The sequence below is a fragment of the Neovison vison genome, chromosome 7 (assembly GCF_020171115.1).
Source record: "Neovison vison isolate M4711 chromosome 7, ASM_NN_V1, whole genome shotgun sequence".
Classification (NCBI taxonomy): Eukaryota; Metazoa; Chordata; class Mammalia; order Carnivora; family Mustelidae; genus Neogale; species Neogale vison.
Window position 1 is genome coordinate 200,279,235 of NC_058097.1, and position 137,744 is coordinate 200,416,978.

The window sequence follows — 137,744 nt, forward strand, 5'->3', positions numbered from 1 at the left end:
CACGCGGGAGGAGCTCAGCTGCTGGGCTGAGGGAAGTGTGCAGGGGTGCGGCGGGCGTGGTGCCCGCGGCCTGAGTCAGACAAACAGGTGACCGAGCAGGGTCCCACCTTTGCCGCCTGTCCTGGACGGCGAGGGGGAGTCCACAGCAGGTCCCACCGGCTTTGGGAGAAACTGGCCTCCCTTTGAAAACTAGCAGCTGTGGTTTCATCTCGTTCATTTTATAGGCTCGTCTGAACACGAGAACAGAGACAAGCCCCAGCATGGGGAGCTGAGTTTTCCTCCTCAAGATCTCCGAGCACCCAGCCACTTCGTCTCCGGATGTGGCATTTAGGAGCCCGGGGGCCCTCTTCCACGACCTCAAACCGTTCCAGAACAGCCAATGTCCGCCAAAACCTTGCACCCCGCCCCCGCCCCTTGGGGAACCGTGGCCCTGGAAGATTAAGCAGCAGGCCCTGGGCCACGATAAACCAGGCCCTGGGCGCTTATCATGAGTCCCTGCGGCGCTCAGAGGGAGCCCCGATCTAGCCAATTATGCTCAAGCCACTGAAGCAGTTTTGTGGGGAATCGTGTTGTCGACCCCCTTGGAGGGTACAAAGCCTCCTCTCCCCTTAGGACAGGCCCCGCAAGATCCAGAGTCCCCGTGGGATGGGGCAGTTGGCGGAAGGGGAAGATTCTGCGGGGGGGGGGGAGGCGTGTGCCGGGCAGAGGCCAAAAGCTGGTGCTCAGCATGAATGGGATCGCGACCCGTTGCCTGGAAACGAGTCGCGTGACTGTTGGAAGTGATCCTGGAGGCCCGTGGAGGCATTTAACACACAGAAAACCCCAGATTGCACACCACTCTGCGGGTGAGCGCCTCTTTGCCACCAGACGGTTCCCTTTTGCTGGTGTCAGGAAGCCGGTGCCCAGCGACTGCCAAGTGGCCATTCCCAGACCTCTTTTCAGCTGGGACATCAGTGTCCTGCCGGGCTGTCCCTCTTGCTCCTGCCTGTGCCGGGCACCACCCTCTGGAGTAAGGCTCTGGGAAGGGCGGAGAGGGAGGGTGGAGGAAGCCGGGAAGCCAGGGCTGGGCCAGGACTCCTGGGACCCTCCTGCTTCAGAACCCCCGTTCATCTCCCCTGGTCCTCCTGCCCGTGCCCTTGAGACACAAGCCTAAGGGTGGGACAGATGGTTCTGAGCAGACAAAGTCCCTGTGCTTTTCGCAAGTTCCACATCTCGGTGTCCCAGCCCTTGTGCCACAGCCCCCCACCCCCCCCCACGCCCAGGGTGACTCTGCTCCTGGGGGCCTCCATCCTGCTTTGCCTCTGCAGCTACTTCAGTCTTGGCGTTTCCTTTCCCTTGACCTGGGGTCACCCAGCCTGGCTCAGCCCATCTTGCAGCTTCCCCTGGTGCTAGGAGTATTCTGGGCTGATTTTTCACTTCTGTTTGGTACACGTTTCCTTTCCCCTGACCTTGGGGCTCCTGGCTGAGCACCCCCGGCCCGCCCCCCGGAGAGCCAGTCCTGTTTGGCCACACAGAGCGTCTTCCTCCACACTTGACCTTCCTAACTTTAGCCTTGAAGGGCCTTGACTGACTGGGGCAGGGGTGGGGGTAGTTTTTATTTTCTGGTTTTTTTTTAACATTTTAAAAATTAGCGAGATACACGACCAGCATCAACTTTACCATCAGATCGTGTACCATTTGGTGGTTTTTAGTACATTCACAATGTCATATGAACAGGATAACTATCGAATTCCACATTTTCCTCACCTCTAAAAGAAACCGCATCCCCATTAGCCGTCACTCCCCACCCCCATCCCCTGGAAAACACAGACCTACTTTCCACCTCCACACTTGTCTGTTCTGGGCACGTCACACAAACGGGATCACAGCACACGTGGTCCTCTGCGTCCGGCTTCTTTCTCAAGGGCCGTCCACACTCTAGCAGGAGTCAGACGTTCATTTCCTTTCTCCCCTTGTTTGAGTCGTGGTCCCTTGTGCAGATGGACAGTGTTGTCCTTCCCTCATCTGGTGACGGCCGGGGCTGTTCCCATATTGTGGCTGTCACAAGTGATGCTCCAGTGTTGGGACATCTGTCTTCAGTGCGCTTGTTACCCACGAGGAAGAGAATGCCTGGAAAGAGGAGGAAGAAGAGGGGCAGAGAGGGACAAAAAGAAGGGACGGGCCAGGAACAGAGCTCTGGAGCCAGACTGTGAAGTCAGGAATGTCTTGCAAAGGAGTTTGGACCTGATCTGATTCACCCCAGGGAACTTTTGGAAGCTTCTGTGTGGAGCAGGAGGGCAGTATGGAACCTGCATCTTTTTTTTTTTTTTAAGATTTTATTTATTTATTTGACAGAGATCACAAGCAGGCAGGGAGGCAGGCAGAGAGAGGGGGAAGCAGGATCCCTGCCGAGCAGAGAGCCCGACGCAGGGCTCAATCCTAGGACCCCAAGACCATGACCCGAGCCAAAAGCAGAGGCTCTAACCCACTGAGCCACCCAGGTGACCCTGAAACCTGCATCTTAGGAAGGTCTGGCAGTACCACAAAGGGCAGAGTGAAGCCGGGGGAGTCTGGAGGCCAGAGACACTCTAAGAGCTATCGGAAGACAGAGCCTCCTAGTACCCATCTCTGTTCCCATAGAAACAGCACCCTGGTTTCCCTGTGGGGAACCACCCCTCCTCCACACTCCTCCCTTGCCTAAACCAAGAAGCACATTGCTCCTTCCTGCCCTTGGTGAATGATCTGGGAGAGAAGCATGACCGAAGACAGTCCAAACACCATGACTCCAGGACTTCTGCAGGAGTGGTAGAAAAGACTCGGCTGCAAGGGCAGAGCTGCTGCAGCCATCTTGCCACAATGAGGGGAAACCCGTCCTGAGCAGGCACTAAACCAGAGGACATATTGCCAGAAGTTAGGGAGGGAGAGGTCAGCACCGGGCCACATCATCTGAGCTCTAATGACAGTAGCCCCACCCCCTCAAAACCTAAGCCACAAATACACCCCCTTCTTTTTTTCTTAAACTAGTTGGAATTGAATTTTTTGTTATCTGCCACCAAAGAGATGGGGGGCTGCTCCAGGACAGCAGGATTGGGATGACTGCCAGGGGATGGATGGGGAAAACTGCTCAGGTAGGAGGGCAAGGAGCTAACATTTCTGAGGATGCACTGTGTGAACTCTGACGTAGAGATCACACCTAACTGCAGCAAGCCCCGCTGGCAGGTGCTGAGAGGCTGGATGTCACCGGCCTAAGTAAGTGACAGAACTGGGATTTAAACTCCAAACCCTCTGTCTCTCCACCCTGCCACACTGGCCAACTTGGTCCACGACAAGGACAGGCTTAGAAGGACTTGCAGGTAATAGCCCAGGTGCCTGGGATTGGGGAGGGGGGCGCCGTTTGAGGCAGGTGTTCGGGGAGGTCCCTGGGTCTGTCGGGGGCAGGTTGGGACCAAGGAGGGACACCCAAATGGTTATTGGACTGGGCTAGTGGGTGACAGGAGCCCCACTCTGGTGAGGGGTGGGGACTGGATTGGTGGATCTGGGAGGGGCCTACATAAAGCTGGAGAACAGGGAGGTCCTGGGGGTCTGGTGGAGGAGAGGGAGCTGGAGTGGAGCTGACCCTCTTGGCCTCCCAGTCTGGAGGTCACTGAGGTGGGATTCTGTCACTCCTCCATTCCTGAGCAGTCAGACCTATCTGCTCCCTCCAGGTCTGCCCTAGAAATGCCCAGGCCCCCAGGGCCCAGCCTGCCCTCAGACCCACCTGGGCCCACGGCCAGTTCCCGATTCCCCCCACAACCTACCCTCCTCCTCACGTTCCAGGCTCCCTGCCCTCCCCGGAGGCCACATGACAGCTGATAGGCCAGGCCGGCAGCTGCCTGGGCCACAGGGGCCCTCAGAGGTCTCTGGGACAGCTGCTGCCCCATGACCCTGCTGACCCCAATCCCTGCATCCTGCTGCCTGAAGGCCCCACTGAGCCCCATCTCCTCGGCCCACTCTATCACTCCCAGATCTTCCCAGGGTCTGAAGCATCTGGTCCAGGGTCAAGTCAGCAGCCCCGCCCCCCGCCAAGAGTGGGAAGGGGGAACTGCCCAGCTGGCAGAGGCAGCCCCTCTGGGCGGTGGCTCTCCCTGGAAGCCAGCAGCAGTGCCCTCCTGGCTTCTTTGCTCCAGGAGCAGGAGGCGAAGTGGGCCAGGGTCTAGAAGGCACGGCCATTCCTGATTCTTACAGGTCCTTCCCAAGGCTCACATTCCCCTTGAAGCCTCTGTCCCCTTCAAATGCCTTGCCCCTTTGAACACATCTAGGAACAATGGTTTGCTTCTGGGGCAGGTGTGGAAGGGCTAGAGGTCAGGGGCAGGAGGACTCAGAGAATTAATTGTCATGTCCATGCTCATAGTGCATTTGAAATCATTCGCTACGGGCATGTTTGTTTTAAAAGAAACACGCGCACAGCGATCTGGCCCCTCCACTCTGTTCTCCATGTCCCGTGGGTAACCTCTTCCCCGTGAAGCCAGCAGGATGCCTGCCTCCCGAGAGCAGGAGCTGGTCCCATCCCTACAGAGCATCGCAGGCAGTAGGCCCACAGGAGGTACCTGCAGGAGTGCCTTCCCTTCCACCTTCCCAGACAAGCGCCTGGAAAGGAGGAGGCAGGAGTGCCTCTGCCTCTGGTGTGCGGCCCTGGAGACCGAGCCCATCACTTCCCACATTCTCTCCTGTTGCCAAACACTCACTGTGGGCCCATGCTGTGTTGCTGTGTCGGGGTGGGATCTGGATGCAGAGGGGAGCTGAACAGACGATGCCTGCTTCCCCCAGAGCTCCACTCCAGGGCAGAAACCAAGAACAAGCAAACACCAGGCACAGAGGCAGGCATATGCTGTGGCCAAAACCAAAACTGGGTGGGCATGCAGAGAAGTCCTTGGCTCCAGGCTCTTACTTCCTAAACCCCTGTCCCGGACATGCCCTCTTCCTATGTCCCCAGCACCGACACGCCCCCCTCCTGCTGTCCCCAGCATCGTGGCGTTCATTCGCTGACCCATTCCTTTGCTTGTTGGTCAGGTGCCTGCTATGCTGCACGCACTCTGGGGAGATGCTGGTGGCTACTGTCGAGGGGGATGGATGTGAATCTGTTGACAGTGGCACAGAGGGGACAGCGACCTAGAGTTTCTCCAAGGGTATCACAAGGGGACATGACATCGGCTGGGGGTGCAGAAGCCTTCCCTGGGGGGGAGACACCGCAGCAGAGAGCAGCAGGATGTCCTGGGGAGATGGCTGGGTGAGCCGAGGGCGGCCCCAGCGGCAGAGGGAGGGGGCGGTAGGCAATCCCTGCCCAGGGATGGTGGACCTGGAAGCATGTAAGCTGGGGTATAGGGGGGTTGAGAATGGGCAGGTGGCGCATCAGCTTCGCCCCAAGAATCCTACACTCCCTCGGTGACCGTCCTCCCTTCCCTCCCCCACCCATTCCGCCCTGAGTCATCACCCTGGATTGGGCTCGACCACCCCCCTTCTCCTCCCTCCAAGGGCCCCGTGGCCGGTCTGTCACCAAATTCCAATCTTCCTACTTTATTATCTCCAACTCTGGCTTTTACACCACAGCTCAGAGCCAAGCTCTGTCTCTTTCTTGAACCAACGGTTCCCAGAGCGGTCCCTGCCTATGGTCAGGCCTCGCTCTAGGTCCCCATCGCTGAAGCGACCTTCCTAAATGAACCTGTGCAGCCAGAGAAGGAAGGAACGAGGAATGGCCCCAAAGCCAAGGAAAAGACAGCCAAACTCACTTCGCGTAAGGGAAACACACACTGAAGCCGCACGGAGACTCCTTCGGCTAGGTCTGGTTCTCCCTTGCAGAGGAGCAGAGAACAAAGAGCTGGAGAAGCAGGCACTCGGGGAGGCTAAGGAGAGAGGGGCCCGCGGTCTGTGCAGGGGCCCGGTGCCAGGCACACCCCTTTGAAGGACCAGCAGACAGAGCTGACCGAATGACAGCTGCGCAGGTCCCCACCCCCCACCCCGCGCGCAGCAATGATTCCGCAGCTGTGCTCACGTGTGTGTGAATGGGCAGCTGTTCGAAGTGACTCACAGCAGCCCTGCTTGTCATAGGAAAGGGCTGGGAACGACCGAAAGGGCCACTGGCTGAGAGCGACTTAGGTATACAAGGACAGCCTGGAACGCTAGGCAGCAGCAAAAGGGGGACACCAAGGACAATTTAATGTTAACGGGAAAAAGCAAGGGGCAGAGGAATGGGAAGGGCAGAGGCTCAGTGAGATGCCCTGTGGGGTCCCTTCCCCTGCCTCTGACAGTAGAGCCTGTTCTCCCCCCACCACGGCCACCAGGACCTGTGGGACCTGGGGGGGCCCTACTCGCCTAGATATTGCCATTCGTGTAGAAAGGATGGGAGGGGCTTTGCTTGCACAGGCCGAGAGTATCTCCAGAAGTGTTTACAAGAAGCTGATAATGTTGGTTGTCTGCAGGGAGAATGGATGCCTGGGGGGCAGGGGTAAGGGGGAGGCTTTTGCCTTGGGGGTGGGGTTAGTCATGCAGGAGACTCTGGAAAACTGAGCGGTGGTCCCCAGAGTAAGAGGGATGGATGCTGGGCAAGGAAGACTGTGTTCACCCACTACCCTCTTACCCTTTCCCCCGTCCTATGCCACGATCTTCTGGATAGCTCTGTTCCCCGGATCACATCTACTTGTACTCCTCCTGACCTTTGCCTTGGCCTTTGCCTGCTCCCCCTGGAACGCCCTTCCCTTTCCCTGCCTGGCGAACTCCTATTCACCCGTTAATACCCTGCTCGAGTATCACCTCCTCCTTGAAGTTTCCTTAAAGCTCCCATCTGCTTCCTCACCTCTAGCAAAACAAACCCTTCTCTTTTCTGATCTTTCTAGTTCTTCTTTCAATCCGCAGTCACTAACTGAGCCTCATCCAGGCTGGCCTGGGATAGATGGAGTGGAATCAGAGCCAGCCTCTACCCTGGAGGACCTCCTTTATGGCACAGAATGTGCTGTTTTAGGATTGGTTATTTGTTTCATTTGGGGTTATCTGTTCCCTGCAAGCCAGGGACCATTCTTGGCCATCTGTGTCTTCCCTGGTCCAGCACAGCCATAGACAAGAAGTAGAGTCAAATACGAGTTTTCAAAATGAACGGCGACAGGGTGTCTTGAGGAGGTAGGAAGAGTCGAAGACTGCCCCTGCTGACTCTGTGTTCCCCAGGCCAAAGGGCAGCCATGGGCTTGGATGCTCATAGAGCGTCTGGGGGAAATGCCTGGGCTGGTCCCTCCTAGGACAGAGCTGTCACCACTCTGGAAACCCCCATGGCTCTGGGCCTGGAGCCAAAATCCAGAGTCAGAGGAAAGACCTCCCCACAAGGCCATGATACCCAGCTCCCCAGGAGGGGTTCAAGACAGAGGCAGAAGCAGGGGGCAGCTCCAAAGGGACTCCCATCTCAAGTCTCAGGCTCTGGCCAAACAGACTTCTCTAAAGGAGGGTGAAGAGCGAGGAGGGCAGGGCCGGAGCTGGCAGGAGCCCAGAGGAGGAAGGAAACAAGAAACAATCAAGGAAAAATCCAACCCAGGCCTGGGGTTGGCTGAGGCCAAGGGGCCCTGCAGGCTGCGGTGGAGGAGGCTTCCAGGGGCGGATGGAGCTTCTGCCCAGCTCCCTGCTGCTCCACGGCCCTGGGCAGTAGGGGTGCTGATGCCCCTTCAGATACTTTGTCTCTTTTCACTGGCTCTCTAGATTGCCTCCAAGATCATTGCTATGCTTCCCTTGTGACTCTCTGCTCTCAGGCCTGCCCCCTGACTCCTGGTCCCCATCCTCCCACCTGCCTCCCAGGGCCCTGGCTTTCCAGGTAGGTGGGGCTGTGGTGAGCCGGCTCCAGCCTGGGGGGTCCTTCCCTGCCAGCCCACCCCCCCCCGTCCTCCCCACTTAACCTTGGAGAAGGGGCTTCCGACTCTGTCCACAGGGGTTGGGGCTGCTGACGTATGTGATTTCCAGGAAGAAGGGGCTGGGAGGGGAAGGAAAGGCTGAGTCAGTCACTGAGTGGTGATTACAGGGCCCTATGGGGGAGGGGGGAGCAGCCATGGGGTGGGAGAAACCAGCTGGACCCATCTCAGGGCCAGAGAGAGCGCCCAGCGGAGGAGAAGGAAGTTCAATAGCCCATTCCAGGCATTTCTCCATCCATAGCTTTCCTCGTGCCTGACCCTACCCAAATGCCCTTCAGGTCCTGCCCCCTCAGCCTCCAGGGTGCCCAGGAGCCCTTCCAGGGAGAACAGTCCAGGCCTTGGCTGAGGTATTAGACCCTGGACACGGGGCGCAGGCAGGAAAGGGGGGCAGGACACTTGACCTGAATGTCTGTTGAGTCAGAAAAGCAGGACACCCTGGCGCTATCCCCTGGCCCGGGATCCCAGCCTCCCCGCCCACGCTCAGGCCCTTACACACAGCCTGAGAAGTTGCATTTAAAAAAGCGCCAATTTTAGCAAAAGAAGTCCTGGTTCATAAGCGCGCGCTAATTGCTGGGCTTCCACAGCAGCCCGTGCGTGTGTGCAAAGATCCTGTCCATTCAGCAAAAGCTCGAGGAGAGGAGCTGTCAGCGGGCACCTCAGGGGATTCCTCCGGCCCCAGCGGAGTGACCCAGCCTCATCTGTGCAGAGAAGATGGAGCGCTCTCCCGAGTGCTTGCAAAGCCCAGAACCCCCCATCAGGCCGCAATCATGCCTCCGGGTTAGGCTTTGTGCAGGCGGCTGCCCGGAGCTCAAGCTCGAACTGATGACGGGTACACTGAGCTACTTGGGGAGCCGCCACTGAACTGGAAGCTTGTCACATCCAGGGGACTTAAGACAGTCCCCAGAGCACAGATGGTGGTTCTAATGCTCTGGGCCCCGGTTAGGAGTCCTGGCCTGACAGCCAGGCTGCAGAGAAAGCTCACCAGTCGCTAAGTGAGGGGGAGCAGGGGCTAGGGCCTGGCTGATGTGGCCAAATGCGCTGCTCTTGACCCATCCCCTAATGATCCCCAACAGCCTCCCCACCCCCAAACCTCTGCAAAGAGCTCTGGAACTGGTTCCCAGGGTCATGTGGCTTTGGAAGAGTGTCTTTGCCTGTCCGAACTTCCATCCCTGCAACTTTCTATTTGTCACCAGCTCTGAAGGGAGCTCTCGACCCTTCCCAACCTCCTTCCCCCAAAGGAGGACTCTCAGCAGATGAGCAGAGCGTAGGGGGCTGTGCCTCAGCCACATTCCTGCAGGCTCAGGAGGTCTCATCAGTGGAGTCATTCTAGGTCAGGGGACGAGGCCAGCTTGCTGTCCCCCAAAGCAACTGTTCCAATGTTTGTATAAAAGTGACTGTTGTGGGGCCTGTATTCCCATCCAGAAAGCACACACAAGTTTCTTCTCTTGTTGGGGACTCATGTAACTCTCCTTTTATAGGCAAAGAGGCTCAGAAAGGGACCGTCCTTTGCCTATGGCCACAGAGCAAGTGGGCAGCAGAGTCAGCACACCACCCAGGTCCACGGCTTAGAGACAGCGCTCAAGGCTTGACACAGAGCTGCTGTTCCCTCCCAGGGTGTGCTGTGGGAAGGAGGGCATGGCAGGAGGGACAGTGGCTGGATGACAAGCTACAGAATGAATGAATGAATGAATGAATGAAACGAAGCTAGAATGAGTCTACGAATGGGTTCCACCCCCGCCCCGGAAGGAAGCCACCTAGACTGAGGGCAAACGGGCGTGCCCAGGCCACCTTGCCCACACACCCTCAGTGCTCTCTTTTCTAGGGGGCGGTAAACTTAAAGCTCTCTCAAGTTTGTTAATATTTTAACTCGGCTGCCTCCAAGGCCTCAGTCATTCCCTTAGTGGCCACCAAATACACTTGATGGGCGGCTCCCCAGACCCAGCCCTCCACGGAGGAACGGGTCCAAGGACGCTCGGTGAATTATGAAGAACTATTATTCGGTCTTCCGGCGGCCGCCCCCTCGGCCCTTCGAATACCGAGAGTTCTGGTTCCGACAGGGGCAGCCGGAGTCTGCAGAGTCCAGCCCGGGCACCCGACACCGCCCGGCCCGCAGCCACCCGAGCCTGCCCTGGACCCCGCGCCCGCGCGGCTGCGGGACCTGGGCGCGGCGCCACCGAAGGGGGAGCACAGGCTGGGCCCCTAGTCGGGCGGGGATGTGGGCGGGGCCTGGCTGGGGGCGGCCCGGGCATTGGCTCCGCGGGCCAGGGGCGGGGCTTCAGGGGCCACGGACCTTGCTGTGAGTTCACCGCCGGGATCGCCTCCCAGAGCCGCGCCGTCCAGCTCCCGAGCTTTCGCAGTCCGCGGGGTCCGCCGCCTGCGCGCGTCAAGGTGAGTTCGGGCCGGGACTCTGCGGCCCGTCCGCGACTCCCAGGGGCCCCCCTGAGAGGCCCACCCCGTGGCGCCCCGTCCTGGCTCGCGCCCCGACCCCTGTGTCACCCCCGCGCATGTCCTTTCCCGGGAGCCTCGGGCTCCACGGTGTTTCCCGCCCGCGTGTCCGTCCCAGCGGCCACGCCCGCGTCCCCTCCGCCTGCAAGGGGCAACGCATCCCGAATCCTAACTCGTGGTCCCGCCCTTCACCCTGAGCCCTCGCCTCCACCCTACACCCGGGACGTAGGAGGGCCCTCCCGCCGCCCAGCGTCCCCGCCCGGGCTGGGGGTCGTATTTTTAGTCGATGGTGATGTGTCCTCCTATCTTTAGCCGCGGCCGCGAGTGTCCTGAAACGGATCCGGGCTGGGTGCTCGGGCAGCGGGCGGGGAGGGGTCGGCGCCGGAACCCGAGCTGGGGCTGAGGAACCCGACCCGCGGGAGCCAGGGGTGGGGGCCTGCTCGCCCGAGCTCTGGCCCTGCGCCGAGTGGACACTCGGACATCGCCCAGGCCGGAAAGCACGCGGGAGGCTCCTCCCAGAGCTTGGAGACCCTGGCAAGATCCCCGATCGTCCCTTTCCCCACCTACTGTCTGGTCGTAAGACCAGAACACCCCAAGAGAAGAACATCCCCCAGACGATCCGCATCTGATAAGCGAACGTGCCACTCCTTGGGGGGCCCCTGCCTGGAGCACGAAGCGCGCTGGCTCGCGCAGGGACGCCTCTGGGATGCTGGGCGACAGAGCGAGCGAGCGAGCGCCACCTAGCGGCCGTGAAGCCGAGCGCCGCCCCGCACAGGGACCCCGAGGATCGGGGAGACTCCCGCCCGCGAGCGGGACTCGCAGGCTGCCTCCAGGGCAGGCGGGAGAAGACGGTCGCTTGGAGGGTGGAAGTATTCGGTTTTGATCTTGTTCGGAGCACTGTCCCCGGATAACCAAATTGCTTGAGGAAGGCAGGCCCTACAGCTGTTTGTCGAATGAATGACAGGGACCCCCAACCCCATCTGTCCTACATCTCTCATTTGTAACTGTGGCAGTATGGTCTTCCAGTAGCCTTCTGGTGATGGCTTTGTCAGTCCATTTTATTGATGGGGAAGGTGAGGGCCAGAAAGGAGACATGTCTTGCCGAAGGTCACAGAGAGTCCCAGATGGAGATGGATTCAATTTCTGGCTCCTGATTTCGAGGTCAGGGGTTGGCTCTTTGAGCACCGGTGATGCGGACTGGACTAGTACTCCTAGCCAAGGTAAGGGGCTGTGCCTCCCGCAAGTCATTCTCTCTGAAGGAGGCCCAAGGCTCCTTTCCAGGGCAAGCTCCCATCTGCTCCTCCCACTTCTGGGGAAAGCCACCCCTTCCCAGCCCCCCATAGCCTTGTCCTGATGGAGAGCTCATTCTCATATCTCTGGATCCTTGCGAATTAGCGGAGAGGGGTAGCCAAATGGACTTAAATGGAGGCATTCTGGGGACCGAGTGGCCCCAGCCTAGCTGGGAGCCTGTTTTTTTTCCTGCTCCCCAGCTTTCAGAGGTTGGGTGGCCCACTGCATCAGAGCTACAGGGACCTGGCTGGGTACTGGGGCCCACTTTTCCTCTTCCCAGCTGAGCAACCTCAGCAACGTTAAGGTCTCTGAGGTTCAGCTTCTGCCTCTGTAGAAGTCAGTGGTGACACTCGTCGTGCTGTGCCTGGGAACTTTCAAATGGGAACCGTGTGAGGGCAGCTGGAGACTGGGGTCTCACGCTTGCCAAATCCGAATCCTTAGGGCTTGATGATTGCAATTCCCAGCTCTCCCCTGGGTGGCTGACGCTGGCCCAACCCTTCCTCCCCAGCCCCAGTTCTCCCCACATCTGGAAATGGGCGGGTACATCTGGCTCAGAGCAAGACAGCTGTCAGGGACGCCCAATTTGTTGTGGAAACACACAGGCTCTCTTGGCGCACTCTGTGATGGGGTGTGGGGGGGATGGCAGATCCCACCAGCCTGCCCCACTCTTCGTGAGTGCAAAGGAGGGAAAAGCTGCCCCAGGACTGCTTGCCTGCCAAGGACACAGGTCGGATGGCTGTTGGCGTGCCCCCAGGTCTAGCACGGTGATCACAGGTAAATGTCCGCACCATGAGTGAGGGGTGGGATCCCAGGACCTCGAGGCACCCACCGCCTCCCCCGCCCTCCACCCTCTACTCAGCTCCTTCCAAGCTTAGCTGGAATTCTGCCACAGGAGAGTCACTCCTTTGTTTCCTGTTAAACTGCAGGTGCTCAGGGAGGGGCAAGATGTCCGGTCCCTGTGGCTCAGTGTGACTGACCTGGAGTGTCCGGTCCTGGGGGTGGGGTTTCCTGAGTGAGGGCCTGGGCTGGGAGTTGGGACTCTGCCTCTCCTGCATTCTCCTTCCTCCTTCCTGCTCCCTCCTGCCAGCCCTTCATTCTTTCTTCACCCGGACGGAGAATGGGGCCTAGGACCAGGCCAGGCCTCCGAGCTGCTGCCCCACACCTCCCTGGCCCTTTTCCTACCTTCTCAGCCCCTTGGCAGCCTTCAGAGGGGGCAGTGGGGGAGGGGGGCTCATCTGGTTACCCTCTGGACGACCTTGGACACATTTCTTTGCCTTTTGTGTTCCAGTTCCACATCTGGGCTCTCATATCCACGTTCAAGGCCAATCCCCAACCGTGGGAACGCCAAGGAGGGCCTGCCACGCTTCCTTCTTCTGTTAAGCCGGCATGACACCCCACCACAGTGCACTTATTTTTTCCACATTAAAAATAGCTTTATTTTTTTCTGACTACACAAATTATATGTGCACCTAAGTAACACATGCTTATTATTCAGGTCTGGAGCTTATAAAAGTATGAAAAAGAAAGGCAAAATCATCTGAAATCTGCCACCTGGAGAGAACCATCATCAGCATTTTGCCAACCATCCTTTTTTCAGTTACATATATCACTTTCTAGTAACAATACCAAATATTACAGGTAATTTTCATCTAGGACACTCCTCTCCTGCCATATCCCTGACTCCAAACCCCTTCCCTGCCTTCCCCCTCCCCCCCACCGCGCTCTACACAGCCCATATAACAACCCACTGCTGGCCTTCCAGGTTCTCTCTCTCTCTTTTTTTTTTTTTTTAAGATTTTATTTATTTATTTGACAGACAGAGATCACACATAGGCAGACAGGCAGGCAGAGAGAGAGGAGGAAGCAGGCTCCCTGCTGAGCAGAGAGCCCGATGTGGGACTCGATCCCGGGACCCTGAGATCACGACCTGAGCCGAAGGCAGAGGCTTAACCCACTGAACCACCCAGGCACCCATGTTCTCTCTTTTTATGTAGGGTATAACCCTACTCGGATCATATCTGTAGGTACACATACCTGCGTGCGTACACGGGGAAGGGGCAGAGCAGAGGGGAGTTGGTCACTACTGTCAGAAATAGAATCTTTTTTTTTAAGACTTTATTTATTTGAGAGAGAGCGAGAGAGAGCACATGCCTGAGTGAGGCAGAGGGGGAGAGAGAGAGAGTCTCAAGCAGACTCGCTGCTGAGGGCGGAACTCGACACAGGGCTCCATCTCATGACCCTGAGATCGTGACCTGAGCCAAACCAAGAGTCGGGCACTTAACCGACTGAGCCCCCCAGGTGCCCCAGAAATAGAATCTTCCATACTACCCTTTTGCATTCTGCTTCTCTCCCTCGTCAATGCCTTGTGCAAATCCCTGCAACATGTATTCTGGGTTGGGTGTTTAAACGGGGATGAGGGAGGTTGATAGCAACGACTAAATGAGACGCGTTTGCAAGGAACTCAGCAAAATGCCAGGCCCAGCGCAGAGCCCCCCAAAATATTTGTACCCTCCACTGCATCTTCCCGTCAGGCGCTGGGCAGGGTGGAGGGACAGTAACTATGGCAGACTCCTTCCCGGAGCTGGGAACTGCCAACCCGGAGGAAAGAAGGGGCACTCCGGCATGACCTCACTTCTGGGTGGGATGAGACTGGGCCCAACGAAGGCGTCTGTCATTCGGCCCTGTTGGCCGAACACCTGCCACGTGTCCAGGCCTGGCACGGGCAGGTGGCCGAAACAGAGTTCACAAAATCTCTCTCGTTGGTCCAGTAGGGGACCAAGACAGGTCTCAGAGACCTCCCCACACAAACTTGACAGTTGCTATGTCCTGGGGCACAGCTGATGCAGAACCCAGGCAACAGCGATGGGCAGAGCCAGAGACCCAGGGCGAGAGACCAAAGCCAGGACTTTGGACATGACTCTGGGCCTGTCACCCAGGTTCCCAGGCCTCAACTTCCCTCCTGGGCAGGAGAGGGGCTCAGTGCTGGTGATCCAGGCTCCCAGGGGCAGTAAGGCCACAAGCGAACACGTGCTTCCTCCAACACGGCTTCCCGCAGAGGAGTGGCCACACCTGGGCTCCTGGGGCCGACGCAGGGGCCTCAGAAATGACACCAACGCCTCTGCCTTATGTCCTTCTGTCCCTGACTTGCACCTTTGGTTTTTCAGCTCTTCAGCCCCCCAGGGAGAACCTCGCGAGAACAAGACGGGAGAGCGCGGCTGTCTCCAAGAGTTCCACTTCGCTGCTGCTAATTTTCCAGAGCACTTTCAACTCTTTTGGGGAGAAACCGATTTTTGTTGTCTCAGCCTTCTGACTTCTTTCTTTTTCTCATCCCTTGGGACATCTTCGGCCACATCCCACACATCAGTCTTCGCCCTTCACCAAGGTTTTGGTGTCTGTGGCCGAGGCCGTGAGAGGAGGCCGCGGTCCCCACCGTCCCCAGCGCCAGGAGCCGGGCCTGGGCGCTGAGGTCACGATGTCCACCAAGGTGCCCATCTACCTGAAGCGTGGCGGCCGCAAGGGCAAGAAGGAGAAGCTGCGGGACCTGCTGTCGTCGGACATGATCAGCCCGCCGCTGGGGGACTTCCGCCACACCATCCATATTGGCAGCGGCGGGGGCAGCGACATGTTCGGCGACATCTCCTTCCTACAGGGCAAGTTCCACCTCCTGCCAGGGACCGCAGTTGAGGGACCTGAGGAGGATGGCGCCTTCGACCTCCCCTTCCAGTTCACCCGCACCGCCACGCTGTGCGGGCGGGAGCTCCCCGAAGGGCCATCCCCTCTGCTCAAGAACGCCATCTCCCTCCCTGTCATCGGTGGGCCCCAGGCCCTCACCTTGCCCACAAGCCAGGCCCCACCCAAACCCCCTCGCCTGCACCTGGAGACCCCGCAGCCTTCCCCACAGCCTTCCCCGCAGGAGGCAGGCAATGTGGACATCTGGAGAATTCCAGAGGCTGACTCTGCCCACAATGGGCTGACCCCCGAGTCAGGGGCCGAGGAGCCCTTCCTGTCCCATGCCAGCTCCCTGCTCTCCCTGCACGTGGACCTGGGGCCTTCCATCCTGGACGACGTCCTCCAGATCATGGACCAGGACCTGGGCCACATGCAGATCCCCACGTAGGACCAAGGCTGGCCAGGCCGGGTGCTCAGGATGGAGTGAATGCTGGGAGGCAGGGGGCGATGCAGCCCGGGCCTAGAAGTCAGGATTCCCAAGGTCCCACTGTGTGGTCGCTGGCCAGTGATTTCTTTCTCTGAGCCTTTGTTTCCCTCCCTCCCAGGCTCTTCCTAGGGGCAGAGTGTGCCTCATTGCTTTCCCCTAAAACACACTAAGGACACCTGCAGAAGTCAGCCCAAAGGGCCCTGAGCATCTTGGGCCAGCTGGACCCCCACCGCCAACTGCTCCTCCTTCCCTCACCTCCCTTGGAGGAAGGCTCTGCCAAGACGGACTCCCCTTTCCACCTGCCTTCTGTCTCAGCCCCGGGGGATGCCCTGATTGGGGGCGGGGCAGGGTTGGGGGAGGCACGGCATAGCCAGCCAGACCTTCGGCTCCATGTCCTGGACTGGGAACATGGCATCGATGACTGAATGTCCCTCGGCCCCATCCCCCTCCCATGGCCAGGAGATTCTGGTCGCAATAAAACTTGCTGCTGCTGGTAGCTGTGCTCTCTGCACCCTTGACCTAGCTTTCCTCCGGAAGGCGGACTGGTCTCTGCGACATGGGCTGACCTGGGGAGGCAGGGGGAGCACCCCACTCCCAGAAGGCTTGGTCCCCTTTGAAAGCTTCTACCTGGGAGCAGGAACCAACCAAATGCCACCTGGAGATATTGCAGTATTGCTTCTGGTGTTTACAAGAGGTGGCTGAGCACTGGGGTAAGACAGGCGCCATGCCCAGGCTGCTGGGGTCTATGGGGGAGACCCAAGAATGAAAGAACAAGCCCTGGTGCAAGGGACCAGCAGGTGCACCAGCATCAGAGGACTGAGGGCGCATGCGGGAGGGAGGGCCAGACCTGGGGCCTGGAGGGATCAAACGGAGCTCATCAGCGCTATTTAGTGAGCAGCTAGGGGGCACTCAAGCGTGTCCCTGGTGCCAGGGATGTCAGACGGACGCGATCCCTGCTCTCCTGTAGCTCATATTCTAGTGGAAAAAGAATATTGAATTTGTAAGCGGGTAAGAGGATTTCCCACCATGTTGAACAACCGTGAAGAAAACAAGATTGGGAATGCCTGGGGCAGAGGGCCCATTAGGATGGTCAGACATGATTCTGGCCCAAACCTGAAGGCTAAGATACACTCGTGCATAAGCAAAGGCACTGAGGCACCAGAATGAATGACAGAGGAGCCGCCAAGTGGTGAAAAGAGCGTGGATCTCTGGGTCTGACCTAGTCTGTGTGAGATTCAGTTTCTCCATCTCTAGAATGGGTCAGTGGTCCTGACCTCGCAGGGCTGTGGGAAAAATTAGGGACAAGGTTTATGAACTGTCACATGGAAGGTACTCCAAAGTGGCTATGGACATAAAGGAACGTGGGGCTCTGGAAAGGCAGGACTGGGGAAACAGCTTGGAGTCCGCTGGGAATGGCTTTGCTTGCAATGGGGAGCTGCAGAAGGATTTTAAGCAGGAGAGACACATGGTCAGATCCGGGTTTTAGCAGGTCACTGCCCGAGCCAGTGGAGGATGGTCCAAAGGTCAGAAAGGAAGAAGCCACTGCAGGGTGAGGAGACTTGGACGGGGAAGGGACGTGGGGATAGAGGAAGGGAGAGGGCTAAGGTGGGGCTTGTGTCTGATCGGTACAGGCCACACGGGTGGCTAGAGGCAAGTTCAAGCCTTGGCTGTCCCCTGCTTCCATTAACCACTGGTTCTCCATCCTTCTGACCCTGCGGATCCCAGATTCCAACCTTGCCCCCAGCCTTTCCTGCCTCCATTCCCTGTGTCAGATTTCATAGTGGGGGCTGAATGGGACCCAGAGGCATTTTGCTTGGCCACGGGGCTGTGTACGTGTGTGTGTTAAAATATACACAATATGAAACTGACCATTTTAATTATGTTTAAGTGTACGATTTAGTGGCATTAATACATTCGTGTTCTTCTGCAACAATCACCACCATTTATTCCAGAACTTTCTTCTTTTCCCAAAGTGAAACTCCATACCCACAAAACACGAACTCCCCGCTCTCCCTTCCCCCAGCCCCTGGCAACCCCCATCTACTTCCTGTCTCTCTGAACGTGACTGCTCTGGGGACCGGATGTAAGTGGAGTCACAGGGTATTTGTCTTTTGGCTTATTTCATTTAGCCTGACATCTTCGAGGTTCATCCATGCTGCCACGTGTGTTGAAATTTCCTTCTTCTAAAGGCTGAACAATATTCCATTGCCTGTCTATCCCACATGTCGTGTATCCATTCACCCCTCAGTGGACGCCTGGTTGCTTCTATCTCCGGGCCATCGAGAACAAGGCTCCTATGAACATTGGGGCACAAACATCAGTCTGAGTCCTTGCTTTCCATTCTTCTGGGTATATACGTACAAGTGGAATCTCTGGGTCATACTATGTCATTCTATATTTAATTTCTTGAGGAATCACGCCCCCTATTTTCCATAGAACCCGCGTCATGTTTCATCCCCGCTACACTTTGTCTTTTTAATTTTTTTTTAAAGATTTTATTTATTTGACAGAGAGAGACACAGTGAGAGAGGGAACACAAGCATGGCGAGTGGCAGAGGGAGAAGCAGGCTTCCCACCACGCAGGAAGTCTGATGTGGGGCCCTGGAATCCTGACCTGAGCTGAAGGCAGGCACCTAAAGACTGAGCCATCCAAGCACCCCTTGTCTTTTTTTTTTTTTTTTAAGATTTTATTTATTTATCAGAGAGAGGGGGGCGTGGAGAGAGCAAGCACAGGCAGACAGAATGGCAGGCAGAGGCAGAGGGAGAAGCAGGCTCCCTGCTGAGCAAGGAGCCCGATGTGGGACTCGATCCCAGGACGCTGGGATCATGACCTGAGCCCAAGGCAGCTGCTTAACCAACTGAGCCACCCAGGTGTCCCATCCCTTTGTCTTTTTTTTTTTTTTTTTAGACTTTTTATTTATTTATTTATTTGACAGGCAGAAATCACAAGTAGGCAGAGAGGCAGGCAGAGAGAGAGAGGAGGAAGCAGGCTCCCCGCTGAGCAGAGACCCCGACATGGGGCTCGATCCCAGGACCCTGGGATCACGACCTAAGCCGAAGGCAGAGGCTTTAACCCACTGAGCCACCAAGGCGCCCCCGCCTTGTCTTTTTAATTTGAAAATTTTACCATCATTAGAGATTAGTGGTTTCACTCTCAGTAGTGGGATTTGAACCCAGATCTGTGAGACCCTAACGCCTATACCTGACTGCAACCCACTCCCCCAACACGGGTGCCCCCCCAGGCCCTGGTAAAGTGCGAAGGCAAAAGGACTTCGTAGCCTGCAGGCTCCCTCTCCTGGTGCTTGAAACGCTTGTCCCTTCTGCCTTGGAAAGGGAAGACAAGAAAAAAAGCAAACCTTCCTTAGAGCTTTGCCCAGCTGGAAAACCACACCTTGCCCTGGACCTGAGCCGAGGTCAGAGCGCCCATGCCTATCTTGGGTGCCCTGGAGCTTCTCCCCAGCCACCCTGCGTCAGGCACCCCCACCCAAGGGCCCTGGGAGGGCACGTGGGGTTGCTGTGTCAGGCTGGAAAAGGGGAACTAGACAAGACACCTGAAACATCAGATGAACTCAACTAGGAATCCTTGCTTGCACCAAGGCAGCCATGTAAAATAATATAAGCCTCCCTAGTACAAAGCATCTACTCCTCTTTCTGCCGAAAATATATTCACTCTTCTTCCGAAGGGAGACGACTCAAAATCTGCCAATGATCACACCCACTTGCAAGGCCAGGATTCACGGATGTTCGTTCCTCCTGCAATTTTTTGTTTACTAGCCCATCTCAATGTCTTGCAAACTATGAACTATGCTGTAAAGTTAATTACCACCAATACACCCTAGACGCAAGAGTGGAAAGAAGAAGAGAAGAATGGGAGAATGAAAATACATAAAAATATACTTGCCACAGCAAGAAGAGAAATATATGTAGGAGCGACAGACTTTTTCTACAAAACCATAGCTGGTATGAATAACTTCCCCTCCTTTACTAACCAGTTCGTATTCCCTTTGCCTTCAAAGACTTTCTTTTACTTTTTTTTTTTTTTGAGGATTTTATCTTTGTTAATGCAACCTCTACCCCCAGCTTGGGGATTGAACCCACGACCCTAAGATCAAGAGTCAGACGTTCTACTAACTGGGCCAGCCAGTTTGCCTTCAGCCTTTTCCTTCAGCCTTCATCTTGGTGGTTCAGGGTTCTTTACCAGGTCGTCCCAGACTTCCTTTTTTTTTTTTTTTAAGGTTTTATTTATTTATTTATTTGTCAGAGAGAGAGAGAGAGAGAGATCGAGAGCACAAGCAGCCAGAGTGGCAAGCAGAGGCAGAGAGAAGCAGGCTCCCCTTTGAGCAAGGAGCCTGATGTAGGACTCAGTCCCAGGACCCTGGGATCATGACCTGAGCAGAAGGCAGAGGCTTAACCAGCCAAGCCACCCAGGCGTCCCCAGACTTCCATTTTTAAAGAATGGCTGATCTACCTGTATAGAATTGACTATTTCTCCCTAAGCTTTTATTTTCAAACATTTCAAACCTACAGAAATACTGAAAGATGAGTACAACGTACATCCATATACTTTATCTAGATTTGCTCATTTTTACCATTTTGCTTCATTTGCTTTATCTCTTCGCCTATAAAAACTATCATCCTGACCTTTTGAAAATAAGATGTGGACATTATAACACTTCATCCTAAATACCTAGCATTTATCTCCGAGACGTCTTTATTTAGCTCACTTCAGTCTTATTTGGCTTCTTTAATCTATGGATTCATATCTTTCAGGGGCACCTGGCTGGCTCAGTTGGTTACCAGTCTGCCTTCAGCTCTGGCTTTGGTCCCTGGGACCTGGGACCAAAGCCCCTCCTGCGCTCCCTGCTCATCGGGGAGTCTGCTTCGCCCTCTCTCTGCTCCTCGCCCCTGCTCATTCTCTCTCTCGATCTCTCTTGCTCATATAAATAAAACCTTTTTTTAAAAAGATTTTATTTAGGGGTGCCTGGGTGGTTCAGTGGGTTAAAGCCTCTGCCTTCAGCTCAGGTCATGATCCCAGGGTGCTGGAATCGAGCCCCGCATTGGGCTCTCTGTTCAGCATTGAACCTGCTTCCTCCCCTCTCTCTGCCTGCCTCTCTGCCTACTTGTGATTTCTGTCTGTCAAATAAATAAATAAAATCTTTAACAAAAATGTAAAAAAAATTATTTATTTGACAAAGAGATAGATCACAAGTAGGCAGAGCGGCAGGCAGACAGAGAGGGGGAAGCAGGGCCTGATGCAGGGCTCGATCCCAGCACCCTGAGATCATGCCTGAGCCGAAGGCAGAGGCTTAACCCACTGAGCCACCCAGGCGCCCCAAATAAAATTTTAAAACAAACAAACACCTCTTTCAGCATCGTCATTTTTCCCTTTAAACATTGCCTATGCTCCTTTCTCTCTCTTTACCCTCTGACACTCCAATTAATTATATATGAGGGGAAACCTGGGTGGCTCATTCAGTTTAAGCATATGACTTTTGGTCTCAGCTCAGGGTCTTGATCTCAAGGGTCACTAGTTCAAGGCCTGCGTTGGGCTGCACACTGGGCATGGAGCCAACTTCATAAAAACATTTGTTTTAAATGTATGTTAGATCTCTCTATGTATCAGTGTTTCTGCTCTACTTCTGTATTTTCTGTTCTTTTGTCTTTTATGCAGTATTAAGGACAAGTTCTGCCTACCTAGCTTCTGGTTTTCTATGTTCTCTCTTCAGTTATGAGTAATCTGGATTCATTGTGTTCTTAATTTTGGCTATCTCACTGTTCAGTTGGAGAAGTTCCATATTGTTCTTTTAAAATTCTGTCGTGGCACTTCTTCTTCTTTTTTTTTTTTTTTAATTTATTTGACAGACAGATCACAAGTAGGCAGAGAGTCAGGCAGAGGGAGCGGGAGAAGCAGACTCCCCGTTGAGTGGAGTGCCTGATACAGGGCTCGATCCGAGACCCTGGGATCATGACCTGAGCCAAAGGCAGAGGCTTTAACCCACTGAGCCACCCAGGCGCCCCATGTTGTGGCACTTCTTAATCCCACTTGCCCACTGCAGGGGTGTCTGTGTGTGTGTGTGTTTAAGATTTTATTTATTTATTCGACAGAGAGAGAGAGAGAGAGAACAAGCAGGGGGAGTGACAAGCAGAGGGAGAGGGGGAAGCAGGCTCCCCACTGAGCAGGGAGCTGGTTGTGGGGCTCGATCCCAGGACCCTGGGTTCATTACCTGAGCCAAAGGCAGAAGCTTAACACTGAGCCACCCCCACAGATGTTTTTATACTGTTTTTTTTACTCCTTTAAACACAATAAGCAATGTTATTTTATGGTCAGTATCAGAAATTCCGGATGTTAAATCTTTGTGTGGGTTTATTTATGTTTTATAGTTTTTGTATAGGTTCTTGTACAAGGCTTCTTTTTTTTTTTAAGATTTTATTTTATTTATTTATTTGGCAGACAGAGATCACAAGCAGGCAGAGAGGTAGGCAGAGAGAGAGGAAGAGCAGCAGACTCCCCGCCCAGCAGAGAGCCCAACGCAGGGCTCGATCCCAGGACTCTGGGATCATAACCTGAGCTGAAGGCAGAGGGTTTAACCCACTGAGCCACCCAGGCATCCCACAAGGTTTCTTTTTACTCTGTGTGCCTGATTGTCATTGACGATGGGTTGGATGTCATATCTGAAAAACATGTTTGTAGAAATAATTTGGGGACTAGGATGACAATACATTCATTTATAAAACTTATTACTCAATACCAGATATTCTTGCTTCTGCCAGGTGACCGGGGGCTGTATAAAGATGGGTCTACTTTAATCCAAACTCAAGGTGTAAGTTTCCCTGAACCACCCAGATATGATTCTGGGCTACAAGTTCACACAAGTTAGGATCCCATCTTAACGTGTCCATGGTGGGGTATCTATTCTCCTACCTTGGGCTGGCTTTGGGTTTTGATTTTTAACCCTCCCCACCAAAACCACCAAACAACAGCTCAGTTTCACAGTTATATCTCCCAGATCAGTAAATGTCGCCAGGACAAAAATTGCTTCAAATTTTGGGCTTACATCTTTGGGTTTTAGTTTCCTAAATATCAGTCCAGTTATCCTCTCTCTCTCTCAAATAAATAAATTCAATCTTAAGAAAGAAAAAATAAAAAAGAATCAATCACACAAGCCAATAGCATGCCCTCTTTTTCCTTTCTTGCCCAGTGGCAAGCAGAACAAAAAATAACCCATTGGCAGTCTTAGCTCCTAATTTAGGGAAATCATTATTGTGCCCCCTCGTGGAAGCATTCCTCCCTTAGGTCAGGGGGAACCCAGAGGCCCAGAAATAGGAAACACTTTGCAAAAAAGTCCTTCATTGAGATTGCAAAAGGCCGCACCCAACTTCCACTCCTTGGTTCCTTCCTGTAAGAGAAACATTGTATATACTGGTTACTGGGTCAAGCATCTGTTGCTCAGTGATGTAGCATTTCTTTTTTTTCTTTTTTTTTTTTTTTTTAGATTTTATTTATTTATTTGACAACAGAGATCACAAGTAGGCAGAGAGGCAGGCAGAAAGAGAGGGAGAAGCAGGCTCCCCGCCAAGCAGAGAGCCCAATGTGGGGCTCGATCCCAGCACCCTGGGATCATGACCTGAGCTGAAGGCAGAGGCTTTAACCCACTGAGCCACTCAGGTGCCCCTGATGTAGCATTTCTTGAAAGAATCCTAAAAGAAGTGAAAGGCATTGATTCTGGGCCCACAAACTACCTTTCCATCTACACAGAACTAACCTGTATATTATTTTTTTTTAAAAGATTTTATTTATTTATTTGACAGACAGAGATCATAAGGAGTAGGCAGAGAGGCAGACAGAGAGGAGGAAGCAGGCTTCCCGTGGAGCAGAGAGCCTGATGTTGGGCTCGATCCCAGGACCCTGGGATCATGACCTGAGCCGAAGGCAGAGGCTTTAACCCACTGAGCCACCCAGGCGCCCCTCTATATTATTTCTAATATTTTAAAATTTTCTTATTGACATATACATGCAGCAAAGTGCCCCAGTTTTGGGTAGTTCAATAAATTTTTATAAAGTGAACCAACCTATGTACCCACTACCCAGAAGAAGGAAAAAGAACATTCCTAGCACCTCAGTAGCCACCTTATGGCCCCTCTTGTCACTCTCCTCCGAAGAGAATTACTCTCCAGAGTTTTTAGCTCTTCTTGCTGTGACATCACAGGACCTTTCCTCAGGGAAAGAGAGAGCTGTCTTCTTCTTAAGAGGGCACTAATGCCATCACGAGGGCCCCACCCTTGTGACCTCATCTGAACCTAATCACTTCCCAAAGACTTCACCTCCAAATGCCATCATATTGGGGTTAATGCTTCAACAGAGGATGGGGGGAGAATCACAAACATTCAGGCCACAACACACAATGTACTTTCGACTCCTGCTTTGGAGTCACTTCTGATACTCTTTGTCCCCACAGTCGTTCGGTTCCTAGAGGTCAAAGACTGCACCAGTATTGTTTCTGGGTTTTTCTTCCCAGTGGCCGCCATCTGCTATGCGAGTTGAGTGCAGGGTAGGCACTGTCCAATATCACACAACCCCATCTACCAAAAGTGATTTTAGGGCACGGTGATGGTAAGATGTCACCCATTCTGAAATATTAAAGTAGGGGAGGGGCACGGGGAACATGTGCATCTTGGAGCTGATGGCAGAAGGTATTTGGCAAACACCAAAGGCCACACCCTGAGGACTGTGACATATGAAAGTGGGACAAAGGGCAGAATCAGCAAAAGAGGCTGAAGGAATTGCTGTCAACGTGTTCAGAGACCAGCCAGGAGAATGTTCATCTCAGAGACCCTGAAAAGGGCTTGAAAAAGGAGGGAATGGAGGGCACCTGGGTGGTTGGGTGGGTTGAACGGTGGATTCTTAATTTTGACTCACATCATGATCTCAGGGCGGTGGGATGGACCCCCCAGCCCCCCATCAGGCTCCACAGTCAGCTTATTCCTCTCCCTCTGCTTCTCCTCCCCACCCCTGCACGTGCTCCCTCTCACTCAAATTTTTAAAAATTAATTAATTATTGAAAAAAGAAAAAGGAGGGACTGGTCAGAATGTCATGGTGTCTTTGTTACAACCTGTTTCAATGAACCAGTGGGAACAAAACTGTCATTAAACTGGGCGAAAGGGTCTTGAAAATAAGTCAACAGAGATAGGGAGTATAAACAGAAACCTCGCTGTGAAAGGGTAGGAAGAAATGGGGTGATAAGCCAAGGCAACCACGGGCTGAAGGAAGGGCTCTGAATTTTTAAAAGGATATTAAGCCACGTCTGTATATGAATTTGCACGATTCAACAGTGAAGGAATAATGAGTGGTACAAAAGATTCACGCATAGTTGCAGGAGGGAAATTCTTCAGAGCCTAAGTGGAGGGACAGAAGTAGGAAGCAAGGGAGGAGGGTATCACTGACGTTGGTGGCTGGGTTTGGTGGCGGGAAGGGGAGGTAACTTTTGCCAAGACTCCAGTGTTCAGGCCAAAGAACTGCCCAGTTCGGGCGTCAGTTTTCCTCTCCTTGAAGAGGCACACGATTGGGGACCCAAGTGGATTGTGCATTACTCTTGTTTTCTGCGACCTACCAACTCCCTCCCCGCGCCCATGAGTGAAGGCAAGGGGTTAACCACAAGGATAAACGTCGGTGAGGCAGAGAACGCATAATGCTCCATCTAATCCAGCTCTGGGTCTCAAGTTTTCACCATCTTCACGTCATCAACCCTCTCGTTTCTGCACCAGGCCAGACCCTCCTTCTCCCGTCCCTCCCTCCACACGGAAGACCCGGGGCTCCTGCAAGAGCCTCGGGGCGCGCGCCCGTTTCCGTCGCGCCTGCGCATTGGACTCCCTCGACTCTACTCCCCGACCCTGGTGGACTGTCACGAAGCCCGTTCTCCCTGCCTCGTTCTCGGGCGCGCGCTTTCGGGCGGCGCCTGCGCAGAGGAACGAGGAAACCGGTTCCCCGGTGCGGTCCCGGCGCCTGCGCGCTGAGGGCTCCGGGCCTCCCGGCCTGAGGGAGAGGAGCAGGGAAGATGGCGGCTGTGGTAGAAAATGTAGTGAAGCTGTGAGTAGTCGTTTCTTTCTCTCCTAGGCCGGGAGGTCTTGTAAGGGGCCTGGGAGTAGGCGGCGGTGCGGGAGGGGACGAGGCGGAGGGAAGGACGTGCCCGAGAAGGCCTGGTTGCGACTCCTAGTAGGGAGGGCAACAGGAGACTCCCAAGAAGACGTTGCGCTTCTTTGGAAACTTGTGGAGGCCCTGAGGGGGGCACACGGGAGCCCCTTACGGGCAACCTCCCTGCGGCGCCGTGCGGTCTGAGCGCTCCTTCGGGCTCACGGTGGCCCGAGTATGGCGCCGTCGTTGCGTAGGAGAGACACAGTCCGGGTGCGCTTCCGAGACCAGACGCCTCGGTCCGGAGGGGCCGGGCCGAGGGCGGGCCCGGGACCGACCCGTGTCCCCACGAAGCCAGGCGCCGACCCCTCTGGATCCGCTGCCCGCGGCCGGTCCTGGAGCAACAGGCTCAGCAGCCCTTGTGCGGCTAAGCACCGCGGGGCTGTTTTGTTTTAACAGCCCCTTGACGATCGGGGTGGGGGGTGGGGGTCCGAGTATCTGATTGCCAAGACCAGAAGCATCATCGGGAAGGATGTGTTGAGGAGCAAGGCGGTGCAGAAGGGAAGGAACTTCAGGGGAGAGGGCCTTTGCACCAGCCAGTCCAGCCACCAAAACGGAACTGGACGGAAGCGGTCCAGGACGCCTCTGCAGCCTGGAGGGGCATCTAGGTCGGCAGGCTGCGCGCTGTGCAGTCGCCTTGTGCTGGTCAGGTTTCGAGCAAAGTTAAAGTTAATGGTGGTTGGGGAAAATGGAGCGGGGTCTGTTGGCTGTGAGTTAAAGATGCTTTGGGACTTGATTGAACCTAGCCTCCTCCCTGAAGAGATGGGTTCATGCCCGGTGGGCCAATAGAGCAAGCTCTTTTCAGTGGGTAAATTGGGCTTGATGCAGAGGTGGGAAAAACGGAGAGGCGACTCATTGCCCAGGCAGGGTTTTGGGATTTGGGCTGGATGACAGGGTAAAGGCTTGGAAACTGTTCTGAGGGACTCACAGCTTCTCATCTGCCCTTGTGGTGGCTGAGCCCCCACTCTTCCCAAGAGCCTTTTTAAAGAGTACATTGCTTTGCCCACCTCCCCTCCTCCCGGCCTGGAGCCTTTTCTTTGAGAATGCCTTCCCACTTCCATTAAGCTAAGTGCCTTCTTCTCCTCCTGTGGTTTTTTTTTTTTTTTTTTTTTTAACTTGCTTTCAGCTCCATCCTGCCTCCTCGTTGAGCTACCCCTCCTCCCAACACTATTATCTTTCTCTCTGATCTGCCCACTCCAGTTTCCCCCAGCTCTTTCTTCAGGCTGACATTTCCCTCAATTTAGAAATGTCGCTTTTGATCTACCATTTATATAGTTATTCTTCCTGACTCAGATGTTCTTTCTTTGTTTCCCTGCCTTTCTCTTTGTTGCTACCCCCCCCCCCCACACACACACCCCAAGCGCACTGTAAAGGGAGGTTTTACACAGGTTTCACGCTTCCTGGAAAGAAATCAGAGCTCCTGCCTTGGAAATCTTACTGTGCTGGGGGAATGTCAAACTTCCCTAGGTTTTAAGAGTTCATAGGTAATGAGATTTTATGTTGGAAGACTTTCTTCAGGGAAATAGAGTTGCCAACCCTTTTATGTAGTCCTAGAAGGGAGGAGTTGCGCATTTCAGCAGAGCACGACTCATTTCTCTTAAAGGAGCTACAGAGATTGTGAGGGTCACCAGCCCCTGGTTCGTGAGTGCTGGTCATGAGAAGCCAACGTTCTCAGTTCTAGCTGCAGAGGGCTGGGCACTGCAATTAATACATTTCCTTACAGACCTTGCCCTGCAAGAGGGGGCTTCCGTTCTTCCAGTACCGTCCTCACCCAGGAGATACTTTTCTGGAACTTCTCTTGATCGTGGGATGCCTGCTTTTTGAACAGCTGAGGTTATACATGGAGGTCAGGACTACTAGCTCATCTTTTTTGACTTGCATCTGGTTCTGGGAAAAGCATTTTCCCATTTATAAATTCCCTCTCGTTCTCTTAGTCTGTCTTCATCAGATCCCCTCTCCCCCTGACTTAGGTGTTTCATTCCCAGTTCTCTCACAAGGCAGTTTGCCACCTTCTGAAATCCCCTTAACTCCCAAGTGCTGTGACAGACTCTCTTATTTTCCCCCCTAAAACCAGTTGTAGCTTCGGTGCTCTGACTCTGCAGCCTTCGGCGCATCTCACCCTTCCTTCCATTTGACTTCCAGCGTCAGTATCCATTGCCATCAGCAGAAACAAAGGAGCTGCTGCGCTCGGCCTTGTTTATCCAATTTTCCTCTGTGTGGTGAGGACATGGCTGCCTCCTAAAGGCCGGCTAACGTGAGCCTGTTCCCTTTTTCTTCCACTCCCCAACACAAGATTCCTGCTTACTACTGCAAATTACAGTTATTACCACTCATTGAATCAAGTCAGGCAATCTTGTGTTGCTCTCGCCTCGTGTGTGGTGTGTCTTCAGTTGCTTGGGAACATACTAAGCTGTGCCTGCGTGGTCTATTGTGACCGCTCTGTGAAAGCCCCCTCGGATTCCAGAGCCTGGTTTGTCAGTGGAGCTTGAGTTATGGACATAAACAACAGAGACGCACTCTGTCCAGCTCCTCATGCGAGGGGTCTCCCTCGAGTAGAATATGTAGGAGCTTATCTAGTCCGGCTCCCCCAGGCCAGCAGAGGAAGCTGAGCTCCACACGGACTGACTGAATGTCCACATTCGTGGGGTGACTTGCAGCCGTGCAAGGTCTTTTTACTCCCAGGTCAAGATGTCCCAGACACCTTCGTGGATACTAGGGATACTGTGGGAAAGAAACCACCTCTGCCCTCAGTTTATTTACAGTGGATCGAATATGTAAAGACGGGTCACTGTCGTTCCAGTACTGACGCGTTTGTTACGCCCTGAGAATGAGAACAAGGTTGGTTCTGTGTACATGCTTCTTAGAACCAGGTAACTCCTGGCACTGTGTAGTTGTCCAGCTTTTTAAAGCACTTAAAGTTTTACCCTTACTGAGATTTCAGACTGAGTCTTCTGAGTGAAAGAAGGTTCTTTCCTGTATAATTTGATGGTGTGAGAATGGAAAAGGGCCTCAGATGGGCCTGTGAGCAAACAGGTTTTATATCACTCTAATGGCACTCGGGAAAAAAGTAGGATTCAAAGAAGTTCAGGTGTTTTTCACATGTTTTCCAGTGACTTTAAAATTAGCACATGTGGGGCGCCTGCGTGGCTCAGTGGGTTAAAGGCTCTGCCTTCGGCTCAGGTCATGATCCCAGGGTCCTGGGATCAAAACCCACATCAGGCTCTCTGCTCAGCAGGGAGCCTGCTTCCTCCTCTCTCTCTCTCTCTGCCTACCTCCCTGCCTACTTGTGATCTCTGTCAAATAAACAAGTAAAATCTTTAAAAAAATAAATAAATAAAATAAAATTAGCACATGGCATTAATTAGTTCACTCAGTACAGGTTCCCCCGACCCCCACTATTCAAAGTAGAGTGTTCTTAAGAAACTGTACATAAGCCGACATGGCAAAAAGCAAAAAAGCAATTGCCACTTCTTAAAAATGAAAATCCTCTCTAGATGTCTTCCAGTTAGTGAAAACAGGTACTGTTGTAGGTCTTTTATAAAAGTGAAGTGGCAGAAAGTTCACCATCAGACAGTGGGGGAAACCTGCACCTAGTACGAATTCAAAAGATCTAAAATGGCATATAGGAGGACCCCCCGCCCCCCAGCAGGTCACCCAGTTTTTCTCTCTGGAGGCCTACAGTTTCTTCTCTACTTCTTGTTACATAAATGGTAGCATCCTGGAACACTTCTCAGCACTGTACCTCACTTTTTTTCTAGTCGTCTTGGAGATGGTTTGATATCAGCACATGAAGAGTTTCCTTCTTTTTTATGGCTTAATAAAAATTTGTTGTGTAGAGGTGCTGTAGGTTGTTAACTATGTTTTAGTAAGGGCTCTAGATCTTGTTGAACTCTTCCTCGATTGTGAAAAGAAGCTAACCTGAGCTTCTCAGAGTCAGGAGGGTTAAGGGAGGACTAGCACAGGGCTGGACTCCCAAGAGAGGCACAGAATGAACGTTAGTTTCTCCCCATCTTTGTGGGTTAGGCTTAGGCCTGAGTAGACACATGAGAGATCATGTGTTCCTGATGGTAATTTATGAAGTGCCTTTCCTCATAGTGGCTTAGTGAAGGGGTGTGGTGTCCCATGAGGCGGAAACCGAGGCAAATAGGACCAGAGCTGCAGTCTCCTGGTCCCTTGAGCCTTCTAAAGAAGCAGATGGCAGGGGAGCGGGGCCACTCGGCACCTGTGCTCTGCCCTGCCCCAGCACATGCGCACCTGATCTTTGTGTCCGCCGCAGCCTTGGGGAGCAGTACTACAAGGACGCCATGGAGCAGTGCCACAACTACAATGCCCGCCTCTGCGCTGAGCGCAGTGTGCGCCTGCCTTTCTTGGACTCACAGACTGGAGTGGCCCAGAGCAACTGTTACATCTGGATGGAGAAACGACACCGGGGTCCAGGTGAGGTGAGGGTTCAGACTCGGGAGCACAGGGAAGGCAGAAGCTTCTTCATCTTATGTGATGAGCCAGCTGAGAGGGTTTTCCTCACTGCTTCCACGCGTGCGTGAATACGGTCTTGCCTGGCTTAGAGGCCCAGGGAAGATGAAGCAGGCGGGTTCGTACCAGCATCTCTGTTTTCTGCAGGGCTGCCCTACTGAGGCTGGCGTTGGGCTTCTGGGGAGCTCTGTGTTAGCCAAGGCCCTCGGACTTCCATCTGTTTTTCTTTTCCACGAACTGTCACTTCTCCTGCCCCCAGGCCCTCGCTGTCCATATTGCTCCCTCACTGTAGAACTTGGTGGGCAGGGGGTGCTACCCCTCTAGAAGGTGTTTGATGTTATTGCCCAGGACTGCGTTAGGCCTTGACTTTTCTATCTTTCTTCTTTCCCACAGGATTGGCCTCTGGGCAGCTATACTCCTATCCTGCCCGGCGCTGGCGGAAAAAGCGGCGAGCCCACCCTCCTGAGGACCCAAGACTTTCTTTCCCATCTATTAAACCAGGTAAAGCACACCCCTTCTTGAGCTGGGGTGTGGCCTGCTGCCTGTAAGGCTGGTAATCAGTCACCTGTTACGTACCCGGCCCACTGCTAGATCCTGAAGATGCTAGCATGGGTGAGATGCCATTCCCTCCTTTACAGAGCTCAGTCTGATAGAGGAGACAGTAAACAGATAACTTAATGGTGCCAAGTAAACGGGGTGTCTTGGTTCCTAGGCAGCCAGAGACCAAAAGACAGTGACTGGCGCATGGCTGGCCTAGCACTGTGTAGACCCAGAGCGGCCTGCTTTCAGCCCTTCTGAGCCTCGCCTCATCCTGACTTGCCTGCAGACACAGACCAGACCCTGAAGAAAGAGGGGCTGATCTCTCAAGACGGCAGTAGTTTGGAGGCTCTGTTGCGCACAGACCCCTTGGAGAAGCGAGGTGCCCCTGACCCCCGAGTGGATGATGACAGCCTGGGCGAGTTTCCTGTGACCAACAGTCGAGCACGGAAGGTATAAGATGAACCCCATGGCTAAGGGAGCTCTGATGGAAACCAGCCTCCTCTTTATTGGAGGCGACCCCGTATTCAGAATGGAAGCAAAAGCTTTGGGCCAGGAGGAAGGCCCCTGGGGTTCTGGTCCTGCTCATTCCCTTGTTAGCACTGGGTACTGACTGGCTTTGCTATTAGTATCCAGTTTCTCCTGTTCCTTTTCTTCTCTAAGTGCAGACTTTCCCCTCATTCATCGTCTTTGTCACATGTTCTCTGGTGCCTGAGGTTACATGGGTGAAGCAGGCCTCGTCCCTACCGGCGACGAAGATAAAACTATGCCCAGAAATAGTAAGAGTTAAAACTATGGCAGGCACTGTGCTAAGTGCTGGTTCATCATTTTCTCTAGTCTCTACAGCCATAGGAAGTAGGTACTGTGGCCCCTGTTTCACATAACAGGGAAGCTGAAGCAGAGCAGTTAGGGGAAAAAAACTTCCTATAAGCCCACACAAGTTAGCAGCAAAGGTCTTTTTTTTTTTTTTTTAAGATTTTATTTATTTATTTGACAGAGCGCCCACAACTAGGGGGAACAGGAGATGGAGAAGCAGACTCCCTGCTGAGCAGGGATTCCCAACTCCGGACTCGATATCGGCACTCTGGGATCATAACCTGAGCGGAAGGCAGACACTTAACCGACTGAGCCTCCCTGGCACCCCCAGAGCTCTTGATTGAAATCTAAGAAGTGACTCCGTCTATAGAGCATGCTACTCTTGACCTCGAGGTCATGAGTTCAAGTCCCAGCCTGGTGTGGAGATTACTAAAAAAATAAAATAGACTTTAAAAAAAATTAATATAAGAAGTGAGCTGTCAGAAGGGAACCACTGATAGTATGTTCCTAGGGCAGCAGATCAGAGGCAGGAGAGAGCACAGCTACTTGGGGTAGCAGGGAAGACTTCATGAAAACATGGCATTTGAGTCAGCCCCTTGGAGAGGGTGGAGAAGGCACTCTAGGGGAGCAACAGGAAAAGAGTCGAAAAGGAAGGAAAGCCCAAAGCATGGAAAGGAAAAGGAATGGGATTCTGGGGTGTTACAGGGCAGCCATGAGGAATGAGGCCAGACTGGAGGGGCCAGCAGAGGGCCTCCGCCCACGGAGGAGGTTCTGGGTGGCCTGGCCGGGCCCATTGCGGGGGACCTTCTGGAGGTACATTGTATCTGCCCATCGTAATCCTTCTGTCCACTCAGCGGATCCTAGAACCAGAGGACTTCCTAGATGACCTGGATGACGAGGACTATGAAGAAGACACTCCCAAGCGTCGGGGCAAGGGGAAGTCCAAGGTGAGGAGGCAGAGCCCGCCTGCGGCTCCCCCTGTGCTGTTGCTTGTGCCAGGTTTCCTCTTGAGTGAAATTAGCAGTCACTTCCCCGGGGAGTTTACTCCTCAGGTAGACATCTTTGTTTCGTTGTGTTTTGTTTTTTCAAAGATTTTATTAATTTATTTGACCCAGAGAGGGAACACAAGCAGGGGGGTGAGAGAGGGAGAAACTGGCTTCCCATAGAGCAGGGAGCCCGGTGCGGGGCTCCGTCCCAGGACCCGGGATCACGACCTTAGCTGAAGGCAGACCACCCAGGCACCCTAGGCCTAGGCATCTTAATAAGGGGATCTCTCTGTTGGTTTTGTTTTGTTTTGTTTCGTTTCGTTTCTGGCAGGGTAAAGGTGTGGGCAGTGCCCGTAAGAAGCTGGACGCTTCCATCTTGGAGGATCGGGACAAGCCCTATGCCTGTGACAGTGAGTGCCTCGCGAGTGGGCGGGTGGTCCCTGCCTTGGACCCAGCCCCTGCTCGGGATCTGAGGGGAGGGAGGGTTATATTCTTGCTCAGAGTGGTAACAAAGGCCTGAATGCTTTCTCCTGCCTGCTGACTGGTTCCCTCTGAGACCCTTGGGAGGTCCCAGCCTCTGCTGCCCAATGGGTGGGCCCTGCATGCTCCGGGAGAGGTTTCTACTGTCCCCTGGGGTGGGGTGCTGGGGCGGGGGGCGCACACAGCAGGCAGAATTGGCCCCTCTGTCGACCACATCCAGGTCTGCTGGCCGCAGTCAAGCCAGGGCCCCCGTCAAGCCAGGGCCCCCCAGAGTCCAGCACCGAATTTTTCAGTGTCTGCTCTCCCCCTTTTCTCTGACTCGCCCCGCTTCTGTCCCTCCACCCTGGGAGCACCATCGCCGCTGGTTTCTCTCTCGTTTGCTCCGCTTTCCTGCTGCTGCCGCTCCCGTCTCAAGTGTATCAAGGCCTTCTTCTCATGACTTTTCTTTCTGTCTTTCAGATAGTTTCAAACAAAAGCATACCTCGAAAGCGCCCCAGAGAGGTAGCTCTCTCCACTTTTCAGACTTTCGGTTTTCCTATCCCTCTTCCCTCCTCCCTTGTTTCTCCCGCCTTGCTCATCTGCGATGCTAGTGTAAACGTCTCTGGAGTGGCATGGGGATAGGAGCAGTGGGCTTTCGGTCGTACTCCACTCCTCACGGTCCTGGAAGCTGCCTTTACCACCGCTTGTCTCCCACAGACTTGCTCCTAGGGCTGCTCGGCCCCGCTGCATGGGGTGGCTTCAGAAGTGTTCTCAGGAACCACTACAGACAGATCCCTCTGCTTCCCCTTCCCCGGGACAGACACTTGGTGGTCAGCTCATGTTTCTCACCGTCCTGCCGCCTCCTCCCATCCTTGCCCTGTTCCCTCCTGCCGGCCCCCTTGCTCTTTTTGGTATCACTGCTTAAGAGTACAAGACGCCTCGTGGGGATCTGCTTTCCTTGCTGAACGGTGGGGGGTGGGCAGGGCACTGACGTGGGAGTGTCTTCCAGCTGCCTTGGGGGCCAGATACCCCAACAGACTTACTGATAGGTGATTCCCCAAGGGATCCACTCCCTACTCCTGTATCCTCATTGGGCAGGGGTGAGCTCTGTGGTATACATGGACAGCTTGAGCTTCCCATGGTTATTGAGAGGTCAAAAAGTCTGGAGTCTCTTCCTTCCCTTTTTTCCTTCCTGCCAGATTACAGAATTTTAGAGATTCCCTTCCCTTCCTGACCTGGAGCTCCCTCCCCCACACTAGTCCCAGGGCAAGTGGTAACGGGGCCAGGGTTCAGCCTCCCAGACAGCCAGTGTGGAAGAGCAGAGGTGGCCGTGGGCTGGGGTGTAACAGAGGCCAGAGCCATGGAAGCTGGAGAACCCCAAGGCCTGATGCTCCTCGCCGGAGGCAGGTGGCCGTCACTGAAGGCCTGTCGCAGACAGAGCCCACGGGGGCAGGGGTGGTTGCCTCTGCCTCAGCTGGAGCCCCTCAGCTGGGGGGAGAGGGGGGCGAGGGGGCGGGGATGTGGCTCTCTCTCGGATCCCAACACCTTTCTCTGTCGTCTTGTCCCCACCCAGTTTGTGGAAAACGTTACAAGAACCGACCAGGCCTCAGTTACCACTACGCCCACTCCCACCTGGCGGAGGAGGAGGGCGAGGACAAGGAAGACTCGCAGCCCCCCACCCCGGTTTCCCAGAGGTCGGAGGAGCAGAAGTGTAAGCTGGCGCGCCGGACGCGGGGCAGGGGGAGTCAGCCGGCCCCCGGGAAGGCCTCCCTGCAGGGCTGCTGGGGGCCTCGAGGCCCCCGGGAGCCCACGCGGAGCTCTTTCCCTCTCTGTAGCCAAGAAGGGTCCCGACGGCCTGGCCCTGCCCAACAACTACTGCGACTTCTGCCTCGGGGACTCCAAGATCAACAAGAAGACGGGGCAGCCTGAGGAGCTGGTGTCCTGCTCGGACTGCGGCCGCTCAGGTACCCCCCCCGCCCCGCCCGGGGCCAAGGGTCCCCCCCAACCCCCTGCCTTCTGCCGCCGCCGCCCAGGTGATGCGCCCCTCCTCCCACCCGCAGGGCACCCGTCTTGCCTGCAGTTCACGCCGGTGATGATGGCGGCCGTGAAGACCTACCGTTGGCAGTGCATCGAGTGCAAGTGCTGCAACATCTGCGGCACCTCCGAGAACGATGTGCGTGGCCCCGCCCCGCGCCCCCCGCCCCCCGCCCCGCGGCCGGCAGCTGCCTCCGGGAGCAGCAGACCTTCTCTGGGCACTAGCCCGGTGTCAGACGCCGTTCCAGGCACTCAGCGCTAAACAACGGCAGGGTCCCCCCTCCCCGACCCCCCACCGTGGACTTGCCGTCCTTGTGGGGAACAGGCAGTGAGCGAGGAAAGGTTGTCCAGTGTGCCGGGAAGAGAGCGGCAGCCGTGGTGGGCCAGGCCGCTGGGTACCCGGCGTTGGTGGTCAGAGCAGCCTTCTCCAAGGAGGCGGGGCTGGGGTAGAGATTCGGTTGGTTCAGAGGGGTCAGTCCGAGAAGGTTTGCAGGCACAACGTGCCCAGGACAGGAGCGATGAGGCCGGGGACCTTCAGGCAGACGGGCCCAGTAGACCGAGGCAGTTGGGCTGGTGGGGGCCTCCCTACAGCAGGAGCGCAGTCGGAGAAGGGATCGGAGGGTAGGCGTCGCCAGGTCTGAGGGTTTAATTGGGAGTGATGTGCTCTGTCTTAACATTTTTAAAAGAGAAGTTTCCTCTGTGAAGACTAGCACGTAGGGGACAAGAGTGGAGGCCGTGGGCTGAATTCGGAAGCTGGTAGGGTTCAGGCGGTATGACAGTGACTCACTCGGTCTGCGTGGAGAATTTCCTCCAGAAATTCGCAGGTCTGCGCTTCCCCGCCAGCTGCCTCGCCGCCCTCGGAAGAAGCAGCAGTGTCTGCAGAAGCTCCTGTCCCTGTCCACCCCCACTGGTCACTCACCTGCCCCTTCCCCCTCCTTCTTGCCTCCTCTAGGACCAGCTGCTCTTCTGCGACGACTGTGACCGCGGCTACCATATGTACTGTCTCACCCCGTCCATGTCTGAGCCTCCTGAAGGTAGGTTGTCCTGACCTCTCACGCAGAACAAGTATCTTATTAGTGACCCGGAAAATAATTGTACAATAAGTGAGTTCTCCTGTGTGTTCTTCCAGATTAGGGAATAGACACTTGTCCTTCACTTAGAATGCTTTCCTAGCATTTCCGCTTTGAAGGTTTAACGTTCGCACATTATCACCAGATACATTTAGAAATGCAGAAAATCAGCAACCAAAGAGAGACCTGCGGCTGAGCGGAGTCACCGGAAGGAGTGCTTTTGCTTTCCTCCAGGCAGCCCAGGGAGCTGGGCTGAGTTCGTGGTTTGTCTCATGCAAGGCTTTGGTATCAGCTCTTCGAATGTGATAGGTTTGAGTGTGCATTTCCTCTCTCTTCCCTTGCCCAGGCTGGAAAGGTATTGAACCTGGAGCCTGAATGGGTCAGTCTATCCCTCCCATAGTTCGCTTAATAATGCTCCCGAGTTTGCACAAGCTTTTCAGCCAAACCGGTGGTGGCACCAGAAAGCGGCTGTCTCTCTGCAGGTGCCCCACCGCCGGCCAAATCTCTGTGCCTAAACCCCTCCTTCACAGAAATCCGGGAGCTTACTCAGGAGGCTGTGCGTGTCCAGTGGCTTTTACTGTGCACAAACGCTGTGGGCCCGCAGCAGACAGGAGAAGGCGCCTCACTGTGGTTAGACTAACCTGTAATGTAGGTCACGCTGCTGGCGCCCCCCCAGGGAAGGGGACACGAACAAAGTCTGCAAGTCCTTTGGCAGCTGCAGGGGAGCACACCGCTGTTGTCTCCTGTCATGCGCAGCTTCTGAGTCCACTTCGGGGAGAAGTAGCGTGTTTCATCTTTTATTTTTTTTAACCATGAAATACCAGTTTACAGACAAAATTCCACATGAACTGTAGAGGGGCCTTCATACTGGAGTACTGTCAGAGGTTGAGGTAGTGAGGAGCTGCCGGGAGCTGAGGGAGAATTCTCTAGAAGCCGCAAGGTGGGCTAGGCTCTTAGGTCAAGGGGTCCGCACACTGCAGCTCATCGGCAGCCAAGCCCAGCCGCAGCAGCTAGCATGTGTATAGCTTCTAAGCTAAGACTGGTTTTCACATTTTTTTTTTCCAATTTATTTATTTTCAGAAAAACAGTATTCATTTTTTGGTTTTCACATTTTTAATGGTGATTTAAAAAAAGAACATGGGACCAAGACTATATGTGGCTCTCAAAGCCTAAACTATTTAACATTCTGGCTGGCTGTTTACAGAGAAGCCGTCCAGCCCCTGTGCTATTGACCTTTGGGTTAGAAAGGCCCTTCTTACATTCGGAGCTCCCCATGTCTCTGCAGAGCTTATAAAAGGTCTGGATTCTTTCCCCTATACACATCCACATCCACAGATAAACATTGACACTAATTTTGAGGCATTAAGGACTAATTTTGTTGCTAAAAAAACACACAGAAGAACACACACACACAGAAGAACACAACCATAATAAATACTAATAAGCAAAGTTTGAAACACTTACTTTTCAAGGGACGTTTCTCCCCATCTATTCTAAGAGAGAGATCGTAACACATTGGGTCGTCACAGTTCACCCCCTCTTCCTGTCACTGCTCCTCGGCCTCTTAAACACCTGGTGGTGAGTGCATCTCACCTTTCCATGGTTCCCCAGAAAGCTGTCTTATGTGGAGTCAAAACTGGTTTCTCTAGAACCACTGTTATGATCTTCATCCTGACCTTTGGGGCCTTGAGAACAAAGTCTGGTTCTTCTCTAATCACAAGTGTAAAGCTGGGATGCTTTAAAAATTTAGTCTGCCCAGGTGCTCCTAGAGATTCCAGATTTAAGAGGGCCAAGAGAGCCTAGGAGTCTGTATTTGGGAATAGTCCTCCACGTGATTATTTCTTTCATCACCGTTGGGAATTATTTTTCTTGATATTTGAAGCCCGGGAAGTTTCTTTTAGCTCAGGATAACCATGGAACTTTGGTACCGCAGAACATCTCCCCGCCTTCTCTAGCTGGTCCTGCTCCTGGAAGGGAGGTGTGGGGAGTGGCAGGACAGCACCTAGGGTGGTACGGGACCCATGCTGACCCCTTTCTGCTTCTCTGCAGGAAGTTGGAGCTGCCACTTGTGTCTGGACCTGTTGAAGGAGAAAGCTTCCATCTACCAGAACCAGAACTCCTCTTGATGTGCCCCACCCCCGCTCCCCCTCTCCCCCCGCCGTACATCTAGGGCTGTTTCTCTCTTCCTCTCTTGTTTCTCATACCCACCTTTCCCTCCTCCTCTTTCACAAGTCCAGAGAACCTCGGGTGGTCGTGCCAATCTGCCTTTGGCAGCAGCAAGCTGAGGCGGCAGCTCTGACCGCCTCTGGCCCTAGGCCCTCAGGGAGAATGGAGCTGCGCCTTGCGCCAGGGCACTCCTGCGGCCCAGCTCCTCACTGCTCTCCATGAAGTGCTTTCACTCGGCCTGCCTTGGGCCCCGGCCCTGGCGATCACAGGGTTCAAACCGTGTCCTCCGAGTACGAGTAGGAGAGCAGCTCACTTTTCTCTCAGCTCTGCCTCCACTCTGGTCCCCAGGGTTTTCCCTTCCCCTGGAGGCGAGCCAGACCAGGGCCTCTGCCAGGAGCAGCTGGGAGTGAGCGACAGAGCAAGCCCGAGGCGGCGCTTGTAAGGAGCTTTCCAGGCCCTTGGTGCTGCTTAGCCTCGCTCCCTCCTTCCCCCAGAGAGGCTCTCTGCAGCTCTCTTTCCCTGCTACCCAGGATCCTTCGCCCAAGCCAGGATGCTCTTGGTCACTCTCCTTGCTCTGCCCGGACCCATCCCACCCCACCCCAGGGGGAGTCGCAGCTTCACCTGATTCTTCCTTGTGCGCACCTGGCTCGCTCACAGGTGGTCTCAATGACCGAAGCATTCCCCGCCCTTGGAATTTCCTGTCTTCTGCCTCCCCTCCTATTCCCTTTGGTTTTGTGGGGAGAGGGGAAGAATCAGGGGGCCAGGCCAGCAGCTTGGGGGCCACAGGGAGACGTTGGATAATGTGCCTGTTTTTTAACTCGATGAAAAAAGCCTACCTCCAGAATCCCCTTTTTGTTCTTCCTGGACCTGGACATCCAGCTCCTGCCCTTGACTGAATTGGGAACTTCTGCCTCCTGCTCTCTGTGTCCTGGCCCCTGGGTCACAGGGAAGCCACATAGACATCCCTCTCTTCCCTTGCACACTCGCTAGCAGCTGGTAAGGTCTTCACATCCTGATTCCTCAGTTTTTCACCTGGTGACACTGACATGAAATAGTGGAGGGAGATAGTCCATGCCAGAACCCCCTGGAGTGGCCTTCCCCTTGGCTGTGGGCAGGCCCTAATTCACTGACCCTTTGGAGTTGAGGTGTCTTTCTTTCTTTAGTTCCTGTATTCTAAACATTAGTACAAATAAACGTTTTTACACAGAACTCCCTGCTGGATGGTTTATCCCGACTCCCTTCCCTCGTTGAGAAAGTCATTTCAGCCTAAAACTTCTCTTCCACAGGTCAGTGGTTTATAAGTGTTTTGAAATAACAGCTTTTTATCCCAAATTAAAATTTTGCTATAGCCTAGTATGTAAAGCAGATATAAAATTGAGTACTTTGATATCTTTTCCTGTTTTTAAGATTTTTTTTAAGATTTTATTTATTTATTTGACAGAGATCACAAGTAGGCAGAGAGGCAGGCAGAGAGAGAGGGGGAAGCAGGCTCCCCGCCGAGCAGAGAGCCCGACTCGGGGCTTGATCCCAGGACCCTAAGATCGTGACCTGAGCTGAAGGCAGAGGCCCAACCCACTGAGCTACCCAGGCGCCCCTGTTTTTAAGATTTTATCTGTTGAGAGAGCATGAGTGGGGGTTGGAGGATAGGGAAGGGGAGAGAATCTCAGACAGACTCTACCCAGCACAGAGCCCGACACAGCTTGATCTATGACCCTGAGATCATGACCTGAGCCGAAATCAAGTGTCTGAGGCTCAAGAGACTGAGCCACCCAGGTGCCCCTTTTAGTTCTAATTTCTTCATGTAAATTCATGTTCTAACAATTCCTTGCTAGACAAGACAGGTTGTTTTGATCAATACAAAACGGGTTAAAATCAACATTAGCATCCTGGGTCTATATTTTGGTTTGTTTGAAGGTAATTCTGCTATACTTGTATATGCAAGTGGTGACAGTCTTCTAAAGGTTAATCTTGGGATTTTAGATACTTCAAGTGGGTTCAGAAGCTGAATCATAAATACAAAAGAACGACAGAAGAACATCGTAGTGGGACATGTGAAAGCTTTGTTCACGAGCATAGAGGTACCTCGACTTCGCGTGCCTGGCATTCCTTCCTTTACCCGCCATAAGCGTGAACTCCGCCCGCACGGCCGCCTTCCTTGGGGAATGTTTATGTGCACAAAGAACAATGCCTTTCCTTGCAGCCAACATTTTGTTGTTGACGGCTTCCATAATGGATCTGTACCTCACTTGAAAGTGTTTTGTAGCTCTTAAACTTTTAAGATTTTCCTCAATCAGTTATGAACCCCCTGAGGTATCCTTAGGGCTTTTTGAAACAGTCTGAAAACCACTGAACCGTGCTCACTTCCGCAGCACATACACTGAAAAGCACTGACCCACGGGAAAGCCAGTGGCCTAGGCCTCCGCGTTCAATAAGTAAGCTGGGTGTGCTCTGAGCCGGGAATTGTGTTAGTAATAGAGCACATCCCCTGTCCTCAGGCTTTTACACGGAAGTAGGACAGAAGCAGAGGGAGTAAAGCAATGATCCTTGGTGGCTGAGTAGGAGCTAGAAAAAAAATAGAAGGAAAAGAAATGTGGGGGGGGGGGCTGTAGCAGCCTAAGAGAAGATATTTGGAAAAGGTTTGCAGAAGGTGGGTTTTAGCATGGGACATAGAAGGATGGAAAAAGGATCAGGCGTAGATTGGGTTGGGGAAGGTAGCCTGTGAGGCAGAGAGACAGGGACACATCGTGGCCCCGGGCTTCCATCGGAGCTGGGAGTTGGGGAGGGAAAGCAGGCTGAAGTTGAGGATGGGAACACGCGACCACAGGCCATACCTTCAGTTGCTAAGAACAGGCAGGACTGAAGATTACTAAGGAAAGGACTGATATTAGACCTTAAGTTTAAAAACTTGAATCTTCTGGCGCCTGAGTGGCTCAGTCGGTTAAGCATCGGACTCTTAATTTTGGCGATTACCCTCATGATCTCAGGGTTGTGAGATCCAGCCCTGCGCAGACCCTGGAGTCGGCTCTGCACTCTTTTTTTTTTTTTAAGATTTTATTTATTTGACAGAGAGAGAGGTGTGAGATCACAAGTAGGCAGTGAGGCAGTCAGAGAGAGAGAAGGGAGGAAGCAGGCTCTCTGCGGAGCAGAGAGCCCGAACCGGGGCTGGATCCCAGGAGCCTGGGATCATGACCTGAGCCGAAGGCAGAGGCTTTATAACCCACAGAGCCACCCAGGCACCCTGGCTCTTCACTCTTAAGAAAAAAAAACTTGAATCTTGCCAACCACTATCAAAACTAATAAAAATTAGTCCTTATTTGCCCTAAATCAGAACTGGCCATGGGGCACCTGGCTGGCTCAGTCATGAGAGCATGCAACTCTGGATTTCGAGGTTGTGAGTTGGAGCCCACGTTGGGCATGGAGCCTACTTTAAAAACCAAAACGGGCGCCTGGGTGGCTCAGTGAGTTAAAGCCTCTGCCTTTGGCTTAGGTCATGATCTCTGGGTTCTCGGATCCAGCCCGGCGTGGGGCGCTCTGCTCAGCAGAGAGCCTGCTTCCCTTCCTCTCTCTCTGCCTGCCTTTCTGCCTACTTGTGATCTCTCTGTGTCAAATGAATAAATAAAATTCAAACAAACAAACAAACAAACAAAACAACAAACTGGCGCCAGGCAAGTTCTAGCCCCAGATGGACCGATCAACCTGAGGCCAGCGCTGTCCATGGTAACAGCTTTTGTGTGGCTTAAAGCTTTCATCCATTTTCCTCACAACCAGTCGGTGAGCGGTATTAGCCCTGTTTGGTAGATGAGAAAGCTGCGACTGCCTAGGTCACGGCTAAGAAGGCCTTGAGACGCCAGATCTGCTCTCCGGCCCCCGCGCTGCCCCGAGGCTCCTCAGGCCCCAACGGCTGGCGATGCCTCCGGGACTCCCGCGGGCTCTTGGCTCCGCCTCACCGCCGCTCGCGCTGGAAGCCCCGCCCCCGAGAGGGCCCCGCCACTTCCGCGACGTCCAATGAGACTTAGCTGGGGGCGGGACGGGACGTCATTGAAAGCCAATCTGATGGGGCCTGGGCGGGGCTGCGGCGGGTGGGAGCTGAGCTGCCGCACCGCGGTCTTCCCAGCCGGGAGAGAGCCCGGCGCGGGCGGCGCGCACGGGGCCTTCCTGTGCGCGCGCCCGCTGCCCGCTGCCCGCCGCCCGCCACCCGCGCAGCCCCTCGGCCCACTCGGCCCTCCGGGTCGCGGCGCCCGTCCCTCCCCTGCTCTCCCGTCGCCGCCGGGACAGGGGCTCCGAGCTGAGCAGAGCCGGGGCGGGGGCGGGAGCCGCGGGACGAGCGCCTGAGGTGGGTGCAGAGCGGGAGGCCGGGCGGCCGGGAGGGCGGGCGGGCTCCTGGGTACGCCCCGCCGACCGACCCTGCGTCGAGGTGGGGAGAGGCCGGCCAGGTGGCGGAGCCGGGCTCCGGGCCTGCCTCGGTCCCAGGTGCTCGTGCCCGCGCTCCTAGTACCTCTCCCCAGGCCACCTCCCTCCCCTCTGGGGACACTCCGTCCCTCTCGCTGCCCTCGGCCTCCTCACCCCTCTTGCTGTTTGTCGCCTGTGCACCTGCCATCTCGGCCCCGTGCTCCCACTCCCTCTCGCTCTTCAGGCGGGACCCCCGCCCAGTCTTACCTCCTCTGCACCCAGCACCAAATTAGCCTCACTCCTCCTGCCCCCATCTGTCGCTCTTTGTCGTCCGTACACTTGTCACCTCAACTCTGCTCATCCACTCGCCACCCCGCCCCCAACATCTTCATTTAAATCCAGCCCAGGCCATCATCCCTCTCCCCCTCCCAGGGACTACCCAGCCCCGGCCCTGTTTATCCCCTACACCTGCCCCACTCAGCCTTGGCCCCCTGTCCTCCCCTACCCACACTCCTTTGTTGTCTCTGCAGCTGTCCCCTTGGCTTTATTCATCTTTCTCCCCTTGATCCCAGGCCAGACCCCTTCTCCCTCTGACCAGTAAGCCACCCCCCTCCCCAGCTCTGCTCTGGCATCCCTCTGGGTCCGTGCCCAGCCCACGGCTCCCTCAGCCTCGCCATTCCCTTCCGTCCCACCCGGCCCCCTGAACACCTGCCCAGTGCACCCTCTCACGCTCTCCCAGCTGGCCCAGTCTCCCCTAGTCTCTGCCACACAGCAGCCTCTTTCCCTGTCCTCATATAATCTCTCTGCCTCCCTGGGCTCCTTTCCTGGCCTCCTGGCCTCGGCCCTCCGGACCGCACTCACTGTTTCTTACCCCCACAGGGGCCGCGGAGAAGCCATGGAGCTGAGCAGCAAGAAGAAGCTTCACGCCCTGTCCCTGGCTGAGAAGATCCAGGTGCTGGAACTCCTGGATGAGTCCAAGATGTCCCAGTCAGAGGTGGCCCGGCGCTTCCAGGTCTCCCAGCCCCAGATCTCGCGCATCTGCAAGAACAAGGAGAAGCTGCTGGCGGACTGGTGCAGCGGCTCGGCCAACCGGGAGCGCAAGCGCAAGCGGGAGTCCAAGTACAGCGGCATCGACGAGGCTCTGCTCTGCTGGTACCACATCGCCCGGGCGAAGGCCTGGGACGTCACGGGGCCCATGCTGCTCCACAAAGCCAAGGAACTGGCTGACATCATGGGCCAGGATTTTGTGCCCAGCATCGGCTGGCTGGTCCGCTGGAAGCGCCGGAACAACGTAGGCCTCGGGGGCCGCCACGTACTTGCGCCCTCCTTCCCCCCAGAGCCCCCTCCCCCAAGCCCCACGTCCCGGGCCCAGCCTCCTCTTTCCCTTAAAGACTTCTCCCCAGAGGACGTTTTCGGCTGTGCCGAAGTGCCTCTGCTGTACCGGGCCGTGCCCGGCAGCGGGGGGCCCTGTGAGCGCGTGCGGGTGCTGCTGTGCGCCAACAGCAGGGGCACGGAGAAGCGGCGGCTGCTGGTCAGCGGGCTCCAGGCCTCGCCCAGGTGCTTCTTTGGCGTCAGCAGTGAGGCCCTGCCTGCCTCCTACCACCCTGACCTGGGCATCCCCTGGTCCGAGTGGCTGGCCCAGTTCGACAGGGACATGGGCCGGCAGGGGCGACAGGTCACCCTGCTGCTGGCGGCCCGGGTGCTGGAGGAGCTGGCCAGCCTGCCCGGACTCTGCCACGTGAGGCTCCTGCCCCTGGCCGCTACCACGGCCGCCCCCAGCACGCCAGCCCTGCCCAGCTCCGTGGTCCGAGCCTTCAAGACACATTACCGGCACCGGCTGCTGGGCAAGCTGGCCGCCATGCAGAGCAGGAGGGCCGGCGTCTCGCTGGCAGAGGCCGGGGCGGGCCTCACAGTGCTGGACGCGCTGCACCTGGCAGCGGCGGCCTGGGCCAAGGTGCCCCCGCAGCTCATCGTCAGAGGCTTCATCCAGGAAGGCCTGGCTCCCTGCCAGCTGCCGCCAGCCCCCAACGAAGCCTCCGAGCTGCCTCTGGTCCCCAGCGGGCTGAGTCTCCAGGAGTTTGCCCGCTTTGTGGACCTGGAGGGCGAGGAGCCCTCATCTGGAGCGTGCAAAGAGGAGACGGGCGCCGAGGCGGAGGAGGGGGTTGGGGAGGACGGCTTCCAGCCCCTGCCCACCAAAGCTGATGCTCTCCGGGCTCTGGGCACGCTCCGGAGGTGGCTGGAGTGCAACAGCCCCTCCCCTGCGCTCTTTGAAAAATTCTACGCCTGCGAGGAGGAGGTAGAGCAGCTCTGCTGCCTGTGAAGTGCCCCTCAGGGCTCGCGGGGGCCTCTCCTCTCCCGTTTCCCATGGAAACGCCCTCTCTAGAAGGCAGACGGGAGGCTGGTCTCTTTCCCGTGGAAATGGAGCTCTTGTGAAAGGTGTGCGAGGGAGACACGCTGGGAGACCCAGCCTAAGCTCTGAGAGAAAGTTGTTCAAGCCTTGAGAAGAGGGGTTGAAAGATGGGGCGCACAGCGGGGTGAAGCTAGCGCCTAGTTTCCAAACCTCTAGGGAGGCTTGGCCTCGGGAAGTTGGAATTGGGGCTTTACAAACAGGCCAATCCCTCGAACTCTGTGTTTGAAACAGTTCTGCTTCTGGAAATAAAATTTGTAATCAGAAAAGAAGTCAGGGTGTTAATTTCCTAGGAGGATCGACCACGATTCTTTCGGTTGGCTACTGAGGCTTGCCGCACCTCGGCTGTCTGGGCTGCGCCGGCAGGTGACCGGCGGGACGCCCTTTCTTCCAGCAATCCAGCAGGAAGCGCTCTCGGGGAATGGGGAATCCTTACCCACTGATAGATCCTGAGTTCTGCGGCTCTCGGACTCTGCTCTCAGATCGAGGCTGGCAGGTGGTGTTAGGAAGGCGGGGACCAGGCTGGGGACAGTCTGGGGAAACCAGAAGGAGCCAGAACTGGGAAGAGTCACGTGTTCATCCGTCCATTTCACAGCATCTCTCCAGCAAGCCTGCGGGGTGAGACTGCATAAATGGCGTCCCCGCTGGGCGGGACCTTGTGACAGCAGAGGTGCATCGTGATTAAAGGCTGTCACCCAGGCACGTGCACAGTCCTGTGGCCCCACAGAGCCCGGGGAGACTCCTGGAGGGGTTGTGCCCTCTGAGCTGCAGCCTGGCCGGTAAGGCCAGTCCAACACAAGGGGTGGCGGGCGCGGACGCTGACTGGAAGGGAAGGAGCACAGTGTGGTGGGCGGAGGCAGGTGGCCCCTCCAGAGCACATGGGGAGGCCTGGGGAGCAGGAGGGCTGTTTAGCTCACTAGACCTGGTGAGGGGGCTCCCCAAAGTTCCTCAGTCGGGATGAGGACAGGTCATTCGTGGGGGTTCTAGAATAATTGGGATGTGGAGGGTGGGTCGAAGATGTGAGAGCTACTGGCAGACACAGTCCGAGTGGTCCAGGTGGGAGATGGGTAACCTGAGCCAGATCAGGAAGTAGGACTTGAAGAGGCTGGATTCACCTGGAAAGGCCATGGGCCATGGGCACAGACGGACCTGGGCTGGTGAGGAGTCCAGCTCTGGCCAAAATCTTGTGGCCTAAAAGGCAGTAGGCCATCACAAGTCAGTGCGGGGCAGCTTTTGGTTTTGGGGATACTGCGGTCCAGGCCTCAGTGCCCACAGCAGCCATGCAAGCAGGGGGAGGGGCAGAGGGAGAGGAATAGTCTTAAGCAGACTCTGTGTTGAGTGTGGACCCTTATCCAGCCACCCTGGGATCATGACCTGAGACCAAATCAAGAGTCAGACACTTAGCCAACTGAGCCCTCCAGGTGGCCCGGACAGCTCACTTTTAAACCGTGCTGAGCCTGCCTGATGGTCTTCCAAACCCCAAATCCTGTAGGTTTTCCTCACAGATTCCAGTTTTCCTACCTATCTTCCACTGTCCCTTTTCTGAAATCATCCCAGTTCTGACCTATCTCCTTAAACGTTAAAACCAGAATTCTATGACCTCTAAAGACCTGACCAAAGTAACAAGGAAGGGACACAGCAGCCCTCTGTCCTGGGTGCTGTATTCCCGTTAGAGCAGCTCAGCCTGACGGCCATATTTCTGCCTTCCACCCAGAGCCTTTCTTTTAAAGCCACAAAGAACCATTTCCTTTCGTGCACTGCTGTCCTGTAACATTCTTGTCCTGTTTGCAAGCGACTTCGTTAGTTCATTCAAACACTATTTACTGACTTCTTTGCTTGTGGGTCAGGCGCTGTTCCAGGACCCTCCAGCTCATAGAGAACAAGACAGAAAGGATCCCTCCTCTCCAAACCCTTCTTTCTGGCAGAGGGAGATAAAGAAGAGACAAGCAAACCAATAAACGTGGTCATTTTAGAGGGAAATCTGTGCCAAGATGAGAATAAAATAATGATGTTTTTGAGAGGGGCTGGGAGACGGGAGTTAGGGAGAAGGCCTTTGGGCTGAGTCACAAAGAGTAAGGAAGTGTTCTCTGCCCAGGGAGCAGCAGGTGCAAACATCACAGGCCGGGAGCAACTGTCCTGTGGTAGAGAGTGGGGGCGTGGGGGGTCAAGCAGAGGAGGAGGGTGGAGAGGAGAGGAAGGCAGGGGCCTCGGGGTCACATTGTTCACAGTCATCTCAAGTGAGACAAGCAGTTCGGAGGGGTGGTCTTGGTGGGGGCCTGATTTGGATAACGGAGGAACACACGTTATGGTTTAGAAAATCAGATTCTAGTCACTGTGTGAAGCTCATATGGGAAGTGGGGGGGGACACATGCGGAAACAGGAAAACCAAGGAAGTTAGGAAGCTACTGCATTCCGTGAGACCTGATGAGTAGGAAGGAGAGGAAGCAAGAGGACACCTGCTGTGCCCAACGGAGCGGAGCTCTTACCAAGGTCTGGTGTCCCTTCCCGCCCGGCAGGCATCACCAACCGAACAGTGAGGGCAGGACAAAGTGCGGGCGTTGTTTCTGTTTATCTACAAGCCTGTGATGAGTACCCTCTGCTCAGAGGGCGGCAGAGGTGAATAAGACACAGTCCCTGTACCTAAGGAACCAGCGAGAGAACTAGGAAGTGACCTATATATAGCCTGGGGGTGGGGGAACTCTAGATCTGTTGCTTTTGTTTCTACTGATTCTTCAACTCATGGTAGCTTTTTTCTTTGTGTGTCTTTTAATTTCTGGATGTGGGAATCATTTTTTTTAATATCTTATTAGGTTTTTTTGTTTTTGTTTGTTTTTTTTTTATCTCTGGAAAACTTGAAGGTCTGATTTAGGGAGCCCTTTCAGAAGAATGTGTAATTACTCCCACCAAGCACGAGAGGGCGCTACTGACACGCTAAATTAATTTCTCCGGGGAAAGCTGTTTCAGACCTGGAGTACCGTGAGTAGGCCTGTGGTTCCCGGTTCACAGAGGGAACTCTTACTCTTAATTCCTGTCCAGCACAAGGGAGAAGTAGGTTTCTTTGTAAATTCCCTTTACTGGTGGGTGGAGGTTTTCTGGTTTACCCTTTCGCTAAAGGGGTATCCTTTTCCAGAATCTTGGTTTAATTTATGAGTCTTGGATCCAGCGCCCCTGTGGGTGTCACTCAATGTCTAGTCTTCAGCTCCAGGAAGTTCTTTACCTCCAAGGTCTCAGCATTAGTGTGAGCCCCAAGGGCAGCTCTAGTTTCAATACCCCGATTTGCCCTTGGGAAGTTCTTTTACTTCTTGAAAAGTTAGCAACGGTTTTAAGATCGTGTTTGTAATAATAGATCTGGAATCCACCTGCCTTGTAGAAGGAGGGCTCTAGGTAAAGTCTAGAGCACCAGTCTGCCAGAAGGGATATTGGGAAGACCAGGTTTTTTGTTTTTTGTTTTTTGTTTTCATTTACTCATTCATTCATTTGTTCAAAGCCCTTTATTGAACAACTCTTGTGTGTCCGCTAGCATTTTGATGATGAACAAAAAGAGGCAAGGTCTCAGCTTCACAGAGCTCATAGCTTAGAGGAAGGACAATAATCATAAAAGAATCATATGCACAAAAGTCTGTGATTCCAGATAAAGTGGGGATTACATGAGAGCACAAGCTAGTGGTTCTCAGACTGTGGCCCATGCTGGCAGCATCAGTAGGAACTTAGGAAAGCATAAATTCTTGGAGTCTCCTCAAACCCACTGATTCAGAAACCCCAGCATGGGACCCAGTAGTCTGTATTTGAACAAGTCCCCCAGGTGATTCTAAACACTGGCATAAGCCAAAGGAACTTGACCTAGACAGTGGGACTGAGGAAAGTTTTCCTAAAGAAGTGGTGATGGCAGCAGAAGGGTGAGTGGGAGGTGCACAGCCAGTGAGAACTGTACATGAAAATGTCCTGTGGTGAGAGGGAACGTGGTTGTTTAAGGAACCAAGAGAAGGCGAATGTCTTGAACCTTGAAGGTTGTAGAAGGAGTTTGTCCTGATTCCTCAGAGCAATGGAAAGCCATCAAGGGGAATAAGGAGAGTAGGAAGAAGTTGAGTAGTTTGTCCAGCTTCAGGACAGGACTGGGGCTGTGGTTTCAGGACTGAGAAAGAGAGAGTGAGTCCTAGAAAACTTTAGGGGCAGGGTTGGCAGGAGCTGGGGACTCCTTTGATGTGGGAGGAGGGGAGCTTCTCTGAGACCTCTGGCCTGAGGACATTTCTGGGCCACAGAGCACTGCAGGAGGAGCAGGCTGGAGGGGGAACGTGGCAATTTGGGATGCTCAAGAATGCGTGAGCAGGGGCGCCTGGGTGGCTCAGTGGGTTAAGCCGCTGCCTTCGGCTCAGGTCATGATCTCAGGGTCCTGGGATCGGGTCCCGCATCGGGCTCTCTGCTCTGCAGGGAGCCTGCTTCCTCCTTTCTCTCTCTCTCTGCCTGCCTCTCTGCCTACTTGTAATCTCTCTCTGTCAAATAAATAAATAAAATCTTTAAAAAAAAAAAAAAAAGAATGTGTGAGCAGAGACAGCCAGCAGTGTGGACCTAGGGCTCGGGACAGTAGTCAGGCTGGAAACACCACAGAAGCACATTCGAAAACCGCATCCCCATGGCTCAGCTGTCGAGTAAGTGTGGGAGAAGTGAATTAAGCCAGAAGCGTCCCACAGTGTGTCATTTCTCCCTGTGCGCATGGAGTCCACGCCAGTTAGCTTCTTCTAATGTCTCCTACTGTGATCACTGCTGTAAAAGCAAGTGTCACGTTTGACATCGTGGAAACCAACGAGATGCTATTTACGTTTGTCCAAGTCACGGGCTGCTTATACGCAAGGCTCGGACACCAGCCCCATTGTCAACCTCAAAGCAGGTGCATTTGCTGTTTGGTTCTTAGGGATTCCTTCTATCTCCGTGAGCTCTCAAAAAGAATGATGACCTCTAACAACATGGTAATTCCTTGAGGAATTTTTTTTTTAAGATTTTATTTATTTACTGGACAGATCACAAGTAGGCAGAGAGGCAGGCAGAGAGAGAGAGGAGGAAGCAGGCTCCCTGCTGAGCAGAGAGCTCAATGCCAGGACCCTGGGATCATGACCTGAGCCAAAGGCAGAGGCTTTAACCTACTGAGCCACCCAGGCACCCCTCCTTGAGGAATTTAAACATGAATATTAGGAGACTCTGCTCATGTAAAAACACGTGGCTTTTAAAAATACCCTTGGCCATAGGGCGCCTGGGTGGTTCGATTGGTTAAGCGTTTGACTCTCAATCTCAGCTCAGCACTTTCTCTTTTTTTTTTTTAACTTTATTTTATTTGAGAAAGAGAGAGAGTGAGCGAGAGACAGAGAGAGAGCACAAGCAAGGGGAGCAGCAGAGGGGGAAGCAGACTCCCCGCTAAGCAGGAGGTCAATGTGGGGCTCGATCCCAGGACCCTGGGATCATGACCTAGAGCCAAAGGCAGAGACAGTTAACCGAATGAGCCACCCAGTGCCCCTCTACTCAGGTCTTGAGCTCAGGGTCGTGAGTTCAAGCCCCGCGCTGGGCTCCATGCTGGGTGTGGAGCCTAGTTTTTTTAAAAAAAAAAAAGAAAGAAAGAAAATCCTTGTTCATTTCCTGCCTGATCTTTGTCTTTCCACCCTCTTTTTTTTTTTTTTTTTTTAAGATTTTATTTATTTAACAGAGAGATCACAAGTAGGCAGAGAGGCAGGCAGAGAGAGAGAGGGGGAAGCAGGATCCCCGCCAAGGAGAGAGCCCGATGCGGGGCTTGGTCCCAGGACCCTGAGATCATGACCTGAGCTTAAGGCAGAGGCTTAACCCACTGAGCCACCCAGGCGCCCCTCCACCCACCTTTCTAACACTCTTGTGCCCCTTCCTGGGTCTCTGAAAGAGGAGTGACTTGCTTTCTCGCTGATCTCAGCTCTGTTCTAGCCGCTGGGCTAGACACCATTGTCCCTTGTCCGTCATCACCCTCGACCGGGCAGCGGAAGGAGCGGCCCAGTGGGAGGCCTGCCTTCTCTCTGGTTGTGAGTGAGAAGCTAGAGGAGAGGAGCTCCAGCCCGTGATGCATGACAAGCTACAGAGGACCACCCTGACCGCCTGCTCCCTTCCTGCCCATTATAAGCCCATTTCCCAGGCACCCACTGCCCCCTGCCCCATGCCCCCAACAACTGTCAGACTACCACTGCTGCGTCCAGCCCCAAAGGCCTGGCCCCGCGGCGGAGCTGGACAGCCACTGGAGCTCACAGACTGACCCGACATCAGGGGAAACTAAGGCACAGAAAGGGCAGTGAGTGGCTGAGACAGACCCCGTTTTTCCATCCCAGAAGCACAGACTCCCTGAGTCTGGGCAGGAGGGGAGGCCTCCGGCGCTGGGAGTTCAGCTCATGTCTGCTGGACTGACGACTCCCTCAGTGTAAAAGGCCGTGCTCCCTGGCACCCAGGCTCCTGGCCAATGGGATGCCTCCTGCCTCCCCAGTGGGGCCTTCGGGGGTCAACACTTTGGGCCAAGAGTGAGGCATCTCCTCGAAGCCAAGAGACGAGCAGTTCGCGCACGTTACACATTTCTCGAGCCAAAGTCCAAGCACGGGCCGCTGAGCTCTGGGGGAGGTGAGGAAGTGGAGATGGCCCCGGGGCCCCGAGCCCTGAGGCTACAATGTGACAGCTGAGGAAGGCAGGGGTGGGGGGCAGCTGGGGAGCCACCCGCCATCCGCAGCCCAGGATTCAGTGAAGGAGACCTAATGCCATTAAGCCGAGCCCCCGTGAGCTTGAACTTTGGTGGGTGACGGTCTCAGGCCCCAGGAAGCACAGAGCAGCCAAGTAACTGGGCTCTGGGGCTGGAGGCTCGGATGTGCCCAGGCGGGGTGTGAGGCATTCTGGCTGTGTGACCTCGGACAAGTTAAACACTGTCTCTGAGCTGAGACTGATGATTGTTATAATGTTGTGAACTGTGATAATATGGTGATGGGTTTTGTTGTGGTTTTTTTTTTTTTAAGTAATCTCTGCTCGCAGTGTGGGGCTCAAACTTCCAACCTCAAGATCACCAGTCTCATGTTCCACCGAAAGAGCCGGCCAGGTGCCCCTATTGTGATGGTTTGGAGAGGGAGCCCCCAGTCAATGGCAAGAATTCTGGGCATTCAAGTCACCATAAGGTGGGCCCGGGTGGATCTCAGACCAGATCGAGACATTAGTGGGTACAACCTCTGCTCAGCTTTATTGCCAATCAAGCAAACCTTCTTGTCATTGTCACTTAGCAGTGGAGACAAGTAAAGAAAATAAGCGCCATCAAGGAGGGTGAGACGGGAGACAACCCGGGAGGAGTGGCTCCTGACTTCTGGGACCACTCCGAGAGGGGCCATGCAGGCAAAACCTAAGATGGGGGGGACGAAGGAAGCAGGTGTGGTGGCCGGAGTGGGGGAACAGATCCGAAGTCTGACCCCTGATCTCTAGGAGCTCCCTGTGTCATGGGGCCAGGTTGAGGAGCCAATCAGAAACCCGGGGCTGTGATAGAGGCATGTGGTGGGATGTGGGAGGGATCGGGGGCGGGGCGAGGGTTGGGGAATAAAGGAGGGGGTAGGGGGTGGTATGAAAACCCCACAGCCAGTGGGGAGCGAGGGGGAACTCCCTTGCCTGTCAGGAAGGACTCTGGCAGACAGTGCTCTGCCTGGGCCAAGGAGCGGGCTTAGCCAAGGGGCGTGCTGCCCTCTGCTGGCCAGGAGGGATCAAGGGCCACCCAAGCCTCCAGGGAGGAGAGGGCCCAGGAGGTGGGGGCTTTTCCCCACAGGCCTAGGGAGCCACTGAAGGGTCCTGGACCAGCAGGGGAGAGAAGGCTGCTCTCCAGTTTGGGGGAGCAGGTGGGGGCTGGGTGAGGATGCGGTGCTGGAATCCAGGGGGTCATTAGCGCCCAGGAGAGCCAGCCCCGAGAGCTCTCTGAGGGGTGAAGTCACAGGTCGGGCCAAATGTCACCGGCACCAGGGGCCACTGAGAGTGTTTCACAGCCCTGGGGAGCACGGGACCCAAGGCAAGTGGTGCTGGGAGCCTGAAGCCAGCCCTAGGGTCCGGAGTCCAGGAGCCCGAGGCCCGGCCCTCCGCCGCTGCCTGCCCATCAGGAAAGGCCCGGCCTCTCCAATTGGAGAAGCAAGCGGGCGCGCTCCCCGTGACCTCGCACCTGGGCGGTGGGGCGGGGGTCTGGCGGGGGAGCTGGGGACACTACGTGGCCACGCTCAGCCCCACCAGCGCAGGAGGTACTCGTAGCTGAGGAAGGTGACGGCGTTGACCGGAAAGGCGCGGGCGCTGTTGATCGTCAGCCCCCGGAAGAAGACCCCCAGGCCTTCCTGCCGGACACTGCTCGCCATGCAGTCCAGCACCCCCCGGTACACCCTGTGCTTCAGCCCCGCCATCTGCATCCGGGACTTGATCACGTCCAAGGGGGTGGCCACCGCCCAGGAGACGATGCCTGCGAAGCCCCCTGCCACCAACACCGAGGCTGAGCCTGGGGCAGAGGAAGCCCAGGTAGGTGTCAGACCAAGGAGAAGAGACCCCGCCACCCAGTCCCTGGGGTCCCTCCCCATCCTCCGCGGCCAAGGCCAGCACCCCTCCCCCACTCCGCTACGTCCGCCTCCCACTCACGCAGTCCACTTACTGGGGCTCTGTCCTTCTGGTGTGGACTGGCGGCAAAGCCACTCGTAGGTGACAAAATAGATGCCCAATGTCGGGGTGTCCCTCAGCATCAGGGCCCAGGCTCCCCGGAAGAGGCCCCGGGGCCCCTCCTCCTGGCAGATGGAGACTGCGCAGTGCACGGGTCCCCGGTACCGGGGCGGGGGGCTGCCCGGCCGCGCCCTCGGCTCTGTCTGGTTTTGTAGCCGGACTTTGATGAGGTCAAAAGGGGCCAAGCAGTAGACCTGGAGGAAGGGAAGCACCGAGAGCCTGGGTGGGGCTCCGAGCGAGGAGGATCCTAACAAGAGGATGGAGGAGTAGGGCCGCGTCTGCCCATCGGACTGCCACTCCCGCTGCCGGCAGGGCTGGGCACAGGCCGGGCGCCACCCTTAGCATTGGCCCCGGACAGCCGGCGGCGGCCATCTCCTCGGACAACGGCACCGAACTTGCCTGGCACATGCTCAGAGACAATCCTGGATTGTTTCTCCAAGAGCAGGGGGAGGCTTCTAGCCTCCCAAAAGCTGGGGGGGGGGGTAGCTGGCACCTGCAGTGATGGGGTCTGAAGGAAGCATTCAGTCTGGGTCCCAGACAGGTCTGACCCCTCCCCAGACTAAAGGAGGTCACTTCCGGCCTGAAGAATTAATTCCTAGATTCTTCCTCCCCGTAATTCCCCCGGGACACCTCTCAGAGGCCCCAGAGGGGGTCAAGCGTTGAGCCAGTCTTTCCTGCCTCCTGCAAACCCCCAACCACTAGGGTCCCAACAGAAGCTGGGGGATGGTGGGTTCTGTGGGTCCTAGGACTCTCATCACCTGGCAGAGGCAGACGGGACAAACATTTGGGGCACTGTTAGCACTTCTGGGTGGATATGGAGGGAAGCTGGGGCTGGGGGCTAATGTGAGGGTCAAGGATGCAGTAGGTCAAGGTCAGCTGTTAAAGTCCAGATGAGAGGTGCCTGGGTGGCTCAGGGGGTTAAAGCCGCTGCCTTCGGTTCAGGTCATGGTTTCAGGGTCCTGGGATCAAGTCCCGCATCGGGCTCTCTGCTTATTGGGGAGCCTGCCTCCCCCCCTCTCTCTGCCTGCTGCTCTGCCTACTTGTAATCTCTCTCTCTCTGTGTCAAATAAATAAATAAAAATCTTTTTAAAAATTAAAAAAAAAAATAAAGTCCAGATGAGATCTGAGGTCAGGTTGAAGTTAGCATGTCATGAGGGGTTTCTGTGGGTTTTGTTTCTTTCGTGGAAAGTACATGAGCTTAGTTCCTTAGCCCTGGAAGCCGGCTCTGGCAGCAATGTTCCGACAATGGCAGACCAACTTTGCTTACTTCCTCCCGTGCAGGAAGGTAGACTGGGCTCCCTCCCTCTAAGGCGGGACCCTGATGTCATCCTTTCAGAGCCTGTGGGCAATGCCAAGCTCAGGGTTTCTCCAGGGGATACACCCCTGAGTCCTGGGCTCCTGACAGTGCGGAAATGGCTGAGCCAAAGGTAGAGTAGGGAGTAGGGGCAGGTTAGGGCCCCTCTGCTCCCCATCCCAGGCCACACTAAAATCTAGTTTCTACTCCAAGACCCTGGGAAGCTGAATCATGGGCTTGGTGGCAAACTGGGTTCCTGTTGGACCTTGAACCCGGCCCCCATCCATGAGCCTACAGTCCCCAGTTCTGCTATCCGTTCGGCTTTACAAGAGCTGGAGAGGAGGGCGACTTAGGAGCTGGGCCTGGCTGGGTCAGCCGCTAGCGTGAGTCTCACTTCTCTTCCTTGTCTTGGTGGCGTGCTGGTTCTCAGGGCTTGGGAAATATGCAGGCATGTGCTCCGCACATGAAGGGACAGAAGGAAAGCCAGGACCTGCGTGTAGCTCATGAATCATTAATTCACTGGCGTGAGCCACCTAATTCTGTCCTTTATCCTTGGTCTCTGCCCCAGAAAGTGTGTTAGGGGCATGAGGGCAGGTGCCGAATAGATGGTGACCTCAGGCGCCTCAGTCTGGGGTGTGGGGTAGAGTCAGGCACAGGTCCCTCTGCTTCTATGCTCACACCCCGCAATCAGCTGCCCCTGCCCCCGTGTCTGGAGGCCCCTCTTTCCTCGACCCCACCAATCGAAAGCCCAATCCTTAAATGCTGAGAACAAAGACCAAAACTAGATGATGGGAGCTCTTTAATGATTAATACCCAGGCCTCTCCCAGCGAGATCTATGGACTGGGGCCTTGTTGAAGCTTCAGGCAAAAGGGCTGAGCGGGGCATGGGCTGGAGGAGGGCTGCCAGACCCACGCCAGCACTGGAGGAGCTGGGCTCGGGGCTCGGGCAAGACTATCAGTTCTCCAGGGCAATGGATCCCCCGGGAGAGAGGTCTTCCCACAGCACTGAGCCAGCAGACTGCTCTGGAGGTACGTGTGTGTGCGCTCACACCTGCGTGTGCGTGCTTGCAAGCACCTGTGTGTACGTGCCCCCTCCCCTCCCTCTCACCTGCACGAAGCCTCCCGTGCAGCCAGCGAGGAAGACATGCGCGTAGCTGGGAGGCTGGGCCCGCCGCTCCTGGTGGGAAGTCGCTGTGAGCGCCAGCAGCGTGTTGCTGTAGACCCCGAACAGCACGGAGTTGACCACGGCTATGCTTGCAATGGGGAAGCTCATTCCCTTGAAAAAGCCCAGAAGCTGTAGAAAGACAAGGCGACCTTAGGGCCGAGTGGGGGGAAGGGGGGCTCCTCTTTGCCCTTCTCACTCTGACAGGGTCCCCTCTGGCCAGAAACCAGTCCTGAGTCCTGCCGAAGGGAAGCTGAGGCTGGCTGAGGCTGGGGACAGTCTTGGGGCACAGCCAGCTCCCGGAAACCCCCAGCTTTGGTCTCCTCTCTTTCAGGGGCAGAGCCCCACTGGGGGAGAAGAAAGCTGCTGCCGACCACCCAGAGGCCTCCCCCTGCCAAAGCCCCAGAGAAGCAAGACACCCACCGACTCATGGCGGTAAGTCTTAACCACGCAGTCGAAGATGCCCCGGTATGTGGTCTGGGTCTGCAGCCGCACCTGCGTGAGGAGGACAGAGCAGGCAGCCCAGAAGGGATGGGCAGGGACGGCTCCAGCCTCCGGCTCCTCCCGCTCTGCCCGGCAGGATACCAGCAGCGCAGAACTGATAGGAAATCTCCCCATCAGCCGGGCCCTGCTCTGGAGGCATGGTGACATCTGGTTCCGGTGACAGCCTTCATTCCTGAGCTGCCTCCCCTCGACTGACTCACCTTTACCGTGTCAAAAGGGTGTCCCAGGACCAAGCCCAGAGCTCCTGCATGATAAGGAGATGCTATGAGGGGGGCCCCTTGCACCTGGCCGAGGAGAGGGGAGCTCGGGCAGGAGAAGATGGGGCCAGGCCTTCCGGCCAGACTCCAAAGAACTCCCACAGGCCCCCTTGCCTCCTCCTCCACTCCAAGCTCTGGGCTAGGGAGGTGTGGGGACCAGGGGACAATGCCGTTCCCAGAGGACACCCAGGCAGAAGGGAGGAGCCCGCCACAGACGCCGGGTCCTCACAGTGTCCAACACTGACCGTCCTACTTGCTTATCTAACTGTGGGGCCATGGGACGGATTCTCCAGGGCTCCCACGTCCCTGCCAGCCTGATCCCTTTCTCCCTTCCACTCACGCCTGCTGTGGAGTACGGGGCCTTGGTTCAGACTCGCAGTACGGAGCTGGGGGCCCAACGGCGTCTTGCTGCCCCCCAGGGAGAAGAGCCCAGCCCCCAGGCCACCTCCCCACATTCCGATCTTGCCTCCCAGAGCAGATGCTGGCCCTGGATTCTTGGGTCAGGTCACAGCCCCCGGAGGCAGGTTCGGAATGTCCCTCTCTTTCTGCTGAGGGACACCCAGAAGCCGGGCTGGGCCCTCGACACAGCTGGCCTCGGCGCCGGAAACTAGGGCAGAGGCCCAGAGGGGAAGGCAGGACAGCTGCAGGGGTCAACAGCCACAGGGTGGGCCTAGAGAGTGGGGTTCTCGGTGAAGGTCTGCAGGTGTGTCTGGGAGAGGGCTGACCGTGGCCCTGGAGGTGAGGGCCGCGTAGCTTAGAGACCCGCACCTTCTTCCCCGCGCCCCCGAGGCAGCTGCCAGGAGGCTCTGGGAGCTGGTCCCCTGGCTCCAAAGCCACCAAGACATTGGTCTCTGTTCCTTCTATGTCCCCTGGCAGTGACCGACCACTAGGGGGGCATGTAGCAGAAGGAAGAAAAACGTCTCACCAGAGATCCATCCGGCTACAAACTCCTCCACGGGCATTGTCCGGCAGGGGCGGGAACCCGTGGCTCCAGACAGGAGACACTAGGGAGCGTCTGGCCGTCCCTGATCTCCCTCCCCGTCGCCCGCCCAATAACCTCCCACTAATGTTTAACTCGGCCGGGAGGGTGAGCGGTGGCCCAGTGCCCAGACCTCCGCACCGGGAGGGGAGGAAGCCACCTTGGGTGGCCCTGACGGTGGAGAAGGCCTGTGCGGAGTGTGAAATCTCAGAGCAGGGATCGTGGCAGGTGGCCCGCCCCCTGCCGGCCCACGATGGCCTTGCAGCCTTGCTGCGGGACCAGGCGAGGCAGCCAGGCCCCAGCCTCCGGGGCTGCCCCAGCCCGAAAGGCTTTAATGAGCCTGTCCAGGGCAAGGCCCTGCCTGCCCGGCCTGGCCTGGCCAGCCCAACACCCTGGGACTGGTGGCCAGGCCGGCAGAGATGGAGCAGGGCCACCTTGGGGCAGGTCCAGCTCGGTCCCAGTGCCCTGGGAACCCCAGAGCGGACAGACTCCCTAGCCTGAAGCCCTACCTTCTCCCAGGGGGGTGTGCAGCTTCCCCGGCTCCCTTGTGTGAGTCATACACAGCCTCCTTCGTGCACAGCCTTCTCTTCTCCGGGCCTCCCTCCCAGGGGGCAAGCTGGGGATTCGGGGGTTATCAAGGGTGGCTGGTATCTCAGCGCTGGGGTTACGAAAGCCCATTTTTCTTTGGACGACAATCTAAAGTGACACGCAGGGAGGCCTGCATCCGTCTCTCCTCCTCTCTGTTTCCTTCCTTCCAACCCTCCCTGCGGCCAGTACACCAAGCACGTTCTAGCACGCTTCAGATTCCGCTCCCCCGCCGGCTTCTTACAAGCTGGGTCTGCTTAAACACGTTCACTCCTCGCTGTTTTTGTTTTTGTTTTTTTAATTTTTTTTAAGGATTTTATTTATTTATTTGAAAGAGAGAGATCACAAGTAGGCAGAGAGGCAGGCAGTGAGAGAGAGGAGGAAGCAGGTTCTCCACTAAGCAGAGAGCCTGATGCGGGGTTCGATCCTAGGACCCTGAGATCATGACCTGAGCTGAAGGCAGAGGATTAACCCACTGAGCCACCCAGGCGCCCCATATTTTTGTTTTTTTAAAAGATTTTATTTATTTATTTGACAAAGAGAGCGAGATGACAAGTAGGCAGAGAGGCAGACAGAGAGAGAGGGGGAAGCAGGCTCCCTGCTGAGCAGAGAGCCCGATGCGGGGCTCAATTCCAGGACCCTGAGATCATGACCTGAGCCGAAGGCAGAGGCTTCATCCACTGAGTCATCCAGGCGCCCATCGCTGTTGTTTTGAAAGCGATATTTTACATCACTTAAAAATTCGTTGCATCTCTTTACCAATCAGATGATGGCTCACGCCTTGTGTTTCCCACCTTGCCTGGTACCTTTATTTTTCCTGCTCCCATCCTCTCTCTCTGCCTAAGGCGGGGGGGGCAGCAGAGGCTTCCATGTCATCCAGACTGGGGTTCCCGTCTCGGCTGATCTGTGGCAAGGCCCGTGCTTCCTGAAGCTCTGTCTCCCATGTCCTTTGGGATGCTCTGGAGGTCATCCAAGGGGGGCTTCCAGGGTGGGGCGGGGTTGGGGTGGTGGTGGTCACGTTCAGGATCACGGCTCCATGACATTTCAGTTATTCTTGGGCAGCAGGGCGAGGGAGACCAACAGGGCAGTCCCGCGGACTTGGAGGTAGGACACGGATGGACGTGGATGCACACGGTGGGGATCAGGGCAGAGGGCGGAGCATCAGGGCAGACCCGGGGACATGGACAACCCAAGTGCTGAGGTCGCTGCCAAGCATGAGTGTCTGACACGAACAGACTTTACAGGGTGGGGGGTGCTGATGTAACGTATTGTTCACATCCCCGGCCACGGGATATTGTCAGATCCTATTCGTAGGTCTGCTGAGAAGTGGGGCCGGGGCGGGGTCCCCTTTTCAGGGCACACAGATCCAAGGCGCAGGCATCACCACCCATAGAAATCCATGAAGTCTCCAAATGTGGGTGTCAAATTTTGGAGTCCCCCTTGCCTCCTCCCTCTGTCTCACACCTCCCCACGATCTCATAAGGAAACTGTTAATATTGCCTTCAAAGCAGGACCCAAATCCCTCCATTCCTCTCCTATTCCTCTGCTAGCGCCCTGCCCCAAAGCCACCAAGGCCTCCGCTTGGTCTCCTGCCTGGCCTCCCCGCCTCCTCCCCTACCCACTTCCAGTCTGTTCTCCACCTAGTAGCCAAAAGGATTCAGCTGAAATTTAAGTCAGACCGTGTCTGCGCTTTGCTCCATACCTTGCAAGGGTCCCTTCCTGCTCAGACTGAAAACGGAAGTCCTTCCTAGGCTCTAGGACGCCTCAGCGTTCAGCCCCACATTCCTTCGACCTTATCTCTGGCCATGCCCTGGTTACTCTGTCCCAGCCTCCCGGGCCTCCTTCTCTTCATCCAACAGGCTCTTGCCTCCAGGCCTTTGGCACCGTCTGTTCCCTCTCCCTGGTGGCCTGGTCTAGCCTGGACTCAGACTTATCACCTGCCGGCACTCCTGGTGCCCCTGCCCTGGCTCTTCCTCTTCATTCTTCCACAGCACCCGTGACTGTCTGATGCAACAAGTAATTGACTTGTTGTCTGTCTGGGCTGGGACCTCTGGCTGTTTGTTCACTGATGTTATCCCGAAGGCTCAGCACAGCATGTAGCAGAAGACAGGTGCTTAATACATATTTGGCACAAGAATGAAGGAGTGAACGGTGAGGGGCGGGGAACAGCATTAGTGGGCAGCCCCTCAGCCCGCCCTGGGTCTCCATTTCTCTTGCCCCATCTCCAAAGGGCCCCAAAGAATGTGAAGTCCTAACAGTATCCCTACCTGCCTCTCCAGATCATGCAACTCTTTGTTCCCTGTCAGATACCCAAGGACCAGTCCCACTCACCCTTCTGCTTTCCCGCTGTGGCCAAAGTAGAACCCACTCACCGCTACTTCCTCACGGGTAGACGGGTTTTAGGAAGAAGGGCTCATCTCTGATGTCCTCCACCTAGAGCTGCCTGGGGCTCCTTGGGCTGCCCCAGTGCCCTTCCTTGCTGAGGGCTGGGCTGCTGTCCTCAGTCCGCTGGTTGCTCTCTCCCAAGTGGGCAATCGCTTCTGTGGCCCTTGGCCGGTGGGGGGGATCTTTTCCTGCTTATGAAAGCAGGAAACCAGCCCAGCTGATTGCGGAGTCTCAGGCCACTTGGCTCTAAAGGCCTGGCGACCCTCACATCAGAATGGGCCCCGCTCTCTTCTCCCATCCCCCCCCCCAGCTCAAGGCAGACCCACGACCCCTCCCTGGAGCCTTGCCAAAGGGCAGCCCCAGCCCTGGCTGGACTCTTCTCCTTGAAATCCAACCAGGCCCGTCTTCTGCCTGGCCAGGCAGAGCTCTGACCTCATCCCACTCTAGCTCACAACCCCCCAAAACTCCTCATCACCTGTCAAACCCACCACACACAAACCCCCGCCCCCAGGTGCCACCCCATCTTCCAGCCTCGCCTGCTGTGCTCTGACTGCCCCGGGCTTCCCTGGGGTCCTCACCACGCTCCCACAGTTCCCGCAACTGGGAATGCCTTCGGGAATCCCTTCAGTGCCCTCCTTCCCCGCACTGGACCTGTTCCAGGCTCCTTACCGCACCGCACACACTGCCAGACGTCGGCTTTGTGGTTTGCCTTTTCCATCCTGTTTTCTCGACTACGCACCTCCTGGTGTGATACAAGAATTAAAGCACTTAGAAAGGAGTCTAGTGCACTGTACCCACGCCACGAACAGCAGCTACTGTTACTCTCACTTCTACCCACAGGGGCCCCATGGATGACCTGAGGAAACGGAAGGTTCTGGCACTCGGTAGGGCTCCGGAAGTAAGGACCCATCTCTGCTTGCTTAAAGTTTTCCATAGCGTTGAAGGCAATTCTGTCATCGTATGTAGTTGCAAATGCATGTTTCTCAGGGCACCTGTGTGGCGCAGTCAGGTAAGCAACTGGCTCTTGGTTTTGGCTCAGGTCATGATCTCAGGGTCCTGGGATCGAGTCCTGCATCCACGCTCAGGGTGAAGTCTGCTTGAGGTTCTCTCTCTTCCTCCTGCTTTGTTCCTCCCACTCATTCTGCGTCTTTCTTTCTCTCGAATAAATAAATAAAATCTTTAAAAGAAATTACTTGGGGGCACCTGGGTGGCTCAGTGGGTTAAGCCTCTGCCTTCGGCTCAGGTCATGATCTCAGGGTCCTGGGATTGAGCCCCACATCGGGCTCTCTGCTTAGCAGGGAGCCTCTATCTCTGCCTGCTGCTCTGTCTACTTGTGATCTCTCTCTCTCTCTCTCTCTCTCTCAAATAAACAAATAAAATCTTTTGAAAAAATAAATAAAAGAAAAAATAAATAAAAGAAATTACTGAAAGAAAAGAAATATGCATCTCTCCTGGGCTTACTTCTTCCCCCTCTCTACCTCTAATTAAACCATAATTGAGCTTGCTGAGGGCAAGGCAGTGCCTCACCTCCTGCCCTAGCCCAGACCCCACACCCAGTAAGCACTCAGTGACACTGAACTGTGCTCCCACTGTGAACTGGCTGGATAAGGGAGCCCACCAAGCCATCATGTCCTGGTCTGAGGGTCTCAGAGCTTAGAACCTCAAAAGAGTTGCTTGTTTGTTGTTGTTGTTGTTGTTGTTTTGAGAGAGAGAAAGAGAGAGAGTGTGGGGGGGCACACAAGCCCAGGGATCTGCAAGGGAGAGGGAGAAGCAGACTCCCTCCACCCTGCTGAGCAGGGAGCCCAATGTGGGGCTTGATCCCAGGACTCTGGGATCATGACCTGAGCCAAAGGCAGGCACTTAACCGGCTGAGCCCCCCAGGCGCCCCCTGGAGGAGATGCTGATTATTGCTCACTCTTCTCTCCAGCTCCCATCGAACTTTCTTGAGTCCTTAGTTCAGGCAAGGAAGACATGTTGCAATGGGTTCAAGTGTGGGGTAGCGTGGATCCTGGAGGGCAGGGAAAGAGCTGTTTATACTAAGAAAACTTGGGTTGGGTTAGGAGATGGGGCTGCCTTCCAATGCTGGGGAAAGAGGGCAGGGTGAGCCCACTCCCCCTTTTGCTCTGCACCCCCATCCCTGGTCATCCAGCCCATTGTTGTGGCTAGAATGACTTCTGGTTCTTCTGGCTCAGGAAGGTGCCCCACGGACCTGTTTTTCTCCCTGAGATCTACACATCAGGCGTACATGCCGCTTCCCCACAGCACACAGGAGAAGAATGAGGCACAAACAAGTCAGCTGCAAGAGAAAGGGAGCAGGGGTGGAAGAAGCACGTACACATGCTGGTGTTGCCAGGACATGTTGGTGACGTGACCTTGGAATAGGTGGTTTTCCTGTCTGTCTCTTTCCAGCCTGGGAACAGATCAAGGTCTCCAGACTAAGATAGAGAGGACTCATGTGACTGCTCCTTGGAAAATCAAGTGTGCTTGGCCTGAGTTTCTAGCATATAATTCGAGAGTCACTGGCGGTCGTTGAGTTCAACTTCTTCCTTTTACAGGAAAGGAAACTGGGGCCCGGAGAAGGGGCTTGTCCAGGCTGAGCCCGGCCAGGGACCCAGTCTTCTGACCCCAGCGAAGAGTCCATCACCCGTCACGGCCCAGGGGCGCTGCAGTACAGCTGCTGCCTGAGTCACCTCTACCCACTACCCGGAACGAGAGGGATCCCTGACAAGTCCCAGGAAGCACCTCCCTTTCACAGGTGAGGGGACCGGCCCCAAACCACACGCGAGTGAGTCCCCGTTCTCGATTTCCTCGAACCTTCGCTACACCTTGTTACAGGCCAGCGGGCAGCCCTGTGGGAGGCCACCGGTTGACCACGGGCGTGAGCAAACCCGCGAAGCCGCGTATCGCGGAGACCCAAGCTTGCCCGCGTGGGTGGGAGGAGAGAGCGCGCGGGCGCCGCGCAGGGCGCGTGCGCCGCAGCCCCGGGCTCCCATTGGCTCCTGCGGATTGGGAGGCGGGGCCGTGCGCGTCGCGCTTCCTCCGCCCCAGCTTCCGCGTCGCAGCCCCGGGAGCTGGTGCTTGAGCGGGTCCCGGAGTCCTCGCCCACTTCGGGGCGGGAGCCAGAGCCGAGGGTCGGGTTCAGACCCGGAGCGTGGGCTGAAGCGGCGGGCACTGACTCCCCCCGAGGTGAGTTTAGGGCGGCGCCCTGCGCGGGTTCCCGCCCCGGGTGGGAGGAAGGGCTCCGTGCCCTGAGCCGGCATCCCGGCCGGCCGAGCTTCGACCCCGCTCCTGACCGTCAGCGCCCTGACCCTTCCCACCAGCCTCGACCTCGAGGGGGCTGAAGATCCACTGCTCTGCCCACCGGTGCCTCTAGCTAATGCTGTTCACTTTCGCAGATCAGCCGGGACTCCGCCCTTCTTCAGGGGGAGCTTGAGGAGCTCCCCAACCCTCAATCCCTGGACCCCCCAGTAACCGTTCTTTCTCTTTCTCTCTGCAGATGGATGGGACAGAAGGCAATGCTGGGCAGCCGGGCCCCGCTGAGCGGTCCCATCGTAGCAGCGTGTCCTCCGTGGGAACCCGAGGTGGGTCCCTGTCCCCATCCCCTCCTATCTATATGGAGCTGGGGCCCCAGCCCTGGGGAAGTGACCCTGGCTTGTCATCTCTTTCATTCGAGAGAATTTTATGTATTCATTAACAAATAAGGTCTATGGAGGTGTGGAGAAGTGATAGAAGACAGAGCTGCCGGGCTTTGTTACTAGGCTGTTGGCCAAGGTGGGTTCTGTTCTTGAAATTCCCGTTTCTCATTTGTAAAAGGAGCAAGTCTTGCCGAGCTGTGAAATTCAAACGAAATCTCATGAATGGAAAGGGATGCGTTCAGGTTCTTTGATTTCTTTCTCACAAAAAGCGGTTTGAAAGCAGGGGTCATTATTTTCATTTTATAAGGAAGGAAATTGGGCCCTAGAGAGATTATTAAGTCACTAGGTCCTGGAGCCTGTCCTGCCTCAGTTGTCCCTACCTGAAAAGTGAGTCTGAATCACAGCCTCCTAGAGATGATTTTATGGTCCGTCAAGAAAGTAGCGGGTAGGGGCGCCTGGGTGGCTCAGTGGGTTAAGCCGCTGCCTTTGTCTCAGGTCATGATCTCAGGGTCCTGGGATCGAGTCCCGCATCGGGCTCTCTGCTCAGCAGGGAGCCTGCTTCCTCCTCTCTCTCTCTCTCTGCCTGCCTCTCTGCCTACTTGTGATCTCTCTCTGTCAAATAAATAAATAAAATCTTTAAAAAAAAAAAAAAAAAGAAAGTAGCGGGTATGGCAGAACAGACTGGAAATCCAAAATACGCTTTCACTTGTGTCAATGATAAACTACGCCTTTGCCTTTCATAGGCTTCACCCACATTTGACCCACAGCCATGCTTTGAGAGAGGGGTGTTCGCCCTGCTTTACAGATGAGACAACTGACATTGCTGAAGTCAGCCTGCTAGCCAGGGCCCAGGCTAGGACTGGGACCCAAGTGTACAGGCCTCCAAGCTCCAGCTCTCCCACAGTCCCTCAACTCCAGAGATGGGGAATTTGAATCTGGCTGCTCTTCCAAGGGTCTCCCTTTGGCACCAGCTTCCGAATAAGAATGCTATGGGCTGTCACAAGTAAAACCCAGCTTTTTAGACTGTATTTCTCCTGGCCTCTTTTTTTTTTTTTTTTTTAAGATTTTATGTATTTATTTGACAGAGATCACAAGTAGGCAGAGCAGCAGGTGGGTTGAGTGGGGGGAAGCAGGCTTCTCGCTGAGCAGAGAGCCCGACGTGGGGCTCGATCCCAGGACCCCGAGATCATGACCTGAGCCGAAGGCAGAGGCTCAACCCACTGAGCCAGCCAGGCGCCCCTCTCCTGGCCTCTTTAGACAGTCCTGAAAGACTATGTTATTGAGTCCTGAGGCATGAAAAATTGTATGGAAGCTGAGCCCTGGAAATTGCTTTACCCCCGGGGCAGCCTTAGGAATCCTCAATTCCGTCTGAGGCTGAGCCAGAGAGAGACAGTCACTCGCCTGAGCATAACAGTGGGTTGGCAGCTCTCCTGCTTCCCAGCCTGATAATGCCAACTCCTATAATCTCAGGATGGGTTCTGCCTGTCTCTGCCTCAGTCCCCACCTGTGGAATGTTCTCTGTCAAGGAAGAAGCCCAGCAGAGTCCTTGGGGCTGCCAGGAGAGTGTGTGGGAATGCAGTGGCCAGCCTTTTGGAGTTAGGGTGGGGCTGGGTTGGTTCCTGGGCCAGAGCTGCAGGATTTCTGGGTGGTTTGAGGGTCTCGAGTAAGTCTTAACAGCACTCTTCACAGGGTCCTTTGGGGCTGCTGGGGCTCTGTCTCTGGGTGTAGCCTTGGTCACCCCAAGGTGCAGGGAGAGGCCTCCAGCCCCAGTGAGGGGTAGGGGGGTCCCATGCCTAGGGAGCAGACCCAGCTGACCCCGCCTAGCCTCCGTTGCAGCAGCCGACGTGCTGGTGTACCTGGCGGATGACACAGTGCTGCCCCTGGCCGTGGACAACCTGCCCTCGCTCAGTGCCCACGAGCTGCACCGGGCTGTCCGTGAGGTCCTGCAGCTCCCGGACATCGCCCTGGACGTCTTCGCACTCTGGCTTGTGTCCCCTCTGCTGGGTAAGGCTTGGCTGTGAGAAGCCCAGGCTGGAGGGTCAGAAGGGCAGTGACCAGGGGCTGGGGAGGGGGCCGCTTCCGAAACCTCCGGCCACTGAGCATCAGGAGAAGGTGGGACCTACAGCTAGCCCCACTTTTAGGCCCCGGATCCCTGAGAGGACACCTGGCTCTTCTGCGCCCCCTCTTCTTTCTCTCTGCTGGTGGACGAGGAAGGGTCAATCCTGGCCCTCAGCCTCCGTGGTGCTGGAGCCTTGGGCATCAGGCGGAGCAGGATTAGGGGACAGGGAGGGAGGGAAGGGATCCATGTTCGTGGAGCACGTTCCGTGTTCTGTGCCGCAGCCCGAGTGGGCATTTCTTGAGCGAAATCCCTCCTTACCCTCATGGCCCCGGTCTGTGCTGCAGATGAAGAAGGTGCGGATTGGAGTGATGGGTTCCGTGAGTAGTAGGACTCAGATCGGAGTGGCAGCCTGGTTGGCCCCCCTCGGCCAGCCTCTTTGAACTGAATCCTGCTTGAGGGCAGGGAGGAAGTGACCTGGCCCGGGAAGCAGCCACCCCCGCAGGTGGGGAGGGCAGGACAGGCAAGAACCCAGCTTTCCTGCAGCCTGCTTGGCTTCTGGTCCAGGACCACCTGTGTCCTGGCCTTTCAGGCTGAAACCCCAAGGCAGGGGCGGGGGGTGCCAGGCGTGGGGGCAGGGGAGGTCCCTGGGGCCTCCGAATAGGGCCTTCAGCCTGCTGGTTCACACAGGAAGGGGGTCAGAGGAAAGGATGCTCCAAGAGGCGCCAGGCCGGGCATGTCTGCTGAGCTGAAATACTTTCCTTTCTTGTAGAGGAACAGGGGCAAGAAGCGGGTGACGGGTCCCTGAGGGCCCCGAGCAGTTACTTCTTTCTTGAGACCAATGGGATTTGTGCCTCTGCCCTACAGGGAGGATCTGTCCCAGCCTAGTGGGGGAGGGAATGCCCCTCCCATGCGTCTCCATCCTGTCTGTCCCCCCACCATGGAAGCTTCCTGTACAGCTGCTGCTCTCACCCCCCCTCTTCCTGCTGACACGTCTTCTCCAGCCGTTCCCCACTCAGCTCAGCTGCCCCTTTCTCAGCCTCCGGGTCTTGGCCCAAACGGTGGGCCCCTTGGTTTGTATCTTTGGGAAGCCGGGGGTGGCTCGCCCAGGTGCTGCCTCAGGCTCCCTGTCCCCGCAGCTGGGCCTCTTGTCTGCTCCTCCTGCTTCCTCCGCCCCCACTCCCTTCTCATCGCATTCCTGCTCCCCCCCACCCCGCAAGAACATGAATGGGCTGCCTGTGTGGCCGGCAGGGTCACTCTGGGCCACCGCCCTGTTGGGGACAAGGGTGGCTAGAGGCCCCGGCATGAAGTCAGCGCCCACTTGGTTCCCAGGCTGGGTTTCGGGAAGGCCGAGAGGCCATTTCAGCACTGACTCAGGTCCCTTGGAACCCTTGGCTACCCCTGACTCAGTGGGGTAAGCAGTGGCAGATGGCCCGGGGCTCTAGGGCAGGGGCAGGGCGCTCTTGGCTGGAGCCGCACTGCAAGCTGGATGATCGGGGAGTTTGTCCTTCTTGGTGCCCTTGTCACTCTGTATGGAACCGGTCCCAGGGACCATCAGTTTCATTTGGGTGAAAGTCACCAGATGGGAAGGCCCCATCGGAAAGCATGTGGAACCGCGGGGCCAGTGTCATGCTGTGATCCTGAGAGTCCTCTGAGCTGCTGGACTGGGCCATGGGCAGAAGGAAGGGCACCATCGTCCTGGCTCAACTCCCCTCCTTAGTGTCTTCAGGGGTCCCAGCTGGTCAAGTACCCTGTTCACTTCACAAATATGTGTAGAACCACACAGACATACCCCCCCCCCACTACGCTGGCTGGCACTCTAAGCGCCGGGACACTGGGAGCAGGACTAAAGGCGTCCCGCTCTCAGGGTCCTCGCAGTCTAAAGTCTGGTACAGGAGCTCGGGTCCTGGTTTAGCCGCTGACTCTTGGGGGCTTGGGTGGGCACTGTCCCTCTTTGGGTTTCAGTTTTCCACCTGTCCTTGGATGGTCTCTGTGCCGTCCAGCTCTGGTGTCCTGGGAGCGTCCAGGCAGAGAGCCCCCGGCGGCCCCGCTGAGTGACCGGGTCGGTGGGGTTGCAGAGGGAGCCTCTCCTGGAGGGGAGAGGCCGCTGCTGCTGGGGTTGCACGGCCAGTGCCCCTTCTGGGGAGGGGTGAGGCAGGGATGGGGACACATGGGTGTGGTCAAGGATCCACTTTGGATTGAGGGTTGAGGAGCCACTGCGGAGTGTGAATGGGAGAAACGGAGAAAGGGGTGTGAGGAAGCTGATGGCAGGGGTGGGTGGGAGAGGCTGCGGGCAGGAGCAAGGCCAGTGTGGGGGTCGTGGTTCCTGTTTGGGGTTAACATCAGGGACCAGATGGAAGTCCAAAGAACAGAGATGGGGACTCTTGGCTTTAAGCTGGTGGGATAAGGCACTGGGCCCTCTGCTGGGGGGTCAAGAGGGGAGCTAGGGGTCAGAAGTGAGGTCGGAAGGCAGGGGAAACCAGGTGATGGCATAGATGTTGCCATTCCCTGCTCCTTGACCTCCGGAAGCCATGCTCATTCATCACTGATTGCTTGGAAATGACCTCTGACTTCTCAAAGGCCATGATCACTGGCACGGGAGATGAAAGCCCTTTCTCATTACTGTTGAGTCTTGGGCCAGCTGGCTGCCCAGAGTCAAGGGGCTGGGCATGAGCGGTGCACTTGGCCATTCTGCCCACCTCCGTGAGGGCCTGTGGCGGGCCAGTAACCAAATCAGTGTGCAGTTGGCGTGGAAGGTGACGGGGGGCTGCCTTGGTAAAGGGTCTGGAGAAGGAGACACTGGAACCAAGACCTAAGTCAGCCAGCCACATGCAGGTCTAGGGCGAGGAGAGTCTGAGGCAGGAGGAACAGCAAGTGCGAAGGCCCTGAGGCAGCGACTAGCTGGGAAGGTTCAGGTGACTGAAGGGAGGCCTGTATAGCAGGAGCAGAGTGGGAGAGGGAGTGAGAAGATGAGCTGGGGAGCTGGATGGCATGGAATGGACGCTGGGGCTCCGGGGGGAGATGCTGGACATGGGGCCTGCTGAGGGGGAGGCCCAGGCTCTGCCAGGGGCAGGGGAGGGCGGCCCCTCGGGCCTGGGTCACCAGCTTTGTGTTCTGCTTCCTAATGGCCCCGGGGGGTTCATCTGCACCTCCATCCCTGGCACCTTCCGTCAGCCATAGCCTCTCCCCGCCAGCCGACCCTCGGTGCCGGAGAGAAGGTCAGAGGCTGGTGCTGCCTGGAGCCTGACCCTCTCTCCCTTGTGTGACTTCGGACAAGTTACTTAACCTCTCTGAGCCTCATTTCTCCCTATGCATGAAATGAGGATAGTGTTACACAGGGCAGATGCACGTCATCTACTTGAAGTCCTTCTGGAAGCTTCTACCTGCTCAGTTAATGCTGGCCATGACTGGGGCACGGGGGCAGGGGGTTTAGTCAGTTGAGTGACCCACACTTGGTTTCGGCTCAGATCGTGAGATCGAGCCCCGCATCAGCCTCCGTACTCAGTGGCAATTCGGGGTGGGGGGGCGATCTGCTTGAGATTCTCTCTCTCCCTCTGACCCTCCCCCCTGCCCCCTGCATGTGTGCACACATGCTCTTTCCCCCCTCTCTGTTGCTCAAATGATAGATAAATAAATCTTAAAGCCACCGACCATGACTGCCACCACCATGTTGCTGTGTCCTCGGGTGGCGGTCGTCCCGCTCGGAGGCACAGACGAGCCGCTTCCTCTCTCTCCCGCAGAGGTGCAGCTGAAGCCCCGGCACCGGCCCTACAAGCTGGGCCGCCAGTGGCCCGAGTTGCTGTTGCGCTTCACTGACGCGCCCGACGACGACGTGGCTGCGGGTTAGTGCTGGGCCCGCCTGGGCCTCCCCGGGCAACCACAGCTGCTCCGGGCACCTGAGGCTCCTCGATGCCAGAGATCGGGCCTGGGGAGTGGGGAAGCCCAGGCTCTGCCAGGGGCAGGGGGAGGGCAGCCCCTCGGGCCCCTGGGCCTCAGTTACCAGCTTTTACAGGTTCCTTGGGGGGAAGCCAGGAGAGGGTGGCGTGGGGTGACGTCGAGATAAGCCAGGTGTCCCACTCTCGGGACAGCCCTCAGGTTCCGGCAGTCGTGGTGCAGGAAGGCGGCACTGGACCTGTGCGGGGAGAGGGCTGGGCCGGACCGGGGGGCCAAGCAGTGACCCCCAGCCTCTCTCCTCAGATGAGCCTTCCCTGCAGTTCCGAAGGAACGTGTTTTTCCCAAAGCGGCGCGAGCTCCAGGTGAGGCCGTGAGCCCCGGGTGGGACCACCCATCTCCCGGGCCCTGTGTCCCTAGACCCCTGGACACGGGTGCGGTGGCCCAGCTGAGCGGCCCCTCCCCACCCCACCGGCCTACAGATCCACGATGAGGAGGTCCTGCGGCTGCTCTATGAGGAGGCCAAAGGCAACGTGCTGGCCGCACGGTACCCGTGCGACGTGGAGGACTGTGAGGCCCTGGGGGCCCTGGTGTGCCGCGTGCAGCTCGGGCCCTACCAGCCGGGCCAGCCCACAGCCTGCGCCCTGAGGTGAGGGCCGGTGTGACCCGAGGCAGGGGCCTATGGCGGGGAGGGCTGCCCTGGAACCCTACTTCCAGGCAATCTTCTAAGATCCAGAGTCAGGAGACCTCGGCCCTAGGGCTGGCCCTGACACCGTGTGGCCTTGGGCAAGTCACCCCACCTCTCTGAGCCTCTTTGCCAGCTTCGTCCCAAACTCCGGGGAGGAGGCTCCATTCCTCAGACACCAGCACACAGGCTCTGCGCTTCCCCCTCCTTCAGCCACGCTCCTCACTGTGCGAATTGACGATGCCCTGGGAGCAGACCAGGCCGTTCTCAGATCTCCGTGAACCATGATCCTGAGGGTCACAGATAAGCCCAGTGGAGAGGAACTTCAGCACAGCCTGCTCCTAGACTCCCCCCACCCCAGCACTGCAGGGAACAGTGTTGGAGGAGGTGATGTGCAGAGACAGGGCCCTGTGCCGGGGGACTGGCAGCTCACTGAGCCTGAGGGCTCCCCGGCAGGGGCTGGTGGCCAGAGGAAGCCCAACCCCGGGGTGTGTCTGCTGCTGTTGCCCCTGATGGCCAGCGCAGCCCAACGTGTGTCTATTTGAGGGACTTTGTCGACCTGAGTAACGGAAAGGTCCAGAGGTGGTCCAGGTGTAGTGGGCTCCAGTTGGGTCCCCAGATACCTGTCCTTGTTCCCGTGGCACAGCCCATGCGCTTAGGGCCGGCTCGCGCTCAGGCAGGCCAGGGAGCCACAGCAGTTACGTATTGGCGGGAGAGGTCTGTCCCCTCACATTCCAGACTCCTCAGACTCACTCCGACGTCCCCTTCCCCTGGCTGAGCCTCAGGTCCACCCAAAGGGGACACCGTGGCCAGGGTGGTGATGGGCGGGCCCTGAGTCTGCACAGGTCTGTGGATGGGAGTGGGGAAGGCCAGGTTTCTAGTATATGTGCTGCCGAAGCGAGCACGGAAGGCCAGGTTTCTAGATGACGGGCGAGAGTTGTTGCTGGAAGAAGGGACGCGGGGGCACAAGCAACAAAAGTGCCCCCGGGAGCTCTGAGAAGGGTGATGGCCCCCTAGACACCCCTCCTCACACCGCCCTACCTCAGCCCTCCCTCCGGCCTGGCCGCCTTTGCCGGTGGCCTGGGGCGTTTGGTCATCCAGAAGGCATAGCAGAGCCACCTCCGCTCTGAGGTGAGAATGGTATCGTCCACGACACTCGGTGCCAGGCCCAGGCCAGCGCCCTTCCATGCAAGTAGCGGTTAGCATCCTTACTTGATCCATGGAGAACCCCCGAGAATGTGCTCGCTGCTCCAAGACAGAGCTCCGGCTGACTCAGCCTCGTGGCCCGGTTATCCCAAGCTGCCTGCTTCATGGTTGCATTACTGGAAACCTCTTTTCCTTCTCCGAGATTGTGGGTTGGTGGTGGGTTTTGTTTTTGTTTTTAATATCTCCGTGTTTGGCAGAAAATATGTGGAAAGCTCTAGGTCACTTGCCTCACGTTTTTTTCTTTGTCAAAGTTCCACTAACTCAGAAATCTAAACCTTCCTGACTCAGCGGCGGGGCACTGTGCTGAAACCCTCCAGCCACGGGCTGTCTGGGCAGGGGGGCTGGTTGCAGCTCCCCTCTTGGTCTCCTGGCCTGCCCTTTAGGCCAGTCACCCACCAGGCATGCTTGCTGAGCCCGTGGTGCTGGTCCGGGGCGGTCCTGATCCGGGCCCTCGCTTGCCCTTGCCCAGGAGCAGGCCACACCCTGAGGCCCTCAGCCCCGGAGCCCCTCCTCATGCCAGGCCCCCATCTTCCTTCCTCTGCAGGGAGAAGCTGGACTCCTTCCTCCCCGCCCACCTCTGCAAGCGGGGCCACGGGCTCTTTGCTGCCCTCCGGGGCCGAGGGGCCAAGGCGGGCACAGGCGAGCAGGGACTGCTGAGCGCCTACTGCCAAGTGAAGGAAGTGGCCGGCAGTGACAGCGAGCCTGGGGCCTCCCTGAGCCCCCACTACCGTGCCTACCTCCTCAAGAGCCACGAGCTGCCCTTTTACGGGTGAGCGACTCCCTGACTGTCCTCGTCATGGGCCACCGCAGCCCTGGGCTGTCCCCTTCCCCTGACAGCCCAGCACTCTCTTGGCCTGGGCCAGCACAGCCTGCCGGGGTGCCTGTCCCTGCGCCAGCCAAGCTCTGTTGTCACGTGAGGTGTGTCTTCACACCAGCACCTTGGGCCCCGCGGGTACCAAGCTGGACACCTGTCCTCCCCTCGCTCCCGTCACAGGCCAGGCCCCCAGACAGGTCCTCTGCCTCCACCTGCCACAGCCGCGGGGTGGGCGGACCTGCAGACCTTCCGTTGAGCCAGTTCTGCCCTCATGCTGCCCACAGTGGTTCGGTGGCTCTCGTGTACCTACTGGTGGCCTTTTCGGCGCTACCAGTAACTTGGTAGCAGAGAGGCCTGGCCCGTGCCTGGTGAGGCTGACGTTCCGATGGGACAGGAGACGGCAGCAGAGGTAGGAACAGACTGCAGGATGGCAGGGGCCACAGCCGGGTGACCGGTGAGGACAGCGTGATAGTGCTCTGCTAGGGAGGTGCGGCTCAGACCAGCCGGTGGGGACGTCGGCAGGGAGACATGGTCAGGTGCCGGAAACGCTGCGGGCAGAGCAGGCAGAATTTGCTGGACAGGCGTGTGGTGGAACGAACGAAGACAGGGAGATGGGACTCCAGGGGGTCTGGTCTGTGCAGCTGGGGGATGGCGTCGCCAGCTGAGGTGCCCTGGGCCAGGGCACAGGCTGGGGAAGGTCACGGGTTTGGTTGTGGATGTGTCAATCTGGAGATGCTCGCTGCATACTCGGTGGCCATTCTGAGCGGACGTGTAGGTTTCTGAGTCTAGAGTCGGGTCATAAGTGGTGGGTATCAGCATCTCGGTGGTTTAAACCCGGAGCCCCAGGTTTTGGCCGAGGAGGTGGGTGTGGACCAGGCACAAGGAGGCCCCGGGCCAGCGAGGCTGGTCTCTAGGTCTGGAGGCGGGTCTCTACAAGCCAGGCCAAGGGGAATGGCAGGGCAGGAGGAAGTGACCAGGCGTCCCATGCTGCTGCTTCCCTGTCAAGTTCAACATCCCCCGTGCGGCCGTTAGTGGACCTTGGCTCCAGCATCACGGGGTAGCAGGGGGAGGAGGAAGAGTGAGAACAGACCGGAGACAGCAAGTGTGACCAGCGCCTTCCGGGGTCAGCGCCATGGGATGGAGGCAAGAGATACAGCGTTTGTGGCTGGAGTGGGAGAGAAGGTCTTTCGTTTTGATGGTGGGTGAAATGCGTGTGTGCAGACAGCAATAGCAGTGACCGTGGGTAGACGAGGGCAGGCAAGCGGCTGCTCTGGGTCAGTTCAGTGATCTGTGAAGTCGGCATCTCGGCCGTTTGCGGACCTTGTCGAGGTCTTGCAGGAGTGAGGCTCTTCATGGGAATCAGAGGCGGCACGTGCTTGTGTCCAGGCCCGCCTCGGTGCAGGGGTGCAGGCAGTCAGACAGCGGGACTCTGGCTGAGCCTGGTGCAAGGGCGCAACGGGCCAGGCAGCCATGGGAGGGTGAAGGACATGACAGGACTGGGGAGAGGGCGGCGGCTCAGTGAGATGGCCTGTCAGGGCCCTACACCGTGCCCTTCCCAGTGTCGAGCCCCAAGGCCTCCCGGGGTGGCCGCTGCCCCCTCATGGGCCCCCCCACACAGGTGCAGCCGGACCCCACTCCTGCTGAAGGGTCTTGGCCTGACAGTGGGCTGCAGGGCTCTCCCCACCCTACCATGGCCTGGCCGCCCCCTGCAGCCTCAGCCCGAGTCCTGGGGCTCCTGGCCGTTCCCCGGACATAACTGGCTACCCCACACCCAGATTCACGCTCTTCCCTCTGTCTGGTGCGCACCCTCCCCTGTGCCCCGCAGTTCCTCCCCTGCCCATTCACACCTTTCCGTCCTGCACGACCAGCACCGATGCCGCCACCTCCAGGAAGCCTCCCTCCCGCCCCACTCTCAGTTTTCACTGAAACTTCAGTTACCAAAACAGCTTAAACGTCTCATGTGCCTGGGACAGGGCCTGGCCAGAGCACCATGGCAGCAGAGCCCAGACCCTGGACCGTCTTTTCCTGGTGCCTGAGGTGACAGGCTAACAGCGGTTCCCCTCCCCAGGTGCGCCTTCTTCCACGGTGAGGTTGACAAGCCGGCCCAGGGCTTTCTGCACCGTGGCGGGCGGAAACCAGTGGACGTGGCCATCAGCCTGGAGGGCGTGCACGTCATTGACAGCAGGGAGAAGGTGCCTCTAGCTCACCCAGGGTGGGAGCTGGGTTGGGGGGCAGGGGACCTCCCTGGAGAGGGAGTGGGGCCCTTACACAGGCCTTCGCGGTTCCCCTGGGCCCATGGTTGGCCTGGAGGCAGACTGGATGGCTGGTCTGACCTCCTGTCCTCCGATGTCGCTGGGGCTTTCGGGGGCATCCAGGAGCTTCCTTGGGGTCTGCTCTAGATCAGCCTCTCTGGCTAGCGGGCAGGGGGAGGCTGCAGCTGGGATGAAACCTCTGAGAGGAGGGAGTCCGGCATGTTCTGGCCGCTCTGTTGGACCAGTAGCTGGACACTAGTTTGCGTTTTCCAGAAAAGCCTCAGGACCAGAAGCTCTCCTGAGTCCCGCTTCTCCCCGCCACCCCCCACCCTCCGTGTTTGGCACAGGCTCTCTCTTGGTTCCCTGCATAGGTCGTGTGAGCATCCCACCCGGTGGGGTGATTTCTTTGCACTCGGGCAGGTCTCTCCAAACCAGCAGGAAGGTGTGGGGTGACTGCTGCTTGTCTCCAGAATGGGACCCCAGCACCTCCCTATGCTGGTGCTGGGCCCAGAGCCCAGCTCGGCCTCCTGCTGAGATGCTACCCAGCTGGTCTTCTGGAAAAGGTCGCCCCTCCCACCCACATCTTCCTGCACTTGACCCTCCCAGCTGTCCCCGGGCTTGGCCTTGGCCCACAGATGAGAAGTGCTGCGGGTTAGGCCTACCCAGACCGCAGTTCCCCTACCCCGTGAGGGTCTGACGAGAGCAGGGGCACCTCGAGAAACTCATATAGGAATTTAGAGTCAGCCTCGGAGGTAAATAGCCTGGCAGGTCGTCCCCTCCTGGTGGCCCCTGAGTAGGATGGGGAAAGGAGGGGACTCTGCTCAGCTGAATCCAAGCCCTGCGTCTCCCTCTGGGCAGCACGTCCTGCTGGGCCTGCGCTTCCAGGAGCTTTCCTGGGACCACACGTCCCCCGAGGAGGAGGAGTCTGTCCTGTGGCTGGAGTTCGATGGGGACAACGAGGGCACACCTGTCAACAAGCTGCTCAAGATCTACTCCAAGCAGGTAGTGGGTGTCGCCTGCACGGGTAGGGGTGGGGTGGCGGGGGCTCAGGGCGCCCCAGACTGTTGGAGGCTCCAGGCTGGCCCACGGGGTGAGCCGGCTGCTGAGGGACCCTGGGAGCTGACATCCGCTGAGCTGGGGCCACCATTGAGTCAGAAGCTTCCCGGTGCTTTGTGACCAGCCTGCACTGGCTCCCTATCCTCAAGGCCCCCCGGGAGTTGGGTGCTCTGGGAGGAGGAGCGGGCATGGCAGGGCGAAGGCCCCACTGTGCCTATGTTTCAGTCCACTCACCTAGCCCTCGCCCCTGCCCCTCCTGCTTCCAGCCCCGTTCATGGCACAGGCCTCCCTCCCACACTTTGTCCTTTCGTCTTGGCACTGACATGGGTCGGGGCGCCTGTCCCTGAAAACACACCTCCGCCCCAGCCGCCATCTGCGGTCTCTGGACCTTCCCCTCCCCCTCGGCACCTCTCTGCAGCCAGTCCTCACCCCTGCACCTCCCAGCCGCAAGCCCAGTGGCCCCTGCTTTGCCAGAGTGCACATGCCTCTGTCCTCCATCCCCTTGACCTCAGAGAGGTCAAGAGCTCAAGCTTGACCATGAACTCTTGGACCCTCCTGTCCCCTCGCATGGCTCCTGTGACCCACTGCCCTGGCGTCCCTGAGCTCTTCCCTCTCACAGCTCTGATCCTCGGCTGGTCCCACCTTTCTGCTGATGACTCCATAACTTCTACATCACTAGGCTAGACTTCTTTTTTATTTTTATTTTTAACATTTAGTTTATTTATTTGAGAGAGAGAAGGAATGAGCAGAGTGGAAAGGGAGAGGGAGAAGCAGGCTTCCCACTGAGCAGGGAGCCGGATGCGGGGCTCGATCCCAGGACCCTGAGATCATGACCTGAGTCAAAGGCAGACAATTAACCAAGCTGCCCAGGTGCCCTAGATCCTTTTTTTTTTTTTCTTTTTTTTTTAAATATTTATTTATTTATTTATTTGACAGAGAGAGAAATCACAAGAAGGCAGAGGCCTAACCCACTGAGCCACCCAGGCACCTCCTGATCCCTTTTTTAAAGTAAATGTTTTATTGAATTATACATAGAGAAAAGTGGCCAAATCCTAAGTCTCCCAAATCAGGTTTTCCCGAAATAAACCCATGTAACACCTTTCAGGTTGCAAAATAGAACCAGGACCCCAGAAACCTCTTGAGCCCCCTCCCAGGCCTCCCCGCCAAGGGACACCCCATCCTGAAACATCCTTGTTTTACTCTTGAGTCGTTCCACCTGGTTTGAGCCTTCTAGCAGCAGGTTCTAGCCGCAGTGTGTTCTCTTCTGTCTGCTCCGTTCTGCTCCAACCTCGCCGCAGGTAGTAGTGGCTCGACCTTTCGAGGTGCTCTCTGGTGCGCCAGCATCCAAATTCACCACTCTCGCATCCCGTCACTGAGGGACACTTGGGGTTCCGGTGTGGGACCGTTGCCAGCAATGCTGCCACGATCATGGTCGCGGGCGGACCCCGGGGAGCGGAAGGGCCGGTCCAGCAGGTCAGCACGTGCTCGCTGGGGCAGACATGGCCAGCTGTCCCCAGCGGTCGTGTGGATGCGAGCGCCCTGCCCCTGTCCACTCCCCAGCCTGGCCCGTTGCAGCCGCTCTGGAGGGAGAGTCATGCCATCTCCTTATGTTTTTGTCCTTTTATTTTTCAGTCCATTTCATTGAGGTGTAATTTACAGCCATGTTGAGAGTCTGTTCTGATGCATTAACATGCCTGTGTGACGGCACAGTCGGGCGGAGAACAGCGGATTTGCTAGTATCTTCCCAGCCACGACGTGTCTGTTCACACCTTTTGTCAGTTTTTTATTGGAGTTACTTGCGTCGCTCCCCAGTGTCTGCATGGCCTTAGTTGGCATTCCCCCCAACCCGCCGACCCCGGGAGCTCCAGGCGCTCCGCACCCTTGCCCAGCACATGGTCTGTGCCAGTCCGGTCTGCCAGTCCCACAGATGCCAGAGGGTGAGGCCACTGCCACTTCCATGCCCTTGTCCTTGTGACCCATGATGTCGAGCACCTTTCCTTATGCTCGTTCACGTCCAGACACCGTCGCCGGCAGAGCGTCGGCTCAGGGCACCGGCCATGTTTTCACTGGGGTCTTTGCTTCCTGAGTTGGGAGCATTTATCCTGTATCTGGCATCCTTTAGCAGGTACGTTTTGTAAATCTTTCAGTCTGCGATTTGACTTTTCATTTTCTTAATTTTTTTGAAGAGATGTTTTTAATTTAGATGGAATCCATTTTATCAGTTTTTTTGTTTGTTTGTTTTTTCTCTTAAGGTTTGTGCTTTTGGCTTCCTTGGAAGCCTTTGCCTAACCCCAAGTCACAAAGATAGTCTGTGTTTTTCTTCTAGAAGTTTTTGAATTCTTTTTTTTTTTTTAAACTTATGGGCAGCTGGGTGCCTCAGTCGGTTACTCGTCTGCTTTTGGCTCAGGTCGTGATCCCAGGGTCCTGGGGATCCCAGTCCTGCATCCGGCTCCCTGCTCAGTAGGAAGTCCTCTTCTCCCTCTGCCTCTGCTGCTCCTCCTGCTTGTGCTCTTGCTCTCTCGAGCTCTGTCAAATAAATAAATAAAATCTTAAAAAAAAAAGATTTGGGGCACCTGGGTGGCTCAGTTGGTTAAGTGTCTGCCTTCAGCTCAGGTCGTGATCCTGGGGTCCTGGGATTAAGCCCTGCATTGGGCTCCCTGCTCAGTAGGGAGCCTGCTTTTCCCTCTCCCTCTCCCCTTGCTTGTGTTCTCTCATGCGCTCACTTTGTCTCTCTAATAAATAAGTAAAATCTTTTTAATAAGGGACGCCTGGGTGGCTCAGTTGGTTGGACGACTGCCTTCGGCTCAGGGCGTGATCCTGGAGTCCCGGGATCGAGTCCCACATCGGGCTCCCAGCTCCATGGGAAGTCTGCTTCGCTCTCTGACCTTCTCCTCGCTCATGCTCTCTCTCACTGTCTCTCTCTCTCAAATAAATAAATAAAAAATCTTTAAAAAAAAAAAATCTTTTTAATAAGATAAAAAGATCTCTTAAATTAATAATTATGAAGTAATATTACAAATATTAATAAATACTAATATTAACTTATAATATTAATACTTAATAAATAAAAAGATTTTATTTATTTGAGAGAGAGTGCTCCTGTGCATGTGGCGCAAAGCAGTGGGGAGGGGCAGAGGCAGAGAGAGAAAAGCAAACTCCCTACTGAGCAAGAAGCCTGACATGGGGCTCGATCCCAGGATCTGGAGATCCTGACCTGAGCTGAAGGCAGACGCTTAACTGATGCCCCCATAATTCTTAATAAAATTTCAGAAACTAGATGTTTATAAGTTTAAGTCTGGTCCATTTCAAGTTGCTTTTCTATGTGAAGCATGATATGGAGCTCAAGATTCTCTCTCTTTTTTCTTTCTGTTCCAGTGTTATTTGTTGAAAAGACTACCCTCTCTTCATTGAATCACCCTTGTGTCTCTGTTGCAGTTCAGTTGGCTGAGGTGTGTGGGTCTGTTTCTGGACTGTCTGTTCTGTGCCCTTGATCTCTATGTTTATTTTTCACTAATATTACTGCATTGATCACTGAAACTTCATAGTAAGTCTTGAAATCAGGTAGTATGATTTCCAGAACTTTGTTCTTTTTCAAATTTCAAATTTTTGACTATTCTCATTCCTTGGCATTTCCATTTAAATTTTAGGATAAACGTCTTGATTTCTACCCTTCCCCGAAAAAGCCTCCCGGGATTTAGATTAAGATTACATTGAATCTGTAGATTAATTTGGAGACAGTTGACATTGTAAGTCTTCTAGGCCATTGATTTGTGTGTCTCCATTTGTCTTTGATTTTTTTCACTAACATTTTATAGTTGTCAGCATACAGATACTGAATGTCTTCTATTTTACTTACCCCTAAGTATTGCTTTGCTTTGCTTTCTTTCTCTTTGTGGTCCTACCATAGATGGCACTTTTTAAAATTTATTTTTATTTATATGTTTTTTAGTGACATAAAACTGTATTCTTCTCTCACATAACATTATGGGTAGGAGGTCTAGTCCAGATCTGTTATTGCGAACTCAGACTCCTTTAATCTTACTGCCTGCAATGCATATTCTCTTACTCTTAAATTCATGGGGTGCATGAGTGGCTCAGTCGTTGGAGAGTCTGCTTTCAGCTCAGGTCATATGATCCCAGGGTCATGGAATTGAACCATGTCGGATCCCAGTTCTGGGGCAAGCCTGCTTCTCCCTCTCCCACTCCCCCTGCTTGTGTTCCCTCTCTGGCTGTCTCTCTCTATCAAATAAATAAAATCTTAAAAAAAAAAAAATTCACCTCATGGTCCAGGATAGCTGCTTCAACTCCAGCCATCACATGCTAGACAACAGGAAGAAGAGGAAGGGAGGAACACCGTGACTTCATTTCAGTTTTCAGTTGTTCATTGTGATAGGTAGACATGCAGCTTCTGTCACCTACATACTGATACATCCTGCCACTTTGTTAAACTCACTCACTGGTTCTAACAGTTTTGCTGCAGATTCTTTGGAGTTTTCTCTGTAGGCAGTTGTGTCATCAGGGAACAGGGACAGCCATGTTCTGACCTTCCAGTCTGTGTGCCTGTGTCTGTCTGGCCTGATTGCTCTCTCTTGGACTTGTAATACCGTGCTGAGCAGGTGTGGGCAGACATCTGGATGTGCTCCTGACCTCGGAGGGAATTACATTCATTCTTGCTCTAAGTTAGTATATTGGCTGCAGGTTTTTCAGAGACACTGTCATCAGGTCGAGGAAGTTCCCTTCTGTTCGTGGTTTGCCAAGCTTTATCTCCGATGGATATTAATTTTGTCACACGTGGTGTAGTTTCAATGGCCGGCTCCCTGCACCTTGGGGAGCGCTGTGCTGTGATCCGAGGCTTTGTCCCAGGGGCCTTAGAGGGCTCCCTGTTTGGCTTACAGCCCTGGGCCTCTGTCCCCGCTGGCTGCCCTCCTGTTCTCCAGCCCACTGCCCACTCTGCGTGTGAGGTCTCTCGGTGACAAAAGGCAGGTGCTGGCTGGGTTGTGTTCCTTCAGGGAGGCCTTGGGCTGCACTGGACGGCCCAGGTACCAGCCACTTCTCTGTCCCCGTGGGGCCATCCCCCTGGCCGCTGACCCTGCTACTCCTGGGGGTCCCTTTCTTGGGGGTATGGATCCGCGTCGATCACTGCCGTACCCCATGGCCTGTCGCCGCACCAGCACGGGGTGGGCGCTCAGTAACTCAGGGACGCCACCGCTGACAGCTTTCTGTCTCTGGATCCGTCCGACCCCCGGGGTCCCCATCACGTGGTGTCCAGACCGTGCTCACTGACACCCGGTCACCTCCCCTTTTCTGGCAACAAGTGTTACATGTCAGGTTTGTTGAGAAGGTAGCGTGGTTGAGGAAGGGGCCGGAGGGAGCCACCCGCCCGCACCCCGTGGTCGGACCACCCCCCTTCCTCATAGGCCTGCAGGTTCTTCTCTCAGCCAAGTCTCCTCCGTTCCTACAACCCAGCAAGCCCCGGCTGGGCCCTCTGCCTCCCTTCCTCACCCTCCGGTTACCACTGAGCTCCCTTCCCCCTCCAGCCCGACGGCAGCAGCCTGGGGCGCTTGGCCTTCCCGGTCTGGGCCTTCTGCCTGGAAAGCTCTTTCTCACCTACCCCGCCTCCCAGAGCTGAGACGGGGACCCCTGCTCCTCCCCCAGGACTGACATCCATCAGGACTGCCCTGTCCCCTGGCCCACAGGCACCTGACTCCCCCCTTCCCCTGCCTTTCTGGTGTAAGTGGTGGTTGTTTCGTCTCTGCCCCCCCCACCCCCCAGCAGAAGTGGGGGGGGGTCTGTCTCGCTCCACAGAGTATGGAAAGGCTAGGTCTCGGGGAGACCTCAGGTGGCCCCTCTCTCGTCCCCAGGCCGAGCTGATGAGCAGCCTCATCGAGTACTGCATTGAGCTGAACCAGACTTCAGAGCCCGCCGCCCCCCCAGAGAACGTGTCCGGCGCCCCCTCGGCCGCGGGCTCCCCGCCGCCCCCCGCTCAGCGCCCCCCTCTGCGCAGGCAGGGCAGCGTGGTGAGCAGCCGCCTCCAGCATCTCTCCACCATCGACTACGTGGAGGAAGGTGAGCACGTGCGCACGCACGTGTGCACGCACGTGTGCACGCCGCGGGGAGCCCCGGGGACTGCGCATCGGGGGTCCAGCTGGCAGGGACCTAATTGGGGGGAGGGGGCGAAGCCAGGGGAGGGTCGTGTCTCCTGAGCTCTGGGGCTCTGGCGGGGGGGGTGGTCCTTTTCTGTCCCGGTCCCTGCTGTGTCCACAGATGTGTTCCCCGCAGCTGTGTCCGAACAGGACACGCTGGAAACTCCCCGTGTCCGTTATTTGAGGTGTGCGTACGGAAGCAGCGGGGCCGCGGCCCGGGGAGTCAGGGCAGCGGGTACACGGGCGGTGTCTCAGACCGGGCCCTGGAGCAGACACATTTGTGGAAGAACTGGTGACATCCGGAATGTTGTCGTCCAGTCAACTGTGTGGCAGCGCGGTTCATTTTTTAATTTTGGCAAACACGCGGCGGTAACGGAGGGACTCAGCCAGCACCAAGAGAAGCTGGAGGAGGGCATCTGGGAATGCTTCATATTCTCATCTCTGGGCCTTCTTGATAAATCCAGAATTATTCCAAAATAAGCTTTTATTTATTTATTTTTTTTAAGATTTTATTTTTTTGACAGAGAAAGACACAGCAAGAGAGAGAACACAAGCGGGGGAGTGGGAGAGGGAGAACAGGCTTCTCATGGCGCAGGGAGCCCGATGCGGGGCTCGATCCCAGGACCCTGGAACCATGACCTGAGCCAAGGGCAGATGCCTAACAACTGAGCCACCCAGGTGCCCCAAGGAGGGTTTTTTTATTTTTATTTTTTTAAAGATTTTATTTATTTATTTGACAGAGAGATCACAAGTAGGCAGAGAGGCAGGCAGAGAGAGAGGAGGAAGCAGGCTCCCCGCCCAGCAGAGAGCCCGATGTGGGTCTTGATCCCAGGACCCTGGGATCATGACCTGAGCCGAAAGCAGAGGCTTTAACCCACTGAGCCACCCAGGCACCTGCCCCAAGGAGGTTTTATTTTATTTATTTTTTTTTTTTAAGATTTTATTTATTTGTCAGAGAGAGAGGGATCATGACCTGAGCCGAAGGCAGCTGCTTAACCAACTGAGCCACCCAGGCATCCCCCCAAGGAGGTTTTAAATGTAGTAACTAAGACCTGGATTTAAGTCTTAGTTACTATAAGTGACTGGCTGACCCAGTCAGTAGAGCATGCAACTCTTCACGTCGGAGTTGTGAGTTTGAGCCCCGTGTTGGGTAGGGAGGTTACTTAGAAATAAAATCTTTAAAAAAAAAAAAGAAAGAATCTTTAAAAACAGATAATTAGCAGGGGACGCATGGGTGGCTCAGTGGGTTAAAGCCTCTGCCTTCAGCTCAGGTCATGATCTCAGGGTCCTGGGATCGAGCCCCACATCTGGCTCTGCTCAGTAGGAAGCCTGCTTGCCCCTCTCTCTCTGCCTGCCTCTCTGCCTGCTTGTGATCTCTCTCTCTGTCAAATAAGTAAATAAGATTTTTAAAAAATCTTTAAAAACAGCAAGATGTTCACAAAATAAGGCCAAGTAATAAAAACCAGGTAGCACAACCACCCACACCAGAGTGCATGCATGTATGGGATGAAGGAGACCTGCCCACTACAGTGGTAAATTTGTGTAACTTCAACTTTTTATTTTGTGTTTCTTTGTAGCATTTACATTTTTGACAACAAGCATGTCATTTTTTTTTTTTTAAAGATTTTATTTACTTATCAGAGAGAGAGAGGGAGAGAGCGAGCACAGGCAGACAGAGTGGCAGGCAGAGGCAGAGGCAGAGGGAGAAGCAGGCTCCCCGCCGAGCAAGGAGCCCGATGTGGGACTCGATCCCAGGACGCTGGGATCATGACCTGAGCCGAAGGCAGCTGCTTAACCAACTGAGCCACCCAGGCGTCCCAGCATGTCATTTTTTAAAAAATATTTTATTTATTTGAGGGGTGCTCCTTCCCTATCCTCCAACCCCGACTCGTGCTCTCTCAACAGATAAAATCTTAAAAACAGGGTCACCTAGGGGCGCCTGGGTGGCTCAGTGGGTTAAGCCTCTGCCTTCAGCTCAGGTCATGATCCCAGGGTCCTGGGATCCAGTCCCATGTTGGGCTCTCTGCTCAGCAGGGAGCCTGCTTCCCTTCCACTCTCTCTGCCTGCCTCTCAGCCTACTTGTGATCTCTCTCTGTCAAATAAATAAATAAAAATCTTTAAAAAAAAACAAAAAACGGGCAACTGAGTGGCTCTGTGGGTTGGGCCTCTGCCTTTGGCTCAGGTCATGATGTCAGGGTCCTGGGATCGAGCCCCGCATCGGGCTCTCTGCTTGGCAGGGAGCCTGCCTCCTCCTCTCTCTCTCTGCCTGCCTCTCTGCCTGCTTGTGCTCTCTGTCAAATAAATAAAATCTTCTAAAAAAAAACAAAATAAATAAAATATTTTATTTATTTGAGAGAGAAGGCATGAGCAGGGGGAGGGGGTTCGGCCGCAGGACCCTGAGATCATGACCAGAGCCGAAATCAGATGCTAGATGCTTAGCTGACAGAGCCACCCAGGCACCCCAAGCATGTCATTTTTATAATCAGGAAAAGCAAAACAGTTTTTCTGTAACATAACCATTTTCTACTATTGTAGTCTTCCTTGGTGTGGCTAGCAGGCGTCACCTGGCTCCCTGTTGTGGGACATGACAGTTAGTTCCAGTTTTTGGCCACTGCAGACAACATAGCTATAAATCCGTGCTGGGAATCTGAACCGCTTCCTTGGGATAAATTCCTGGAAATGGGACTGTGGTGTCCCACGGCGCATGCACCAGCCGTCCAGCCCCTCTTGAGCACACGGCAAGAACTTGTTCGGGTCGATGTTTGGATATTAGGGAGGTTGGACCAATTTCATATGCGTGGCCATTCGTGTTTTCTTCATGGATTATTGTTCATTTATTTGTGTTGCCTTGTTTTCTTTTGTTGTTTTTTTTTTTTCAAGTTTTTACTAATTTATTTGACAGAGATCACAAGTAGGCAGAGAGAGGGAGAAACAGGCCTCCCACTGAGCAGAGAGCCCAACGCAGCACTCGATCCCAGGACCCTGGGATCATGACCTGAGCTGAAGGCAAAGGCTTAACCCACTGAGCCACGCAGGCACCCTATTGTTTGATTTTTTAAAATTAACATCTACACTAATGTGGTATACGTGTTTCGGTGAATGAACATGGATACAGTGTTATTAACTAAAGTCCTTCGCTTTAGCCTAATGTCCTCTCCCGCGGCAGGCTCCCAGCAGGGATGCCACACTGCATTTGCTGGTCAGGTCTCTGTAGGCGCTGCTGGTCTGCGAGGGTTTCTCAGATTTCCCTGAGTTTTGGTGACCTTGAACGTTTGGAGGAAGACCGCTTGGGACAGCATAGGAGGCCACGTGACCGGAATTTGCCGGATGCTTTCCCCATACGTAGGCAGGGGTTGTGGGCTGGGGAGGAAGGTCCCAGAGGTCAAGTGCCATTTTGATCTCATCCTATCAAAGGTGCGTGATCAACATGACTTAGGACAGTTGGTGTTGACCTTGTCACCTGGCCTGAAATTTGAACTTGTGAGATTTTTTGACTTACTGAGGCGCACCTTCGGCCCGCCATGCGTGCTGTGGGTGTTGTATTTCTTTGGTCTGTTCTTGAACCAGTTTGAGCAGAAGCCCCTGAGTCAGCGTTGCTGGCCCGGCATCGTGTGCAAACACGGATTTGCCTGTGATTTGGGAGGCCGGCCCCATGGCTGGACGAGCTAGGGTCCCCGGCTCCGACGGTTCACGGCTGCAACGAGGGGGATCCGTCTGAACGGGCTCTGGCAGGAACCAGCCGCTGGCGCCTCTGGGGTCCTGGACCGCCGCACCGTGGGAAGCCCTCCCTCAGCGCGGTCCTCCTTTTCCCGTGACAGGTCAGCAGATCAAGCGGGTGAAGCCGAAGCGCACCACGTCCTTCTTCAGCCGGCAGCTGTCCACCAGCCAGGGGAGCTACACCGTGGTGCAGCCCAGCGACAGCCTGGAGCAGGGCTGAGGGCCGCGGCGCCGGGCAGGGGGAGGGCACAGGGGGAGGCTGCCCCTGGACCTGGCCCAGCATTCATCTCCCACAGGGGCAGGACCGGGCTGCGGCTCTGGTGTGGGGCAGGGGGGCTCCCTCTGGAGGGAAGGAGTGGCTTCTGCCTGTGAGGGTCCACGGCCCGCACAGCTGGCTGGGGAACCCCCCCAGAGGGTCCCGCTTGCCCTTCCCCTGGACTCTGCTCCACGGCTGTCTCAGGACCATCTGAGGAGGCTCTGGCCGCCTCCTGCCAGCCAGGGACTTGCCCTTGTGCCCCTCTCAGGATGGACAGTGTCCCCTGCTCTGCGGTCCTCAGGGGCAGCGCTGACGGCAGGGGGCCACCGAATAGGATTTGGGACCTGTAGGTCCAGTGTGGGTCTTTGGTCTTTTCCCTGGACGCTGGTGACCACATCCCCGCATTCCTTCGGCCACATTCCACCCACACTGCATGTCTGGGGATGGCTCCGTGGGGCGGCAAGGAGGCAGGCCGAGAGGGTGACCGGCTCTGGCTGGTTGGAACTGGAGGGAGCCAGGCAGGGCCTGGCTCAGGAGCCCTCTGTGCCCTTCACTCAGGCCTTGTGGTCAGGACACATTCTGACCGGAAGGAAGTGCCTTTTTGCCAGCCTTTGGGGACAATAGCGTGCCAAGAGGTGGATGTCCCGTGTTTGCTCTTTTTTTTTTTTTTTTTTTCCGTGTTTGCTCTTTTTTTCATCTGCTCCAGTTCCACGAAGCCTGGGAGCTCCGGGGTAGCTTGGGGAGGAGACCCCCACCCACCTCAGAGCTGCCTGCTCTCCCTCAAGATGGCGCCGAGGTGTCCATCCGCACAACCCCGGGGGTGGCCTATGCCTGGGGACGTCCCACTCGAGCTGGTCTCCTCTTTCCAGGGACATTATAAGGAGGCTGGATGTGGGTTGGGCGTAGCTTTTCCCCCTGCTTCACCCTCCTGGCTTCTCCCAGAAGAGCCAGCCTAGAGGGGGTAGAGGAGAGCGGGCCCAGCCCCTCTGCGCCTCCACGGTGGGTCCACGGCCCTCCCGGCACTTCTGAGACTTTCCACAGGCCCAGCCCCGCTGAGCACTGGGCTCTGCTTTGCCCTCCCTCCCTGTGGAGAGCTCTGGCAGAGGAAATGCAGACTGGCCTGCCGGCTCAGATGTTCCGAGGTGGGCTTGCCTCCGGCAGCAGGGACTCTGTTGTTTGTTATAATAAATGGGCGTCCGCAGCCTTTTGGAATTTCCCACCCAGAGGCCATCTCATCCCTCTTCCTGGAGTCACTGGACGGGAGCGGCCCAGCCCGCCTGGCGCCCAGCCCTCTGGTTCTCTCCTCCCACTCGATGTTTAGACCCAGGTGAATGCTTATCTGTCTGCTGGGCTGGCGGCTGGCGGGGGTGGGCGCGGGCACACATGACTTGTTTTCACTCTTCAGTCTCTCCACTGTTATCTGAGCATCCCTTGTGTGCCATGACCTTTTCTGCCTGCCCTTTAGGACAAAGCAGTATTTTACCAAGTGCCCTTTGAATATTCTCGTTCTTTTGTATCATGTGACTTCTTAATAATAAAATAAATTTCCAGCAAACTTTGAGTGGCTTACGTTATGAAATAAACTAGTGTGTTAATTACACCCTGGGAGTCCATTACAGGCTGCTGGCTTGCTTTGTAGTAAATATTCATCAAGGTACTCAGCTCTGTGGGCTGCCGAGCTGAGCTCGATGGAAAGCCCAGAGGGTCGTTCTCCAGTCTCGTTGGTCGGTCAGGGACTCCCAGGCTGAGAAGGTCCAGGAGGGGATTGGGGGTTCGTGGTGAAAACCAAGCGGGGTTCGTGGTGAAAACCAAGCAGGGAGGTCCGCAGGGAGGCAGGGGGACAAGGAGCTGACAGTGGGCAGGCTGGAGCCTTTGTCCCTGTCCCCTGAGCCTAAGCCATACAGTCATGGCCTGTTAGACCCCCTGCTGCCCCAGTCCTCCTCACACCCGGGAATGGGGGCCCTGGGCACAGTCTGAATTGCAGCACTTCAGCCGAGAGGCCAGAGAACCCAGGGGGTTGGGGTGATTCTACCCACGCTGAGGGCTTCTCGTGCCCTGGGCCTGGCCAGGGGCATCTTGTTTGCCACAGATCCCGGTGTGGATAGGCACGGGCTTTGGCCCTGGGGGTAAGCACACCATTTGGGGTCTGCAGTTCACACTGTGAACGATTTGGGAGCTCGAAGGAGCAAGCCACAGGTCTGTGTGGCAGTGAGGTCCTGGGACTAGGCCTCTCCCCTAGTCATGCCTCCTGGGGGGGTCCTCCGTCTGGCAAGGGCAGAGTGGTGCTATGACCGTGGGCACGTACATGAGCCTCCATTTGACCTTTAAGATGGGACTGGTAATAGTACTGTGACTAGGGACGCCTGGGTGGCTCAGTCGGTTAAGCCGCTGCCCTCTGCTAGGGTCATGATCCCAGTATCCTGGGATGGAGTCCTGCATCAGGCTCTCTGCTCAGTGGGGAGCCTGCTTCCCTTCCTCTCTCTGCCTGCCTCTCTGCCTACTTGTGATCTCTGTCAAAAAAAAAAAATCCAAATTCTCACCCAAGAGGACACCACCCAACTGAGAAGCAGCTCCCCTTCTTGGTCTGTGAGGTGCTCTACCCCCTCTTCTCCAGGCAGGCCTGCTGCCCACGCTGCGGGGGGCAAAGGGGATCCTACTGCCTCCCCCATGAACACCCTGGGGTCAAGCCATCCGTGTGTTCAATGGTTTTGTAAAATATGCAAAAGAAGGATTTAGAAGATTATTTTTCTGAAACAGAGGCCCTAGAACTATTTCAGCTCCAGTCCACACAAATGCTAGCTTGGTCTCTGCCCAGCAGACATGCCAGCTCCCCTTGGTTTCTTTGGTTGGTTGGTTGTTTTTTGTTTTGTTTTGTTTGAAGATTTTATTATTTACTTATTTATTTATTTTCTTGTCGGAGAAAGAGTACACGCACAAGCAGGCAGAGAGGCAGGCAGAGGCGGAGAGAGAAGCAGGTTCCCTGCTGAGCAGAGATCCCGATTCGGGACTTGATCCCAGGACACTGGGATCATGGCCTGAGCTGAAGGCAGTGGCTTAACCCACTGAACCACCCAGGTGTCCCTCCCCTTGTTTTTAGAACATACCCCGCAGCCTCCCCACCTGGGGTCTTCGCTCAGGGCTCCTTAACCCCCTCCCCACCCTGGCGTCCCGGTACACCCCCAGCCCACATTCCCTGCACCCACAGGACCACCATCCTTGTCCTTGTCCTCAAAGGGATCAGACCTTTCTCCCCTGGATGCCAACACCCTGGTCAGTGTCTGACTCCTCCTCCCTGCTGTGCAGCCCTAGGCAACTTACATCATGTGTCTGGGCCTCTGTTGCCTCATCTCTAAAATGGGGATGGTAACCATACCTTACCTGTCCGGTTCCTGGGAGATATGGGAGGCCTGTGTCAGGATTCCTTCCCACGCCCACGGGCAGAGCACAGAGTGTGGCACACAGCCACAAACGAGAGGCGGCCCCTGCTTGCTGAGCCAGAGAGGCGGTCAGCAAGCTCGGGACCCCCCACTGCCAGGAGGCCGGGAGTCCGCTCTGCGGGTCTCAACTTGTCGTGTGTGAAGTGAGGATGTCAGCCCAGCTTAGGAAGCTGTGGGTGACACTCGGGAACAGCCCATGGGGCTGCGTCTCTGTGTGACTATGTCGGATTCGCTCCTTCACTCGTCCCTGAAGACCATGTTCCAGAAGGCGCTGTCCTGCATCTCTCTCTGCTCTACCCCCAGGAGGTTCCTGGGGCTGTCATCACAGAGTACCACGGGCTGGGGGAACTTAAAACGAAGGAAATGTAACGTCTCTCAGTTCCGGACCCCAGAAGTCCCCAAAGAAGGTGTCAGCCGAGCCGCGCTCCCTCTGAAAGCTACAGAGGACTCCCTCCTCGCCCTTCCCAGCTTCGAGTGCTTTTCTGCAGTCCTTGGCTCGTGGCTGTGCACATCCGGTCTCTGCCTTTGTCGTCACCTGAGTTCTCCCTGTGTGCATCTGTCTTCTTGGGACACCGGTCACGGGGGATTAGGGGCCCACCCTTGGCCATTTCCCTTAACTAATTACATCTGCAACGACCCTGTTTCCAGCTAAGGTCACATGCGGAGGTCCCAAGGGTTGGGGCTTGAACATATCTTTTTGGGGGGCCACAGTTCAACCCCGAATACCACCCTAATGGCCTTTTGGGGGGCTTTTTAGTGCACCAAATGTTGCTGTTTTAAGATACCAGCTGCCTTTGGCTCGCAAAGGGGCTTCCCTCCCCCAGCCTGACTCAGCCAGCACCTGGCTCCAGAGGACCCTGGACCAGAAGAGGTTGAAGGGGTCCAGTGCAGGGGTCAGTGCAGGGGTCCAGGGTCTTCAGGACCACCTGACTCCCTAATGCTTCAGAACTCAAACAGCAGAGGTCATGGGAACAAGCAACATAAGGCAAAACTTTGTGAGGCTGGGTCACTTCTGGCTCATTCTCTGCCACTGACAGCATCGGGGAGCTTTCGGTGGCCTCCCCAGTCCCAGCTTCTCAGCTGGTCAGGCACAGGTGGCTCCCACTACAACCTCGGCCAGGAGGCTGCCGCAGATCCGGCCCCTGGAGGGGGCCTGGTGATTCATGCTGTGGCCAGCAGCCTGAGGTACATCGAGACACCCACAGGAAGCCAGAAGCCTCACTGGGCTCAGAATACAGCAGGGCAACCCGGGAAGCCTTCACGCTCTGTCCAAGAAGCCAAAGGTTCAGGATCAAGCTGGAAAGGAGCGGTCTGGAGGGACCATGTCTGGGGCCGCTAACACGTGTCAGCAAGCAGTTCCAGATGCCCCTGTACCAGGAGCTGAGAGAGTCCATGACTGAGTTGTCCAATGGGTGTCAGCTCTAGGTCCAAGCAGCTTTGCAGGGGACACCGCGGGTGGGAAATGACCAGGATCACAAGCCACTTCAAACAGGCTCATTGTCCCTGACTGATGAGCTGGCCACACCCCGAGCTCCAGGAGACAAAGGGAACAGAGGACAGATGGGGAGGAGAGTCGGAGATCACTGAAGGCTTTCTAGAGAAGTCCTGACAAGTTCAATATAACAGATGAAAAGAGCATCTCTCACAGTGAAAGGGTATGGGTGGGGGGGTGGGGGGTACAGAACAGGGGTGTCAGGCAAAACCTGGCTGTGACCTTGCGCCTGACAGACACTCACAGCCCTGAGCCAAGAGCAGTGGGCGACTTCAGGGCAGATTCTCACTTGCTCCTCCTCCCAGGCAATGAGGACATTTTAGAGCCGCCTGATGCTTTATTCCTGTCCCAATCAGAGAAGGCAGGCAGATTACCCCGACGTCACACAGAACAGGGTGGCAGCATTAACCCTGGGGCAGGACTTTAGTTTCAAGCCCCAGGGTTGGCTGCCCCCCCACTTTTTTTTCCCCAACCCCCACCAGTTTGACCATTTGGCAGGGGGAGTGGTGTGCAGAATTCAGGAGAGTCCGCCAAGGTCACTGCTTGCAGGTCCAGCTATGGCCAGAAGGGGGCAGCTGAGCCCGCCCTTTCCTGGTCCAGCGCCACCGCAGAGGCAGTGAGTCGGCATTTCCGACACAGAACCCCACCTTCTGGAACCTGGGGCCAACTGTGGGGCCTTCCGTAGGGTGCTGCATGTGTCCCTCCTTCCAGAGCAGGGGCCCTGACTCCCGACAGCCACCACAATCCTACAGCCTATGGTTGGGGGTCCTGGCCCTCCAAGAGCACCAACTGGTGAGGGGACGTGCTTTTTCCAAAGATCAGGATCCATGTCCTCCAGACAGATTCTGCTTTTTTTTTTTTTTTAATTTTTATTTGTTTGTTTTTCTGTGAAATGGTAATTGAGTCAAAATATTTAAAACAAGGGCTATTTGGGGAAATCCAGGAGGTGGGATGGGTACATCCTGGGTTGCTCTTCCCCCTCCGGCTCCACCCTGTGCAGCAGGAGCTGACTCCCAGGCCAGCAGCAACACCACCCCCCCCAGCTGTCTCTCAGCACCTGCCTCCCCCAGCCAGACTCAGCCGGACAGCTATTTTAAACTACTTGTCCTAAGTACAATATGCAAGAGGAGGTTAATAATAGTCCCTGCTCTTCCTCCAGACCTCTGTGTCTCCTGCCTATCTGACCTTGGCATTCGGTGGTGGGGATGTTGGGAATCGAGGATACTCTAGGCCAGTGAGAGCACAGGCTTTCCTCAATGTCAAGGTCAGCAGCCTCCAGTGGCCAGGGGATTTCTGCTGTACCTGCTGTACCTGGTGCCATGTACACCTTGCTCCCAGGTGCCACTGGGGTGGGGGGCATGGGGGCGGGATCAGGGGTCAGAGTAGAAAAGTCTCCTTCAGTGGTTCAAGGACAATGTAAATGAGCAGTGCTCTGGCGGAGTCATGGTCCAGACAAGACAAGACTCAGGTCTGAGAAGGGGGCTCTAGCAGCAGGACCCTACTGCAAGCGGGAGGCCTGGCCTTGGGGACGACAGGCGGCTGGGAGAAGGAAAAGGGTTTCTTGGGGGCAGTGCAAACATAGTAGGATGTCAACGTCCCCCAACTCCCTGCCCAGACAGCCCAACTGTCGCCAGGATTCCTGGGGGATGGGGCCTGGGGAAAGGCTGGCAAGGTGAGTACAGGCCTACGCAAGTGGGACTCAACAGGGAGGCTGAGGAAGTCTGAGGGGCCCTGGTAGGACATAGCAGGGGCTGAAGGAGACGAGGCTTGTGGGAGCAGGTCCCTAGTTCCACAGGACTTCCCTCTGCTGGAGGGTGGGAAGCGATGACACAGGAGCTCAGCATGGGGGGCCGGGGCAGGTGGATCTGGTGTGCGTTCAAGGGCAGCAGCTGCGGGACATAGGGACATAGGGAGGTGCCCGTGAGCTGGCGAAAGAGTTGGCAGAAGGGCAGGGCGAGCTTAGGCAAGACTTAGGGAAAGCAGGGAGCGGTCAGTCGGGCTGGGGTAGCCAGGAGTGTCGGGTGTACGTGGCCGGGAATCCAGGAGTCGGGGACTGACCATCCAAGCCTGTTCCTGGAGGCGTGGCCAAGGTGCCAAGTCTGGCTCTAGGCAGGGAGCCCTCCGGAAAGGGCATCAGGGACTGAGAGCCCACAGGCCATGTCCCCTAACAGGAGACTAGGTCAAATATGTAAGGACCCCTCTCCTGCCTTAGGGATCCCCCCCAACCCTCTAGAGTCTGTTCCTAGACACCTTCTCCCTCAAATGCCTTCTGCCGGCTCCACCACACACGGTTCCCCTAGTTCCCTCAGCTGGCCCCAGACATTCAGGGTGAGCTGCTGGGACCCAGGCCACAGGGAGCAGCCCCAGGCCCTTTCTCCTTGTCTTCTGATCTGGGCGTCCAGGCTGGACAGGCCCCCAAACCCGGGCCTGTCATTGAGTTTGTGGGGCTGCCGCTGACCTGGGCACCATTTCCTTCCTTCAGGCCGCCAATACCACAAATATTTGTCGAGAGCCTCACAGTGGACCAAGTGACCTTGCCAAAACGTGCTTTTGTCAACACATTTGCTGAGGTCCACCGCGTGCCAGGGACTGGGGGGTTTGGGGATCCGGTGGAGGGCAGAGCAGACAGAAACCCAGCCCCCTCAAGAAGCTCATGTCCCAGGACCCACTGCGAAGGTGACCCCTGAGCAGAGGCCTGAAGCGGCAGAGGGCCAGCCAGGCCAGACGGCCACCGGGCAAAGGGACTGCCAGCTAGAACAATGTCGGTCAGAATTATGAAGTGGAAACGAGAAAAGAATGTCTGGGAGAGGTTAAGACGGGGCCCAGGGCCACACTGTGAGACAGGGGCTGCCGAGCTGAGCCTAGGTTGAGGTCAAGTTTCCTGCTGGGGCCGCAGAGGCTGCTGGGGACTGGGTGGGGGCAGGTTGTGGGTCCTGCCTGTGTGGCAGGGCCGGGCGGGGCTGGAAGGGCTCCCGGCCAGCACAGTGACTCTGCAGGTTCCTCTCCCAGGCTCTGAGGCAAGGGGCCTCATGCCTCAGGGGCTCCTGTGGGCGGACAGTCAAGGTGACCCGGGCAGCCACAGCTCTGGAACTGGACCTGTGGGGAATGGGATTGGGTTCTGGCACATTCTCTAGTTGCCCTGCCCTTGGTGTGAACCTGAAGTACCACCAGTTTCTTGCCCGTCTTCTCTCCCTTTTCCAAGGGCTCCTACAGGAAATCTGGATGCTTTCCTAGGCCGGTGTGTGTTTGGAAACAAAGCTGAGCTGGTTTCACTAGATGGGGAGATGGCCATGGCTGTGAGAAAGGCCTTGGAACCCAGGCCCTGACCCTGAAAAATCCAGATGCTGCCAAACGTGCCCTTTCTCATACTTTCCCCTCCAACCCTGGGCTCCTAAGTGCCCTGCCCAGGAAGGACAAGGCTTCAGCCACCCACTCTGGTCAGCCCCACCCAGAGATCCAAGTTCCTGTTTACAGCCCTTTCCTGGAACAGCTTGTTTTGATCCAAAGAAACCTGCTGACGCATTCCTGCTCTCCTCCTCCCTCAGGGTGGAGGTATTTTTAGCCTTATTTGTAGAAAAAGAGGCAGAACCCAGGCCCCTCCTTTGTCCACCTTACTGTGAGACTGTCTTGACCCCCACCCCCAAGGCAGGACAGGGATGGATGTCTCTGTGTGGTTTTCTACTGTTAAAAAATAAAATTCAACTGAGTAAACTTAAAGACCCAGATGGCCATATTCAATGATTCATCAATTAGGCCAATGTTCCATCTAATAAACAGAAAGCTCTACGGCGCCCTACAAAATAGAAGGGCTTCATAGACAGAAATAGGATATGACAAGGAGGATATTAGCAAAAGAGACATTGTTTCAAGCAAGGTCACCTTTCTTTGAAGGGAAGAGCCAAGGGACCTTATGAAACAGCTTACCTCACTAGAGCTGATTGGGAAATTCCAGACTGGTTGGTCTGAAACTGCAATTAAGTTAGGTATTAAATCTTGGTGTGGCTTGCCACAAGAGACTCCATTTTTAAAATGTTTTTATTTGTTTATTTATTTATTTTAAAGATCTCATTTATTTGACAGAGAGACACAGCGAGAGAGGGAACACAAGCAGGGGCAGTGGGAGAGGGAGAAACAGGCTTCCCACCGAGCAGGGAGTCCTATGCAGGGCTCGATCCCAGGACCCTGGGATCATGACCTGAGCTGAAGGCAGAGGCCTAACGACGGAGTCACCCAGGCGCCCCGTGACTCTGTTTTAGATCGGTTGTTTCTTTTTTAACACTATCCTACTCTGGTCTCTTAAGTACATTCCTTTCCCAAAGAAAACCAGCTGTGTGGAACTGAAGGCCAGGAGAGCTTCTAAACAAGGACTCTCTGAAACTGCCATTTTGTCCTTGACAATGGGTCGGGAGGCCAGGGTGGCTCCAGACACAAGGGCACGAAGAAGGGCTTTAGTTCCTTTTTTGATGGAGAATCCTAAACTTTGTAAAATCCTCAAGTTTTTTGTTGCTAATTCCACCTACTCCTCCTAACTTTTTTGAAACATAAAATCTAAGCAAGTTTGTTTCTGGGACTTGGGAACGATATGTGTAAATGAGGGTAATTTTTAGACTAGAGGAAGAGAAAAGCAAGCTGAGACTTCAAGCTGGGCCCATGAAGCCGCCACAGGGCAGTGACTACCACGGCTCAGACGCCTTGTAGATAAATAAAGGGCTGACCCTACAGCCTGGGTACTGTGACACAGCAGGAAAAGAATTTGCTTAGTATTATACACACCTCACAGCCTTCTAGAACATTCTGATAAGTTAATTCCCTCTTCCCACACTGTTCTTTCAGGTCAAGTCCCTCCAATCGACCCCTGGATACGTTGCCAGGACAAAACTGAGGGGGCAGATCTTGATGAACCATCGGCTACCAGAATCTTCCCCTGGTGAAGGAACTCAGCAAAGCAGCTATGGGTGAACAAGCCCGGGCTTGCCTGCAGACTCAGTGTCTCGTGCTGAGGGTCACCAGAGATGCATGTTTTGCAAGAACAACAGGGAGGGGCCCAACCCCACCGGCAGATGCCTCTCACTGAGGCTGGAGAACAATCCTTTACCAGTTTCCTCCCAGTTGTCAAGGGAGCCTATTGTTAGGGAAGGTTTTGTTGGGGGCGGGGGCGGGGAGGGTGGTTGCTCTGGGAGGAGACCTTTGGCAGGGAGTTGTTCAAAGAGGGCCTTCTCGGATCTGACCATAGTCCTCCCTCTACCCCTCCACCCTGTACTTCTGGGGGCAGGGCTGGGGCTGAACAGGGACCACACAGGGTCCTCAAGCTGTGGTTCCCCCTCACCCTGGCAGGGAGATGCCAACTGCCCTTCCCAAAAGCCTCGCCAAGCACTGTGCCGGGCCTGGCCTGGCCCTGGAGAAGAGGCTGAGAATCTGAAGGGTTTGCTTTTGCTTCTGCTTTAGAAGCCCCAGGTTGGGGGTGCCTGGGTGGTTCAGTCAGTTAAGCATCTAACTCTTGGTTTCTGCCTTGGTGGGGCGGGGAATGATCTCAGGGTCCCCATCTCAAGGTCATGGGATCAAAACCTACCTCAGGCTCCATGCTTGGGGTGGAGCCAGCTTGAGATTCTCTCTCCCTCTGCCTGTCCCCGCTCACCTGAGCTCTCTCAAGTTATAAAAATCTTAAAAAACAAACGACCGGGCTGGAGGCCTGTTCTATGTAAGCAGCCACAAGGCAGGGCCCCCAGGTCATCAATCAGGGCTCCCCGAGGTCCATCACAGGCTGTAAACTGCCCTGGACAGAACGCAGGGTTTTGTTTTTAAGTCTCCCTTTTCCCCACCTCCCAGTGCAAAAGTAAAAGGGTTTGGATGTCTCTACCCTTTTGGTTTTGTAACGTGCAGTTATGTACTGTTTTCCGCATAAACAAGATTTTGATCTCACTGTTTTGCAACTATTTATCTCCACTTAGTATATCATGAAAAACCATCAAGTGGCCTATCCCAGGGCAGAGTTTCCTTGTGAAATACTTCAAACCTTCAGGTCGCTGGTAACAGAGAACAACAAAACCGTAACACATTCCCCATGAGCCACCAAGCAGCAACTTCACGGGCCTCAACGTTTTAATCAACTTGCCCCCAACCATTTCTAATCCTACACAAATCACAGCTGCGTTTCTCAGGCAGAAACGCTACCCGCGGACAACCGGCGACAGTCCCTGCCTCCCCCAGAAGGGTCCCGAACCCCGCCCCGCCGGCCCGCCCCGCCCCCACCCGCGCGCCGCGCCGCGCCGCTGACGTCACCGGCGCTCACGAGGCCGAGCCGCCGCCCGAGAAGTCACGCGCAGGCGCCCCGCCCCCACCACGCCACCGCCCGGAGTGATGCGCCCTCTGCAGAGATTCCTCCGCCGCCGCCGCCTGGAATTTTCCAGACGCTCAGCCGGCCCTTCTTTCGGACTTGCGCCGGGCGGGGTGACCTGAGGCGACCCCAGCGTTTCGGGTCGGCGCCCCTCGGGAGTGCGTCCCCAGCCCGCGTCCCGCCCCCTGCCCCCCGCCCCGTTTCATGGAGTGCTGTTTCCTCCCCCGCATCCCCCAAGGAGGAAAAGGGGGCTTCTCCCCCACGGAAGTCGCATCCGAAATGTGACCTTGAAATCCTTTCACCGTGTCACGAAGCGCATCCAGGTGGCGGACCCCGGGGAGGCGGAGGAGGGGAGACGGGGACCCGCCCGAGGCTCCTTGGGCAGGGTGGGGGAGGGACTTTTTTCCCCCAGTGGCGGTGGAGGAATCGTCCCGTTGAGCAGTGTCCCGAGTGACGCGGCGCAAGGCTATAAAAGCAAAAGTTGTGGCCTGTCCGTCAGGAGTTAGCGACAGGGAGGGTCGCGGGTTTGGGCTTAGTTTGGAGGGTGGAGGTGGTTAGTTCAGGGCCTCAGGGGAGAATGCAGGGGAAGGCGGGGTTAGATGAGCCTGGAAGGGGTTGGGGTCCAAGACCGAGGAAGGTTAAAGAGGAAGCTAGAGATTGGGGGTGCTATTGGGGGGGGGAGTTATGTCGGTAGTTTGCGCAGTGACCCGGGGGAGGCTAGCCCTTGTGGCCCGGCTTTCGCTTCTTTCTGGGGAAGGGGAACTTGACGTCTAGGAGGGCACCACCATGTGTAGCTCCAGTGGGCCCCAAGTTCTCCGGTTTGTGGGGGAGGAGGAAGGCAAATAGAAGGAAGAGGAGACAGGATTTCGCCACCCTTGCTGTAGAGGAAGCGGAACTGGGCGGTTGATACTTGGAGAATGATCAGGAAGGCAGGCAGTGGGGTGTAGCTGCAGGTGGGCTGGGAGGGCAGACCTTGAACTTGGCACTGCCAGCAGCCCCCTTTTTTTTCCAGAGGGTTGTGACCCCGCCTGGGGATGAGGCCTGGTCTTGTGGAAACTGAACTAGCTTCGCGGGGCTGACCACTCTGGCCCAGGGTGGTATGTAGTACTGGTTTGGCCTGGGAGAGGGTCCAGGCCAGACCCCTTGTTGGAGGTGTGGGTGGTCTCAGGAGTGATTGAGGAGGTAAGGTGCTGTCTCAGCGGTTATTGGTGTGGTGCCTCATGTCCGACAGGCTGGGGCTGCGAGGCAGGATGTTTGTCCGCAGACGAAATTGACCCACACTTTATTTTCCAGGTGGCAGTGTTCTTTCTTCTTTGGACTTTTCCTCTAGGTTCGATGCTAACTTCTGTGAACTCACACTGGCCCTTCTCTCCTTAACTTTCTCAAGGTTATCCATTCGTTTAAAATACGGCTTCTGGTAACGTGGTAAGCTTGGGAAAGTTGCCAAAGGCCCTGAGAAATTCAGCTGTGTTGGTAATGTGAAGGGGAAAAAGCCCCTCCTTGCTGAGACTCAGGGGTGGGGTGGGGGGTGTTGCCTTCCTGAGGAGATGGGGGGGAATCAGATGTGTACCTTGGAGGGGCCTGCGGCAATGGCACCAGCTTAAGGTTCCAGAATGCCTCATGGACCATGGTTTGTTGCTGTAGTGTTCATCGTGGTGATCAGATGGCACCCAGGAGAAATGGAGCTCCCTGGCCAGTGTGAGTCCTAGCAGTGCAGGAGGGGAGACCCTGAAGGAGAGAGCCCGCCCAAATTGATGTCTGCAGATTGAATTTCCAGAGGCTTAGGAGGAAGTTTCTCCAGTGTCCCGTTTCCCGGCCTTGCTCAGGAAGCCCTGTATTCAGGAGGCCATTTAAGGTTTTCAGATGAGCTTATGGAGGGGCTGTCACTAAAAGTGCAAAGCAGATCCATCGGGCCATCCGCAGAAATGATTTGATTGACCCAGGAGCACCAACTTCAGGCCTCTGAATGCCAGCAGGCACCTCTCCTCTTCTGCGGTGGAGGTTTTCAGATGCTGCATCTTCTAGATCGAGCCTCAGTCATAACTGATTCTGGGCTACGAACTTTGCTTCGAGAAGATTCTTAAGCTGTAGGACGTTCTGAGGTGCCACAACGCAGAGGAATGCCTTGTAGATGAATCTTGCAGATGGGAGCCCAGTGACCCTCTCACCCGCCCACCTGCCTGTGCCTTGGTTGGAGGAATTAGTGTGATGGTCTAAGCAGTCTTTTGGGAAAGTGTTGACATTGGGAATGCCTTAGGCGATACTTGAATGCAGCATGCTGGCAAATTTTGGGGAGGGGGGTTATTGACGCTCCAGTCTTGGGGATGTAAGTTGGTTGTGGTCGAATTCTGTTAGAAATGGGCGTTGCAATTGCATTGCAGGCAATTAAGCAAAGGGAATAGTTGGGGTATATCAGTGATCTTTTGAGCCTTCTGGGTTTGGTTTTTTGTTTGAAGTTTCAGTTACCAAGTGGGAGGACCCTGAGGGGTGGGGTGGAGCACAGCTTGACATTGGTACTGGGAGGGGTAGAGGGTGAGGACAGGGAGAGGGTTGGGTGAGGGAGGTGTACCCTGCAGAGGCGTGAGGTGGTGGGGAGTGTGGGTTGAAGGGAATTTTGGCGAAAAGGTCAAGTAGAGCTCTGGGGAAACTGACAACGGGGCAAAGAAAATGGGTAATACTAGGAAAAATAGACCTTTTGGAAGCACAAACATTGCTTAGGAACTTAAGTCCTTTTAGAAACCTAAAGGCAGGGAAGGAAGCAAAATTGCTTTGCTCTGCAAGGTGGGGAAGAGCACAAACATTGCTTAGAAACTTAAAAGTCCTTTAGAACTCTAAATGCAGGAAAAGCAAAATTGTTTTGCGCTGCTTGCAAGGTGGGGAAGGCTGAAAAGCTGTAATTGACGGAATGCGAAGGGGGGAGGGGAGAAAGTCCCATCAGCTGATGAGCGCCGGCTTCCCTGCCTCGCTCGCTGCTACAGCGGTTTATGTGAAGGTGAGCAGTCCGTGTTGGAGCTAGAAATCTTAGGAATTAAATGGCTGCTCAAAATGTACTTAAATTTTAAATAAGTTTTAAAATGTGGTGTGCTTTTAAGGTATACTCTTAATGGGTTTATAATACTCCATTCACTAAGATTTTGTGATTGAAAATTGAACAAAGGGAAAACGCAATGACTTTCGAAGGAACTTTTTTTTAAACAAATCTCCTTTTTGTGGTTTATTAACAGCAGTAAAAATTGTTGCTATTAACCTTAGTTCTTGTAACAAAGAAAACGTTTTTGTCTTCCCTGTAACTGTGTATTTGGGAGCAAACAATCCATGTACCCTTGAAGGTTGGAGTTAATCGGCTGTATCTTTAATTTGAATGTGCTTTTTAAGTTGACCAGTACTTGAGGGGAAATTATAAAGTTAAAATCAATTTGGGAAATAAACAAAAATGGGGCGGGGAGGGACCTGTACTTGATGTGGTCTGTTTTTAAAAAAATGCAGAGAAAGAGTTGAAAAAATGGTTCATAATTGTTTTCTGAGTTGCACCTATTGATTTGGTGAGGTAATAACCTGTGGCTTTTAATCTGTGCCTCCTCTTCTTGAATTTCACTTAAAATTTAAACTCCCCCATACTTAACTGCCCCTGGGATTGCTGGGTTCTTTTTTAATGTTTAAGAATCTGTTAGTCCAGTTTTTAATTGGTGACTTGGGTATAATGAAATTGCTGTCCCAGGAATTGAAGGAGCATTAGTCATGTGTGTATGGGGAAATACTTTGGGGTGTGTGGGTTCGAGTATCCTGTGTTAACTCTGTCGTAAGAACTAGTTCTGTTGCATCATGTATATGATCACTAACCGGTTTTCTTCCCCCCTTCACAGCACGAATAAAGGTTGGAGTTCTAAACTCATAAATGTTGTATTGCTATGTTGTGTGTTTTGACCTTTATCTTGAATGTAAACCAAGGTACCTGTCGTGAAATGGACTGTGTTCTGACTGTAGATTAGACGGGGATTTGCTCTTGAGCATTAAGTAATTGAGGTCAAACAGAACGGGGTGTCCCGAGTGTTCCACAGCCTGGCGGGTGGCTGTGGGCGCTCTGCTCACCTTGGGGAGTGGCTAATGGTGGTGCAAAATGTGATGCTGAACCTTCGAGCCGGTGGAGGTCAGTGTCCGGGTCCTGGGGGCTACTTTGTAATATCTTGGAACTTGAACTGGTGAGGTTTCCAAATGGCCTTGTCAGAAAGGGGGCCGGTCATTTCTTTTGTTGAGGGGAAATGGTCTAAATATAACTTGTCATGTTTTCCATGTTTGTGGTTTGGGGGAGGCTGGAAGGGATCTGGGGTGTGGGTCTAAGCCCATCATTCTCTAGTCCTAAAGAGTTTGGTTTGGCTTTGTGGGGTGACCTGAGAGTGGGCTCGGCTGTGTACCGCTGTGTGAAGCAGGTCCGGGGTATGCAGGGGGCAGGAGTAGAGGCTGTTGGAGTCTTAAATTTGCCTCGGGGACTGCCTTGGTGTGTGTACCCTGGGTGGGGAGCAAAGTCCCGCTCCTGCTGTTGGTGCCTTTACCGTCCGTCCCTAAGGCTTTTGGGCTCAGAATAGAAACTGCTGCCAGCCACTTCAGAGTTTCGTTTCCGGAGGGAACTGAAAGGGAAGCCTGTCTCTGAAAGGGGAGGCAAGACCTGAACTAGGGTCGGGTGAGTGCTGGTGCCCTCCACAAGGGAGAGCAGCTGTGGGACTGGCCGCGGTCCTCAGTCCTTGGGTCTGCGTGGGCTGCTTGTGGGTCCTCCAGAACCCTGATGTGTCTTACTGAGAACCTGGAGTTGGATGCTGGGGAGGAGGAAGTGGCCTGTTGGGGAGGTCAAGGCTCTGCTGTGAGTGGGGGCTGCGGTGTTCAGGTTTGAGGGTCGTTCCCTGCTTGCCACTCTGGTTCCTGATCCTCCTAGAACAATCTAGGCCTTCTTTCCTATTTACCCGTTCTCCCTGCCTTGTGGCCCCAGCCTTCCCCCATCCGCTCTGCCCTTTACTCCAAACTGGTTTCTCGTGATGAGGAAACTCTTGCTTCCGGCCTTGATATAAATGCTATAAATGCCTTCCTAAATGTCACCGTTTCCTAGCAACCGCGTGGGTGATGAAGAGTTTCCGTGAGGGTGTACATGTTTGGCACCGGCTGAGAGCAGGCAGCTGAAGGCGGAGCCCCTTGTCTCCTAGCCTCCTTCCGGTCCAGGAGCCCCTGAGATGGCCGATGCAAGGGCGAGGTTTCTACCTGTTCTCTACCTGCCCTTCTGCTCTGGTCACGTGGGCTGGGTTGCTGGTGTGGGTGACCGCACTGGGGAGTTTTGCCGATCAGTTTGCATTCTAGAGCATAAAATGGAGCTTTCACTCTGAGCTCCCGCAGGCTGTGGAGGATACGGTGAAATCCACCAAAGGAAAAGTAACGGGGCCTAAGGATAGCAAGAAGCGTGTCCGGAAGTCCTAGGAAAAGGGACTCCAGCCCGCGAGTGGGTGTGGGTGAGGCGCCTCCGGGGGCCCTGTCGGGACAGAATCGCAGGACTGGCCGGCCCCGCAGAAGGCCCTGGACAGAAAAGGCCCGGCCTCTTCCGCCTTGTCACCTGCCCTTGGGGTCCTTGACCGTGAACATTAAAGGACTAGTAGGACGTTTTATGCCGAACCTCGCCTCTCTGGGTCACTGAGTCTTTGGAGGAAATGGGAGCCTCTGGCCTCGGGTGGTGCTGGTACGGAACGAAGCGCGGCTTCTTGTGTGTTGGCGGCGCTCACGTGCAACTCGACTACGCTGACATGGCCTGGCGGTGGCAAGAGGGAGGCAAAGGGAGCAGAACAACCCAAAATAAAAAGATGGGAGGGTGTAAGTCCCCAGGAGGATGGGCTTGACCTAGCTCTGGTGCGTGTCCCCCCCCCCCAACTACCTTGTGGCCTGCTGGGTAGGACACTGCTCTGCTGCGGGCCCCCCACCTTCCGGCCCCTCAGCTCCGTACCTCCTCCCACCCCGGGAAATATCTTAACTCAAGTTCTCATGTATATAAAAAGGGTTTATCGCGGGGTTTACCAATACAATTGGAAAAAAACAAAATCCGCAGTTACCTGTTACTGGCAGTGAACATCTTTCCCTGTTTCTGAGGCAGCTTTGGTGGTGGTGATGTAACCCATTGTGTGGCTGTGTCAGGTTAAACAATCTCCTTCAGATGACATCAATTATTTTCTGCTTGTTTGTTTTCTCTCAGGAAGTAAAGCTGTGATGACCTTCCCTGTAGCTCCCACTTTCTCACATCTGGGGTGATTTCTTGGGGAGACAGACGTAGGACTTGAGATTCACTCATGGTGTAAATATCGCCCTCCTGGGAGGGGTTTCCTAAATCTGTTTTTTCGCTGTTGGTGTGGACCCAGCTGTTCTCCACAGAACGGGTATCACCCCGGTAATGCTTGGGGGCGGGGGGGGGGTCGCCGTCCAGGCTACTCGACTGGGGAACCTTGCTCCACCGCTGCTGAGGCTCAACATCTGTGTGCATTGGTCATTTGCAGTGGTGTGTATGTGTGTGTGCGCATGTGTGTACACGCGTGCCCACGTGCACACACGCTTCGGCTTCCTGATTCATTTTCTGTTGGTGGTTATGTAAAGGCACTTATGTATTAAAGACATTAATAACCTAGTTTGTTGAAAATATTTTTCCTGATTTGCAGGTTGCCTTGCCTTTTGCTGCTTTTGTTTCAGACCCTCGAAAGTGACACGGGTTTTCAGCGGTCGTCACTCTTTATGGTTTCTGTACTTGGCGTTTTCTTAGATCTCTCCCACCCTTGAAGTACCTAAATACTCTCTGTTGGCGCTTATGGTTCATTTGTTTTACATTTAAACATGTATTGCAGCTGGAGTTTATTGTGCTGGGGGGGGCTGGAGTTTATTGTGCTGGGGGGGTCATGTTCATGACATAACATGGCTCTGCGTGTTCAGAGCCCCCCAAGCTGCTCCCCGCCCTGTGCCTGCCTCCCTGGGACTCCTTGACAGTGAGTAGCAGAGTCCTGTCGGCCGTGAGGGTTGTTGCCCCAGTGGGACAGTTCACTAGAGAAGAATGTGGGGACACGCAGGTATTGTCTCTTGGTGGGGTCCTGGTGGTCGCTTCCCCGTGGCTCCCTGTTCCGCCATTCTGTTTTGAACTTACGAACCCCCCACTGGGGGGGGGTGCTCAAAAGCAGGTGCATACAGATAGATCTGGGTCCTACTGACCTGGCTATTCAGCGGCTTTACGAACCAGAACGAGCTACTTAACCCCATCCACCAAGCCCGTTACCCTCAGGTGTGACGGGCGGGGGGGGGGGGAAATGCAGTGTGTGTTGGGCACAAGGCATTTGCGGTGCTGCCTTCCTCTCTTTTATTGCCCGGGCTCAGGTCTGGCCCCTGGGTCCTGCTCCCTCTCCTGCCCTCTAGGCACTTGCCTGCGTTGCTCTGAGCCTTTTATGTAACAACAATCAGTGTGCATGTTCTGGTCTGTTCTGGTTGTGCATTTTGTACATGTCTGTATCAGCAGAGTTCACAAATACATTGGAAGTGGCTTTTTCTCGGTTAATGCTCTCACAGGTATGCCACAGTTGGCACTTGGGTGGCTCAGTCATTAAGTGGCTGCCTTCAGCTCAGGTCATGATCCCAGGGTTCTGGGATTGAGCCCCACATCGGGCTCAGGGGGAAGCCTGCTTCTCTTGCACTCTCCCTGCTTGTGTTCCCTCTCTCCCTTTCTCTGTCAGATAAATGAAATCTTAAGAATGCCACAGATGGGCTTCTAGAGGCCTGTGAATGCTCAAACTGTGTAAGTATATATGTATGTATATACAGCTCGCTGAAGAGGTCCATGACCTCAAAAAAGATCAAGTGAACAACTGCATGATTTTGTCCCATAGTGCTGCTGCTGTTGGATGAATAGCCCAGTCCTAAGTTGTAAGCAGTGTTTTGACTGTTTTAGGTGGCGCCTGCTGTGAGCATCTCTACGAATTTCGAATTTCGTGTCCTGTTTGTTCCCCAGAGTGCAGTTGCTTGGTCCGTGAGCATGCCTGGTTTTACAGCTCTTGTCAGAGGCTCAGACACTGCCGAAAGCTTACGTTGCCTCTTGTGAGTGTATCCAATCTCTAGAACTTTCTCATCTTGCAAAACTGAAATTCTGTAACTCCCCATGACCTTCTCCCTTTAGCCACTGGTGACCATCATTCTATTTCTCTGTCTCTATGAGCTTGAAGTACTCTAGGCACCTTGTGTTAAGTAGAATCACAAAGTATTTCTTTTCGCAACTGGCGTATCTTACTTAGTGGAATATCCTCAAGGCTCACCTGTGGCACAGCAGGTGTCAACATTTTCTTCCCGCTTAAGAGTTGAAATATGGGTGCCTGGCTGGCTCAGTTGGTAAAGCATACAGCTCTTGATCTCGGGGTCATGAGTTGGAGCCCCGTGTTGGGTGTAGAGGTTACTTAAGCGAGCAGAAACATACTCCATGGTACATAACATTTATCATCTGTTGGTTAACACTTGGGGTGTGCCCACCTTTTGGTTGTGAATAATGCTCCTATGAACACAGGTGTACAAATAACCTTCTGAAACCCTGCTTTCATTTCTTTCGGAGACGCACCCAGACGGGGGATTCCTGGATCATACGGTATTTCTAGTTTTTATTTTTTGAGGAGCTGCAGTTTTCCGTAGTAGCGGCCCCCACCATACATCCCCAGCAGTGTGCAAGAATTCCAGTTTTCCACATTGTTGTCAGCACTTGGTCTCTTATTTGAAATAACAGCCATCCTGCTGGGTGTGAAGTGGTGTCTCCTTATGGTTTTGATGTGCGTTTCCATAATGATTAGTGATGTGGAACCTCCTATAGGATTGTTGGCTATAGGATTGTTGTATGTCTTGGTTGGAGAAATATCTTTCAAGTTCTTTGCCCGTTTTTAAAACTGGGTTGTTACTGATTTTCGTTCTTGAAATATTTTAGATACTAACCCGTTATCGGACCTGTGATTTACAAGTATTTTCTCCCATTGTGTAGATTGCCTTTTGAGTCTGTCGATGGTGTTCTTTGATGCCCAGAAGTTTTTAACTTCTATCCAGTTTATCTTTTTTTACTTTGTTACCTGTGTTTTTGGTGTCATGTCCAAGAAATCATTGCTAAGTCCAATGTTAGGAACTGTTTATTGCTACTTTGAGAAGTATGTCGGTATTCTTAATTCCTGTTTTTGAACTTACTGGTTAGTTTATTTTACCACTTGATTTTACTCTCTGCCTTTTCCTCTTTGACCACTTACCGTGTGAAATTCCATATTGCGTTACATTAACAATCATGAATTCTTCACTTCAGAAGGTAAGCTTTTGCCAGTTACAATTATCAAACTTAGTCTGGTTTATTCCTTTTATTGTTGGTGCAAGAAGTATTATCACACAAGGACTTTTAAAACATTGGTATACCAAGTCCAGTAAGAACTAAGTCTGTTGGTTTTGCTTCTTTTTACTTTTTCTTTAGTGTCTAAACGTGTATGTACTCTCACCGTTTAGTAAGTACTCTTTGCCATTTAAGGACCTATGAATCCAACTTAGGAGTAGATCTAAGTTAATTACAAAGTTGAAATATCAAACTTTTACTGAGTAAATACTATGTTTGTTTTGTTCCAGGTCAATACTAATGTCTTACCATCATCCGCGTAATCTGTTTCTGAAGTTTTTAGCCTCCAGTTTCTGTTGTTTCTAATCAAATACAGCAACTATTGATGACTGTCACTGTTGTTCATGTTTTAAAACATATTAAGTGGAGGCTCTGCTATTCCTCTTAAGGCAAGAATACTCTCTCCCTGTTGGAACTCAAGTACACAAAACTGGGTTAATCTTTGGTTCATGACATAACATGGCTCTTTTATTTGCTTCCATGTTTTTAATAATGTAGTAAGCATTTCTGGATCTTCTGTTTAGTATGAAAACTAGGACTTGAGACCGTAGCTTCCTCTGCCCATGGGGTCATCCCCCCCGCCATCTCCCTGCCTCCCTCTGGGCCAACTTACCATCATCTTGAATACCGGGTTATCTTTACTTGCTTTCTTTTCATATAACACTTAAAAAACAAACAAACAAGCAAGCAAAAAACTTGTTTTTTAAGGAAGCTCCAGGCCTTCACAGCCCTTCCGGGACACCACAACACGACAGCTCTCCCTCTCTGTGCTGTCTGGGTCTGGGACTGGCCATTTAGCACAAAACGAGAATGGACCCAGCAGACTCCGTCGTCTTCTGGTGCCCTTTCCCCTAAGCAGGTTGAAAAACAAACTCGTCTAGGACAGCAGTTGGGACCTGTGCAGAAGGCAGCATTTAACTGTATCTTGTTGGTTGCTTGGTTTGGTCTGTTGAAATCTCACCTGGCATCCGTCTGCAGGCATTTCTGATCCTAAGTGGAAAGGAACTGGGCTCCGTGCGCCCAGTCCGCGTCCTATCCCTCCCTTCCCCTCAGCACTGCCCCCGCTGCTTTCTCGGAGGCCAACAAGTGCCAGGAGCACAGGTGGGAACCGGGCTCTAATAGGGTCCTGGAAAGCTTAACACTGGGAATGCCAAGGCCCAGGATCTGGACCTTTGCCCCCTTAGGCTCTGGGGTAATCGGCGCACTGCCCCCCTGACTCCGCTGTTGATGAAACTGGAGTGTGACCAGCTGTCTGTGTGTCACTGCGAGGCCCCGCCCCTCCTCCATGCTGACCTCCATGACAAGGCTCTGATGGTTTTGTTCTGATTTCTTTCAAGGTATAAAAAATGTTGAAAGTAATAACCTGCATGTGTTAAAAATTCAAACCCTGTGGAGGAGATGGAGTGACCTCTTTCTCTAACCCCCAGGCTCCCTTCCCACAGGGGCCAGTACCGTGGCCAGTAGCTGGCTCTTTCCGAAGAACCCTGTGTAGGTATTTCACTGTGAAGATCCCGCTGTACCATACCCTGTCTTGTACTTTGGACTATTCAGTTAGCAACAGTACCTCGAGGAGCTCACTGCAGATCTTTGTCTATGGTCTGCTTTGGGCTTTTGCACATCTGTGTGATAGTCCATGTTTGAATTACCCATTTCCCTTTTGGGGAACAAGTAGATTGTTCTAGCAATTTTTACTGTGTATAAGGCTATGCTGAGTATTGGGTAGCTGTGCCCTGGAGGGAAGCTTTCCTTACAGGAGGATTTTGAGTCACAGTCCAAGTGTCTTTCTAAACGTGATGGCCACTGCCTGCTTATGTACTGGGGGGTTAACTTGTTCCCGTCGACACCTTTACCAACACTGTGTTCTTAAGTTGGGTGGTTATTTGAAAATAGTATTTCACTGTAGTTTTGACTTCTGTTTCTATCGGGCTGTGTGCCGGATGTCCAGGGCATTATATACTGTAGAAATAACCCCTTTGTCACTTGTGCTGCATATACTTTCCGGTTGTCATTGATCCTGATTTTTGTTTCATGCTGAAAATTTGCTGTTCGGGGTTTCAAATACAGTTACTTATCAACGTTTTCTTTTATGGCTTCTGGGCTTTAGGACTCAGGTTGCAAAGGGCCTGTTTTTAGGAAGGGCACCTCAGGCTTCCCCAGCCCGCCAACAGCGGCAGTTCCCGCAGCCCTGCCCTGGCATTTTGGAGTTGATCTTTGCTGATCGGAAGGCAGATTCAGTATCTCCGTGTTTCACTTTCTGATTCTGTGAAGCTGTGAAGCTTTGTTGGCTGAAGTGTACGTCTACTTTGTGCTTCGCTTATGTTTCCACTTCTGAGAAGTCTTTGCTTGAGGACGTTGACCCTTCTGTACTACAAAACAGATTCAGGCTTGTAGTGTGCCTGCCTTCTCTCTTCCTTTTTTGAGCACAGTTGACCCACGACGTGTCTCCGGTTTCAGGTTGTAGTTTGCCTTTTAAAGGTACATGTTGGATCTTGCCGATGGTTTTGAGTTTCGTCATCAAATCTGTTACTGTTGTGGTTTCATACTTTGATGTTAGACTACTTCCCACTGGTTTCTAGTGCTTTCATTTTTGACATTTGAGATAACTCTTTAATCCATCCAGAAGTCATTTGTACAGTATGAGGTAAGAATTTAATTATTTCAGGATGGCTAACCGATGTTCCCAGTACCACTTGCCGAATAATGCTTTCTCTACTGATGCAGAATGGCACTTGTCGGTTAGGGACTAAATATTTAATATAATTGAATATTTCTGAACCTTCTTGTCTTCCACCATTTTGTCTTTCCTCTGCCAGCCCAATGTTTCCCTGTGTTAGCTTTATCATACCTGATGATAGTATCTTACGTGATTGTAATATGTGCTAATACCATCCCCTGGCATTCTTTTTGAAGGTCTTCTGATTCTTACTGGAATTGCGTCACATTTATCAATATATTATGATATCGAGACAGTCCATTCAGGAACTGGTCTCCCTGCTCATTCAGGATAGGATGATTTTCATGGAATTTTAGACTTGTGCAAGTTATGTACATTTGTGACCTTTGCTTCTAGAAATGTTACATTCTGTGTTGTGGTGAGATATATTTTTCTGTTAAAATTTCTGGGGCGCCTGGGTGGCTCAGTCGGTTAGGCATCTGCCTTCAGCTCAGGTCATGAGCCCAGGGTCCTGGGATCAGGCCCCACATGGCAGGCTCCCAGCTCAGCGGAGAGTCTGCTTCTCCCTCTGCCTGTCTCTTTCTCTGTCTCTCAGGAATAAATAAAATCTTAAAAAAAATAAAATTTCCGATTAAGGTAGCCCTCACTTCAGCAGCACATGTACTAAAATTGAAAGGACACGGAGATCAGCATGGCCCCCATACAGCGATGACCTGCAAATCGGTGAAGTGTTCCATATTTTAAAAAATAAAGACTTCTGATTAAGGTAGCCTGTAATGAGACTTGTTTTGTATATATACACGTTATTTTGAAAGTAAATATGCTGATTATTTATATGCTATTACATGTTGGCTGACAGGGCGGGCTTTTGAGTCAGATGACTGCTCCCATGCTGGACCTGCGTCTTCCTTATTTTCTGTGAGATCATCTCCCTGCCTCAGTGTCTCCGTGTGTAAGAAGGGATGATCCTGGTACCCAGGAAGAGATGGGGTGAGGGTTCATGAAATGATGGAAGCATTGTGTGTTTAGGCCCCGCTGACACGGGGTGAGCACCGTTCTGTTGGGGTTTACAAGTAAGAGTCCTCTACTGGCTCTGGCCTGGATGTGACTGACTTCGTTTTCCGCGCTGCTCTTGTGTCTTGCTCGCGTGGGCTGTCCTCACTCATGAGCCAGGAGCAGTGCGATCTTGTCCCCACCCAGCCTTCTGGGGAGCTCTGCCAGCAGATGGAGAAGGGTCGGGCTGGCCCCGGGAGGTGCTGGTGAGCCCCCAGCAGCACACATCGGGCTGCCCGTTGATGGGCTTTCCAGTGGTCCTCAGTGTGGGCGATCGGCTGATAAACATTCTAAGTTTTAATATTTGCATATTTTAACAAGTACTTGAAAAGTGCTGGTTTCTATTTATGGTGGTAGCATAATGTCTCCTTTTAAAAGGAATTTATTTTTCCTCTTTTTAATTGAAATCTCCCACACATACCGTAAAATTAGTGCTTCTGCAGTGTATCATTCAGTGGTTTTTAGTATACTCCGCGTGTTTGCAACCATCACTATTACCCATTTCCAGAACGTTTCATCTTCCCAAACGGAAGCCGGTACCCGTGAAGCAGTAACTCCCCATCCCGCGCTCCCGCCGGCCCTGGTGACGTTCATTCTGCCGTCTCTCTCTCTGGATGTGCGTGTTCTCATGTAAGTGGACTCACAATATTTGTCCCCGCATGTCCGTCTTAATTTGGCGTAATGTTCTCAGCGTTCATTCACGTAAGGGCACCTCGTTCCTTTGTGGGGCTGCATCGTGGGGCGGGACCGCATTTTGTTTATCTGCTCATCAGTAGGACACTTGGGATGTGTCCGATTTGGGGGCTGTTAGGAATAATGCTGCTGTGAGTTTTTTTTTGTGAACCTGTTTTACATTGTCTTTGGTATGTACCTAGGAGTGGAACCGCTTGCTTGCTGGGTCTGATGGTAACTCTCTGTTTAACTTTCTGAGGAGCTGCCGAACTGTCCTCCGGTGTAGCTGCACCATTTTTCATGCCCGCCAGTAACTTAGGAGGTTTCCAGCTTCTTGACATCGTCAACACCTTTCTTACCTGGCTTTTTGTGCTTTTTTTTTTTTTTAATAGAAGCTCTCCGCCCAGTGTGGGGCTTGAACTCCTGCCCCGGACCCGCGTGCTCCTCTGACTGTGGCCATCACCTGGGTGTGCAGTGGTGTCTCGGGTCAGTTTGGTTTGCACTTGTTGGCGGCATGTGGATCTTCGGAGGAGTGTGTACTGACCCTTCGTTCCCCTTCCGATTGGGGGTTTCTCGTCTCATTCCTGGATTTTTTTTTTTTTTAAGATTTTATTTATTTATTTGACAGAGAGAAATCACAAGTAGGCAGAGAGGCAGGCAGAGAGAGAGAGAGAGGGAAGCAGGCTCCCTGCTGAGCAGAGAGCCCGATGCGGGACTCGATCCCAGGACCCTGAGATCATGACCTGAGCCGAAGGCAGCGGCTTAACCCACTGAGCCACCCAGGCGCCCTCATTCCTGGATTTTAAGAGTTCTTGCACATTCTGGGTACTAGACCCCGATCAGAGAGTTGATTGCCAGATACGTGTTCCCCTTCTGGGGGTTGTGTTTCCACTTTTCTTCGTGGTGTTCTTTGACATAAATTTGTATTTTAAAAGGAACTGGATTCAAGGGGAAAAAAGTGGGACGGGCCGTACTCAGATGTGGCGGCCAATGTCCAGGTGTTGGGTGAATGATGGTGTGGGGACAGAGAACAGAGTGTGACCTGATCCTGCTCTGGTGAGTCCCTCCACAGGCTGTGTCCCCAAGTGTCGCCTGGTGCAAGAGCTGGCATCGTCTGGCAGTAGATGGCTTAGAATATTCTCTTGGTCTTTTAAGTGCATAATAGATACTGTATTTATGCAGTTGTCTTTCCTGCATTTTTTTTTTTGAATGAGCATCCAGTCTTCCTGCTTCCATGTTCTCACATTTTTCACAATTAATTGTGATTAATTAATCATGGAATATTGAGTGCGCCCGTGATTTCTGAGACAAACCATTCCCAGGCCTGGTACTTTGGTCTGCCCGCACAGGAGTGAATCGGTGGGTTCACTTCACCTTCAGGGCACGCTCAAGTGTTGGTCTCAGGATGTCCCGAAAGGCAGAGGCACCGCCGAGAGCCCAGCTTTGAGCTGGACATCTGGGTTTCTGTTCCCTGCTTTGCCACTTACTAGCACATGACTTTGGCCAAATGTCTTTAATCCTGGAAGCCAGTTTTCCTTGATAAGATGGGGACAGAAATCCAGTTGGAACCGACTGTGTGGTTGGGATGAACCTGAGAGGAGCGTGCGGGGCCCGGGGGCTGGGAGTGAGGGGCACCGCCGTCTCCTGGCCTGGTCGGGGTAGAAATACGGTGGGCAAATATGTGAGCACAGAGTTCTGTAATGCCGCCTGGGCTGCCACTTCCTTTGGAGACGCGGTGGTTTTCAAAAGCTCTGAATTTCTTGTACAGGCTAGTCCGTATTTCTATTTCATCGTAAGTCAGGTGTTCAAGCTTAAATTTTCTAAGAAAATTGCCATTTTCATATGTATTAATGTGGAGCAGGGTTTTTTGGTATTTTAATCTTTATCAATAGTTTTCACTTTTTGTTCCTGGTCTTTCTTTATCTGAATCAGACTTTCAAGAAACCTATTTGATTGGCCTTTTCAAAGCAGCAGCTTTAGGTAGGATAGGCAGTTCTGCTACCTTCATGTTGTAATTTGTTAATTCTGCTGCTTTTCTAGGATGTCAGATGTTCTGTTACTCTTCTTCCAGAGTCCCGCAGGGGCGTGCGGAATCCGTAGCCTCCGGAGGGCAGGGAGGCCACACGCAGTAATGGAGGCTCGGGCTGAGGCAGTCCATCCTGCACCAGCCCTGCCCAGGCCAGCTTCGCCCAGGGAGGGCGGCCTTTGAGCTCTCCTTGGAAGGGTAGACGAACCTGTAAGGAAGAGCCTTCCCAGCTAAGAGAAGGGCATGAGCAAAGCCTCTGAGCTGTGAGGGGAACTGGCAGGAGCTAGGAGGGCAGCGCGGGGCTTGGGGGGGCGGGGAACAGGGAGGATTCATGATGTGCCCCGTAGGGCATTGAAGACTCACCGTCTGTATTTGGGGAAAGGCTTTGTTGTCCTTATTTCCCATATGCTTTGTTGTTTCAGTTTTGATACATAATTTGAACATAGTTATTTAAGGATATACTTTAAAATTTCCAGTAGTTTGGAACGTTGTGTTTATTTTTTCGTTTTTTGTTTTGTTTTAACTATTACAGTCCATTGCTGGCTTAATCAGTGGTTACCCAAGGCAGTGCCCTGTGTGTTTCTGCCTTCCTGATCTGGGCTCCCTTTCTTCATTGCTTAAGGTCTGATTATTCTTAACAAAAGTTCTATGGCATGTGAGGGTGTTCTTGGTCACGTTCCATATTTTGGATCGTCCCTCTCGATGGTATTGGGTCCCATCCAAACCCACTGTGTCCCTCTGTAGTGAGAAGTGTGATGACATTTTCCCCAGCACTGCTGGTTCCCTGACCGTCCCTCGGCCTCCCCTGGCCCCCCAGATTGCTCACCAGCTCTGTTCCGTGTTTGCTGCAGCGTGTGCAAGGGGAGACTGCCGACAGCACTGGCAGGCCCTGCGGTCTGGAGTGCTGGATGCTGGTGGCCCCCCCTCACCAGCCTACCCCGTACCCAGCCCCCCAGCCTGACTGCCGCCTTGTTTACATTTGAATGAAGTGCCTGTGTGTTGGGGAATTTTCCACTGGTGAATTTGGAAAGTATTTTTACATCTAGTTTCTGCTTCCTGCTTACAGCCCTGTTCATTGAATGCAGTTGGGACTGGTAATTACTTTGGTGATGTGGCGGTTACCCGTGCTCAACCCACCTGTTCTGCTTGAGGTCCCCCCACCCCGGGTGTGAGTGAGCCTGCCTGGGGACCCCCGGGGGCTTCCAGGTGGGCTGGTTCCAGCACTTTGTGATGGTAAATGGACACAGACACCTTTGGGCAAATTCCTTTTCCACCTCAAGGCTGCTTAGGCAGCGGCACTCACTCCCCAACCTGCGGGAAGGAAGGGGCGACAGCTGCTGGGTTCTTGGCTCAATGCCCTGTGTCCCCCAGCGCTGCGAAGGGGCCACACTTCCTTTCCCCCCTACCCTGCCACACAGTTTTTCCTGGTTTTGACTGTGCGTGCGAAGCCATTTTAGTTTCCGCCAGGGACACATGTCCCGGCGGGGTGACTCTCTGGTTGCCTTAAGTACACGCCTCACGGGTTTTGTCACTAACGTGTTGAATTCTTTGCTCATCTTACAGAGTGGGTTTTGACTACCCCCCCCTTTCTGAGGCCTTTTAAGGCCAGAGCTTTGTTGCTTCGTCAGGTTGGGACTTAGATGGCTGGTTCCCCTCTCCTGCTGCAGTAAGTAAGTGCCTGTCCTTGGGGTGTGTGGGTGGTGGGCGAAGCCTGAAGGGAGGCTGTGACGGGACACTAGGAGGTCATGGGGGGGCATGAGGGAGATGGGGTGAGGGGGATGGAAGCCTGGCTCGGAGGCCGCACAGTGGTCCCCAGACCTTGGGGGGGGGGTGGTGGTGTGTGTGTGTGTGTATGTATGCGTGTGTATGTGTGTGTATGCGTGAAATGGGGCCGGTTCTGCTTGAGTTCCTCAGGACTAGTAGAGAGGACCCTGTTCTCCGCCTGACCAGATGCACCTGTGTGACCTTCAACTGGTTTCAGCTTCTCTGAGCCTCAGCTTCTCCTCTGGACCCTGTTGGGGAGGGACTGCTAAGCTCCTCAGGGCTGACAGGGGGGCTCAGGGGCCTCCCCCAGGGAGAGGCCAGGTCAGGACTCCCGGACGAGGACCACAGAGCCAGTGGGGGCACTTCCACTGGACCCGCCGTGGGCCCACGGGAGGCAGGGCCCGGCCTGGGAGCCACAGGCGCGGTACTCAGCGGACTGGAAGGGTGACCCGGGGCAGGTAAACTGGCCAAGGGTCCAGGGTGGGCTCCCTGGTCCTCCTGGCTCCTGGACCCGTCGGGAGCTCAGCCCACCGCGAGGCAGCTGGGACTGCTGGGCTTCTTCTGCATCTCCAAGCAGTGGCAGTTCCCAGGAAGGACCCCACAGCTGGCAGAGGTGGAGAGACGGAGGATGGAAGGTGATACAGGTGGGCTAGTCTGTGTGGCCCCGTGAGGCAGGGGCACAGCAGACTCCAGGGACCATTGGCATTTGAGTGGGCCAGGAGGTATTCCCTAGTTCTTAGATTTCCTGTTCTGATGAAAAACTTGAGATTTTTGTCTTTAATTATAAAAGGAATCTGCACCGAGTTAAAAATTCAAGCTTTGGGAAAGGTCTAAAGTAAAATTCTCTCCCCTCATCTATCTCAGTCCTACTACACAGAGGTGGCCTCTCAAGTGTCTCAGGATTTTTCTGGAAATTTCCATATACATACAAGGGCTTATTGCTGCTGACATTGTCCTAGAGTGAGCAGGACCATAACCTGTGGTTCAGTTTTCTTCCCTCTGAGGTCATGAGCTTCTGCAGTGGGACTGTGCGTCCAGCACCACAGGAAACTGCCACAGAGCCAAGGGGACGCCCGTCCCCCTGGCTGTACCTTTGAAAGGGTGATCGGGAGGGAGGAGTGAGCCTGGGGTGTTGGGGGGTGCGGAGCCGCCGCAGGTGTTTCTTTTACTGGATGCGGCTCATGGCCGCGTCCAGGTTTTGCTTTTCACCTTTGAGTCTGTGAGAAAGCAAGGAGGAAAAAGCAAAAGGCGCTGGTGGTGGCACGCCTAGCACTGCTGGGCCAGGGTTCGAGTCCCTGTGGCGCCCCTGCTGCTTCCCGGCTCCACGGTCTCCTCCCTCACCCCTTCCCCTTCGGAGGACCTGGGCCTGGGCACCCAAGGGCTCCAGTGGCTGCAGCCCCTCCCCCTTTCCCTGAGCCTTGTGGAGAAGATGACTTAGTCCCTCTGAGAAAAAGAAGCGAACTCGGGGGCCCTGAACCCCAAGACTGAGGGGCGCACCTGAAGTGACCACATTCTTCAGGGTGTGTTCCCCAGCGGGCAGCTTCCATCTGAGGCTCCCAGGACCAGCTTCCCGCTGCCCTGCACCTCCAAGGACCAGGATGGCTCTTGTGAAGGGCTGGGTGGCAGAGGCCAGAAGGGCGGAGCTCCGGCCTGGCAGGTTGGGGTGTGGAGTGGCCCTGGGGGAGCAGAAGGAAGGGGCCTAGGAACTCCCCCTGGGGCAGGACATGGGGCAGGAGGGGCCAGAGTGGGCACTGAGGGGTCTGAGACTCTCTCCAGGCGCTTGGGATCTGGAGAATGGATCCAGGAGACGCCCCAGGTCAGGACACACTGCCGGGGCAGTGTGCAGTGATCCTAAGTGAGTTCCGTGCAAGCCCATAGCAGCTGCCACCTCTGTCTCTGGGATTCCCTCCCCCACATCCCCGGAGAGGTCAGAGGATCCCGATTCGGTTTACTGGCCACCATACGGATGTTCTCTGCACCTGGGAACAGGGCTGCCTTGGCTCCAACCTGAGCCCATGGTTCCCAGGGCCCCTCTGTCCATCACTGCAATAACTTCTTCCTTCAACAGCACCTTGTCTCATCAGGAGCACTGGAAGCAGAAGGGGAGGTGTGCAAAGTTGGCCTGGCAAATAGGCCCTTCTTCTGGCCAGGCGGGGGCGGCTCCCCTATCTCTCGGAACCTGGTTAGAGTTCCAGGTCTTGGTCTCAGCCCAAACTCAGGTCATGTGAGAGGACAAGTCCTCTCTGGAGTGCTGGGCTCCTGTGGGCTGGAGGGGACGCCAAACCTGGACAAGCCTGAGGGAGATGCAGTGTGCAGGGCGGAGGAAGGGGAATTGGGAACAGGGAAGGGCAGGAAGCTGGTCAGCTTTGGTTGAGAGAACATCTCTTTTGTTACGTTGTTAAAGAGCACAAGCAGGGGGAGAGAGGGAGAATCAGGCTCCCTGCTGAGCAAGGACTCCACTGCTGGGGCTCAAGCCCAGGACCCTGAGATCATGACCTAAGCCAAAGGCAGACCCTTAACTGACTGATCTTAGGGGACATTGGGGGGTGCCTGGCTAGTTCAATTAGTAGAGCATGTGACTCTTGATTTCAGGGTTGTGAGTTCGAGCCCCGCAGTGAATGTAGAATTTATTTAAAAAAAAAATTTTTAAAGATTTTATTTTTAAGAAATCTCTACACCCAACATGGGGCTCAAGCTCACAGCCCTGAGATCAAGAGTATTCCCTCCAGAACTGAGCTGGGGAGGGGCGTCCCACCCCACTTCTTTTTTTTTTCTTTAAGATTTTATTTTATTTATTTATTTATTTATTTATTTAATTTGACAGAGAGAGATCACAAGTAGGCAGAGAGGCAGGCAGAGAGAGAGGAGGAAGCAGGCTCCCCGCCGAGCAGAGAGCCCGATGTGGGGCTCCATCCCAGGACCCTGGGATCACGACCTGAGCCGAAGGCAGAGGCTTTAACCCACTGAGCCACCCAGGCGCCCCTAAGATTTTATTTATTGGTTTTTTTTTTTTTAAAGATTTTATTTATTTATTTGAGAGAGAGAGAGAGACAGTGAGAGAGAGCATGAGCGAGGAGAGGTCAGAGAGCAAAGCAGACTCCCCATGGAGCTGGGAGCCCGATGTGGGACTCGATCCCGGGACTCCAGGATCACGACCTGAGCCGAAGGCAGTCGTCCAACCAACTGAGCCACCCAGGCGTCCTCTAAGATTTTATTTATTTAATAGAGATCACAAGTAGGCAGAGGCAGGCAGAGAGAGGAGGAAGCAGGCTCCCCACTGAGCAGAGAGCCCAATGCGGGGCTCGATCCCAGGGCTCTGGGATCATGACTTGAGCCAAAGACAAGAGTCTCAACCCACTGAGCCACCCAGGCATGCCCCCCCCCTTTTTTTGAAGATTTTATTTATTTATTTGAGAGAGAGAGACAGCCGAAGAGAGAACACAAGCAGGGGGAGTGGGAGAGAGAGAAGCAGGCTTCCCGCAAAGCAGGGAGCCCCATGCAGGGATCGATCCCAGGACCCCAGGATCATGACCTGAGCTGAAGGCAGATGCTTAACAACTTAGCACCTCAGGTGCTGCCCAAAAAATTTCTTTAAACAAAGAATAAAGGCCTTGCCTTGGGCCCTCCTAAAAGAGAGTGATGGCTGGTTTGTCATCATCTGCAGTCCCTCAGTCCCTTGGCAAGTTTTGGTGACAGAAGACTGCCTTCTGGATCTGGTGTTTCTCCCATAGGTGGTGAAGGGAAGCAGCAGGAGGCCATGGTCTTTGTGGGTGATGTGTGTCCTGAGAAACCAGGCCTGGGCACTAAGGTCACAAAGTTCACCAAGTTGTCTATCTGAAAAGCAGCAGCTGCATTGGCCAGAAGCTTCGAGACCTGTTGTCCTCCAACATGATCAGCCCCCTGCTAGGAACGGACAGGCTTATTACGCTGGTGCCTAAGCAAAGACAGGAAGCTCGGGAGGAGCCAACATATGGCGAAGAGCATGGACCTGAATCTGATCTAACCTGTTTGAGACTCAGTTTCTCCGTCTCTAAAATGGGCTGATAGTCTCTATCTTGCAGGGTTGTGGGAAAAATTAGGGACAAGGTTTATGAACTGCCACATGGAAGGTACTCCAAAGTGGCTATGGACATAAAGGAACGTGGGGGTCTGGAAAGGCAGGACTGGGGAAACAGCTTGGAGTCCGCTGGGAATGGCTTTGCTTGCAATGGGGAGCTGCAGAAGGATTTTAAGCAGGAGAGACACGTGGTCAGATCCGGGTTTTAGCAGGTCATTGCCCGAGCCAATGGAAGATGGTCCAAAGGTCAGAAAGGAAGAAGCCACGGCAGGATGAGGAGGCCTGGACGGGGCAGGGACAGTGGGAACAGAAGAGAGGAGAGTACTAAGGTGGGGCTTGTGTCTGATCGGTACAGACCGTGCGGGTGGCTGAAGGCAAGTTCAAGCCTTGGCTGTCCCCTTCTTCCATTAACCGCTGGTTCTTCTCCATCCTTCTGACCCTGCGGATCCCAGACTCCCACTTCGTTCCCCAGCCTTTCCTGCCTCCATTGCCTGTGTCAGATTTCTGAGTGGGGGCTGAGTGTGACACTACTTGCTTGGGCTTGTGGCCTCTTTCTAATGTTGTTTTAAAAATTTAGGGACGCAAAAAAAATAAATAAAAATTAGGGATGCCTGGGGGGGCTCAGTTGGTTAAGCTGCTGCCTTCAGCTCAGATCATGATCCTGGGGTCCTGGGATTGAGTCCCACATCAGGCTCCTTGCCTGGGAGCCTGCTTCTCTCTAGGCCTCTGCCTGCTTGTGCACTCTCTCTCTGACAAATAAAATCTTAAAAAAAAAAATTTATTGTGGGGCGCCTGGGTAGCTCAATCAGTTAGGTGTCTGACTCTTGGTTGTGGCCCAGATCATGATCTCAGGATCTCCCTCTGCCCCACCCCCCTGCTCTTTATTTCAGATAAGTCTTTAAAAAAATGTATTGTGGACATCACACACACAGTGTAAAACCTGCCATTTAACCATTTCAGATGTCTAATTCTGTGGCATTAATTACATTAACAATGCTGTGCAACCGTCACCACCGTTTCCAAATCCCTTTTATCCCTGCAGCAGAAACCATATCCATTAATCAGCAGCTCCCATGTCCCCCTCCCCACAGCCCCTGGTGACCTCTCCTTCCTATTTCTATGACCCTGCCAATTCTAGATGTTTCATATAAGTAAGTAGAATCTAAAATAATTGTTCCATGAGGGGCGCCTGGGTGGCTCAGGGGGTTAGGGCCTCTGCCTTCGGCTCGGGTCATGATCCCAGAGTCCTGGGATCGAGCCCCGCATCAGGCTGTCCGCTCCGTGGAGAGCCTGCTTCCTCCTCTCTCTCTCTGCCTGCCTCTCTGCCTACTTGTGATCTCTGTCTGTCAAATAAATAAATAAAATCTTTAAAAAAAAAAATAAATAAAATAAAATAATTGTCCCATGAAACTAACATAACACTGTTAACTATATTGGAATAAAAATTTTTTTTAAAGATTTTATTTATTTATTTATTTGTCAGAGAGGGAACACAAGTAGGCAGAGAGGCAGACAGAGGCAGAGAGAGAAGCAGGCTCCCCGCTGAGGAAGGAGCCCAATGTGGGACTCGATCCCAAGAGTCTGGGATCATGACCTGAGCTGAAGGCAGTGGCTTAACTGACTGAGCCACCCAGGTGTCCCTGGAATAAATTTTTTTTTAAAAAGAGAAAAATGCCCTTACAGTTTAACGAAAGAAAAAAAAAAAACAACAACATCTTCCTTTCATTAGTAGAGATAAACAATAAATAAAGATAATTGTCCTTCTGTGTCTGGCTTCCTTCAATCGGCATGTTTTCGGGTTTTACCCATGTCGTAGTGTATATCAGCCCTTCATTTGCTTTAATGCCCAGATAATGACATTGAAGGCACAGGGTGGGGACCTCATGCACCAGCACCTTCTTGCCTCCAAGGTCCTCCTAGGTACTTACGGGGCTCATCCCCTTCTTCCTTGGAAGAGGAAGACAAGGAAAAAGGACACTGTCCTTAGAGCTTCACCTAGCTGGAAGGCCACATGTCACCTTGACCTGCGCTGAGGCCAGAGGAGCCATGAAAGGGTGACAAGCTTGCACTGGGTCCCCTGGAATTGCCCTCCGTTCTCCCTGTATCAGGCATCAGCGCAAAGGGCCTGGGAACCCACTACTAGCTGCTGTGTTGGGCTGGAAAAGGGGGATCTGACGTGGAAGGTCCCCATTAGGCCTTAAATAATGAAATCCTTGGGGCACGTGGGTGGCTCAGTCGTTAAGCCTCTGCCTTCCGCTCAGGTCATGATCCCAGGGTCCTGGGATTGAGCCCTGCATCAGGCTCCCTGCTCCGAGGGAAGCCTGCTTCTCCCTCTCCCACTCCCCCTGCGTGAGTTCCCTCTCTCTCTGTGTCTTTCTCTGTCAAATAAAACCTTAAAAAAAATAGAAGGCAAGATGAAGCTGCTCTTGGTCTGAATGGTCTCCCATCACCTCATTGATGGGTGTTGGGGACCAAACCTGGCAACAGTATGGGGAAGCCCTCAGTCCAGAAGGAAGGAGGTCAGTCGGTCCTAGCCAGGTGCTTCATCCCTCTATAGGACAGGGAGAGCATTTCGACCTTCTGGGCTCCCACCCACTTAGTCCTGAAAAGGCAGAGACCCGAAGTCTGACCCACCCAACCCACCGACTAGAGATCTCTCCTTTCTGTGGGTGGTGCTTGTAGACAAGGTGGGCGATGTTGCCCATCTGAAGGCACCTTGCAGAGGAGGGCGGGCTGGATGAGTGGGGGTCTGCCAAGGGGACGAATAATAAGCCCCTTCTCCCTAGGCTTACTCTTCCCACAGCTAAGGACCCGTTTCCTGGGAGTCTGCAGACGGGCCTTGCCAAATGGCCACACCCTCCAGACTCCAGGTCAGGAACCTTCCCTTCCTGGAAGCTTAGAGTCAGCGCAAGCCATGTCACCCTGGTACCCCGATGGCAAGCACAGGACCTGGCACTGAGTGGGTTGTTCAATAAGAATCTGGAATGAATGAAGAAATGAATGTATAGGGCGCCTGGGTGGCTCAGTGGGTTAAGCCGCTGCCTTCGGCTCAGGTCATGATCTCAGGGTCCTGGGATTGAGTCCCGCATCGGGCTCTCTGTTCAGCAGGGAGCCCGCTTCCTTCTCTCTCTGCCTGCCTCTCTGCCTACTTGTGATCTCTCTCTCTGTCAAATAAATAAATAAGTAAAATCTTTAAAAAAAAAAAAAAAGAAATGAATGTGTAAATGTAGAATCCAAGGCTACAGCTGCTGGGGGCTTTAGGTGGCCTTCTGAGGAGGCTCTCTCCCTTCTTTAGGCCAGGAAGACTCAGAGAGATTTCTGGGACAAAGCAAGAGAGTCTAAGTGATTTTTGTGCACCTTCATTTTATCCTAATAGCCCTTGGAGGTCAGATGTAGTATTATCTCCATTTCGTAGAAACCGAGGTTGGGAGAAGCTGGGCAGCACCAGCCGTGTATGGCAAAGCCAAAATCAAACCCAGATCCACTGACTCCTAATCCTGTGTTCTCATTATGCCACATGTTCCTGAATTAGAAACCACAAGGAGGGGAAGCCTGCGTGGCTCAGTCGGTTGAGCGGCTGCCTTCGGCTCAGGTCATGATCCTGGCATCCTGGGATCGAGTCCTGCATCGGGCTCCTTGCTCCGCAGGGAGCCTGCTTCTCCCTCTGCCTCTGCCTGCCACTCTGCCTGCCTGTACTCTCTCTCTCTGACAAATACATAAATAAAATCTTTAAAAAACAAAGAAACCACAAGGAGGGCGCCCAGGTGGCTCAGCTGGTTAAGTGACTGCCTTTGGCTTGGGTCATGATCTCAGGATCCTGGGATCGAGCCCCAAGCTCTGCATCAGGCTTCCTCTCAGTAGGGATCCTGCTTCTCCCTCTCCATTTGCTGCTTCCCCTGCTTGTGCTCTCTCTCAAATAAATAAATAAAATCTTAAACTTACAAAAAAAAGGAAAGAAAGGGGTGCCTGGGTGACTCAGTGGGTTAAAGCCTCTGCCTTAGGCTCAGTTCATGATCCCGGGGTCCTGGGATCGAGCCCCACATCGGGCCCCCTGCTCAGCAGGGAGCCTGCGCCCCACCCCCTGCCTGCTTCTGCCTGTTGTGACCAATCTCTCTCTGTGTTAAATTAATTAGTTAATTAATTAATTTAAAAAGGAAAGAAAGAAACCAAAAGGAGGGATGAGACAGGGATGCTATGCCATGAACACAGGCCTGCTGGGGGAATCCAAGCACTTGAGTCTTCTCTCTCCTTCATTTTATCCCATCTGGGAAAGCCCTGTAAGTCATCCAACAGTGTTTGCCTGGGCACGAGACAGAGAGCTTATAAGAATTTTATATTTTTATTTTAGCCAGAGGCTTCCATTGAAGTTAAACAGTAACTTTTTGTTTAACCCTTAAACTGTCCCTGCTTCCCTTCCCCCAGGGGACTTAAAAACAAGTCCCCGAAACCAGCTCCAGGTGTGGAGGCCAAGAAGAACAAGGCCTGTCAAGGCCCTCAAGTCTAGCCCTGACATAAGTACAGCCATCTTGGCAAGGCAAGATGGCACTTTGCACTGTAAGAGTGGGTTAGCATAAGAATGGCCATCCTGAAGGCCCGGAAGCCATTTTACTGAGCGTCCCTAACCAGCCCTCACAGGACAAGTAACTTGAGATAAGAGAAAGTAGGTAAAACCTGAAAAAACAACTTAATCATATACCACCAGCGTGGTTAGGCAATGGCTCCGCAGGAACCAGATGTTAAAGAAAAACTTAACTTGCAGAGATCACAATCCTGCAAGATAGGAATCTCCCTTGGTTTGCAAATGTCCCGGTGATTTACAACAAAAAGGCTATCTCTTCATTGGCCCAATTTCCAGAGACAGATGGCTCAGTTCCTCAAGGCCTAAGGTTGCCCTACCCACCATAAAACTGAAGGTGGCTGAGGCCAAGGAAATGTAAATAAAGTTTAAACGTCCTCTAAACCCAAATCTCACTTAACCACCAGGATGGCTCCAGGGTGACGCCGGGGTGGCAAAGGGTTAAACAAAGTTAAACTGTCAAAGTGGGGCACAAGATATGTATGTAGCTATGAAAAAGTGTCTTGAAAATGCTATATAAACCCTTGGCTTTGAGTGCTCGGGGTCCTTGTTGAAACCCGCTGAGTCGGGCAGAGACTTGGACCCCAGCTAGATGGAAATTAAACCTCGCTGTGTGACTTGTATTATCGAGAGTGTTCTCTGTCTAATTGAGAGGTGGTCGACTCCATACCCTAATGGGCTCAACTGCTGGCCGTTCCTGAGGACCTGAGGCAGATGCCAGCCTTTGGGAATTTCCCCACAGATCCTGTTTCCAGCAGGCAAACCACAGGTTAAGGTGGGTAGAGGTGCCAGCCGCTCAAGATAAAACATCGGGCACGCTTTGGGGGCTTTGGGATGCTTTTGGGCGTAGCTGGAGCTTGGGGGTGGCTGGAGCTCCACAAACTAGCATTAGGCCACAGACTCCACCAAGGTAGGGTGATGAGGCAGCCCCAGGTTCTGTGTCTGAAGCGAAGAAACAACCACCTTCCTCTCAGCCACTGGTTTCCAAGGATGGGCAGAAACTCAACAGATGAAAGAACATTCTAGATGGGCAGCAAAGCAGAAGCAAAGGTCAGGAGTCTAGACTAGTGGGTTAAAAGGCTGGAGAAGGGCTGGCCTCTGATGTGTCTGCTTCCATCTGTGAGGCTCCAGTGAGTTGTCTGAAGAGTAAAAAACGTTTAGCTCACAAGTCTAACTCAGCATGGTGTATCTATTTTATTTATTTATTTATTTATTTTATTTATTTATTTTTTAAAGATTTTATTTATTTATTTGACAGAGAGAGATCACAAGTAGGCAGAGAGGCAGGCAGAGAGAGAGAGGAGGAAGCAGGCTCCCTGCTGAGCAGAGCGCCCGATGCGGGACTCGATTCCAGGACCCTGAGATCATGACCTGAGCCGAAGGCAGCAGCTTAACCCACTGAGCCACCCAGGTTTTGCTGATTCTGTGCCAGACATTGTTCTAAATGCTTTATAGATATATTGACTTACTCAATTCTCACGTGAGTGGGTTCTACTACTCCTATTCTCAGAGGTAAAGTTTATGTGATTTGCCCATGGACGTAGATTGTAAACCATAGAGCTGGGATCTAAATTCAACCTCGTTCCAAAGTCTGAACCATTATACCAGCTCAAGATCAGAAGTTTTCAACATTTTTTTTAAATAAGCTCAGTAGGTTTTGGGTTTCTTAAGATTTTTATTCATTTGAGAGAGAGACAAAGAACAAATACAACCAGCAGGAGAGGCAGAGGGAGGGTCAGAGGGAGAGGGAAAAGCAAACTCCCCATTGAGCCGGGAGCCCAACCCCAGGACCCTGAGATCAGGACCTTAGGCAAAGGCAGACACTTAACCATTTGATCCACCCATGTGCCCCCAAAAGTTTTCAATATTTAAAAGTCTATCTTGGGGCGCCTGGGTGGCCCAGTTGTTAAGTGTCTACCTTCAGCTCAGGCCATGACCCCAAGGTTCTGGGATCCAGGCCCGCACTGGGCTCCCTGCTCAGCAGGAAGCCTGCTTCTCCCTCTCCCACCCCAAGCCCCTGCTTGTGTTCCCTAACTCAGTCAAGTATATAAATTGTTTTAAAAATCTTAAAAAAAAAAAGTTTCCCTGATTTTGGTTTTATGCAAACATACTCAACACCATGCTAAGGGAGAGTCCTACATTATTTCCTGCAATCCTGCAAGATAGTAACTACTATTACCCAACTCTACAGAAGAGTCAAGCCCCAAGGGTAAATTCGGAGTTGGGATTCAGACCTAGATATTTTTTCTATGATCTAGGGCATAACTATTCTGCCTTAATGCTGAGTATTTCTTTCCAACACAACCCCCCAGTGCTGGATGAGGCCTGAGGGTTACAACCGAAGGCCCTGCCAACTCAGGGTGGGCTGAAGGTCTGAGGTTCTGGGACCCACAGTTCCCGGGCAGCTCCATTTAGTGTCCCCCTTGCTCCTAGTCCAGGTGAGAAGAGGGAGGCCCACTGAACATGCAGCTCCTTTCAGTTGAGGCCACTTAGGAACTCCCAGCCTCCTCCTCCCTGGTTGGGACCTCTACATCCTGGCCACACCTGAGGCCCCTTGGTCCTACGGTTCCCCTTCCTTCTGCACCGTTTAGAGTCGCAGTCTCCTCTGACTGAGCCAGCCAGGCGACCCTGTCTTGCGCACTCTTTACCACCTCCTCTGCATCCTAACTAGCCCTGTCTGTGCTTAAACAGATGTCCATCTCGAATGAGAAAATGAAGTTCTAGCGGGGGCCTCATCGCTCCGAGGTCCCAACAACTATCTGGACTTTCGTCTCAGTGTCAGACTAAGCGGCTCCCATCATCTGCCGCGTCCCAGAGGGTGCAGGGAAACCCGCTATCCAGCTCCGCGAAACCGGTCTCAGCAAGCACGCCACCATCTTGCCTACCGCCTCTGAGAACTTGGGCTCACCCAGGAGGGGCCCGCGCCTGCGCGAACCGCGCAGGGGCGTGGCGAAGAGAGAGGGGGCGAGGCCTCCGCGGAAGGCGCGACGAGGCGCGGGGCAGTGACGCAAATGCGCCCCCAGTGGCGGGTGTGTTCGCGCCTCCGGTCCGTAGCTTCTGGATTCCGTTTCCACGGTTACGGCGGCGCGAGGCTGTGTCCCAGGTAAGATCCCGGTGGAACGGAAACAGGATTCCTGAGGGACGGAGGGCGGCAAGGCTCAGGGGGACCGGAGAGCAGGGCCTGGGCCCGGGCGAGGTGTAATCCCCCTCCCCGTGCGTGTCCCCACTGTGGGCTCTGGTTAGCTCTGCCCCACCGTTCCCCTGGGATGCTGTCCCGCCCGCAAGCGTTCTCCGGGCCCACTAACGGTCCTGGGCCCCCACACACCTCTCGCTGCGTCTCGCAGCTGCTGACTTCACTCTTCTCTGCCTTCAAGGCACTGACATCCAGCGATTTGTGCGTGCGCGGGAGCTGCACACTCTTGAAGTGACCGGCCTGGAGGCAGTTGCTCGGATCAAGGTCATAGTGTATCCCTGAGCTTCCGCAACCCATGTGCCCTTTGCCTGCTTCCCGTGACTTCCTCAGAGAACGTTGACTCTCCCCTTCTTCCGTAAGCCCATGTCGCCTCCCTGGAGGGCCACACCACCTGCAGGTTCACCCCCGCAGGATGAAGCCACTCTGGGTGCTTGTGGGGTAGAAGCCCTGGCGACCCTGGAAGTGGTTGGCCGCGGGCTAGGAGGTGAGTGGGGCTGCAGAGGCCAGACTGGTGCCTCGGGGCTGCTTACGCTCCTTAGACCTGCTTTGCCTTTAGCATGTCTAACGGTTTTTGCTTTAATTTGCAATATCTAGAAGTCAGCTGATTTTGTGTGAAAATACAGTATCTGGCTTTGCTTCAAAAATTGAGAAGCTCTGGTCACAGTGGGCCTGTGTTGCCACATACCAACAGTCCACACCAACTGAGTAGTGGCTGCTCCCTTTGGAAGGCTTTACTATTTGCTACAGTTTCCACTCTTCCCTCCTCCACTCCTCAAAACCAGTGTCAGTTACCATTTATCATCAGGCTTGTGCTGTTGTTTCTCTTATAATAAAGGAACATGAACTCTCTTTATATACCTGTATCTCTGTCAAAAGTGGGAAAACGGGCGCCTGGGTGGCTCAGTGGGTTAAGCCTCTGCCTTCAGCTGAGGCCCTGGTCTCAGGGTCCTGGAATCGAGCCCCACATCCGGCTCTCTGCTGGGCAGGGAGTCTGCTTTCCCCTCTCTCTCTGCCTGCCTCTCTGCCTACTTGTGATCTCTCTATGTCAAATAAAATGCTTTAAAAAAAAAAGTGGGAAAACATAAGATGAATCGAGAGCATCCCATGTTTCAAGAAAAATCAGAAAGAGCATATTTCTTTGTGGAAGTTAGGAATAGCCCTATATTGGGACATCTGGGTGACTCAGTCGGTTAAGCCACTGCCTTCAGCTCAGGCCATGATCCCAGGGTCCTGGGATTGAGTCCCACTTCGGGCTCCTTGCCCCGCAGGGAGCCTGCTTCTCTCTCCACCTCTGCCTGCTTATGTGTGCGCTCTCTCTCTGAAAAATAAATAAATAAAATCTTAAAAAAAAAAAAAAAATGGGCGCCTGGGTGGCTCAGTGGGTTAAGCCGCTGCCTTTGGCTCGGGTCATGATCTCAGGGTCCTGGAATCGAGTCCCGCATCGGGCTCTCTGCTCAGCAGGGAGCCTGCTTCCTCCTCTCTCTCTCTGCCTGCCTCTCTGCCTACTTGTGATCTGTCTCTGTCAAATAAATAAATAAAATCTTAAAAAAAAAAAAAAAAAAAAAAGAATAGCTCGGGACTCCTGGGTAGCTCAGTTGGTTAAGCAGCTGCCTTTGGCTCAGGTCATGGTCCCGGCGTCCTGGGATAGAGTCCCACATCTGGCTCCTTGCTCAGCAGGGAGCCTGCCTCTCCCTCTGCCTCTGCCTGCCACTCTGTCTGCCTGTGCTCGCTCGGTCTCCCTCTCTCTCTCTGATAAATAAAATCTTAAAAAAAAAAAAAAAAAAGAATAGCCCTATATGTTTAATACATAACTAGACTTTGTCTGTATCAAAAGAATACATGGTTTGTTATGGTTTGTTATGAAACAAACCATAGTAAGAATTTTGACTGGTAAACAGAAAATATGCATGATGAAAAACGTAATGAACTAAAAAAAAAGACGGCTAAGCTTGAGGCACCTGGGTGGCTCAGTGGGTTAAAGCCTCTGCCATCAGCTCAGGTCATGATCCCAGGGTCCTGGCATGGAGCCCTGCATTGGGCTTCTGCTCAGCGGAGAGCCTGCTTCCTCATACCTCTGCCTGCCTCTCTGCCTACTGGTGATCTCTGTCAAATAAATAAATAAAATCTTTTTTTTTTTTTTTAAAGATTGTATTTATTTGACAGAGAGAGATCACAAGCAGGCAGAGAGGCAGAGAGAGAGAGAGGAGGAAGCAGGCTCCCCGCCGAGCAGAGAGCCCGATGCGGGGCTCGATCCCAGGACCCTGAGATCATGACCTGAGCTGAAGGCAGCGGCTTAACCACTGAGCCACCCAGGCGCCCCCCCCCTTTTTTTTTAAAGATTTAAATAAAATCTTAAAAAAAAAAAAAAAGAACTAAGCTTTCTTCCGCATTTATATCAAAGGCGAATCAAATAAGCAATGCTGCTGTGAAATGCAGTTATGTCATAAGTGAAAAAAATTGCCCGGACATTGAAACCTTTCACAGATGGTGAGTTTATAGAAGACTGTGACTATTGAATGCTGCAGAAATCATGTGTCCAGAGAAGAAACAAGCATTTGCAAACATAAGTCTAACTGGAAACACTGCTACTCAGCGAGTAAAAGATATGGTGAACATAGAGGACAAGTTGCGAGAAAAAATGAAATCATTTGTGACATTTTCATTGCAGTGGATGAGAGCACAGATGTAAATAATACAAGTCAGTTAATTATATTTATCCGGGGCGTTGATGAGAATTTGGACATCACTGAAGAACTTTTGGACGCGGTGCCCGTGATAGACCCAACATCTGAAAATGACTTATTTGGCTATGTTGAGAGAAGTCATGAAAAGTTTAATGTTGACTGATCCAAACTGGTAAGTGGGACCACAGATGGTGCTCCTGCTGTGGTCTGTGATAACACTGGGCTTGTGGCGAAACTTAGAGCCAAGGTCAAAATGCTTTTCAAGGATGCAGAACTTAAATCTTTGCACTGCATTATTCACCAGGAATTGTTTTGTACTAAGAAGTTAAAACTAGGGGTGCCTGGGTGGCTCAGTGGGTCAAAACCTCTGCCTTCGGCTCAGGTCATGATCTCAGGTCATGATCTCATGATCGAGCCCCACATTGGGCTCTCTGCTCAGCGGGGAGCATGCTTCCCCCCCCTCTCTACCTGCCTGTCTACTTGTGATCTGCCAAATAAATAAATAAAATCTTTAAAAAAAAGAAAAGTTAAAACTAGAGCATGTCATGGATGTAGTGATTAACATAGTGAGTCGGGTCGCACCATGGCTCCAGCTGCCGATGGTTCAGTGCTTTGCTGGAGGAACTAGCAGCACAATATGGTAATCTCCTTTACGATACAAAGGTAGGGTGGCTTAGTCGTGGCACAGTACCGAAGAGATTTCTTGACTTAATTAAAGAGATTTGTTGGGACGCCTGGGGGGCTCAGTTGGTTGGACGACTGCCTTCGGCTCAGGGCGTGATCCTGGAGTCCCGGGATCGAGTCCCACCTCAGGCTCCCAGCTCCATGGGGAGTCTGCTTCGCTCTCTGACCTTCTCCTCGCTCATGCTCTCTCTCACTGTCTCTCTCTCTCAAATAAATAAAATCTTAAAAAAAAAAAAAAAAGAGATTTGTTCATGTCTTCCAAGGACAAACCCCTTCCCCAGCAAATCAGGGGAGATTGGATCAGAGACCTGGCCTTTTTGGTTGACATTACAAACCATCTAAACACTTTGACTATTTCTCTGCAAAGACGTCCCCAAGTGGGGACCCAAATGTATGATTCAGTTTGCTCTTTCCTAGCAAAATTTGAGTCTTTGGGAAACTCATTGGGCTGTGAATAATCTGGCTCACTTTCCTACACGGAAATCAGTTTCAAGAAATGAAAGCGATGGCTTAAGCTACATCTGCAAAATCGTGGAGCTGAAGATTGAATTCCAAGAAAGGTTCTTTGATTTCGGACATTCTGAAAATGAGCTCATAAAGTTCAGCCCACCTCTCTCAGTTAACACGGACAGTGTTAATGAAGAGTTACAAACAGAAGTTATTGAACTGCAGTGTAATACGGCATTAGAAACTAAATATGATGACATTGGAACACCAGAATTCTACAAATAGCTCAGCAGGAGTTACCCCAGATACAGAAACTTTTGTGCAAAGATTCTGTTCACGTTTGGAAGTACCTATGTCTGTGAAGAGCTGTTTCCTTTTAACAAATTGAGTAAAACTAAATTTCTGCTCCCAGTTGAAGGATACAAGATTATGGATACCTGGGTGGCTCAGTTGGTTAGGCGACTGCCTTCGTCTCAGGAAATGATCCTGGAGTCCCAGAATTTAGTCCCACATTGGGCTCCCTGCTCTGCAGGGTGTCTGCTGCTCCCTCTGACCCTCCCACTTCTCATGCTCTCTCTCTCTCATTCTCTCTCTCAAATAAATAAATAAAATGTTTAAAAAAAATAAAGGATACAAGATTACATTCAGTTCTACACATTACAACTCGAACTATAAGACCAGACATTGACGTCTTGATGCAGAAAAAAAGGTGTCAGGTTTCTGGTTCCAAGTTAAAGGAATAACAGATTATAAACAAAAAAATTAGTAATTAAAGATTTCTGTTTTTCAATGCGTATTTTAAAATTTTATCTTTGAAAATCCAGTATTGTAAATGTTGTATGTTACATGTTTGCACTGTGGTTCAGTTAAAAAATAGAAGTTTTGGGGTTTTTTTTCCCATTGGCATTTTATTTTTCATATACCTAGCCTACTGCGCTTGCTTTTGTAACTTAACTTGGCTACCCAACTTTGAGACTTCCTTACAGAGCTAGTTACCATAATTAGTTTTTGTTTCATACGTGCCTCAAGCCAGAAAAAAACTCTCTATTGCTGTCTTGAGCAGAATGCCTGAGCTATAGAATTTCTGTGGATGTTGTTTGAGACAAGTTGTGCAAATTACCAATTTATTGCTTCTCAGCTCCAAATTCCTTCTTCGTTGTCTGCTCTCTAAAATGATCTGGGCCCTTTAAGTATCTCCCCTTTGACAACAGGCATGATGTGAAGCTTTGTCAGTGGAGGGCACTGGAGACACGTTGCAGAAGGAAGGTATTTTCCTTCCTGGTTTGCCGGACTCCTGCAGTGCCCAGCCCTCAGCAGCGCCCAGAGCCAGCAGTTCTCCCTGGCTTACCCCTACGGGCAGTTTATTATAATGAAATTTTTCTGCTGAGACACTTCCCCATGAACAGCTTTCCCCAGTACTTGAAAGGGGAGATTTCCAGCAAATTCTGCCAGCGTGGCACTACAGCAATTTCTCTGTATTTATTTTATATGTCCTCTGTCAATCCGAACTGTGTCCTGTCCGGCGCAGTCTGGATGGGAGCCCTTCTGTTGGGAGCCTCTTCCACGGGCTTCTGAGCTTACACATGGTACTTCTTTAGAATTCTTACTAGACAGTTCATAATTTTTATATGAAATCACTGTTGAAATTCTTGCATGGTTTCTTCTGATTGGACCCTGACTGATACAGGCTCTATTTCTGATGTCTCTTGGGATTTCCCCCAAAATAAGCATGTTGGGATTCCAGGCGACAAAGAGGACAAATGTCCTGATACACAGGCCTTTGCCTGGGTTAGCAAGTCACTTAATGGAAAGGAGAGGTGTCTGGGACCCAGAGCATTTAATTAGTCATATAGACTGATATGTGCATAATCATGGGTTGTTAACTCACCACTGTTGTACTTCAGCTGTAACCTGACGAGAACAGAAAAAAAGAATGGGCCGATTCAACAAGTATTTGTCAACAACATGTCATGTACGAGATCCTACTCTGATGCAGGCCGGTTCTGTCCTTTGTTCCTTCCATGACCTTGAACTGGTCACGTTGTCCCTGTGAGCTTCACCTTGTTCACCCATGAAATGACACTATTACTACACCTATTAGTTATTTGTTAATGGCGTTAAAGTCAACTCAAAGTGTAGTGGCTTAAAATAACAAATTTTTTTTTTATTTTTTGAAGATTTTATTTATTTGACAGAGATCACAAGTAGGCCAAGAGGCAAGCGGGGGGGGGGGGAAGCAGGCTCCCCACAGAGCAGGAAGCCCGATGCAGGGCTCGATCCCAGGACCCTGAGATCATGACCTGAGCCGAAGGCAGAAGCTTAACCCCCTGAGCCACCCAGGCGCCCCATAACAAATATTTATCATCTCACTGGTTTCTTTAGGTCAGGAATCTGGGAGGGGCTTCCTGGGTGGTTTCAGCTCAGTGTCTCTTTAGGAGGTCGCACTCTAGTTGACAGGTGTACCTGCAGTCATCTAGAGGCTTTGGGGGGGCTGGCGGATCCCCACCTCTCATGACTTCTTTTTTTTTTTTTTTTAAAGATTTTATTTATTTATTTGAGAGAGAGAGAGACAGTGAGAGAGAGCATGAGCGAGAAGGTCAGAGAGCGAAGCAGACTCCCCATGGAGCTGGGAGCCCGATGTGGGACTCGATCCCGGGACTCCAGGATCACTCCCTGAGCCGAAGGCAGTCGTCCAACCAACTGAGCCACCCAGGCGTCCCACCTCTCATGACTTCTCCAGGAAGGTCAGCTGCCGTGCTGCGAGAAGCCCCAGGGAAAGGCCCATGCGGTTGCAGTCCATGTCTGCCGAGGCTGAAGTCAGCGGGAAGGCTCACCTGGGCTGCATGTTCGTGATGGCGCGTTCACAGCGCAGCCAGGGGCTGGGGGCACTGGGAGCTATAGATGGCCTTCCCAGCACCGCAGTCTCAAGGTAGTTAATGACAGAATCTGACACAGTCCATGTCTCCCTCCCCTGACATTTCATTTGCTGCCCTCTCAGCACACTGGCCACTCTCTTAGCCTCCTTTATGGTTCTTGTTGGCCTCCCACATTCCAAACTTTGAGGCTCCTCAGGGTTCTACGCTTCTCCATCTGTATTTCTCTCTCTCTCTTTTTTTAATTTTAAAGATTTTATTTATTTGACAGAGAGACACATAGAGAGGGATCACAAGCAGGGCAAGTGAGAGAGGGAGCAACAGGCTTCCCGCCGAGCAGGGAGCCTGATGCGGAAGGCAAATGCTTAATGACTGAGCCACCTAGGCACCCCTCTGTCTATATTTCTTCCATAGGCGCACATTCCCTTGGTCTCCTGGCTTTAAATTAGTTATTAATATGCTGCTAACTCCCAAATTTTTACCTCCAGCCAGACCCCTCGTTCCTAACTCCAAAATGGTGCTGCTGGTCTTTCTTCAATCTCCTCCTACTGTAGTTGGTGGCAACTCAATCATTCTGTTTTATACACATGGTTATTAAATGGAGTCTTGAGTTCTAGGATCAGAGCCACTAAAACAAGAGGTTACCATGGTGCAGCAGCATGTTGCAGGGGGGCAGTCGGCCTCCCGCTCAGGTCATGATCCCAGCATACTGGGATCGAGCCCCACATTGGGCTCCCTACTCAGCTGGAAGCCTGCTTTCCCTCTCCTAGTCCCCCTGCTTGTGTTCCCTCTCTCACTGTGTCTCTGTCAAATAAATAAATAAGATCTTTTTTAAAAAAGAAGGAGGAAAGTAACGGAGTTCAAGGGGTACCTGGGTGGCTCAGTTGGTTAAGCATCTGCCTTCAGCTCAGGTCATGAACCTACCGTCCTGGGATCGAGTCCCACACTGGGATCCCTGCTCGGTGGGGAGCCTGCTTCTCCCTCCCCCTCTGCCTATTGCTCCCTCTGATGGCGCTCTGTCAAATAAATAAAATCTGGGAAAAGAAAAAAAAGAGGGGCGCCTGGGTGGTTCAGTGGGTTCAAGTCTCTGCCTTCAGCTCAGGTCATGGTCTCAAGAGTCCGGAGATCGAGCCCCGCATCAGAATGGTATCCACAGCCTCAATATGAGTTATCTGTCTTCTGACAGCTTCTTGTAATCTTGCAATAAAATCAGTATAGGACTCTCTTGGACCCTGTACCACCTTTTGAAAAGAAGTGCACTTATCTCCCTGAGATTCTATTCTCTCCCATGCTCTTAAACAGCATCGCCGGAGCTGTTCAACAGCTTGATCATTCATTAACACCTGGTCTTGAACCTGGGCCCGTGGTCCAAGACCCATGAGCTGTTCCATGGAAATAGTAATGTTAATGAGCTCTATTATGGGCAGCTGCTATTTCTGCATGATCTTGCCACCATGTTTTGAACTGCAAGAACTCACTTGGAGATAGAACTGTTCTTGCTAGCAATGACAAATCCGTCGGAGTAAGTTGATTGCCTTCTGCAATGCCTTGAATAATTCCCATTGTAAATGGAGAATTAGCTTCAGTTTCGTACTGCCCGTTTTAGTTCCTTCAATAATCTGAAGGAAAATTGCTCATGCTTGGCCTCATAGACTCCATTAGGGTTGTTAGGATCATGTCCTGGAGCGACATGTTCTGTAAGAATAACCGGGAAATTAAAATGCAAGGCATCTAGGTCTCCCGCTCGCTGTGCTTCAAGGAGGCCTTTCTGAACAGCCGATAGCATGTACTTTTCATCTTTTTCATTAAATGGTGCCGGTGCCATTTTATAGAACGGCAGAGCCAATGGCAACAGTGCCATGGGCACCTTTTGTTCTGTTACCGGAGGACGACGAGGAGGAGTTTCCTCCTTTCTATATTCCTTCCTGGTGGCCTTAATAGTTTCTTTCTCTTCCTGGATGGCATGTTCAGGTTCCTCTGTTTTAGTTTCTCCTGAATATTCATTATCGCTCTCTGAATCAGGGGTTTGAAAAGGCTCCAAAACGGAGCCAATGAGGGTCCAAGCAGGCCATATAGTGACTGGAATTTGCTTTCCTTTCATATACGAAAGTTTTAACTTGTGACCTAATTTCTCCCATGTTTGTAAATCTAAAATCCCTAATATAGGGAACCAGGAGCAATGTTCTTTAATTACCTTTAAAAGTTCCGTAAGTTGGCCCTCGCTGACTTTTGCTCCTCCCGCCTTCAGGAGCCTTCTCAATAAACACACGTAAGGGCGATAATCGTTGTGCTCTCTAGATTACCCATACCCTGCGATAATGGCCCACAGCTCACCAGCGGGAAAAAGGCACGACCGTGCAAAACTCACGTTGGGGCTTCTTCTCCTCTTTTACTTCTGATCAGATCAGGTCTGGTCTGGTCAAGTCCCTGTTCGGGCGCCACTTGCCGCTTCCAGTCGGCGACGAGAAAAGAATTAGGCACAAACAATTCAGCTGCAAAAGACTGGGAGCAGGAGACAACAGTGAAAAGGACTGCGGCCCCGAGCAACTCCACCGTCTCACTTTTATTGGATAGAAAACAATAGCCAACGGAAGGATTGATGAAGGTCAAAGTCGTCTTGCAGGCAAGCAAGGAGGAGGGTAAGGCTTATAGTTAACCAAGCACATTCAAAGGACTCCTCTAACTAACAAAGGGCACTTCTGGGAAGAGAAAGGAGCGACAACGAAAAAGGGAAGCAGGCGGCAGGCGTTTTCATTCCACCGTGAGCTGACCGGGCGTGCCCGGGTGCTCGGCTTCCCTGAAGCAGGCGCGTTCCGCCCTGAGCGAGCCGGGCATCCCCAGCTGCCCAGCTTCACGGTCGTACATCGTCCTCCCCAAAGACCTATTGTCAGTATATGTATTTCTTAAGGCCATATCTAAATGTGCTTGGCAACTAGTAAAATCCTCCAAGGGTTACAGTTTAAGTAACAAATTGTTCCGAGGGGCAGCAGCACTGCCTACTTGTAATCTCTGTCTTTGTGTCAAATAAACAAATAAAAGCTTTTTAAAAAAGATTTTTTGACAGAGAGATGGCAAGAGAGGGAACACAAGCACGGGGAGTGGGAGAAGGAGAAGCAGACTCCCTGAGCAGAGAGCCTGATGCGGGGCTCAATCCCAGGACCCTGAGATCATGACCTGAGTTTATTCAGGAAGGCCAAGGGTGGGTCGGGACCCAAGACTGGGTTTCAAAAGTTTCCTAAATGCAGATGATCTGGGGTTCAGGGGAGACGGGAGGGGATACCCCAAGGAAAGAACCGGGAGAGTCCTGGTCCTGGGGAGGTGGCCCTGTGGGGACTGTGGATGAGCAGGAGGGGAAGTAGAGAAGACAGCCTAGGCAGGAGTGGAGGCCCTCCTTGGGGGGGGGGGGGTGGCGGCGGGGACATCAGGCTGAGGAAGCAGGGACAGAGGCCCTGCCTCACTGT

General features: G+C 54.0%; 5 protein-coding genes and 1 non-coding gene across 12 annotated transcripts; 5 read left to right on the plus strand and 1 right to left on the minus strand.

Annotated features, from left to right (window-relative positions):
- Positions 1-10,196: 10,196 nt before the first annotated feature.
- CDC42EP2 (CDC42 effector protein 2) lies at positions 10,197-17,660 on the plus strand. The gene is made up of 2 exons (XM_044259655.1): positions 10,197-10,289; positions 14,801-17,660. Exon 2 carries the CDS (start codon positions 15,109-15,111, stop codon positions 15,751-15,753), a length of 645 nt encoding a protein of 214 aa, XP_044115590.1. The 5' UTR covers positions 10,197-10,289; positions 14,801-15,108; the 3' UTR covers positions 15,754-17,660.
- An 8,110-nt stretch (positions 17,661-25,770) lies between these two features.
- On the plus strand, positions 25,771-39,729 carry DPF2 (double PHD fingers 2). 2 transcript variants are annotated; one of them, XM_044259658.1, is made up of 12 exons: positions 25,771-25,877; positions 30,256-30,416; positions 30,846-30,953; positions 31,279-31,442; positions 32,660-32,752; positions 33,123-33,201; positions 33,731-33,772; positions 34,824-34,961; positions 35,086-35,214; positions 35,311-35,423; positions 36,237-36,318; positions 38,404-39,729. In XM_044259658.1, exons 1-12 carry the CDS (start codon positions 25,846-25,848, stop codon positions 38,478-38,480), a joined length of 1,218 nt encoding a protein of 405 aa, XP_044115593.1. In that variant the 5' UTR covers positions 25,771-25,845; the 3' UTR covers positions 38,481-39,729. The 2 variants fall into 2 exon arrangements, with proteins under 2 accessions (XP_044115593.1, XP_044115594.1); XM_044259659.1 differs by lacking the exon at positions 33,731-33,772 and having other exon boundaries at positions 25,772-25,877.
- An 835-nt stretch (positions 39,730-40,564) lies between these two features.
- On the plus strand, positions 40,565-45,582 carry TIGD3 (tigger transposable element derived 3). Of its 2 annotated transcripts, none has more exons than XM_044259656.1 (2): positions 40,565-40,598; positions 43,789-45,582. In XM_044259656.1, the coding sequence occupies exon 2, from the start codon at positions 43,805-43,807 to the stop codon at positions 45,227-45,229; it is 1,425 nt and encodes a 474-aa protein (XP_044115591.1). In that variant the 5' UTR covers positions 40,565-40,598; positions 43,789-43,804; the 3' UTR covers positions 45,230-45,582. The 2 variants fall into 2 exon arrangements, with proteins under 2 accessions (XP_044115591.1, XP_044115592.1); XM_044259657.1 differs by lacking the exon at positions 40,565-40,598 and adding an exon at positions 42,834-42,853.
- A 6,933-nt stretch (positions 45,583-52,515) lies between these two features.
- SLC25A45 (solute carrier family 25 member 45) lies at positions 52,516-58,280 on the minus strand. Of its 4 annotated transcripts, none has more exons than XM_044259662.1 (6): positions 58,174-58,280; positions 57,192-57,232; positions 56,911-56,982; positions 56,434-56,619; positions 53,967-54,225; positions 52,516-53,816 (listed from the first exon to the last, which is right to left on the minus strand). In XM_044259662.1, exons 1-6 carry the CDS (start codon positions 58,208-58,210, stop codon positions 53,548-53,550), a joined length of 864 nt encoding a protein of 287 aa, XP_044115597.1. In that variant the 5' UTR covers positions 58,211-58,280; the 3' UTR covers positions 52,516-53,547. The 4 variants fall into 4 exon arrangements, with proteins under 4 accessions (XP_044115597.1, XP_044115596.1, XP_044115595.1 ...); XM_044259661.1 differs by having other exon boundaries at positions 57,192-57,235; XM_044259660.1 differs by lacking the exon at positions 57,192-57,232 and having other exon boundaries at positions 56,911-57,191.
- A 5,973-nt stretch (positions 58,281-64,253) lies between these two features.
- FRMD8 (FERM domain containing 8) lies at positions 64,254-88,463 on the plus strand. 2 transcript variants are annotated; one of them, XM_044259664.1, is made up of 11 exons: positions 64,254-64,383; positions 64,694-64,778; positions 66,669-66,836; positions 70,629-70,730; positions 71,086-71,144; positions 71,262-71,428; positions 73,215-73,439; positions 75,553-75,676; positions 76,595-76,738; positions 82,654-82,858; positions 86,754-88,463. In XM_044259664.1, the coding sequence occupies exons 2-11, from the start codon at positions 64,694-64,696 to the stop codon at positions 86,870-86,872; spliced, it is 1,398 nt and encodes a 465-aa protein (XP_044115599.1). In that variant the 5' UTR covers positions 64,254-64,383; the 3' UTR covers positions 86,873-88,463. The 2 variants fall into 2 exon arrangements, with proteins under 2 accessions (XP_044115599.1, XP_044115600.1); XM_044259665.1 differs by having other exon boundaries at positions 66,672-66,836.
- Positions 88,464-110,893: 22,430 nt separating this feature from the next.
- On the plus strand, positions 110,894-110,997 carry LOC122914843. Its single transcript, XR_006385911.1, has one exon. It is a non-coding gene; the product is annotated as a U6 spliceosomal RNA (small nuclear RNA).
- The last annotated feature ends 26,747 nt before the right edge of the window (positions 110,998-137,744 follow it).

Bases quoted from the DNA above. Each gene is read 5' to 3' on its own strand.
- FRMD8 (XM_044259664.1), top strand. From the start codon at position 64,694: ATGGATGGGACAGAAGGCAATGCTGGGCAGCCGGGCCCCGCTGAGCGG. The intron at 70,731-71,085 runs GTTAGTGCTGGG...CTCTCTCCTCAG, and splicing joins CGACGACGACGTGGCTGCGG to ATGAGCCTTCCCTGCAGTTC. The intron at 71,145-71,261 runs GTGAGGCCGTGA...ACCGGCCTACAG, and splicing joins CAAAGCGGCGCGAGCTCCAG to ATCCACGATGAGGAGGTCCT.
- DPF2 (XM_044259658.1), top strand. From the start codon at position 25,846: ATGGCGGCTGTGGTAGAAAATGTAGTGAAGCT. The intron at 30,954-31,278 runs GTAAAGCACACC...ACTTGCCTGCAG, and splicing joins TTTCCCATCTATTAAACCAG to ACACAGACCAGACCCTGAAG. The intron at 33,202-33,730 runs GTGAGTGCCTCG...TCTGTCTTTCAG, and splicing joins CAAGCCCTATGCCTGTGACA to ATAGTTTCAAACAAAAGCAT.
- CDC42EP2 (XM_044259655.1), top strand. From the start codon at position 15,109: ATGTCCACCAAGGTGCCCATCTACCTGAAGCGTGGCGGCCGCAAGGGC.
- SLC25A45 (XM_044259660.1), bottom strand. From the start codon at position 58,210: ATGCCCGTGGAGGAGTTTGTAGCCGGATGGATCTCTG. The intron at 57,192-58,173 runs GTGAGACGTTTT...GACACGGTAAAG, and splicing joins TGTAGCCGGATGGATCTCTG to GTGAGTCAGTCGAGGGGAGG. The intron at 56,620-56,910 runs GTGGGTGTCTTG...GTCTTTCTACAG, and splicing joins AGACTTACCGCCATGAGTCG to CTTCTGGGCTTTTTCAAGGG.
- TIGD3 (XM_044259656.1), top strand. From the start codon at position 43,805: ATGGAGCTGAGCAGCAAGAAGAAGCTTCACGCCCTGTCCCTGGCTGAG.